Below are 123,323 nucleotides of genomic sequence, written 5' to 3' on the forward strand. Positions count from 1 at the left end.
GTGCAGATTACACATGCCTCAGAGTTGAGGGCCATCAGCCTTTCCTCTGCAGACAGAAGTCAGGACGCTCAGAGAGCAGCAGACTTACACTTGGTTCACATCTCCTCTAACCTCAGCAGACTCCACAGCCAACCCTGCTTTCTGTGGCCGAGGTGGCAACACAGACGACGCCACCACACCGGACACCACCTGTCCCACTTTGCTTTACTGTGGTAAACACTGTGGCCAAACGCAACTTGGAGAAGGATTACTTATTTCATGTTATTTCATAATTCCTTTACTGCAAGAAGGCAGAAATCTGGAGGCATGAACTGAAGTAGAGACCATGGAGGAATCTTACTTACTGGCTTGCTCCCCAAGGCTTGCTCAGCCTGCTTTCTTATATCACTGAAGACATCCTTGCCAGGAGGAAGAAGAGCTATCAGTGGAATTACTCAGCAATGACTCTTGCATGCTGTAATATTGACCTGTCAGGCAAGTTATGCTCAGTGGTGCAATAGTAGCATGAACATTATAGTGATAACCAACTGCTTTTGTATTTGAGGACGGATCTGCAGGACGAAATTCATGTCCAGTACTGTAAACCTAGCCAAAAGCCCATCACTTAAGAGGTCATAGGCCCTAGGAGGAATATATGACTGTTAGCTTACTAAGTGGAAGTGTTGCCAAGCTACCTTCTAAATATGTATGTTTATACAATAGATTGGTACTGTCCTCAACTTAGGCCGGAGAAATTTGTCTCTCCAGTGGCCAGCAGTTAACGCAGACTCATAACTGGTCAGAGTGCAGAGAATAAGAGACTCCTGAGCACTCATCCCTCCAGAGTCTGAGGGAACAGTGCAGGAAGGGGAGTGGAGAGGGCTGAAGAGAGAGAGGGGCAGTGTTCTGAAATGCTGTGTTCTGGGCATCGCCATGACCACTGTGTCAGGACCTCACTGCAGCTCTGGTGACAGATCAGTCAACATCCCAGCAGGCGGCACCAATGGGAGCACGGGGAGGACATGAAGCAGGGAAGAAGATGGTTAGGGGCCAGCCGGGGGGGGGGGGGGGGGGGGGGGGGGGGGGGGGGGGGGGGGGTAGAGGGGGGNGTGTGGCTATAATCAGGATACATTATTTATGTGAATAAAATTATCAACAAGAAATATTCTATTAATAAAAAGAAAAACTATTAGTTAAGTGTTGTACCTTTCTATATACTGCAAGAAATGGTGTGTGTTCTGAAGACTGAAACCCATCAACTAGTTCACCATTACTTTGAACTTAATAACAAGACATAAAGTAAGGTTGCTGTCTAATGTGATATGACATCAACCCCTCTAAGCTCGATCAAGAAAAAAATTTAGAAGCAAAATGAGAAATGATTAAAGCAATGGCTAAGCTAATTTTGAAATTGTAATGACTGTAACGTCATGCACAAGAGTCCATCAAAGTTCTGAAGAAACGTGAGCTGCCACACCCACAGCGCCTAACCTATGAGCAGCGCACAGGCTGAAGGGAGGCGTAAAACTTCTCTTCAGCACTAACCACAAAGGAGGCCGAAAATATAACCCGAGTTACAGCAGTAAGAGAGAACTCAATAATATGAGTAAGTCAGGGCTGGAGGAATGGGTCAGTAGATAAACACACTTGCTGCGCAAGCCTCATAACCTAAGTTTAGATCCCCAGAACCAGCCCCACCCCCAAATAAAAGGCCAAAGGCAGCAGCTGTGCAAAGGCCTCTAAGCCTGGGGCAACCATTTGAAATTTAAGGCAGGAGAGGCTTTGACCTGCCAAGGCCAGCTAGGTTGTTGTATACAGTGGTAAAGGACAGGAGACTCTGCCACAAACGGAGCAGAAAGCTGAGGGTCAACATCCGGAAGTTGTCCTCCAACCTCTACATCACATTGTAACATGCATATGCCCACACCCATGAGCGCATACGCACCAACAGCAAGACATGAGATGGCTCAGAGTAAGTGAGTCCCTTAGGTTCTGCAGCATGGATCTTTGAGACGCTCCCTGTGGCCTTTTCCTGCCTGCAAGCTTAAGTCCCTCCCTTTAGATGCCATCTTTGTCTCATCCTACTCTACTGCGCATGCCCCAGGATCAAGATGTCTTTGCCGTTTCTCCTTCTGTGCTTATCTGGAAGCTCTCTAGTACACCTGTGTGTTCACTGAGAGAGCACGCTGGCATCTTAATTTCTGATGTGGTGGAAAGAGCCAAACTGTTGCCTCAAAGATGCAGAGTCACAAGGGGGATCTTAAGTCAGAAAATATTCTCCCCCCCCCCCCAATCACCTACCTTTTCCATACAGGCCAGCTCCACTCTTTAGTTACTCGGGCCAGAAATGTAGACATCATCTTTGTTTTGCTTCTATCCTTTGTAGCCTACATCTGAGCCATCAATAAATGTTCTTTCTACAGCTCAGTGCTCTGAATCTAAGCATTGCCCCTCTCCCGTTGCCTCCTGATCACTGTGGCCTCAGTCCTGGAGTCAAATGTCTGTGCCATCCTGGAATTCACGTCCTGAAATCCATTCTTGAAGCTGAAGGGATGGAAGGGCAGTGGGGGTGTTCAAAAATGGTTAGTCTGACACATTGTCTGTTATAGCTCCTTTCCACATGGGCAGTGCCTCCTTACTATGTAATTACATGATGGAAGGGCAAAAAACGCCCCCTTCAGTGTGTCTTTAATAAAGGGACACTATGCTGGGTAGTGGCACAGGCCTTTAATCCCAGCACTCAGAAGGTGGATATCTGTGATCAGGCCTGAGGATCTCTGTGAGTTCAAGGCCAGCCTGGTCTACAAGAGCTAGTTCCAGGACAAGCACCAAAGCTACACAGAGAAACTCTGTCTCAAAAAGAAAAAAAATAGTTAAGACAAATAAATAAAATGAAGAGACACTAGGGATACTAATCTCGTTCCTAAAGATGGAGCTCCAGTAGTCTAACCATCAAACAATGAGAAATAAATTTCTATTCTTCATCAACTACACAATCTAAGGTATGTTTTCTTTATGTTTTTAAAAGATTTATTATTTATTATGTATACAGTGTCCTACCTGCATGTATATCTGCACACCAGAAGAGGGCACCAGATCTCATTACAGATCGTTGTGAGCCAGCATGTGGCTGCTGGGAATTGAACTCAGAACCTGTGGAAGAACAGTCAGTGATCTTAACCTCTGAGGCACCTCTCCATTCCCTGAGGTATTTTGCAATAGTCACAGGCACAAATTAAATCTTGAGTCATTTCAATAACGTCATGACTGCTCTTTCTACTCGTACAGTTTGTGCGTCAGCGCCACTGCAGCCTTTTCAGATTATTGTAGCGTAAAGTTCGCTACCTCAGCACATCAAACAACACCTGAAGTTCTGGCAGCTCCCCAGAAGGCCCTAGCACAGCTCTAGCCCAGCCCACTCACGACCTCTCCGACCTGCTGCTCCTCCTTCCTCCAGCTCACTGGGGTATACCTGGAATGGGCACTGCTTACTGGTGAGAGGCGCTCGGTTCAGGCGTCTGTGCTCCTGCAGCGCCCTCTGCTGGACTCCCTCTACCCTGCAGGATCTGGTTAGCTCCATTTCTCTCAAGTCTCTTCGAAGATGTCAGGGCAGCCTCCTTCCGCCACTCTCTGTAGCCTTGGCTTGCTTTATTTTTCTGCATAACAGTAACCCCAGGTTGCTATCTGCTGATTGCTTGCTTCCTCCCGTGATATATACCCTTTATATATAGGCAGAAGGTCACTGTTTTGTCATTGCTCATCCGCAGTAGCTAAGAAAATGCAGACACAAGACAGTGTTAAATCTCACACGCCTTTGAATGACCATCATGATGTCGAATTGCAATGACATAGCGTTTTGAGGCCACTCAACGTGACACTGCAGACCTTTTTGGCCTCACAGTGTGGAGTACACCTTTAGGAATGGCTCAGCTTCATTTATAGGCTTACTCATGATGTGAAGAATTTTACAAAGAAAACGTTCAAATGCACTTTATAAAGAAATGACTAGACCCACCCAGGAAGGTCTCTGGGTGTGGGAGAAAGCTTTGTAAGGACTAAGAGAACAAAGGCTCGCCCCTGAGTCAAGGTAGCATGGAGTAGTTGGCAAGCATGCGTTTGCTTGCTCAGACCCTGAGGCACACGAAAAAGGATTGATGGATAATTTTACAAGTATTTTTAACCAGGAGGATTTAGCATATAACTGACTGTAAAACGTTTGTTTGAAAATGAAGAAAAAGGACATTATTTTTCTGCCCTTTAATAGTTAGAAATGTTTGGAGATAAGTGTATTATTTAAATCTTTGGGATATGTAAAATTGTATTCAACGGCACTTTTAGACACGGCATTAGGAATACTTTAAAGAGATTGTCTACTACATTAATTTTAATTATGCTCCACCGGATTCACAATGCTTTGAAATGCTTATAAAGTGCCCTCAAGATCTTTTATTAATCAAAATACAAGCACCAAGCTCTGGTGCTGCTCCCGACTCTGGGTGGCAGCGGCTTGCCTGAGAGCGCCATCTGCTGTTTAGAGTGTGTATTGTAAATGACATTTTTTTAACTTCCTAATGGTTGTGGATGGAACAAAGACAGTTTCTTAGGAAACTGGGAAAATCTGGTAGCTGGAGACCTGAGGGACTGATTAATGAAGAGCAAGCGTGGCCAGTTCATGCTGCCCAGTCCTTTTGCTGCTCTGGAACAATTTCAGCAAAGCCTTCTGACTGTAAGGGTGTCTGAAACAATGCTCTACAACCTGGTCCCTACAAAGGGCTTGTGCAGGGATTTGGGGAGGGTGGTTCATTGTTTTGTTTTTTTTATGCTTATTTATTTATTTACTTGCTTATCTATTTAGAGGGGAGTATGCCACAGTGCACATATGGTGGTCCCAGGACAACCTGGGAGACTAGGTTTTCTGCTTCTGCCAAACTGGATAATCAACCAGGTCGTGGCGCACGCCTTAGATTCCAGCACTCAGGAGGCAGAGACAAGCAGATGTCTGTGTGTTCAAAGCCAGCCTGGTCTACATAGTGAGTTCCAGGAGACACACACACCCTCAGGTAATCAGTGTTGGCAGCAAACACCTTTACTCCCTCAGATGCTGTTGTGAGATTCCAGCCTTAGCAAGTAAATAAAACCTGAATTCAACAAAAGCCTACGTCCGATGAGATGCGGGAGGAGAGTATTTTGTTTCCTTTCCTCGTGGCTTTAAATCAACACTGAGTTCCTTCCTGTTTGTCATGGCCTGACCTAGACAGCACCCATCTCTCATGCCTGATCTGAAGTAATCTCTGTGTCAATTGTGTAACAGTGGTTTTCTAAATGTTAAAAACTTATTTTTAAATACACATTACTTACATATTACAACATTGTATAATTCCATTCTGTGGACAAAGGTTGTCCTATTGTTTAGAAACAAGACGAAAGAACATGGAAGGCTGTCCTGCAGGTAAAGGTACCTACCATCAAGCTTGACGATCTGAGTTTAATCCCTGGGACACCCAGAGCATTGGGGGAGGGGTGAGTGAGGGGGGGTAAATAAATAATAAAATGTAATTTTTTTTAATTCTTAAAAAGAAAAACGGTTAGTTGGGCATGGTGGCACATGCCTTTAATCTCGGAATTTGGGAGGCAGAAGCAAGCAGATCTCTTTGAGTTCAAGACCAGCCTGGTCTACAGACTGAGTTCCAGGACAGCTACAGTTGTAACATACAGAAACCCTGTCTAGAAAAAAAGAAAAGAAAGAAAAGGAAAACGGTGAAGACTTTGGAGTCCTGTCCGGCCGGCTCATTGAGGCCATCAACACTTCCCCTTATGCCTCAGTTTGCTACCTAGCACTGTGACAAAGACACAGGCAAAACTGACTTGAGGAGGAAGGGTTTATTTGCTCTACCCTTCCCAACCATGGTCCATCATTCAGGGAAGTCAGGCCAGGAACCTGGAGGCGGGAGCAGATGCGGAGGCATGGAGGGTGCTACTTACCGGCTTGCTCTCCATCATTTGCTCAGCTTTATGTTTTATTCAACCCAAGATCACCTGCCCAGGATTGGTACCACCCTCGTGGTCTACATCCTCAGGCATTAATCAAGAAAATGTCCCCAGATTTGCCTACAGCCCAGTCATATGGAGGCATTGTCTCAATTAAGGTTTCCTTTACCCACAATACTCTAGCTTGTGTCAAGTTGACAAAAAACTAACCAACACATCCTAGAATTGTTTATCAAGTCTGTAAGTCAAAGAAAGTTAATATTAATGAACATGATTCTTGCCCACAAAATGGAAATTAATTGTGTTAGGGTTGGAAGAATTATTGACCACTGGTGGCTCAGAGCATCAAGCCCAGTGGTTCCCAACCTGCCTGATGCTGCAACCCTTTAATACAGCTCATCATGTTATGGTGACCCCCTGTGGCAGTTTGAATGTAACTGGCCCCATAAGCTCATAGGGCATGATATTATTAGGAGGTGTGGACTTTCTGGAGCAGGTATGGTCTTGTTGGAGGAAGTATGTCACTGTGGAGTTGGGCTTTGAGGTCTCATCTGCTCAAAATACTGCCCAGGGCCTCAGACCACTTCCTGCTGTCCACACAAGATGTAGGACTCTCAGCTCCTTCTCCAGCACCATGTCTCCTGCACACCTCCATGTCCCACCATGATGATGATGGACCGAACCTTTGAACTGTAAGCAAGCCGCCCCAGTTTAAGAGTTGCTGTGGTCACTGTGTCTCTTCACAGCAACAGAAACCCTAACTGAGACAACCCCAACCATACAATTATTTTCATTGCTACTTTATAACTGTAATTTTGCTACTATTACTGTAATGGCTAGTTTTGTGTCCACTTGACACAATCTGGAGTCCTCAGAGAGGAAGGAGCCTCAGTTGAGGAAATGCCTCTTGAGTTCCAGCTGTAAGGCATTTTCTCAATTAGTGATGAATACAGCTAGTGGTCCCATGTAGAAGGGGAGCGGGCCTGCTTTTTGTCCTTCCCAGCTCCTGCACACCTAGTTTTACACCCAAAATAACAACACACAAATTGTATTCATTTAAATACTGGTTGGCCCATTAGGTCCAGCCTCTTAATGGCTAATTCTCACATCTTGATTAACCCATCTCTAATAATCTGTGTAGCACCACAAGGTGGTAGCTTATCAGGAAAGATTCAGCATGTCTGACCTGGCGGCTGGCTCCATCATGTCTGCTTGACTCAGCTTTCCTTCTCCCAGAATTCTGTTCTGTCTACTCCACCCACCTATGTTCTGGCCTCTCAGGCCAAGCAGTTTCTTTACTAACCAATGAAAGTATGATCCTCCTCCATCAGTCCCAGGTTCTAGAAAAAAGCAGCCTGAGCACGTCAGGGAAAGCAAGCCAGTAAGCAGCACTCCTCTCTCCAGGATCCTGCCCTGTATGAGTTCCTGTCCTTTCCTCCAGGGATGAACAGCAATGTGGAAGTGTAAGCAGTTAACCCTTTCCTCCCCAACTTGCTTTATGGTCATGGTGTTTCATTGCAGCAATGGAAACCCTAAGACAGTTATGAATCATAATGTAAATATCAGATATAAAGGATATCTGATAGTTGACCCCTGTGAAAGGGTCGTTTGACAACCCCAAAAAGGTCACGACATACAGGTTGAGAACCATTGATCTAGCATGTTTGTGACTTCATTTCAGAAGTTTTTACTTCTTACACATGTCTTTGTCCTTTGATGTTTCTTGACATGGATTATAACACATCTCACCAGTTCCCTCAGGAGTTAAAGAGTTAAACAGAATTAAGTCTTATATGCTCGACTCAGATCCTTATGTGTCGGGATTATATCATCACTGTTTTTTCTTTACTTTTTTGAGAGTATAATTACGTTTTTTCCTCCCTCCAAGCCATCCCATATATTCCTTTTGGCTCTCTTCCAAATTCATTGCTCCTTTTTCATTGTTATTGCATGTGTAATATATACAGATATATATTACTAGATGTAACTGCCCCTTCGCCATGTCACCTGCATGTATGTTGCTAGTGCTGGTCATTTGGCACTGGCATGCTCTTCCCTGAGGAAGCCACCCCTCCCATCACCAGCTTCCTTCAGCTGACTTTAGTTCTTTATGTAGGGTTGAGGCTTCCTGGGCTTTTCCTTGTCTACTTGGCATGTCGATTGGTGGCATCTTAATTCAGCTCATGTTGGGGCAGTTTGTTGGACTTTATGGGTATAGCTTCAGTGTTACTAGGAAACAATTTCACAGTGAACCCCCTCACTTTTTGGCTCTTACAATCTTTCTGCCTCCTCTTCTGCAATGTTCCCTGAGCCTCAGGTGCAGGATGTTTTTGTGGGTATATCTATCCCTGGGACTGAACTCCACAACTCTGCATTTTGATTGGTTGTGGTTTTCCATAGAGGTTTCCATCTATTGCCAAGAGAAGTTTCCCTGATTATCTGTGGGTATAAAGATTGTGGCAGTTTGAATAAGAATGGTCCCCTTAGGCTCATATATTTGAATGCTTAGGGAGTGGCACTATTTGAAAAGATTAGGAGGTGTGGCCTTGTTGGAGTGGGTGTGGCCTTGTTGGAGAAAGTGTCACCAGGGGTGGGCTTTGATATTTCAGAACCCCAAGCCAGGCTCAGAGGCCCTCTCTCTCTTCCTTCTGCCTGCCAATCTGTATGAAGAATTCTCAGCTACCTCTCCAGCACCACCATGCTGTCCACCATGCTGATAATGGACTAAACCACTGAACCGTAAGCCAGTCCCAATTAAATGCTCTCCTTTATAAGAATTGCAGTGGCCATGGTTCACGTCACAGCAATAGAATACTAAGACAGAGACAAATGCTTAGAAGGTCATTAGCGATTATTCTGGTTTAGTAAATAGTGGAAATGGGTTCTCCTCCAATCCCATGACTTCATCAGCACTGAGTATTTAGCTAGGGTTCTAGTACCAGGCATGGCTTCCCTCTGTTGAGCAGATCCAATTAGAGAGTTGTTGGTGACCACCAAGGTATGCCCGCCATGACTGCACCCTTAGGGTTACTGTGCCATGCTGGCAGTTGATCTAATTCCTAGGCATCATAGCTGGGTAGGACCATTGGTGGCCTCCTTCCTTTGGAAGCTTGCAGGGTACCCTGTAGTACCGTGGAAGCTAGTTCTCAGGGAAGAGGATTCAGGCCAGTTCCGTATCTTTATGTGTTATGATTATATCATCTAAAAAAACATCACTCTTGGGACTAGAGAGATGATCAGGACCTAAGAATCTACTATACCGCTCTTTCAGAGTAGCTGAGTTCAGTTCCCAAGCACCCTTATCCAGCGGCTCACAGCTGCCTGTAACTTAGCGCTGGTGGTCTAGCACTCCACCTGGACCCCACAGGCACTGCACTCAGGTGCTCATGCAGGCACACACACGCGCCTGCACACACACGCGCGTGCACACACACGTAAATAATAAAATAAATCTTTTCTGACTCAGCTGTTATAATGTGACCAGTAAGAGTTTGGTGATATTCATTTTCCAGGCCAAGATGCCATGTTGAGGAACTCCATAACAGTGAAGCTGTATGCATCTATCTGACAGAGAGTCAACTGTTTAAGGTTATTGAAACTGATTTCACACCTTAAAAAAAAAAAAAGTCCCAGGGTTTGCAGAAGAAATGAGTCCACAGCACAGTAAGAACCATTTGAAATACGTCTTTAATTTTATAAAAATCAATATGTAATCTACAAAATACTTTGTTACATGATTATCAAAGTTCAATCTGTTCTGTATTTGTTATGACAGGTCAAATAAGTCACACTGCGAGTAAAACATAAGTCATTGTTAAGGAACCTTACGAAAGGGGAGAGATCAGACACACACCTCCTGAAGGAAAGGTGCTTAGGTCTCGGATACACACACCAGTCCTAAAGGCGAGCCGGAGAGCTGCAGTTCCTTTGTAACTGATTAACTTTAGCGGTTCCACTGGACACAAGAAGTGTTCTTGCCCTCAGACCTGCATAACTGATCATGTAACAACCAACCCCATGAACTTATTAACAGTTAATATGGCCCCGTGCTGGCTAGACGACCCGACCAGGGCAGTGAAGGCAGAAGAACAAGTTATAAACTGCTGGTGTCCTTGAAGTTGGCCACAGACTCCAAAGTGGTCTACAGAAATTATCTAAATTAAAATGTTACAAAGAAGTGTTTTTTTTTCTAGAATTCCCTCTGGGCCTCCTTTAAAAGCAAGGGCTTTTGAAGATCACTGCTGGCCCCTTAAAGACAGTTTACTTCTTACACAGGCTAAGTTTTCACGTAGAGCTCAGGAGTCACATCTGACCTCCAGCCTCTCATCCCTGATGTTAATTTAACACTAAATAATGGATATCTGAGGTCCTTGATAAATGTGCAGATTAACAACCACGCAGATGCGCCCGCTGCTAATCCTATCCGCATTGCTCCAGAAGCTCACTCGGGTGTGGGGCAGTCTTCCCGTACTGAAGCCTGAGATGGTCCTGAAGTCTGGGCGGCCTGTGACTGAAAGACCACAGCAGTGTGACCCACACATACTAGCCTCCTTCAGGGGAGGAGGAGTAAGGCCTGGGGCCCTTTGCTGGGTTTCTTTTGCAATATGAATATGCATGAAGTTCATCTGCAGCCACTGTGAGTTCTTTCCGGGCAGGAGGCCATAAAACACCTCAGAGAAAAAGATGTGATTACCTCAGCTAACTTCCCTGGGATTTCCCAGCAACACTTCGCATATTTGTTTCAAGCAGAATGAAGAGAAAGCATGCCTACTCCGGAGGATAAGGAAAGACGGTGGGGTTTTTATAAAGTATGCGCTCGCATACATACATGTTTCTACACGTCACCAATGAGCCTCAAGCCAACACTGTGATCTACATATCAAACAAAGTTAAAGGAGAGCCATATAACCCATCGGCATGGACTTCTGTTTTCTGTGCCATCACAGTGAAGTAAGAGCAATGAAATCTGAAAGGTACAAACCATCATGGATGCTTGCTGTTATCTGTGTGAAGAAACGAAATGAATGTAACACAAGATAGATGCATGAAATAAATTCTGTAGGCCAACAAAAAAATGGGGTTTAGAACAGCTGTGTCACTTTCCGACACAAAACAAACCCAGTGAGTGGGGAAGGAGGTCTTCAGTCTCAGATAAGGCTCAACATGAATCGAACATGTATTAACACGACATAGAGGACTCTTTTTCAGACACACACACACAAAAAAAAAATCCTCAGAAAGTCGATTTCATAAATTTTAGGATTCTAACTTGTCATGGTAAGTGCTAAAGGAAATTCCAGGCAGAGGTCTAGCTACTAATGCCACTGACATCTCATTAGACAACGGGACCATCAAGCCATTCCTCCGACTCGGAAGAGTTGAACTACTTCCTTGTAGTAGTACAGCTAGAATTACATGGTGCCTCTCACTTTGCACATCTGCCAAAGAAAACGCTCTCATGGCTTTTGTTGTGAGCCTAGCCTTTAACAGCTGGGCCATCTCTCCAGCCCAAGAAAACACTCTCAACGAAGCAGAGTTTGAATAAAACAGAATTTGAATTTCACCAGCATACAGAATCAAGCCAAGGATTAGCCGTCTAGCAAGAGGGTTGCGTTAATTACAGGAAACACTGTGGCCAGACATAGTCCTAGCATTGCTACTTTCAGAAAACCATACTCATGAACTTTAAAGTTCACCTTTAATGAACATAAATATTTTAATTTATGTCCAATGATTCTGATCTCATTTTGAAAGGAATTCTCCCCGGACCAAAAAGCACTGTATTTTAGTGACTCATTCCAAAATATGTATATCAGTGGAAATAATTTCCTTGGATCACAAATCAGAATACAAAGGCATTTTGAAAATGACCCCGCAGCAAGGGAAACAAATACAGCCGAGGATGATTCCCCAGTGTTGGCACAGGACAGGAGCATAGATAATTCACAATCACAGATACATCCGAATCCCCATTTCAACCCATGCCTTCCAACCATCTTCAGCACATTGCATAATTGGGGCTCTGTCTCCTTTGGCTGCCTTCCTTGGTGATCCACATGCTAATAGTTCAAGCTAGGGTTTCTATTGCTGTGAAGAATCACCAGGACAAAAACAAGGTGGGGAGGAAAGGGTTTGTCTGGCTTACACTTCCCTATCACTGTTCACCACTGAAGGAAGTCAGGACAGGAACTTACTCAGAGCAGGAACCTGGAGACAGGAGCTGATGCAGAGGCCATGGGGGGAGCTGCTTATTAGCTTGCTTGTTTTCAAAGGGTGAGTACCTTATCATCTCGGCAGGAGCAGGGTAGGAACTTGAGGGTGCTCATGATGCTAGAGCCCTAGCTGAGAGCTACATCCTGATCCACGGGTAGAGAGAGAAAGACTGGGTCTAGCATGGCTTTTGAAACCTCAAAGCCCAGCCCCTCAATGAAACACTTCCTCCAACAAGATCACACTTACGCCAATCAGGCCAAACCTCCCAATCCTTCTAATCCTCCCAAACAGTTCTACTTCCTGGTGCTAAACAAATAAATGAGCCTATGGGGTCCATTCTCATTCAATCACTATGCTGAAAGCCCGGGAAATCACTTAACCCACATTACAAAACAAAGTCACTGGGTGAAGAAAGCCCAAATACCCTCCAGTCAAAGCGGCCAGCAGGTTTCCCATCAGAAGGAGCTCCACCAACTTTCAAGAAGATGGAACTGGCACAGAGCACGGACACATTCCTGCTCACATTCCCAGAGCAAAAATCTATCAGAAGAGTAACATCATACGGCCTGCGTTGGGGCATGCGTTTCTCCAGATTCCACTAAATCTGTGGCCTCAGGATGCTACTTAGAACTAAGTCCGACCATGTTGTAGCAGAGCTTCCTGCCCCAGCCTGGGTTGCGGATCTGAGCTGGAGGCATCATCGTTTACTGAGTCACACAGCCACTGGCTTTATCTGGGTCTTCACCGTCTATTTGGATCCACTTCTTTTCTATTTCAACCTGTTAGAAGAAATCAAAGCACTGACAGTGTTAGAGACAAGACACCAGCTCTTTCGTAGGTTTACACCTGATGAGACACTGGCTGCCTACCCTGTGGACGGACACAGCCCCAGAGACAGACAGCAGCTCTTTGGTACAGTTTACACCTGATGAGACACCGGCTGCCTACCCTGTGGACACAGACACAGCCCCTCCATTCATCCACACCAGCTCAATAGCGAGGCACTCTTGTTTTGTGGGAACCAAGCTCCCAATCCTTCCTTCTAGAATCAAACCTGAAGCTCTCTGAAGTCATAGCTTTCATCACAGTTTTTATTTTAAATCTGCCATGCTCTGGGACGCTGACATGGAATGTCCCTACAGAGGGACATTCAGTGGTCCTTAAATGACTGCATTTCCCCATCACTGGAACAAGCTGACCCAAGAGTAAACAAGACCAGGGCAAAGCCAGTTTTCTGAAGTACAGTTCCTGGCTGCTGGGGCAGGAGGTGGGGTAGCCTTTAGGGGAGGGGAAAGCACAATGTGCCAGCTGCCCCTCACTAACATTATCAGTAGGGAAAGACATCAGTGGGGCCACACATACAGATTTCTCAAGAGCTGTCAATGGTGACCACTAAGTTTCCATGACTGAGCTCTGAGCCTTCTTGAATATCACTAAAGAGAGAAATGAGAAGGGGAGAGACAGACAGTCAGACATCCAGACAGATAGACTGACTGATTCTTAAGGGGAAAACTGAGTATTTGCAGCCAGGCCAGGACCCACCCCAGATCTAGAAACCCGAACTTGAACCAAGGCACTGAGGATACCTGGATGTTGTAGCAAGCCCGCAGACATGTGTGCTTCTGAGGCTGGACATCACTCTCCACTCCCAGAGACCTCACCTCTGTCCTTGAGGCTGAGGCTTCAGGCATTGAGAACTGGACAGTAGCAAATGGATACCAGTCCAAGGGAATCTCCTGGTCTGATCCAAGTTCTAGCTTGTATGACAGACAATGGGGCTGGTCAGGACCTACAAGAAGCCAAACCAGAGCATCGGAATGATGAGAAGGCAAAGCATAGTTTACAGCACACGCTTCTCCCTACAGTGATGGCTCCACCAGCAGACACAACTGGGCACCAAGTGGGAAGAACCCAGGGCCTTGCCTGGAGCACCAGTAGCATCCCCCTGTCCCCACACAGATCAACTCTAAAAATGGCTTTAGTCACAAATGTTACGAAGGTTCTCTGACCCAAAAATAAGAACAATATTTCTATGACCGCAGTGTGATTGGGCCCTTAGAAACCTCTGTTTTGTGCCGACTGAATAAACTCCAATAATTCCCAGTCACTGTTTCCAACCAGGGTTTATTCTTAGATAATGCAAAGACAGACTTCAAATGAGATTATACAGTTTCAAAAGCCTGACTTTCCAAAGTTAGGCTTGGAGTTTTGACACAGTACTTTTCTGTTGTAGTAGAATGGATTCTCTTACTCCTGAAATTCCCGCTCTTTGTCCCGGGAAGCATTTACTAGAGCAGATTACAGCAGAGGGACAGGCAGACCAGCCTTCAGAATTTCCACTTGTTCTCGTTGAAGCGAATTGTTATGGTGAGCTACCCGACGCTGTGCCCGGCACTGTGCTAGACCCAGGCGTACTGGGGTCTACTCAGAAAGTTGAGGTGGGGGTCACATAGCATTTGCGAGGGGAGGGAGTTTTAATGGATTATTATTTTGGAGCCAGGCACACACCTGCAATGCCAGCACTAGAGAGGACTGGGGTGTGAGGTCATTCTAGACTACATCTGAGTTTGAGGCCAGCCTAAAACCTCACCTCAAAACAAACAACCAAAACAGTAAAATGTGTGTTGTTATAGAAACTCCACAAGTGCCCCACGTCCTCGCGCATTGTTCATAGCATCTAATCGAGCCAATTTAATCTATCTTTAAATAAAAGTAACTTTAAAAAATAAAGCAGTAATTTCAAAAGCCAGATTAAATTCCTGTGCCACTGAGACAACTCAATAAAAAACATTTTTCATCAGAGGATAGCCCCAGGCACAAAAACATGAATTTAAAAGATTTTGCTTGAATTGATTTTAAAAGATAAATCACCTTTCGTTCCTTGCAACCTGTTTCTGGTAGGGAGACAGATCGGGTTCTGAAGCTGTAAAAGGCCTAGAAAAGTCACCCATCAATCAGCCAGCCGACCCTCGCCCACAGCACCAACACAGAGGATGGGATGACGGTGGCCTCCGAGGGGCCATAGGCTCCCAGCAGCAGCCAGGACGCCTACACTGCGCCATGGCCTTTCTGTTTAATTACTGTTTTAGAACACGAATTCTAGACCCAGCTCTGCTACTTAAGAGCTGTGTGACCCTAGGCAGACAAGCTACCTAACTCTCGGCATCTCAGTTTCCCCAATGAGGTCTTGCAAGGCTGTTGTGAGGATAGCCAACCAGCATAAGTACACGACAGAGACCAGCTGAACTTAACCCTTGCCAGTCAGAGAACTGTGTATTCTACATATTTAGATTAAAAAAAAAAAAAGACAATGAAGTTTACTTAATTTGATGTTTACATTGTACAGGAAAAATTTCTTAGGGAAATTTCCTACTGAAAATGGGAATACATCTGAGTTAAAGACATTAATACTTTTTAAATTATAGAAATGACACTTCTTTTTTTCCTAAAAAGCTGCTGATGAAATCATTTTTCTCCCAAGTCTTCTGGTGTCTTTTCCCAGGCTTTTGGCCACTCTATGATGTTTACTAACAAACTCTCATTCAAACTTTGAGCTGAGGAGACCAGGTTCAGTGCCAAAAAGACACTTGTCAATCTTAGAAATGATAGAAAAGTCTGTTGACTCGGTACCGACCACGAGAGGGCACTGTCGGGCCTTAGTAATTACTCTTTCGGCTTAGCTCCTCAGCTCAGGACCCGCAGAGCAGACCACAAAGTCTTCTCAGGCCTGGTTGATACCCACTCTCTCCTGACCCAACGGATTCCACATCTGAAGCTGAGCTACTGAGAGCAGAAGACAATGGATGTAGGAGGACCAAATCGCGAGGCAAAGAACCAAGGTGCTGGTGGCAAAGAGCGAAGCAGAAAGGCATTTGTGGGAACCGAAAGGTACAGCTGCTGGTGAGTCTCACTCCGGCACCCCACTCTAAATCGCCATGGCTATGCGTCTCACTCCGGCACCCCTTTCTACATTCCGTGGCTGTGAGTCTCCCTCCGGCACCCCTTTCTAAATGCCCGTGGCTGTGGGGTATGAAGATGAATTGGGGGAAAACTTGGGGAACTCTGATTTGATGAATTCATCCAGATGTTCGTTATTCAGCCAGACCTTTCCTGTGTACATCTGCCTAGTGTATGTGATAAAGAGTGGCCACATCCCCATTTCAAAGTCCCCATGAATCTTCAGGGAATTCAGGGAACTTCAGCGCCCTTGGGATTCTCCTCCATGCTATGAACAACAAAGGAACCACTTTGACGAGAGAGAGAGAGAGAGAGAGAGAGAGAGAGAGAGAGAGAGAGAGAATGCACGAGCTAAGGGATTTTGAACAGCTATTTCAAATAACCTCAATATCAGGTTCCTATCATGCAGATTACAGCAGCATCCCTGGGAAGGCTCCAGGCCCCGGTATGCTTGAATCGCTCCCCAGGAGAACCTCATATGTTCCCAGGATGAGGACCACTTCCCTACAGACCTGAATGATGTAGCCAGGAAAATCGGGTCCAGCCAATGGTGAACCTGCCTCCTGGACTGGTCCTTGCCTGTGACTTGCAGCTTGCTGACATAACCAAGGAGAGTTTGACAGGATGCAGCAGGTACCAGACACCAACTTGGGAGACTGAGGAGCCTAACGGCTCTGGGCAGAAAGGATCCTCAGCCTGTCATCCTCCCAGGTACCTCACACTGTCATTCACAGACGCCACATTCCACTCAGCCTTGATGTGACTCTCATCAGTCACAATATTTGCCCATGATGTGGCTAAGGGAGCTCATTTCAAGGTGAGGCGGTGTGGTGTAGTCTGGTCACAATGGCCTGTGATGGTGTGGGCTGCTCAGCTCCCGTGCGGTAGGCATGTCAGTGAGTCACAGAATCCAGAGATCATACATTTGGTTGTCCGCTAACTAGGCTGCTGAAGCAGCTTAAACCTTCCATGTGTCATGTGGGGGAAGCTAGTATGAAGATCTTTTTTTGGTTTTGTTTTTTGTTTGTTTGCTTTAGTTTTTGAGACAAGGTTTCTCTGTAGTTTTGGTGCCTGTCCTGGAACTAGCTCTTGTAGAGCAGGCTGGCCTCGAACTCACAGAGATCTGCCTGCCTCTGCCTCCCAAGTGCTGGGATTAAAGGCGTGAGCCACCACCGCCAGCTTCAGTTTGAAGATCTTAATAACATATTCCCCAAGGTTGATTTTGAAATCTATTTGCCCTTTTTTCATCTCATATAGTACACAAAATCAGAAACTTGGCTCTCATTTTTACAAAAACAGGAAAGCAGGGAGGTGGCTGTATATTTGGGAACCTCCTGGACCCAGAGACCACCTCTGAGGGCTGAGTGACACCTGATTTCTGCTTTTATCCATTGGTGCTAAGACAGCCTCTGGGACCAGACATGGTGTCTGTGTGGAGTGGCAGCAGTAGCTATACATTTCTAATGAAAATTATCCCATTTATAGCACTGCATTTTCCAAGAATCCCTGATGGAAGCTGACTGGATCAGCAAAAATGGATCGTGAGAGGAGGACCCAGTCCTTCACGCCTTCTGTCCACAAATTTACATTGCTCTCCTCCAGGAAATTCCATCCAGCCATGTGCTGGATGCTTGGGAGACTCATACACACAAGTGACCCCAGATCCCCAGAAATGGAACTGGAACTGCCCAGGAGGTGAGACCAACCCAGAAGGAGCAACTCAGAGAGCTCGGTCCAGCCGGTCCACAATGAACAGCATCAACTACAGAGTCCCAGAGAATGACATGCTGCTGCACCTGGGAGCCAGAGGAGACCGCCCTTCTTCTTCCTTCCTCCCTCCCTGCCTTCCTTGTCTCCTCCATTCCTGTAAACATTCCCTTTACCACCACAGAAAAATCTCTAAACTAGGATGCCAATTCTTTAGATATCAAAAAGGCGGGAGAGGTTAAGCTCACTGGGTAGAGTTAAACACAGAAAACAAATAACGCAGCCATTAGGCTCGTCGTCCCCTCCCACCTGGCTGTGCTGGCGCACCCTCAGCCCCTTGTCCGCTCCTCCCAACATCCCCTCACCCCGCCTGGCTGTGCTGGCGCACCCTCAGCCCCAAGACCACTCCTCCCAACATCCCCTCACCCCGCCTGGCTGTGCTGGCGCACCCTCAGCCCCTTGTCCGCTCCTCCCAACATCCCCTCACCCCGACTGGCTGTGCTGGCGCACCCTCAGCCCTCAAGCAGCCTCTGCCCACTTTGGCCCAGGATGTAGGGAGCTACACTGAGCATTTTCCTATGAAAATCAACCCAGGCCTTGGATATTTACTTGAGTTTTTGTCCGGAAGCCGATCTATCTTCCACACCACAGCCCGGTAGGCGCTCTCATATTTTGCTGACCCCACAGTGACCTGAATGACAGGTTCAGATTCAGGTTCCTGTAAACTCCCCAGACATGCCCGACGGTTCATTTTGGCTTTCAGGGATTTCTGCCTCTGAAGGTTCCTGGTCCAGAGGGCCTTGATCCACTGGGCTGGGACAGGAAAGTGAATCATGATATTGTCACAACACCTCAAGGAACTGGCATGGGGTGACCTCTGAGGCCCAGGGGTCATGTTGACAAAGGCCTGAAGTTCCACATAAGCCCCCTGCACAGCCACTGTGGACTTCACGGAAAAGGGAAGCTCATCCCCTTCATAGGACGTTTGGAACCGCATCAGTTCAAAACGGCAAGCATCCAGAGGGACAAATTTAATGATTCTGGACTGTTTGAATTCTTCAGCTTTCACACACGCATGGAAATGGTAGTTAAGAATCTCAATCCCTCTTTTTTCTGGTTCTTTCTCAAAATAGCATTCATCTCGTTTCTGGAGTTCAAGGTCATTCAAGGTTAAGAAGCATTCTGCCGCCCCGTTCACAAAGCAGAGGCAGGAGATCTGAGTCATTACAGCCCTGTCAGCCAGTTTCCCGTCTTCCTTGCTTACTCTACCCCAAAAGTTGTCCACAATATCCAGGTAAATTTCTTGTTCCTCGTAGTTCCTCTTTGGTTTCGCAACAGCTGGCAGCTTTATCAGCTCTTCCTCCACAGTAGTCAGGAACTCAAGGAAATCCCTGTACTCTGTGGTCCCCAACTTCAGCATCTGTTCTACGTCAGGCTCGTGAACCACCTCCGTCTTGGAATGGTACTTCCTTTTCTCTGAATAAGACACATGTTCCACCTTCACGGTGTGGATTTTTCCCGCCATGTTGAAGTTCTCAAGTTTGGGTTCAGAAAGTCTGCAATTTGGATCAAGCTGGAACTCTTTGAATGGCTTTTCCAGCCCCTCCTCATAGTACATTTGCAGAATCCCTCCTGGCAGAACCTTTAGGAAAATGGGTCCCCACTGCCTGGAAGACATCATGTTTTTCTTCTCAGGAATCCTCAGCATGAAGGACCATCCGGCTTTGGGCTGACTCCGGAAGAGCGTGTGCGGCACAAAAGAAGAAGCTGTGTCTCCAGCACACAGACTCCTCATAGACACGTTTCCCAGAGGGCCCTGGGTCTCGGCCGACTGCAGGTGTTCTAGCTTCTCACAGATGTAGTTGAGTGAACACTGGTTAAGGCTTTTTTGATCCATGGGAACTTCCTTGTCCCTTGAGGAAAACAGCTTTCTGCTTGCCAGGGAGTCAAAGGGGAACTGAGAAGTGCTACCTTCATCTTTCCAAAATGGGCTGGAAAACGCACAGTCATCTCGAAAAGACTCAAACTGTAGCGCCTCCCCGCGGGCCCGCTGAGGGCTGCTGCCATCTTCAAGACCAACTCTGGGAGGCAGCTGAGGGCAGGAATGCTCACTGGGTAGTTGTGCATGGGGTAAGCTGCTTGGCTTGGTGAGTGACAACGGAGGACCTGCTCCTGCTGCTGTTGTGGGGAGGCTGCTTGAAGAACATTCTGGAATAGGATAAAGCACATGAGACCCTGCTTTAGGGATGCCAGGGAAGCCTGGGAAGTCTTTGGTGGGTGTAGAAAGAGGAGAGTTGCTTGGAGGTCCCGGGCTGAAGTAAAAGTCAACCATGGGAGAGGATAGGGGGGTGCTGCTGGTGGAGGAGGAAGTACTGGGAAGGTCCCTGAGGCCAGGCAGGTTCAGCTTCAGTCCATTTGGTCTGCAAACACCTTGGGTCTCCAGAGGGAAATCCTTCACCTTCTGAGAAGACGGAAAAGCAGGGTCATCGTCGAAGGTGACCCAGCCGCCTGGGTTTGTAGAACACATCTTCAGGGCAGGCTTGTGGTCTGGTCAAAGAGTCAGGGACATTATCTCTGCAAAGGAGAAAGACAAAGTCAGATAAAGTAAGTGTTGAAAAACAAAATACAGTGGTGCGCACACCACCCAGCACTCCAGAGGCAGAGGCAGGTGGATCTCTGTGAGTTCAAGGCCAACCTGGTCTACCAAGTAAATTCCAGGGCTAGGGCTGTTACACAGAGAAACCCTATCTCAGAAAGAAAGAAAAGAAAGAAAGAAAGAAAGAAAGAAAGAAAGAAAGAAAGAAAGAAAGAAAGAAAGAAAGAAAATGAGGAGGAGGAGAGGAGGGAGGGAGGGAGGGAGGGAGGGAGGGAGGGAGGAAGGGAGGAAGGGAAAAGAAGAGTTAATGTCCCTTGCAAAGTCCCCCAAAAGCTGAAGAGGAGGGAATGCTTCCAAACCTGTTTTATGAAGCCAGCTTCATCCTGATAACAAAGCCAGACAAAGACCCTTAAACACTGAATTCATTATTTAAAACAAACAAACAAACAAGAAGGACTATAGGCTTCTAAGGATGAAGAAAACACAGTCTATGCGTACAGGGAGGATTACAGGGTCTTCAAAACTAATTCTGATTCCTGCCACGCACAGCTGGATCGTGAGGACTGGATCTGCGGTGAAAAGCCAGCAGCAGACAAGCACACTATGAGCCCACTTACACAAGACATCTAAGTCAGATTCTGACAGCAGCAAGTGAAGCAGTGGGTGCCAGGCCCCGGGGGAGAGAAATGGGGAGTCGCTGTCCAGAAAGCACAGAACTTCAGCTGTAAAAGATGAGTTTGGGGCTCAGCCAGTGCATATAGTTTTGTTGACAACTGATAAATTCTTATAGCTAATTTAATGAACAATGGAAAAAAGGAAGATTCAAAATTAGAAATAAAAGACAATGCATTGGAAGTCACAAAAAAAAAATGAAAAGAATTGTTAAGAGACCGTGAGCAGACCAACCAGGGGGGTAGCCCTTCGACACTGATCACTTAAAATCGTGTTACAAAGGATAGATTTCCTGTGCCTACAGACACATACACACACCGGGAGAAATATAGACAGGAGGGTTGGGAATATTTGATTCAATACTTTTGAATGAAATAACTAAGTCTTCATTGGAATGATGCCTATTGTGTAGCCATTTCGTTAGTGGAGTGGAAAAAGTAGGGGACAGCTAAAAACCCAATGACTTTATAAGGCACTTTCAGCCCTACCCCCAGCATATGAAGTTCACTATTCAAAAAGCTCTTGACTCCTGACTTATCAGCCTGTGCTATGAAATCACCCAGCAACAGCAATAAGGGACAAAACTCTCGTGTCAGCCTGAAGTCGCCCCAGAAGTTAGGGTCAAAATTAGGACTCACTGAGATAGAATTCATACCATATACCACAGGGCCCCTTTCCAAAAAAAAAAAAAAAAGTGTACGCCTAAGTGCTATTTAGGATAATAACAGAATTGTGTATCCATTGCCACCAACTTCAGAACATTCCTCTTGCCCCCAACATCAACCCTAACACTGCCCATCTTCCCTTTCTCCTGGGCCCTGGAAATCACTACCCTACCCTGTCTTTGTGAACTTGCCTTCTCTGTAGTCATTTCTTTTGAGCATCTCCTTTGATATGGCATAACTTATTGAAATTATTGTAGTGACACCAAAGGCAGCGAGCTGTAGGGAGCACATCCTTGAGGTTAGAGAGTGCACTGGGGGGTTTTCTGTGTCATCTGACACAAGCAGAAGGCATCAGAGAGGAAGGCGTCTCAGTTGAGGAAATGCCTCCGTGAGATCCAGCTGCGTGGAGTTTTCTCATTTCGTGATCAATGAGGGGGGCCCAGGCCATGGTGGGTGGGGCCATCCCTGGGCTGGTGGGTCCTGGGTTCTATAAGAAAGCAGGCTGAGCAAGCCATGGGAAGCAAGTCAGTAAGCAGCTCCCCTCTATGGCTTCTGCATCAGCTCCTGCCTCCAGATTCCTGCCTGTTTGGGTTCCTGTCCTGACTTCCTTCAGTGATGAACAGCAATGCTGAAGTGTAAGCCTAATAAACCCTTTCCTCCCCAGCTTGCATTGGTCGTGGTGTTTCATAGCAGCAATTGAAACCCTAAGTCAGTGATGTCACACAAATCCTGGGCACTGCTCTGCCGGGGCTGGCCATGTGCCCGTCTCTCCAGACTTCCAGGGTTACACTGGAGCTATCTTCGGGGCTCGTTCCAACTCTAAAACAATTCTATGGCAATTGATATCCAATTGAACTTTTTTTCAAAAGCAAAAATATTGTTCCCGACTCAGTTCCTGGGCCTCGGTGCTGAGATAACCCAGTTCTGGTAATACTGGGTGTATATTGGCAAGGTTTCTACCATTGAGCTACATCCATTATTTTTAACTATCCCCCTAAAACTGCCAGAAAGCAAAGCCCCAGGAGCCCCACTGAAGAGGAAAACTGAGAACCTGCTGGCACAATGCTCTTGGTAAGGCCTCTTTTCTCCCTGGGTCCCCTGCTTGTGTGTAATTACTCAAGCTTGGAAAAAAGCCTACAAAAAGAAACAGAAGAGGGAGCCTGGGGCAGAACTGAAGACAGCCATTCTGTCTCTGAGCATTCCTGCTGAGGGCTCTAAACCCACACCGAGGGACGCAGGAGCACCTCATTGTCAAACTGTGCCCTGCAGATGCCATCATCAAAGCACTGGCTCCTGGAAACCAGCAGCGCCTCCAAGGGGCTCAGGGGCCCAGACCCATGCTCACCCCACCCTCAAAGGGAATCCAATCTTAACAACCCTTCGGAGAGCCAGACGGAAGGCCAGACGCCCTTCAAATATTTACTCCATCCGAGTTTATTATGTTAGAAGAAAGAGAGAGACTTCGGCACAGTCCTGCTGGGACCCACGCCTGCCATTTGCTCCCTGGCGCTTCCCTGGGTAGATTGGGAAACTCGGTGCAGTTTATTTTTCAGTGTTGTGCCCCTTGTGAGACAGAGAAACTGATTATCATACACACAAGGAAATCAGCCCCATTGTTTTGTAAATGGCTTTCCCTCTGCCCCCATTTTTTTTAACATACTTTATAAAATACCTATGATGTTGAACCTCAAATCCGTGCAAAGGGCCCTTGACCCCCGGCCCCCGAGGCCACAGCCTGTCTCTGCTCTCAGGTATTCTACAGACAGGACGGCAGTGAGAGGTGGGTCTGTTTCCCTCGGTGCTCTGCCCTCTTCACCCCTCCGGGCCACCTCCCAGCTCTGTTTGTTCCACCCCCTTACTTCGGCCGCCCCTCCCTCCGGTATGACCTCATCTTTCTGTCCCGCAGCCCCATCCAGTCTTTTGGCCCAATGTCAACAACTGGGGCCAGTTCCACCCAATACTTCCCTTCCTCCAACCCCGTCCTTACCCTCAGAGCCTGGCTCAGAAGCCCCTGGGCCTCTGGCAGGGGTGGGAAGCACCAGGGATCTTGCCAGCTAGGGGCTGGGTAGGAGCTTAGCTTGCTCCTACTCCCAGCTGCTGCAGAGCCCTGGAAGGTTGCAGCCTCCCTTTAACCTTTGTTGGGCTGGGACGAGTAGATTTTCCCTGAGTGGGAAGTCATACTGGACCAGGACGTGCTCCTGCTCCACACCCTTTCCCCCGAGTGTCATCAATGACAAAGCCATGCTATGGGCAACGTCTCATTTAAACTTCACCAGTCACTGTGTTTGGACGTCTTCCCAACGTCAAGAATCTACCTAGTTCAGGGAAGGCTCAGGAACTCCTAGTTCCTTCCTGTCTCAGTTAGCCTCCTCAGGGCAAAATACATACATACATACATACATACATACATACATACATACATACATAGATAGATAGATAGATAGATAGATAGATAGATAGATAGATAGAATTCCTCTGTCTGACCGGGGCTCTTTCCCTGCCCGACAAGCTATGCCTCCCTGCGGCTTCAAACCTTCAGAAGTCTGTGTACAGCTCATCTGGATCATGGGCAAACTCCTAGAACACAGTTCCAGTCTGTGCCCAGAAATAGGGCAAGACACCAAGATTCTGTCTAGGGCATGGATAGATAATTTATTACAGTGGAGATTTCTAGCAATCCACTTTTGATATTTAAGATTCCTAAGGGAGAAGTCTGCTTCTCTGTAAAACTGTTAGCCACTCTCTTCACATCGGCCTGTGTCAGCAAGGCTTTGGCCTGACTGAACTTGAGAACAGACTAAAGCAGCTGCGTTTGGTTATTCACACCAGGGAAAACAAGGCTACAGCAAACCATGGCTCGGGGCCCCTCAACGGGTAAAGCAGGTGCATTCAGAAGCTGACTTCGATATGCCAAGAGTTTATAGGGGATCCACACAATAATTATCCCCACCCCATTCTAAAGGGAGAGTGAGCAACAGAATAGGTTACAGCAAATGTTAAAAAAAAAAAAAAGATGCATTTCTCTGGCCAGTTAAGAAACCAAACACATGTATTACTACAGAGATAACCATAAATTGTTTTAAGTAAATAGAAAACCCGGGCTGAGGAGATGTCTCCCTGGGTAAAGTGCTTACCATGCAAGCATAAGGGCCTGCGTTTGAATCCTCAGAACCCACATAAAACCAGCCACAGGGGTGTGTGTGTGTGTGTGTGTGTGTGTGTGTGTGTGTGTGTGTGTTTGGGGAGGGCAACATGGCAGCATTCCTATGGTCAGGTGACAAGCAGGAACCAATAATCAACCCCTGGAAGCTCGACAGGCAGGCTAGCTCAGTGTACACAGAGACAAACAAGAGACCCCGCCTCAGCTGAGTGGGAGGCAGCGGTTGTCCTCCAGCCCCACACTCGCGATGCTGCATTGGAACCTGCGCTCACATACACCGTACATACAACCCGCACAGAAATCAAAGCAGCAATAGTTACCACCCTATAATAACAGTACAGCATGCCTTGTGGGTAAGCTCTGCTGTGAGAAAACCACCTCATCAAAAATATCCCAGGACAAAACATTCACAGCAGAGGGAAATGCCGCCCATTCTTTGAGTCAGAGTAAAGCGTCTGCAGGCAGGGATCAGGCCTCATTGGTAAGAGCATTTTCTCCTTTATCTTCAGACACTTGGCAACAACACAGAACTCAATGTAGTGATAAAATAACTTCACGTGGACTTTTCTCCTTTGTCTGAAGTAAATCTCCATGTAACTTTCCCCAGTTCTAAGAGTCGCTGGACTTTAAGAGTTAGGAAGAAGTGCAAGCATTCATTTGATTAAGCAAACACTTGCCGGGCAGGACTTGTCTAAGGGCCGCAGATGCATGTCCCCTTTACACCCACAGAGGAAGAGCCTGGTTGAACCAGATCTGTGACACCAAAGTCACACACTTCCAGGATCCAGAACCTCATGACCCCTGGCAGGAGTCAGTCACCACCACACCCTTCACTGAGGAAACCGTTCCCAGCTGCAACAGACCTTCAGTGGAGCCATGGACAGAAGGATGAGCCAGGGGCAAGCTCTTGGACCAACAGGCTCTAAGAAAGACAAACTCTGGGACAGAGTCTTCCAAGACTGCTCAAGAACAGCATCCCAGCCCCCGTCAGGCTCCCTTCTGAGACGGGCTTTGAGAACTCAGGCTCCCGGGCTTCCTGTTCTGTCGTCTTGCTGCACTAATCAACAGTCCAAATTCTGTCTTACTCCTCACAGGGTCCTCCCTTCTCCTCCACACTGCACCAGGCTCCTCTACCCTGAGGTTCTTTGCCCTCTTCTATCTTACCTTCCTTTTCCTTGGCTTTTCAAAGGAACATACAAAGTTCTATGTCTCCTGCAGATTGTTGACTGTGGGGCCTTTGGCTGGTGAGGCAGCATTCCGGGCCATCTGCAGCTAAAACCTTTGTCCCCACATCATTGCGTGTCTGTGGAGAGGAGCAGACTCCTCTTACTGGTCCCTAATATCTGGTTCCTCTGTACGTGCCATGTGTGGAGGAGGACTGACGCTGAAGAGGTCGGTGCGAGCTCAGGAATGCATTGCCCACACCTCCGATGGGCTGGTCCCCATTTCCCGGTCAGGCGGGCTCCTGCTCCAGCCTCCTGTTTTCGCTAAGGCTGAGCTTAGCTTTCTGTGCCTCTGCTCTGTAACAATGCTGCATAATCTAGAGAAAGAATGTCTTAAGGTCAATATCTGTGTGGTTTCATTGGCTGCTCTCCCAAATAAGGAATTCTCAGATTCCTGCATGCCAGACTCCTCAGAGCATCTTTGTAACCAGCTGGACGCTGGCTGCCTCTGGGAAGTCACTGGGTGTGTGTGCCTTGAAAGGGCCGGGATTCCCACTAGCTGCTGTGACAGGACTGGTATCAGGGAAGCAAAGTCCAGCTTGAGGGCATCATGAAGACGAAGATTTCCCCCCAAACATTCGCTGTGACAGTGCAAGGCTCATCCCCAGAGTTTTCCCTTGAAGGGGAAACCATGCGTTTGGAACAGAAAAGAAAGGTAAGGCGCATGAGCGTGCCTGGCCCTCATCTGGGTCATGCAGAGCACCCACAGGTGGCATGGACGCACTACCAACACATATGTTGTACAGTCACACTATTCAATCACAAACATTTGTGGTGTTTTAGTCATGTGACAGGAAATACCAATTGCACAATGTTAAACCACAGCGTAGTCTACAGTGTCTTCAAAAGTCATCAGCTTTGGTCTCAGCTCCATTCCCCAGGCCTCATGGCAATTAATCTTCACTTTGCCAATGCAAGTTTGGGTCCTGGCTCTTTCCCTAAGCTGGCTCTATTTATCTATTTCCTCAACTTCGATAGTAGTGACAGATGTCTGCTCTCCTAGGAGACTCTTACCAAGTCCAAAGCCTGCTTCTAAGAGAACCCTGTCAACTGGGCCCATCGAGGCCTGAGCGAATGTCTGGGGGCATCATCCTTAGGATGACAGAGGCCTCCTCAGAATGCCTGCCTGGGAGAACGCGGGGCTACCTAAAGACTGTATCCACTAGCTCCTGAGACAGGGCCCTAAGCAGGACTGACTCTAATGACAGGTATGTAACCAACCAGGGCTCCTGCGGGCCACGCACTCCTGCTCTGTGGGTTCCGGCCTCTGCTGCACAAGTCCCTGCAGTCCATGCAGAGCCGAGGGCCACAGAGCTGAACCTTTTCCTGCTTTTGATTCCAATCCACTCTTGCCCTGGAGGTGATGGCACACCCATTTAATCCCAGCACTTGGGAGGCAGAGGCAGATGGACTCTGTGAGTTCAGGGCCAACCTGGTCTACAATGGGAGTTCCAGGACAGTCAGGGCTGCTACACAGAGAAAACCCTGTCTTGCGGGGACAGGGTATTGAATTCATTCTTGCCCTCATGTATGAGCAGACAGCAAACCAAACTGTGCCAGAGGGGTCTTCACATGAACAAACATTTGGAGTTGGGTAGGCATTATGGTTTAAAATTGTTATTGTTTGGCGGGAGAGCTGTCTGGCTGTGTTGGGTTGTGTTACCTTGTTTTGCTGTGGTGCTAGGTGTAGAACTCATGGCCCTACCCCTATGCTGGGCATGAACTCTACCATGGGGATATATACCCAGCTGTAGATTAGTGTAAAAGAAGAGAAAAGAAAGGAGAAGGAGGAGGAAGAGAGCAGAAACCAGCTTGCTGTCTGTGATGGCGGATTTCCACGATTAACTTACCTGGATTTACAACCATCATGGAAACACACCTCTGGCCCTGAGAGTGTTTCTGGGAACTTTTAACTGAAGAAGAAATACCCACCATGAATGTGGGTGCCACCATGAAAGGGCTAGGGTGTCACACCAAACAAAAAGAGTGAGCCGAGCACCAGCATTCGTCTCTCTTCTCCCTGACAACGGATGCACCGGGACCTTATGTTCCTGCCACTGTGGCCAGTTCACTGGAAACCAAACTAAGCGCTTCCTTCCCTGAGTATTTTTACCAGGTAGTTTGTCACAGCAATGAAGGAGGAACTAATACAGTTTGTCCACCATGAGACGACCACAAGAGTTGACAATCGGCAGCCCTCACCTAACCCATCCTGAATCCAGACGTCTAGCCTCCAGACTTGAAAGCAAGAAGTGCGAAAGATGCCATGTCCCAAAGTAAGAAGTCAATAGGAGTGAAATAAAAAGACAGGGAAAAAAAAGACCCAGTATCCAGTGTGCTGGCAAGGTCCTGATCTAAAGGATCAATTGGTCTCTTCATGGCAACGTCTTCCAACATTCATGTTCTAATGAGTTAGAAAGCCCGCTCATGCTCCCAGGAGCCTCCATGGGGAGGGAGAAACACATAGCTTTCCTTCAGAATAAACATGGTGTCTATCACACATGGAACTGGAGCATACACAGCCAACTCTAACCCTGACCACCTCAGCCTTCTGTCTTGTGCTAACTTCTCTATTACAGGCTTGAGGCTCGGCTCTGGCAGCCACTTTCCTTTCCCTGTCACCACAGCTGCCAACATCAGGGACGAGCCTACCTTGGCTTTCCCAGACAAGGGACCAAAGAACTTCCACGTGGAGAGAACTTTGCCTTTGACTAGAGCAAGCACACAGGGCAACATCTAGAGCTCCCATTACTGTCCTTCTGAATACCACACTGAAGCCTGCTGCCCTCGGACCCTGGCCTTTCCTGGCCAAGGGACAGAATCGGTAAAGGGTGAGAGAGATTCAGACTGTTCCATAAGGGCGGGGCTCTAGAAGGCTGCACAATATTCAGTAGGGGTTCTGTCTGTGGCCTTGGGACCACAGCTGTCTCCTCCCTATGCTATACCCCACAGCTACCTGTTGCTCCTTACCCACACTGGTCAGGTCTGAGGTCTGTCCCAGTGGGAATGTCTACTGAGAGAACAGATACCAAAGACAGTAAGTATCTCAAGAAAAACGAAGCCGGACGGTGGTGGTACACACCTTTAATCCCAGCACTCGGGAGGCAGAGGCAGGCGGAACTCTGTGAGTTTGAGGCCAGCCTGGTCTACAAGAGCTAGTTCCAGGACAGGAACCAAAAGCTATGGAGAAACCCTGTCTTGAAAATCAAAAACGGAAGAAAGAAAGAAAGAAAGAAAGAAAGAAAGAAAGAAAGGAAGGAAGGAAGGAAGGAAGGAAGGAAGGAAGGAAGGAAGGAAGGAAGAAAGAAAGAAAGAAAGAAAGAAAGAAAGAAAGAAAGAAAGAAAGACGAAGAGCAGAAGCTGAACACAAAGTTAAGGGCCTTTCTGTGCTAGGGAAGGGTTCACCCCTTGCAGTAGAGAAAGCCACGGGGCACCCACAGGTGAGTCTGAGCAGCTTTACCGGGACGGAAAGGGTAAAGGAGGAAGACACACCCAGGAAGGCCAAGGTCAATACTGGGCTGAGAGAAGGGACAACAAGGACGTGGGGGTTCATGATTAAGTGGTTAGGTCTGGGGAGACTAAGGTGGGAGGTGTAAGATCAAGCTGCCCTTCTAGGGCAAAGGCAACATGTGGCCTCTTAACCCCGCATGGGCGCTGGGCCCCTGGAATGTCTCCATCTTCAGGAGCCTGTTTGTTCCCTGTGTTCACAGGTTCCTGGCAGTCCTGATAACGGCCTTCTTCATGATCTACCTCCTTCTGCTCTCGGGAGCTGTGTTAAAAGAACCCCAGGACTGCCCACTCTCCAGAAAATTCCACCCACCCTAGCCATCAGAAGACAGACAAGCATTCTTCCTTGGGGTGAGTGCCTCACACAAGGCCTGCTTTCAAGGCAGCCTTCTGGCATTTGGCTTCCGTGGGCTCTTCAGTGGAAAAGAGAAACACAGTCAGAGAGAACTAAGAAAGGGCACTATCCCCCAGAGACCCTGTGGTTACCAGATAAGCAGGGCTCCTGAGTTTTGATTCTGAATTCTTCTGGGAAACCTTTTCTGTTCAAAAAAAAAAAAAAAAAACTAATTGTATGATCAGGCATCTTGGATATGTAAATCTCCCTGCAGCCTGTCACCCCTCCTGAAAATTAGCAACTACTATTTATTTATGTGTGTGTGTATGTTTGTGTGTGTGTGTACATGTGTATACCCTTGTGTGCCACAAGAGTGTATAGGACAATTTGTGGGACAACACAGAGGAAGGCTTGAGGGTTTGTCATTAGGTAGTAAGATCTGGGGGGAAAGTCCCTCCTCCGAGCAAAGGGAGAGCACACAGCTGTTGACCCTGCTTGAGGTCTGAGCCCACAGGCATGTCTCTAGGGCCACTTGGCTGGGTCATTCCTTGCTAGACAGGCTCCTCAAAGCCGGAGGGCTTCAGGGACCCAGCTCAGATCCTCTGGCTCTGCAGCAAGAGCTTAAACCACTGAGCCAACTCACTAGGCTCAGACTTAAAGTTTTAGTGGGGCTAATAAAAACCAATCCCTTTGCTATAAAAATTGATATAAATAGTATTAAAACACTTTGTCTTGATTAACATGTAATTGTTTTAGTGTTTTGAGAAAAGAAAAAGAGGTAAATGGCCCAAAAAGGATATTTAATTCTCTAAAATGGAATTCTTCCCCTGACACCTGGCAAGCTCTTCTTACCTGTGTATGACTTACAGGCTGTGGCTGGCAGGGACAGTTATCCAGGACAGTGACCCTTGGAGGTTGGGCTCTGGGGCACGTAGATGCTATGTCTTGGTAGGCCCTTGTACCACATGCACCCGGGCTTCTCACTGAGTGAAGTTTGCAACACCTCCCTACGTTCTGACTTCTGAGTTGCGCACCCCAGAGACCACCGGCCCTGTAATGTCTGGCCGGTGACAGGCAAAGTTAGAATCTTGGAGTGCAGCTTTTGTGCCCAGAGGAAGTTACCTCAACTTCTTGAGCTTCCGTTTCCTCGGGTGAGAAATGAGATGGTGTTATGCTTGTGTCTGAACACTTGTCTCCCACCACACAAACACCACTATTCTGAAATTTAATCCGCAATGTGATGGTACTGAGGGACGGGGCTGTGGATGGGTGACCATGTCCTGAGGGCTCCTCTTATGAGGGGGACTGGTACCCTTATAAAAGGCCCTGGGGCTGGAGAGATGGCTCCGTGTTTAAGAGCACTGGCTACTCTTCCAGAGGACCTGGGTTCAGTTCCCAGCTGCACATGGCAGCTCACAACCATCTGTGACTACAGTTCTAGGGGACACGTGTTAAAGTGCAGAACACAGACCTCAAGCTTAGTCACCCCCATCTTGGGTTTCCCAGCCCTCGGGGATGTGAGCAGTAACTTTCTACTGTGTGAGCTCTCCTGAGGTGAGGCATTTCGTGAGAGCACACTGAGCAGCTGGGACAGCCAGCATCTGAGAAACGGCAAGGAGAGAAACCACAAGGGTGGCCTCTGCTACAGGGCCCTGCTGTTAAGGATCATCTAGTCTGGTAGAAAAGCCAGAGAGAACAAGAAATGGGGGATAAAATGTGCTTGTTCTCTGCTAACATCCATGGAAGGCAGAGGGTGGACAGCAATCCAAGCCCCCCTGATGCAGACGGACACTCCAAGGGGAGAGGAGTCCGGTCTGGTAGAGGTGCAACAGCAAATCCAATGGTGACTGGCTCTGCCCATGCTTCTTATTTATTTATTTATTTATTTATTTATTTATTTATTTATTTATGGTTTTTCAAGACAAGATTTCTCTGTAGCTTTCGAGCCTGTCCTGGTACTAGCTCTTGTAGACCAGGCTGGCCTCGAACTCACAGAGATCTGCCTGCCTCTGCCTTCCGAGTGCTGGGATTAAAGGCGTGCGCCACCACTACCCAGCTTCTGCCCATGTTTCTATTAACTTGGGTCATGTGCCCATCACCACCAGTGCGAAGATGTTCTGCCATGTGGCCTTGGTCACCTCGGGAACAAAATTCATTACCTATGCTGATCATCACTAAGGTGGGTCCTGGGTAATCATGGCTGTCTCTGTGTCCCACAGCAAATGATTCTGAGTTTTTTTTCAGGGCCAGACCTGGCTGCTACTGACCAGAAACACCCACATCTATACATCAGCTCCACCTACCAAATGAGAGAACAAAATTGTGCTTGCTTTTGTCCTTGCCACCCCCATGGAATTTCACAAGTGTATATGTGTGAATATACAGTGGCTTGAGCCATTGTGAAATTAGAGAATTTTTTAAGGCACATAAGGACAAACCAGACATCAAAGATTGACCTCCACTGATGTCTTGGCCCCAAATCTAGATATTAATAATATTCATATTCCTAGGCTTGGGGAACACTTGCAAACCACATGTTAATTTTATCATATTTCGTAAGGTACTGAGCCTTTGAAATTCTTTCACATGGAAAGATAGGCCAGATGTGCGTAACCGGACACCAGTGACTGGGTCTGCCAAAACAGGGGCTGGCCGGGTAGCCTCTATTTAACCTCAAGGAGCTCACACTCTGAGTTTGCAGGCTCCGCCACTGAACTCTGAGTGACTCCTACTCAGGATGCATGTCTGAAGGCCACCCCAGGCGCCTTTGCATAGCCCCATCCAGCAAGACCCATAAGTTCCTAACACATCCAGCCCTGCAGTATAAAGGCTCAGCTGGCTCTCAATGCTGACCACTGGCCGCTGGCCAACCCTATCTTCAGCTCTACACTCCACCCACATCCATCTCTCCACCATGAATCCATTCTTCTCCTGTTCATTACACACAGAGACCCCCCTGTATAAGTTGCCCATGCTGTTGGGTCTGGGACGCACTCAGTCTGCGTTGAGTAGGGGTATAGTATTCTAATAGCTCTGCTTCTCTCTGGCTATCCATTTAAACAAGTCTCTAATCTCAAGGCTTTGCCAAGATGCCTTCAAACTTCCATAACCCACGAGGATTCACTCTCCAAAGAACAGGTCTACTGAGAATTGGGTGCCTCCCTGCCTGAGCTCTCAAAGGCTCCAGCAAGCAGGCTGCAGGCAGGGAGCTTCTACACGGTGAAGGACCACAAGAACACCTCCACTTGCGTTCTTCCAAGCCTCACCTTTCCCTCATCCATCAGGAAAGGTTGTTCCTGTCACCTTGAGTTCAGGGGACTCCTGGCTGCTCTACTGGTGCAGTGTGACAGATGAGACAAGTCAGAGCACAGGGATAAAGTCACCTTTTCCCTTTCTGAAGCTCTGGGACAAAGGCATGGAGGCAGCCTCTGGGTGTCCTGGCAGATAAACCTTCAGGGTCGCATTCTCCATCACTATGTTGGCAGCCGCAGGAGAATCTCTGAGCAGGGACCCCAGCTAAGCCCACTTCATCCACAGATCCAGAAAACAGTACAGAAACTCTAAGTTTAGGTCTTTACTGTTGAGGTATATGCCTATGTAATAAAATATACATAAATGTTACCATTTAACCATTTTTAAGTGAATATTTCAGTGTTACTAAGAACATGTGTGGAGGGGCTGGAAAGATAGCTCAGTGGTTAAGAGCACTGGCTACTCTTCCAGAGGACCTGGGTTCAATTCCCAGCACCCACATGGTGGCTTGCAACTCCAGTTCTAGGGGACCTGGCACCCTCACACAGAAATACACATAAGCAAAACACCAATGCACATAAGAACATCTGTGGACTGGGGAGATGGATCTATGGGTAAAATGCTTGCTATGCAAGCTTGATGACCTGAGTTCAAGTCCTGAGAATTCAGACATAGTAGTGCAAGTACCTTTAATCCCAACATGCTCCTATGAGGAGGTAGGAGACCGGAGCAGGAGAATCTAAGGGCCAGCAGCCTGGTTTATGAAGCAGCAGAGGCCATATCTCAAACAATATGGAAGGCAAGGACCTACAAACACCCAAAGGTCTTACCTCCGAACATATGAATGTATGTGCAGCTGCACCAACACACACACACACACACACGCGCGCGCGCGCGCGCGCGCGCACTCAACTACTGTTAACATCCATTCCCAGAATTTTAGCTTTCTTAACTGAAATTTTGTGCTACAAGACAGTAACTCCTTGCTACGTTCCAGCCCCTGTCACCACCCACTCAGGTTCTTTCTCTGTGGCTTTAACTACTCTCAGGGCCTGCTATAACTGGAACTTTACACTGTTTGTCATTTGAGTCTGACTATTTCACTTAGCACAATGTCTTCAAGTCTCGTTCATTTTGAAGCCAGTATCAAAAGTCCATCCCTTTCTAGGACTGTACAGTCCTCTACTATATGGATATACATATTTGCTCCTCCATCCAGCCACTAATGAAAATGTCCTTGCTCTATAGCAATAGTTATTAGATCAGAGCTAGGACAGCAAAGTCCCAAGGTGAGGACCTGGTGAGTCTGGCAGAAACATGGGGCACTCCCAGGAAAGCTCAGAGTAGCTGTCTGGTGAGTGGCCCAGAATCCAGGCTGGGGCTTCTGAAAGCACTTGTCACCAAAGGCTAGGTGTCTCCTCAAGTCTCCACTCAGGCCAGGAACTGATGGAGTTTTACGCCTGGGTTCCCTGTCCCAGTGTAGGCTAAAGACCTAAAGCTTAGGAAACATTTGGTAAAGTACCTGACATCAGGCCAGTTTCCACTGATGCTAGAGTGTCTCGCAGGATCTCTATGAGTGAAGAACTGTATCCAGGAACATACCCACCAACCAGGAAGCAGATGTTTATCTCTGGGAAGGAAATGCGGCTGCAGCATGGATGGCTGGGGAAACTCACCCCAGGCAGCACAGGATCTCACAGCACTGGCCCAGAACCAGTGGCAGCCACGTTGGAGAAGAGATTCGGCTAGCTACTAGGGAAGGAGACACGCAGGGTCCAGGCTGAGCCAACAGGATGATAAAGGTCCATGTTTAACATCCTAGTGCAGCTTTTCCCAGGGCTCAGGGGCAGCAGAGCCTTACCTTCTCAGTAGAGGGTTAAGGGCGGGGCTCAACCCCTGGAATGGTACAGGCCATGGAAGACTGTGAAGAGGACGACACAGGCTGAGTTACACAACTGAGCCCTGCTGTGCCTGGGACAACAGTCCTTCCCTCACTGCAGAGGGATCAGTTCTACTGTGTCTCCCTCCAAACGTCACATGAGCCACCAACTGCAACACCCAGAACCAGAGGTCTGCCTCCAAGGGCTCCGTCACCTTTCACAGAAGACAGAAAGAGCGCCATCCTTTCCACAGCTTCCCTGAAGTGTGGCTACCAACCGGGAAGGCTTGGGATGGAACAAGTCACCCACCTCAGGACTCTCAAGCTTCAGGGACTTTGGGGACTGTCACACAGCATGATGAATGTGGCCCTGGAAGTCTGGAGTATCGGGAGCTGCTGATGCTGCTGCTGTTCTTGGGCCTCGGCGCAGACTCAGACTCTGTGTCTCTAAGAGCCTGGGACTGGCTCCCGAGTGAATTCTTCTGGTACAATGACCACACAAAGAGAAAGGCTTTGCTGCAGTGTAAACCCAGTGATGTTAGCAAACAGAGCGTGCTGTCCAGGCCAGAGGCCAGCCGGGAAGTCGGGAAACTGTCCTGGCCCAGTTGCTCTGCCAGTAAACTAAGGGCTCCACTTAACCAGTCTCTGGGCATCTTTCTTCATGTGTATTGGAGCTTGCAAGCTACCCACATTCTCACCCAAACTGGGAAGGTAAAGAACACGAGGAAAAAAAAAAAATAAAGACTGAACATGTAGAAATGTGGTACCATTTAGCATGGTGAGGAGAGGAAGGCAAAGTGACAAAGAAAAACAAAAAGGCAAAGAAAGGAATGGGAGGAGAGGCAGGCATTGTGGGGAAGCGTGCTGCTTTAAGAAAGCTAAGAAAGCTCCCGGGTGGTACCCAGAACGGACTCTCCAAGTCTGAGAGTCAGGGTCTAGGTTAGACAGTCCTCTAGTAGAGCAAAGCAGAAGGGCCGGGAAGAGGCCTTCCGTCATCTGAGGTGCAGCCCCAGCTCGGCGCAGAGCAGGAAGCCTCCACTCTCTCACTCTCTTGAGCATGAACGAAGTGTTGGAACATCCCCCAGAGAACCCCTGGCTAGGCCATATCCTGACACACTAAATCTAACTCAGTTAGCTCTGCTTTGTGGGGGACAAAGACTAGAGTCCCCAAAGGCCAGTCTCCAGGACAGTATGGTTCACCACATCACATTGTAAAGGAAAAGGCATGAGATCCAAGAGTTTAACTTAAAAGGATGGGGGGGGGGGTGTTCCTCCTAGAATTAAAATTTTTTTCAAGATACTTAACTTTCATAATTCAGGATTCATAATTCAATAATTCAAGTTCATAATTCAGGAATGTGTGTGTGTGTGTTTGAGCAGCACACATGTAGAAGTCAAAGGATAACTTTTGCGCTCATGTGTGTGGAGGTGAATTTTAGTGTTCTCAGGTGCTGTCCACCTTTGTGGCGGTTTGAATGAGAAACAACCCTCACTTGAACACTTGGTCCCCACTGGTGGCTCAGTCTGGGGAGTTGGAAGAAGAAGATCATTAAAACAGCAGCCTTTGGGAGGCCAGGGCGGCCTTTGGGAGGTCATAGTCTTGCTTCACTCCAACTTTCCTCTTTCTGCTTGTGTTTGCAGGTGAGGATGTGACCTCTCAGCTTTCTGCTGCTATGCCTCCCTCCGGCTGCCACTCTTCCCTCCCCACCATCAAGAACTCTCAACCCTCTAACACCATAAGCCCAGAATAAACTCTTTCTTCCTTGTGTTGCCTTTGGGTGTGGTGTTTTACCACAACCATAGAAAAGTAACTAATACAACCATGTTTGCTGAAGCAGAATCTCTCACAGAGAACTGGAGCTCACCAATTATTCCAGGATGGTTGCCCTGAGCCCCAGCAAGCCTCCTGTCTCCGCCTCCTTGGTGCTGGGGTTAACGGCATGGGCCACCCTGCCTGGCTAGAACTTTTTAATATGATATCCCTACTGAGGAACTAGGCAGAAGCTGCAGAGACTCCTCCAATGATAAAGACCTGATTGTTTTGTGAGCTCATTTCATTCTGATTTAGACAAGACTCAACTCTCCTCTCTTTCTTCAGGATCCACCCACAGTGAGTTTAAACAGCTTCCCTCGCCCACCTTTCAGCTAACCCAGAGAAGCTGATGATGACCGGCACTGGGTCTTCCCATACTTCCTCAGAGCAGAAGGCGTGTTCGTTCAGCCTGTCCCGGGCAGCACATTGCCCAGCCCTTTACCCTCTTGTGGGCAGTCGCTAGCCTCACCCACACACCACCATGAGCCTTAACCTCACCCTGTCATGAGACATGGCTGCTGCTTCTGCTTTACCCAGTCATCTTATCTCCCAAGCCTACCCATGAGCTCTTGCTTCTTACACCAGTACAGTCAAAAGCTGAGGGACTGTCATGAGTGTTAAGAAAAAACAAAAAAAAAGAGGCAGCTCCGCCCACACAAGATATCCAATTAGGTCAAATCAAACCAGATCAAAATGCCCATTTATTAAGTAAGGCACTCTCGGGTAGTTGAGTGCATGGCGGGGAGACAGGACAGCGGGGAGCCCATGGAGACCCGAAAACCATGTTTCTTCTCTGGGAGCCCACTTAAATACCCTGTCGGAGTGGTTCTGACCCTCCTCAGGGAGGGGTCAGGACCTGGCAAGCTGGGATTTGGAGTCCAGACCAAAGCAACTCCCAGGCCAGACGGGCTGGGATGGATGCCAGGGGCTGGAGGGCTATGCTCCAGACTTAACAACGAGGCCAGCACTGGACAGTCCATAGTTCATTCCACTTGAGCAGAAGACAACAAGTTGTTTGTCTTTAAGAAATAACTCTAGAATATTCAATGGGTATTGCATACTGTGTTTTCTCAAGTTACAATTGACAAACAGAGCAAGAGAGACCCAGAGAGGTAGAGTGTTGATCTCGGGACAATACAGATTAAAAAGATGTATGTGAACTCTCGCTTTGTCTCCCACATTGTTCCTATTGCAGTTGAGTGTGAACAAGGCTATCTTCTGAGTGTGATTAGGGCTAAGTTTCCCCTTCTTTGCCTGTTTATTATGCATTCTGTCCATTTTTAAATAAACAGTAACCCACTTACACACTGATATGTGTTTAGAATTATTTTAAGAGTTGAAGTAATCTTCCCCTAGGGATCTGTGTCTTGAGGAATGTGCTCATGCAGTGTGTTCATGCATGCGTGTGTTTATGTGTGTGTGTGTGTGTGTGTTAATTCTCTCGTGCATAAACACATTCAACAATGATCACTCAGCACTCTTAAGGCAGTGCCGGAAGTAAAAGCACTCGCAGTGTGCTCCACCAGAGAATTCCCCGCCTGGTAAGGGCAGCCCTCAAAAGCTATCTCAATATGTTAAAGACAAATGAGGGGTTCCGTGGCCTTAATCAAGTATGATGGGAACGAGGGTGATAAGTACCCACAATTGGGGCTGACAAGGTGGCCCAATGAAAGGTGCCTGCCACCAACTCTGATGGCCTAAGTTCTATCTCAGAAGTCTGCATATGAGGTGAGAACTGACTCACACAATCTGTCCTCCCACCTCTACACGTGTCCCTACACACACACACAGCATAAATCCATCTACTAAAACATTTTAAATGTCCATAATTGAGGGGTGGGGGTTGTGAAGAACTTCGGGAAGAATGGGGCAGCTGTGGTGGTCTGAACGAAATAGCCCCCATAGCTCAGGAATGTGAACGCTTAGTCACCAGGGAGTGGAACTGTTCAAGAAGTATTAGGATGCGTGTCAGGGCCAGTCTCTCTCTCTCTCTCTCTCTCTCTCTCTCTCTCTCTCTCTCTCTCTCTCTCTCTCCCTCCTTTCCTACTGCATGCAAATCAGGATGTAAACCTCTCAGCTCTTGTCCCTGTGTCATGCCTATCTATTTCCCGCCATGATGACAATGGACTAACCCTCTAAAATTGTGAGTAAGCTCACATGCTCTCCTTTTATTAAGTTGCCTCGGTCATGGTGTCTCTTTACAGTAACAGAATAGTAACTAAGACAGCATCTGAGCTGCACCATGAAGATTGGCATTGATAAGGCTAAACAGAGCAAGTCTGGCTAGAGAGGCACAGTTGGAGGAGTAATGTCCAAAAGGCTCACGGGGTCGGGTGGGGGAGCACCACGATAACAATTTTGATTTCATCCTAAAAGCAATGAGGAGACAGAGGGACATTTAAAGAAAAATAAATAAAACAGTATCCAGGCATGGTGGCCCATGTCTTTAATCTCAGTACTCAGGAGGCAGAGGCAAGTGGATCTCTGTGAATTGGAGGCTAGCCTGGTCTACAGAAAGAGTTTCAGGACCGAAGAGGATGCATAGGAAGACCCTGGAGAGAGTAAGGGATGGGGAGAGAAAGAGAGGGGGTGCCAAGTCAAAGCAGGAGAGATGGACGAAGCCTTCGAGAGAGAAGCTGGGACTGGACCTGATGGCTCCTGCCCTACATGCTTCCATTCAAAGTCCAGAACAGAAGAATTGTTTATCGTGTACATCCTTCACAGCTTGGGGACAATTCTCCAAAACGCTGCCATTGCTCCCCAAAGGGACTCTATCCCAGAGAACACTGCCAATAGACTCACAGAACAGTAAGGGGTGCCACATACACCAAAAGATGGTGGAACAATCCTAAGCAAGGCAAAGTCAGGGTCCAAGAAGCATTGAAAAGTTCCAGCAACACAGCATAAGAAAAAAAGACAACGAGTAAAGTTCTACTAGAAGAGACGGGATTAAGGGACTGGGTGAGCTGCTGGATGAAGAATGAAGAACACTGGCAGTTTAGGAAGCCAAGAAAGGAGCAAGCGCCTGCCTCACGTGAGCAGAAGCTACACATTGTAAGCAAAGCACATCCCATTGCCTCTCCCGCGCCCCTGTGGGAGCGGGGATGGGGGGTGGGGTGGGAGACTCCCCCTGTCAGACAGACAAGCTGGCGGGAGGCTGGTGCACAGGATGCGGACCTGTGAACAGTTAAGTAGAAACATCTGGCAGGAGAGGGGAACGTGTGGGTGAGGAGGAGGCAAACCCTGCTGAGCAGGGCTGGGGAAGGTGGCCCAACCCTTGCATCTATACAGCTCACACTCAAAGATGATTGACACTGAGGATGACGTCAACCGGCAAACAAGATTTCTCTCCTCACTGGAGGAAATGATAATCTCCGCAAGTCTGCACCTTCTCAGAGGACACTGGCTCTACCATCTGATTCTCAGCTGAGCTCTGATCACTTTTCCTACAAAATATTTTTTTTTCCTTACAATTAGTAGTGACCAGATGGACACCAGCAAAGGAACTGGGATGCTCATGACATGTACAAGACCCTGCTTCAAGCCACAATGCCATAGGCCCGAAGGTGCAGGAGCAGGGGGTCTCTGGGTGTAAAGAGTCAAAATTTAAAGCATTTCTCTATTTGTGTTAATGCTAACATGAGGCCAACATATACAAGGCTTGAGCTAGGCACGTGGGGCATTTCTGTAATCCATCTCTGGAAAAGACGGAGGGATGAGGAGTTCAGGATCAGTGGTGATGGGCAGCAGCGAGGCCCTGTCTCAGAAAGGAAGAGGGGGAGGGAGGAAGACGGGGAGGGAGAAGGAAAGGAAGAAAAAGGGAAGGGAAGACAAAAAGAAAACAAGGGATGTATCCTCATTTTCCTTTTGTAACCCTCCACATAGGCTTTGAATATGGGCTGTAGCGAGCTAGGGTAAAGCACTCCCAGGGATGAGCAGCCAGGATGCCAGCCCTGTCACCGAGTCCCTAGGCTGCAGCTGTGTTAAATTAGACACGCACTGCTGTTTCCGCGCAGTCCTTGGCCGAGCTCCGTAGTGGAAAAGCTATTTTTATGTACAAGCACAGATATTTAAATGGAAGTGTGTCCGTAATTCCAATTACATTTTGTTTTCATAGTGATCATTTCCTCTACTTAAGAACAGACTCAGCTATCAGCTCCACTGTTTCTTTTTGTAAATTGTATTTGTCTGTTTGTGCGCTGAGGGTGGGGCAGTGCGTCAGTGGTCAGGAGACAACTTGTATCAGTCGGTTCTCGAGTGCCTTTGCCCACTGACCTACCTCCCCCTTCCATCATCATAGTTGCTGCTAAGACTCTTGCAAAACTCAGCATTCTCTGAGATACAGATGCCAGAGGACCCAGATAAGTGATGGCTATCGAATAGACACAGCTTTGGTCTTCAGTTCTCAAGGAACAGCTAGCTGAGTTCTCCTCCCCTGGTCATGCCTTTATGAACACGCTACCTTCCTACTTTCCCAAGTCTCAGGCCCTTCATGGCCCCCCAGGAAAGTCGAGGGCCGGAAGCAGCGAGACTGGTGCATTTAAGACATTAACATGAATAACAAAATGAAGGGTTTGGTTTCCTTAAAAGGCAAAGCACCAACAAATAAAGCATAGAGATGATTCTGATCAGCGGGACATAGTTCTTTGGTGGCCACAGTCACCCTGCTAAAAAGGTGAGAGGTGCCAAATGGCCAAATCAAAGCCTTAAGGAAACTCATCCAAGAGCATTCAAAATTGATGACCGAGAAAACGGGAGCTCTTTGGAGGTGTGGCCAGGGCCTCTCAGATTAGACTCTATGAAGCCCAGTCTTGGTCGAAAGCACCTAAGAAGAGGGTAGGCAGCGGGAGGTGACTGCATCTGTGGGTACTAACATGGGCCCAGGGCTTACTGTGCCCTGGGATCACACTTGGATTCAAACACACCCACTAGGTTTCCTTATTGCTGTTTTTATAGAGGAAGCTATTTAGCTGCAGAGATGTCAAAGACTCACCGAAGGGGGCACAAGCTTGCACTACGGTCCAGTTCTGCCTAACTCCACCGTCTGTTTGCTGAAGTGGGGTCACAGAGAGCGGTGGGCTATGGCCACTCTTGTTTCCTCAAGGTTAAGAAGAGGGGGATGGCGAGATAGCCTGGCAGTTAAGAGTACTTATTGCTCTCCCAAAGGGCTCAAGTTTGTTTCCTAGCCCCCCACCAACTAACTGTAACTCCAGCTCCAGGGGGTCTTAAACCCTCTTCTGACCTCCATGGGCAAGTGAACATACATGTCATACACTCATAAAAATATACATGCATATGCATACATGACAAATAAATAAACATAGACGTACTGGAAGTGCTAAGCGGAAATACTTCGGGAAACAATACAGGCAGAAACTTTCTCAACATAACCCGACAGCACAGGAAATAGCCCCAAACAGTAACAAACTCTGCACAGCAAAACATGCTTTTATCAGCAGAGTGAACACACAGCCTGAAGAATCCAAGAACATCTTTGCTACCTGTGCTTCAGGCAAGAGCTCAATACACAGAATATACAAAGAACTACAAAAGCTACACACTAAAATAATAATTTAAAAAAACTATTAATTAATAAATGGGCCAATGAAATAAACAGCAAAAGAAAGAAAGAAAAAGAGAGAAAGAGAGAGAGAAAGAAAGATGCAAATAGCCAATAAATATTTTTAGAGCATTCATGGTCTGAGCAGGTAAAAGGCACTTCTCCCTTCCCTGTCTCCAGCCGGCTGAATCCTGAACCTGGCTCCCAACCATGCACACCTCAACCCCACTGCCACCCTTCGAGTCACAGAGACCCACGGGGTCCAGGGAGCACCAGCAGTGGAAGGGCGGTTGAGGCTACCTGTGTGTGGAGGTAACAACACTGACCACAGACGCCTCGGTGGGATTAAAGTCTTCCCCAATGAGGAGCTCCTCACCACTGTCAAAGGCCCTGAGGGAACCCCTGTGCAGGAGGCCTGTTTGGTGTAAAGCTCCTACTGGGCAAAGACTTCCCTGCCTCCCTAGACAAGGGATACTTCCTGACTAAGTTCTTCTACCAAATGTCAGTGCCAATGGTGAAATCTGTGCCAGCGTGCTCACGAGGACTGGGTGACTGAGCTGGGCATCTGACACACACTGCTGACCATCAGGACCTGCTGATTCGCCCTCATCCAGACTCTACACTCAGCAAGGAAGCAGGCTGCCTGCTTTCTGGAGAACTATGAAGAGAACGCTGCCGGGTCCATCTTCTCACAGAGATCCGTGAGGGTGCAGGGGGCAGCAGCAGGGGGAGGGTTGAGACTACCTGGGAACTGGCCAGTGGGGCTACATCCTCCTCCTTTGACCCTCTGACCCCAGGGGTCCTGGCAGGAGCTGAGGGTCCCACGAAACAAAAGAGAGTTATAGCTGCAGCCAAGAAGGTGGACAAGAGGCAGGCACCGAGGTGAGTGTAGGGGGCTCTTCTCCCTCCCCTTCAGTTCTGTCCCCTCCCACTTTGTCTCTAAATTATTTAAATTATGGCTGTGGTGGGGCAGGAGGGGAAGAATCTGGATTTGTTTTTTTCAATGAAGTTGGAAAGGCAAAACAAACACACACACACACACACACACAAAAAAAGCCTAAAGACCTGAGTCCAATCCCCAGAACTCACACTGTGGAAGCTAAGAACGAAATGCATCAAGTTGTCATCTGACCTACACACACACACACACACACACACACACACACGCATGAATATATGCTGTAAGCACATGCATAAACACACACAATAGCAATGCATATACACACATGCTGTAGCACATGCATACACATACATGCTATAGCACATGCATATGCACATGCTGCAGCAATGCATACACACACGCTGCAGCACATGAATACACATGCATGCTGTAGCACATACATACACATGCTGTAGCATAGGCATACACACATGCTGCAGCACATGTATACATACACGCTGTAGCACATGTATACACACGCACTGTAGCACATGCATACACACAGAGAGACAAAAAATTCTATAAATAAATGTGTTTTTTTAATTTCATAAAGAAAGTATTCAACATCCAGAGCCATGGGAGAAGTGCAAATTGTAAGTACTTTGAGATCCCATCTCTTCCCTGTAGTCTGATGATGTTAGCAAGCTCTTTGGACTTTTTTGGGGGGGCACCACCCAGCTCCCAAATGAGTCACACACAGAGGCTTATTCTTCATTATAAATGTCTGGCCTTAACTTGGCTTGTTTTATGCCAGCTTTTCTTAAATTATCCCTGATCACCTTTTGCCTCTGGGCTTTTCCAGTTCTCTTGTGTGAATCTTACCCTTACTCTGTGGATTACTGTGTAGCTGGACAGCTGGACCCTGATGTCCTCCTCCTTCCCTGGTCACTACCCTTCTCCTCCCCAATTTCTCCTTCTATTTATTCTCTCGGCCTGCCAGCCCTGCCTATCCTTGCTCCTGCCTTGCTATTGGCCATTTAGATAATAAATTAGACCATCAGGTGTTCTAGACAGGCAAAGAATCACAGCTTCACAGAGTTAAACAAATACAACATAAACAAACGTAACACACCTTAACATATTTCCCAACACTTCCCCAGTCAGAATGGTTGTCATCAGGCAAACCACTCACCATTGCTGGTGAGGACGAGGGAAGAGAGGAAGCCACCGTGGAAACCAGCGTGGAGACAGCGCAAGAAACTAAAAATACAGCTCTCCCACTGCTGGGCATCTGGAGAAAAGTGCATTTGTCCGCTGCAGAGATGTCTGTACTTGCGTGTTCACTGTCTCACTATTCACAACAGCCAGGAAACGGAGGCGGCCTGGATGGTCATCAACAGGTGGATGAATAGTGAAAATGCGGCACAAATGCACAACAGAATTTTACTCAGCAGTTTAAAAAAAAAAAGAAATCTGCAGAAAAATGGATAGAACTAGGAAATGTTAAACGAGGTAATCCAGGCTCAAAAAGATGAACGCTACACAACCCTCTCGTATGTCAATACACATATTGCTAAATATGTGTGCTTAGGTGAGGGAAATGCAGGTAGAGCCAGGAAGCTAGAAGAGGTCCATAAGATGGGGAAGCAGTCTTTAAGGTGAGGGGAAGAGAATAAAAGGGTATGGTGTGAAAGTGGACAGGAGATACTGGAGGCAAAGGGGTACAGCAGGGGAGGTAGGCAGGAGGGATGAGAGGAGGGTGGGGCAATCACCCAAAACGACGTGTGCAATGTCATAAGGAAGGCCATTCCTCTAGGAGCGAGATTTAAAAACAAAAGCCTTTCTTAGACAGAGATGATGGCTCCCGATTATCATCCCCACACTCAAGAGTCCGAGGCGGAAAGACTACCATGAGTTTAGAGCCAGCGTGGGATGCAACAAATATCATACCAACCAAGACTTTGGATGGATAGACAGACAGACAGACAGACAGCAGACAGATAGATAGATAGATAGATAGATAGATAGATAGATAGATAGATAGATATTTGAAAAGGCTTAAGTAAACCTCTATGTTAATTTAAATAAAAGAGTTGGCACAAATCAATATTAAGTATATAAAGAACATTAAGCTACAGTCAGCATCTACGAGAAAGCTACGAAAGGAAACTGTGAACTTTCTGGTACTACATCTAAGACACAGACAGGGCTGGAGAGGGCTCAGCAGTTAAGAGCACTTGTTGCTCTTGCAGAGGACCCGGGTTTGGCTCACTACAGTCTGTTACACCAGTATCAGTGGATCTGATACCCTCTTCTGGTCTCCGAGGACACTGCTTGCGTGTGGTGAACACACACACACACAGGCAAAACACATATACACATAAAATAAAAACTAATTAATTAACAAATAAAAAGTAAATTTGAGAACACCTAAGTGGATCACATTATTAATAATCAAAACTGAATTGAGAACAAAGGGAAAATCAAATGAATCAATAATCGATCTTAAAACTTAGTTGTCAGTTCAGGACATGGTAACATGTATCCATAATCCCAGCACCTGGCCGGTGGAGGCAGGAGGATCAGGAATTCAAGGACAACCTTGGTTACACAGCAGGTTCAAGGCCAGTGTAGACTAGGTGAGACCTTGTATCAAAAAAGAAAAGAGAGGGCTGGAGAGATGGCTCAGCGGTTAAGAGCATTGCCTGCTCTTCCAAAGGTCCTGAGTTCAACTCCCGGCAACCACATGGTGGCTCACAACCATCTGTAATATGAGGTCTGGTGCCCTCTTCTGGCCTTCAGGCATACACACAGACAGAATATTGTATACATAAGTAAATAAATAAATATTTTTTAAAAAAAAAGAAAAGAGAACACGAGGGTGTCAGGAACTTGACACATGTGCTCCATGTAAGTGACCTAAGTGGTTTTAGAGTTGGTTAATTTTACCAATTTTTAAAGAACACATAATCTTTACATCTTATAAACTGTTCAATGTTTATATACACATATAAATATATGAGGAAAAGCTACCCAACTTATTAATAGGACTAATTTAAACTCGATAAGTATAAGAGAGCTAAGGAAATGTTTCTATTTTAGTTTTTTTGAAACAGGGTTTCACTGCACGGCCTTGGCTGTCCTGCAACTTGCTATGTAGATAAGCCTGGCCTCAAACTCATAAAAATCTGCCTGCCTCTTTTTTCTAAGTGTAGGGACATACACTGAGAACAGAAAGAAACCTCTTATTTGTTAAATATAAACAAGACCTCACAACAGTCTAAGTTTGATCGTTTGGGGAGGGATCACTCACCATTATAGTGACCTTTCTTTCTTTTTATTTGAGATTTATTAATTTATATTTTTATATTGTATGTAGTAGGGTGGACTTGTGAGTGCAGATGCCCATGGGAGCCAGAGGAGGGCATCTGATCCCTTGGAGCCTGAGTTACAAGTGGCCGTGAGCCACCTAGTGTGAATGCTGAGAACCAAACCAGTCCTCTGCAAGAGCTGTACTCACTCTCAGCCAGGCTCTTGCTACACAGCCCTGGCTGTCCTAAACTCACTCTGTAGACCAGGCTGTCCCGGAACTCACAGAGATCCACCTGCCTCTGCCTCCTGAGTGCTGGGATTAAAGGCATGTGTCATCACACCTGGCTACAACATGTTCTGAATGAGGAGGTCACCATTACTGGAATCATGAGTCTTCCAGAAATCTCTCCTTGAGAAATGGAAGAGAAACATCCTCCGGGCATCTAAGTCAGCAGGGTTGTTTTTGTTTTGCTTTGTTTTGTTTTGAGGTGGGGGTATCAAACAAACTGAACTTTCTAAAGAAAGTAGGTAGGTACTATAAAGGAGAAGGATAAAGTGATCTCCAGGGCCTGGCTGCCTGAGAGAGTGGCCAATGCTATGTGACTGAGCTTCAGAATCAGGCCAAATATCCCCATGTGCATTAAACCAGCCAACCTTGGCAACACATGAGATCACCCCTGGAGCCAGGCTTCCAGATGCCAGCTCACTACCCCGTTCACAGAGAACTGAGCGTCAGGACACACTCACTCCTGTCCCCTCACACTGCTGTAAAGAACAGTGACAGCTCTGGAGCATGGTCTGCCGAGTCTACTTCAAAACTTCCAGCCTTATACTGAAGCTGCACCAGAATCCCATGGGATTCCTGGAACTCCAGTCTGGCTGGGAAACTTCCAGAGAATTCTGGATACATCTCATGAGGTAGAGCTGTTTCCCAACTATGCTGTAAGTCTGGAGCAATTCTCAAAGACTTCCAAAAAGAAAAGACAGGGGAAGACGAAGGTTTTGGGAAGCAGATTTTAAAAGCAATCAAAATAATTGACTCTATTAAAACAAGAACTATTTCCCTTTTTGATTTTTCCATAATAATATTAGACTTTCACTACTGACTTAAGTCTGAGGTTTGCTTTCCACAGTTAGTGCCTGTACAGCCATGGCAAATTCCCCTCTAATCTTGGTTTCTGAATCTCCACTATGAAAATAATAACAGTTCTTTCCTGAGAGACTTTGAAAATGAAATTCTCCATGAGCGTGTTTAACACTCGTTGAATGTTAGCTATCATTACTGTCAAAAGCTGAGTAACCCTGGCAAACACACAGAAAAAGCAAAAGCAACTATAATCCCCCATCCACTTCAAAGCATATAATTCCAGTTGTTACAGGTGTGTTTTCAAAGAGCAAAAGGCTAGTGCTTTCTAATCCGTAAACTTGCTATTTAAATTTACCCCATACTCTGAGGATCTCCTATGTGACTCAGTATTCAGTATGGTACAGTGTTTAAAGGCCACATAGCGTTCCTGTGCTGAGTCTACTTTTTGACAACTGTTGTAAAGTGCTGGCCTGGTCTGTCTCCGGGGTACCCTGTCCCTTCAAGAGACAAGCCCCTCCCACTCCCAACCTCCCCCTTCTGCCAAGGCAAGTGGATCTCCCACCTCCTCTCCAGGTCTCTCTCTCTCTCTCTCTCTCTCTCTCTCTCTCTCTCTCTCTCTCTCTCTCTCTCTCTGCCCTTCTTCTGAAGAGGCAGCTTCTGCTTCTCTCCCTTCTCCCACCCTCCCCTTCCCCTTTTCTCCCCCTCCCTTTCACCTCCATAACCCACTAAATAAACTCTATACCCCAGCTGTCTCTGCATGACGTATCTATCTGTCTGACTTCCCCTTGGCCTCGGGCCACCCGCCAGAGGACCCGTGAGGCCCTGAGTGGCCAACTGCTGCCCCTCGTGGGACCACCGCCCCTCGTGGGACCGGCCTCGGGTCCCACCTCTTCGTGAATGATAACGACATCCCCTGCTCTCTTCTCTCAGTATGCAGGTTTCTAACCCATGTGCCTTGGCCAGATGGTGGCTGACGTTCTCTTGGCTGTTTGGAGATATGGCCTCCACCTCACTATCCATCACACTCACCCTGAGGTCAGGGACCCTTCTGTGGTCTGCTGACATCTCCAGAATCAAACGTAAAGCCTACTCCGAGGCCACTTAGTCAGTCTTTGCTGCTGGATGCCTGGCAGACTACCCTGTTTAACTAGATTCATTCCACACGGTGTCTCCAAACAGCAGAAGGTTGACTTCCAGGGCTTTAGGACAGGATTAGAAATTCCCAGGAAGAGGAAGAAACAAAAGATTCTTATCGGGGTGCATTGTTTTTCTAAGCAATGGGGCCATACAAGTTCAACACTTAGGACCTGCACTTAAATGAAGGTGGTCTTTATGCACTGAGACTACTGACAAAGCCTTACTAATTCATACAAATGTGAGCTGTCAAACTGGGCAGAAGTGAGTTAGAGCCTGTTTAAAATAAGCCCTCCCCCATTTTCAATGAATTCAATTTTTAAATCCTTTTTATATTTTATTTATTCTTTCACAATGTCATACATATGTAAAATGTACTTTGATCATCTCCCTCCCATTGTCCTCTTATCCCTTTCTCCCTGTCCATCTGTGTGTGTATGTGTGTGTGTTCCACTTCACTTTATTAGGATTGCTTGTTCTAGCATGGGCCTTATGAGCCCCTCCCCATCCATGACGGACAACAGGCGGGCCCCATTTTGTGGCTATGAGTTCACGGGGCACCATCCATACCATGCTGAAGAGAACAGGTTTCCTTAGCGTGTCTTCCCATCCTTCACTTCTTTCACTCTATTTGCCCTCTCCTCCATGTTTCCTGAGACTTGCAGGGGAGGATGCAGACGGCTCGCCAACAGTCTCTTATTCTCAAGACTAAACGCCGTTACGAGTTTCCGCATTACCATGGTCTTTAAATCTTTATTTCTCCCCTGACCTGCTTTAAAAGGTTGTTTGCAACATGTGTTATGGTCTCATTATTGTTTGTAGAGAAAGAGAATAGTTTTTCAGAAGCTTCTCTTCCTTAAGGGCTAGCTAAAGGATCTGAGTTCGGATCCCCATGCACTCACATAGAACATTCAACTTGGCCAAAAGGAGGCATGCCTGAGCAGAGACAGGGTGATGCTGGTGTTTGCCAGTCTGTTGGGGAAAACAGCGAGCTCAGGTTCAGTGAGAGACTCTGTTTCAAGGGAATAACACCCTCCCTGCCATCCATAGATGCATGCACACCCGCATACACAACACACATGTAAACACACTTCAAGAAACCAACAGAAGTACGTGTTTCTCACATATGGTGAAGCGCAGCATTCCCCTGCAGTTCCTCCCACACAACAAAGTTTTGATGAAGCCCTGGCTGCTTCCAACAGCTCTGATTCTGAGTTGGTGAGGCAGTCAAAATCACTCAATCCCTAAAACACAGACAACGAACGACAACAAAAACTACCCCCGAATCCATCTGTGTAGTTCCAGGAAAGACTCGAGAGGCTCTCTGGAAGCAGCCATAGAACCAAGCCCATCATGGAAACACTGATTCAGCCATACTAGAACCCAACCTAAAAACCACACAAATGAACTAAACAGCTCTTCCTCCCAATCAGAACGCAGCTAAAGCCACAGCCTCGGGGCTAGAAACTAGCGCTGTGTTTTATTTTGTTTGTGGTCCCTCTCATTTTAGCCTCTTCCATTCTTTCTCTTGTTTGCACAACTGCAGGCCAACAGCCTTCCTGCCCAAGCACGTCAGGCAAATTAAAACCTCTAGCCTGGGGGAGGCTGTAATAGCTGGGTTAGAGCAGTCAAAAAAGAAAAAAAAAAAGCTTCACTAACAGTTAGTAGAGACTGAAGTCCTCACTTTGAGAAGACCAGCTTCTGCACGGTATGTTTTATTTACTGTTCGCTGCTTTTTTGCTGCTTGTTTGTTTGTTTTTTCCTTTCTGTGGCGGCAGTGGAGGGGGGATAGCATGTGCCACTGTGCATGGGTTGAATATGGAGAACAACGTGAGGGAGTGGGTTTTCTCCTTGCACTATCTGGGGTTCCCAGCAATCCAACTCAAGTTGTCAAGGCTTAGCAATCACCTTTTCTCCCTGAGTCATCTCACCGGTCCTGAACACATTTTTTTGGCTAGCATTCTGTCTTGTATTATAAGTTTTGCCGTCTAATTAGATTAACTATCATTGTTGAGGGGTATACAGTTGGGAAGAAAGGAGACATACGATAGACAACTAGATACCCAGGATGGGTGCTACCAAACCATACATATAGTAGAGTCCTAAAGGGAATCTATTTTCGTTCGCACCTGCACCCACAGGGTTCACATGCCTAATCCGGGCACAAGACATTGCTGCAACAAACCCTAGGGCAGAGTGTTCTGACGCCTGTGTGTGGACCCCTTGGCCTGGCTGGCTCGGCCTGGCTGGTCATCTCAGAGGAAAAGAGGGATGGAAGCGAACCCACCCAGCGGTGAGGGCAGGACCACCAAGAACAGGAGCCTGGAAGACTGTGGGATGGGGTTGGAAGTATGGTAGACGTGGGGATCCTGAGTTCCAAGGGAGCTCTTGCGGGACAGGGTCTGGTGCCCCGATCTGGGTGAACCAAGCATGGGTTCCTACAGTCCCCGCCCCGTCCTGCCTGCCCGGGAACCTGGCTGTTACGTGCAGCTGAACTTTTCTTTCTTTGCAGTTATGCCCAGGGCAGAGAGAAGTCTGTGGGGGTCCAGCCCTTTGCGGGCCCTGGACGTGTCCAGGAGGGAAAGCCCCGGAGAAGTCCTCTGTCCCCGCCCAAAACTCCAGCGAGCTGGGGCGACCCCACCCTGGAGAGGGGCTCTCGCCAAGCCTCCTCCGCCCGGTCCCTGGGGCTGATCACTCACGGGCAGCGCTGCTGGTGCTCCGACTCTGGCCGCGGCCATCCACACAGGGAAGAAGAGGGGAGGAAGGAGAGGGAGGAGGACAGGGAGGGAGGAGGGCAGGGAGGGCCTGGCGACTGCGCGGGGCGAGGGGGGGGTGGGTGTCGCGCGGGGCATTCCTTTAGTCCCCGCCCCTCTTCCCTGCGGGATCTTCCCCTCTAGCTCCTTTCTCCACCCTGGATCCCCCAAAGTTTTTCTGCTGTGAGTTTGAACACTTGCTTCTCTCCCCAAGCCAGCTGTTCCGGATAAGTCTGTACTCCCCAAGAAAGAGACGTAGCTTCACCCGCAGAAGTCGGAAAAGGGTCACCAGATTATTCTAGAAGCCTCCTCTTTTTCTTTCAAAGTGGAACCAGCCGGGTCTACAGCGAAGGATGGATAGTCATGCTAGAATAAAAAAGCCTCCTTCCTGGGTGAAATCCACACTCACAGAAGGCCAGGCGAGTGAGTGAAGGGCCGCGCTATGTGCCGAAGGCAGGAATCCGCAGCGCTTCCTTAGTGCTTCCTGAAGAGTACGTGAGAGAGGAGAAAGGAAAGACCTCCTCCTCCCCAGGAGTACTTCCAGAAGAGTACTTCTTCTTCTTGCCGGCCCACAGGTGACTCTCAACACATCTTGGTCTCTTTCTCAAGTGAGACTGAACCAGTCACAACAACAACAACAAAAAAAAAAACAAAAACAAAAAAAAAAAAAAAAAAAAACGGAAGTGGGACGCCCCTTTTCCTGGAAGAACGCCGCAGAATCCCAGAATGGAGTCTTGAGTTGGATTAGCTAGGGTGTGAGGGAAGAGGACATTCTGGGCCCGAGGGTTTGGAATATTTAGGAGAGGTGGGAAATGATGCCATGGTCTGTGAGTGTAAAAAGAAATCACGAAGGTTTTCACGCAGAGCATTCCCATTCGTTTCTGCATTCCCCAGGATGGACACTCAGTGGGGCACCCGGTGAGTCCCCGTACTCACAATGGTAGTTGAGAAATGATGGTTTTGTAGTCTGCACGATGAACTGCCAGGGAAGAGTTAGGTGGGTAGGTGAACAGCTCAACCTGAGTGCTGGGCTTCCAGGTGTGGGAAGCTGGGAACCCTGGAGGAGCCTCCCCCTGAATTCACAGGGCAGTGGGATTCACCTTTAAAGCACCTTTCCCGGTGTCATCTTCGTGGCCTTGACAAACCTGGTAAAATAGAAAAGATATTCAAGTAGTCCATCCAGCCACCAGGATCCAGGGAGGAAAAGGAGCTCCAGAGAGGGCACAGGTGTGTCTGATGCCACACAGTTGGACACACATGTTATTCTCTGGTAAGATTTCTAAGTGTGTTTATGCTTAGAGCATAATACAATGGAAATAAACAGAAGGAATGCCCCTCACCTCCTCATTTTCCCTCACTACCATCCCAGTAATGGCTAAGATCTGAGGTTCAGTCAGTGAGCACCTAGAACGTAGGAAGTGAAAACCTGGTAACTTTGGTGGGGATGGATTTCCCTATGGAAGCAGATAGGAGCTGATCAACCTTCTGGTAAGGAGGTGAGGGGAGCGAAGAGCAACAGGGCAGAGGAAAAGAGAGAAAGAAAGGAAGAAAAAATGTGGGGTCTGGCTAAGCATGGCGCAGCGATGCCTCCCTACCATGCAAAGCCTGGCATTTGATTGCCAGCACAATGTTGTGTGTGTGGGTATGTGCTTGTGAATGTGTTCAGAAGGCCAGAAAGGAGCAGCAGATCTGGAGATGGAGTTACAAGCAGTTCTGAGCTTCCCAGCATAGGTGCTGGGAACCAAACTCTGGTCCGCTATCAGGGCAACACCGTGCTCTTAACCATGGGGCCCTCTCTCTAGTCCAGAGCACCAAATAAGATAAATGACAAGTAGGTAGACAGACAGACAGATAGATAGACAATAGATAGAAAGATGGATAAATATTGATAGATATCGATAGAGATAGTAGATGGTAGATGTTAGATGGATAGAGATAGATGACAGATAGATGATAGATAGATAGATAGATAGATAGATAGATAGATAGATAGATAGATAGATAGATGATATAGAGAGATAAATAGATGATAGACAGATAGGTATAGAGAGATAGATGATAGATAGATAGATAGATAGATAGATAGATAGATAGAGATAAATAGATGATAGATAGATAGATAGATAGATAGATAGATAGATAGATAGATAGATAGAGAGATAGAGAGATATAGAGATATAGAGATATAGAGATAGATGATAGGTAAATAGAGATAGAAGATAGATGATAGATTTAAAAATAAAGTAGGTGGCTGAGTTATGCTGTTGCTGTGCCTTGTTCTACCTCTAGCTTCCAAGGAGGCCAGCCCATCTCAGAAATGGCACAGCTAACTGAAGCGAAGACGTGCAGAAGTCACTACCACTACAACGACTTTCAGAGTGCACCTTTTTACTTTCGCCGTCTTTGAGATAAGCAGTATGGCTCTGGTTAGTGGGGTGGGGAGCTCAACTGGTGAAAGAAATAGCATGGAAACTCTGACGCTTCTCCAGGGAGCAGACGGGCATGGACTTTTCTAAAGACTTCTACAGTTCGCTGGCACCTGCTTTATCTCTTAACCAGGGACTCTCCTCCCCTTCTGTGATCCGTGCTGCTCTGGGGCTTGCCACTTTCCTCAACACAGATCGCTTTCTCCTAACTCCAGCACACATCTCCATGGGAGCCTCTCTGGCAGGGTCCTTTCTGTAATCAAATCTGGTGGCAAACAGCTTAGCCTCTCCTCAGCTAAGCCACCACAGCCATGTCACCAGCTGGGGACCTCGTTCCAGCTCCTTTTCCCTGCTGCACAAAACAGACCCTCAGAGAACATACTTCTCAACTTTTTAAATAACATTGATTTTTATTTTATGTGCATTAGCATTTTGCCTACATGTATGTCTGTGTGAGAGTGTCATATCTTGGAGTTACAAACAGTTGCGAGCCATCATGTGGGTGCTGGGAATTGAACTCAGGTCCTCTGGAAGAGCAGCCAGTGCTCTTAACTGCTGAGTCATCTCTCCTGCCCCCACCCTTCTCCATTTTATTCAGAGCTTCACCCCACTCCACCCCCCAAACTTTTCATGGACCCACAGAGAACTTCCTATGAGATTCCTGAATTCACACAGCAGTGGGATTGATTCTGTTTTAAACACTTCTGGTATTGTCTTTGTGACCTTGAAAAGCCTAGAAAATGGAAAAGATATTGAAATAGTTTGTCCAGCCACTGGAATTCAAAGAATTCAGGATTCAATATCACAAGAAGATCTTCAAGGTTTCTGCAGCAGGACCTGGGGAAAACTCAACTACCTTAGAATTCTTCAAATCCAAGTCAGCTGAAGCTGTTAGGATCAATAGACCTTCGAGAGGAGGGCCAGGCTCAGTCTCAAATGGTTAACGAGAACACTATTTCCCCCAAACTTCACAGCCACGGTCTCTGTTTGTATGACAAGAACCGTTCAGGACAAAGTGATAGCTGTGGGGGAAATGTATTAGAGAAGAAAGAACTTGGTACACAGACTTTCTACACTCACGAAACATTCTGAGCCAACCCAAGCTACTGCTACGTCCTTTCCTGAGGAAATACAGCTGCGCTTTGGATGGAAATTTCCTGAGCTAAAAAGCCTACATCTTCAACAGAGAATGCCAACTAAAAGCAATCGATTCTAACCAGGCAGCCATTGTCAGTCTTTTAGCATAAAGATGACACTTCTGGTATGGCTTGAGCTACCCTGACTGCTGGCTACAACTGGTTCGTGGCTCAGTGCCTGAGATTATCTATTGCCTGCTTTCTGTGTACAAGATACCCTGCTAGGCAGCAAACATCAGTCCAAGGAGTGAATCCTGCTTCAAGTTCCTGCAGGGGTAGAGGTCGATGTCATACGTTAAAATACAATGTGAAAATTGTCCGTTTAACCCAACTGAGGAGGTGACCTAGGTAGGAAAGACTGAAATGATGCAATGCCTACAGAACTCAGGAGACTAAGGAAGGAAGATCATGAAGTCAAGGCCTAGCAAGAAGGAAGGAACAGTCAAGGAAATGGAGGGAGGGAGAGAGGCCAAGGGAGAATAGTCTTCACTATTTGAACAGGGTATGACTGACATTCTGTTGACTGGATTATGCTGTTTCTATTCTAGGGCCCCGGAGATTTCTTTTCTGGGCCATCCCACCGTACTCCCTGGTGCTTAGAAAAGCAGTGGAGTTCAGGAGTAATTGAAGACCCCAGTAAAACCAACACTAAGGTTCCAACTGGGGAGTTGCCTTTGGAGGCCCCTCCACTTTAGGCTCCAACAGGCTTTCTCTGCTGAGTCTGTTCACAGAAAGTTGGTCAAAGATTCGGAAGAACAGAGCTGCCCTTGCCAGCTAGCCTCCTAATTTGGAGCTAATTACTGAACTGCTCAGAAATGTGAGGCAGAGGAATGCGCCTGCTGACTGCCTTACCATTCATCACCATGGTATCTGAGGACGTGGCTCTCGGCCGAGAACAGGAACTTCCTCTGCAAACACAGAACAGACAGCCCTTGTTGGTCTGGCTCTTGGATGTTTCTCAGTATCATCTGCCATTGTCTCTTCTTGTTAAAGTTATGGAGAATGTTGAGGACTTTGAAGACCAGGGAGGGCTGAGCAGGTAAGAGCACCCATTGCTCTTGTAGAGGACCCTGGTTCAGTTCCCAGCACTGACATGGTTACAACCACCTACAACTCCAGTTCCAGGACACTGCCTCTCTTCTGACATCCGTGACCATCACACATGCGCATGGCACACATACATGCATGCAGACTAACACGCATGCACATAAAATCAAGTAAGTATTAAAAATACTATTTTTAAAGACCGGGGTCAACCTCAAGAGATAACGATACATAAAACAGATCTATAAACTGTACCTTTTCTGTCTGGGCATTTTTACCATGGAGAAGGCTTTCCATCGACTGAAGAAAGCTTTGGTTGCAACTCAATCTGTGCCTTTCAGCTAGTCGATTCCACTTGTTTTAACTTGTTTGCAAACACTCTGAGTTTTTGGTTGTTTGCCGTTTATTAACAGTGCTAAGTTACCTCTGTCTTGCAGTGACCAGATAGTTGGCAGAAAAAAACTCAATGGAGGAAAGTTTTATTTTCGTCAGTGGAGATGTCAGTCCATCCCAGAAGGGGAGGTCTGGCAGTGGTAATACATGCCAGGGTTGTTCGCTTCTTTGTGATTCAGGAAGCAGAACAGACTGGACTGTGGGGGTAAAGCCCCGCAACCCACTTCCACCAGGTAGGCCTTACATCTGAAGACTCTACAGCTTTCAAAATGGTCCATGAGATGGGCGCTGAGCAGCCAAAGCATGAGCCTGTGAGGGGTGTCTCAGATATAAATGGCGACAATGGACCAGGGCCTTAGGAGCAGTCATGTTAATGGTCATGTCAGTTACCCAACAGTGTCTTACCATCACACCAAAAGCAACAGCTCTGCCTGGAGAAAGGAAACTTCTTCTTTGGACACAGAACAAACTATCCCTCATCAGAGTGGCTCTCACAAGCCTTCCCAGACATTATCTGCCAACGATGTTGTTCTGTTCATGTTAAATCCCATTTTATATGACAATCCAGTTTATCAGCTTTAGAAGCCAGCAGCACTGCATCTGACAACTTAATTGAGGGTAACACTGACAGACGACATGACAACACACATATTCCTCAGTCTCTCAAGCTGTGCCTGAAGGCTTGACTCCATGCTTCTGGCTGCTTTCTGTGTGTACGGTGCCTCCAGGCATTAGGAGCCATGCAAAGGCCTTCCCTTTCCCATTAGACAATCTTTTTTCCATTTGAAATTTCTCATCACATAATTTATCTTTTATTAAAACATATATGAGCATTAGATAAGAGCAAGAATAATTACTTTTCTAAAATTACTTCTTTTTTTCTGTGTGTGTTTGTGTGTTTGTACAAATGAATATAATGTTCATAGAAACCAGAAGATGATGTCAGAGCCCCTGAAGCTGAAGTTACAGGTGGTGAGCCACTTCATGTGGGTGCTGGGGCTAGAATTTCAGTTTTCTACAAGAGCAGGTGCCTTTAATCTTTGAGCTATCTCTCCAGCCCCATGAATAAGTTAAAATGTTAAAAACTAAATCTTTATTAAGAGATTATGTTCCTTATCTATTTCTTAGTTTCCCAAGTTTGCAACAATATGCATGCAATATATAATCAAGAAAAGGTAGGAAATGTCATTTTAATAAGTTCTCCAGAAAACAAGTGGTCTTAGTTAGGGTTTCTATTGCTGTGGAGAGACACCATGGCCACAGCAACTCTTATAAAAGAAAACATTTAAATGGGGCTGGCTTACAGTTCAGAGCTTCAGTCCACTGTCATCATGGCATCGTGCAGGCAGATGTGGTACTGGAGTAGGAGCTGCGAGTCCTACATCTTGCAAGCAAGAGGAAGTAAACTGAGACACTGGGCAGTATCCTGAGCATAGGAAACCTCAAAGCCCACCCCCACAGTGACACACTTCCTCTAAGAAGGCCATACCCACTCAACAAAGCCTCACTTCCTAATAGTGCTGCTCCCTATGAGATTATGGGGACCAATCACATTCAAATTAGCACACAAGTCTTTATGCTGTTGCGTTTGTGGCTTTGGGTACACACGCACTTCAGACACTATCTGAGTCTCCACTGCCGAGACCAGAAGTCTCCTCTCAGTTTTTACTGCCTGTGCCATGAGAGGCCTATGCAGTGGACAGGACATTTCTGAGAGGAGGCGTAAGCGGTAAGTAGAGGGCTGTCATGAGAAGGGCTTCAGGGACTGAGAGAGGGTGAGAGACAGTGACTGCCCAAGATGTGGCAATCCAGGAAGCAACCAGGACAGCCCCCAGTGAGTCCGAGGGCTCCGAGAGAGACCTGTTTCCCTGACATGGTGTCTCACGTGTTACCTGGTGTAGCCCCAAAGGCTCCTCTACCTGAGCTCCCCAGAAGCTGGGACTCATAGCCGACTTGGGGTTTCTTGAAGATGTCCTGGCTGAATTCTCAACCGAATTTGGGAAAATTACACTTCCGGGGAAAAGTTTAGGAATGAACAAATGGCACCCACTAAATACATGTTTTAAAGGTCATCATTGGCTTCAGAGAAAACAGAGATGTCATACATTATGTGGCTTGGCTACCACGTGCATCTGAACAGGGAAGTTTATATTGAATGTCAACACGATCAAAAGGTGAAGCAACCAATTTAAAGTGGAAGGGTTTTCTCTCTACAGAGTGGGAGGAGGACTGGGGGCAGTTTTTTTTGTTTGTTTTCCATCAGGAACATGTATGTTAGAACAGCCTGACTCACACTGAGGCTCATAGCTTTGATTAAAGCATAGACAATTTGGGGGCTGGAGAGAGATGGCTCAGCAGTTAAAAACACATACTGCTCTTGCAGAGGACCGGAGTTCAGTTCCCAGACCTATGTCATGCAGCTCATGGAGCCTGGGACTCGGTTCCAGGAGACCCAATGCCTCTGGCCTCCTGCGCTTATGTGTACCCTATCACACGCACAAAGACATACACATAATTAAGAATAATAAAAAAATTAAAAAACTGAAACACAGAGAAGTTGAAGGAAAAGAGCCTCTATGTATTACTTTGTGTTTCTTGATTTGAGACAATCCCAGAACAGGATGAGAGAGTTCATGATTCTATCACTGCTATGTCGCGACACAGCTCTCCAGGAAGTTAATGTAGCTGTTTGTACCCCCTCCCCACACACACAGTGTGCAGTACCTGAGCACACCTTCCCTGCACTCATCGATCATATGAATAAGACAGGTTCAGAAACCAGTGCTTACCATACTCACCGACACACGTGTAGAACTGAAGCATTCAGATGAAATAACCCAGTGTCTTAGACTTGCCTTAAACACTCCAAGAAAATAAAAAGTGTGTGCAACAGGGTAAGCAAGCTTAGCAAAGTATTTCTGATAACTGACAGGGACACGAATCTGTTCTCTCCACATCTGTGCACATTTTGAAACTCTAGTTAGTGGCACAAATACACTAGACTTGCGTGATAGTTGGCAAGGTCTGTATAGGAGAGAAGTCGGGGCTAGAGAGGTGGCTCAGTGGTTACGATCACTCTTGCAGAGGACCCAGGCCCAGCTCCCAGCACCCACATGACAGCTTGCAACAGCGTGACGCGAGTTCCAAGTGATCCAATGTCTTCTTTTGGCCCCTCCAGGTACCAGGCACACATACAGTACATGTACATACATGTAGACAAAGCAATCATACACACAAAAAATAGGTAATTTTTTTTATGTCAAAGGAGAAAAAGAATCACGCCAAGGGCTGGAGAGACAATGGCAGTTAGGAGCATCTGCTGCTCTTGCAAAGAACCTGAGTCCGGGTCCCACCCATTGGTCGCTCACAGCTACTGAGAGCTCCAGCCCCAGGAGGTGCTATACCTCCAGCCTCTGCAGGCACCTGCTCTCCTGTGTACACACACACCTACATAACTTTTAAAAATAAAACCTTTTAAAAATAAAAAATATATATCAAGGGCAAATATTATATCTGGCCTTTAAATGAATCTGAGAAGCTAACTAGCTATAAACTTTACAGGCTTTTGAATGAAGGTATGAAAGAGGAGGTAGGATGAAGTAATGGAGTTACTGAGAAATGTCATAGTTTATCCCCCAGAAACAGCACCTGGAGCGGAATGCCCATCCAAAAGCCCTCCTAAGGAGTGGGCTCAGGTATGCACTCATGTGGCTGTGGCCGGGTTGCCTCGGCCCTCTAAGCCTTAGTTTCTATCCGGGAGACAATGACAAGCCACCAAGCACAAAACATCTGCTTGTGGTCTTGGGAGCGGGGTGCAGGGACAGGCACCCAAGGGTTTGCACTGAAATGGCACGTGTCTAGGAGAGATCAGGGGTCTCTGCTTGAAAGGTGGGTGCCCCCAAAACTCAAGGGCCTTCTAGAGGCCAGACTGTCCGACAGCTCAACTAGAAAGTCTATCTCTAGGTCAGTGGGACTGGACGCGTTTGAAGCTCCTTTATCACGTAGTCACAGACAGCCCGCAAGGTTCGTGTGGGTAGGAATTTATTGACATGAATTTCCTTGAGCAATTATTCTAACACAGAGAGTGCTGCACAGCTGCAGACACGACAGCAAACCCATGGGCTGCGAAGGATGGGAGGCTCATCACCTCCAAGGAATGGAGAGAAGGGGGACGAGGGAGGAGGAGATGGGGAGGGAGGGGAAGGAATCTTTTAAAAAGAATCTGAGACATCTTTCAATTTTCAATTATAAGAAGAAATGACAATACAGGATGTAATGACATCTGACAATTTAAGCATTTTATCCAGAAACATATATCTATTCCACAGATACAAGATCCATTGCCATATAATCAAGCTTGAAAATATACAAAATGTTTGTTGTTCTTACATACTGAAATTAGGTCCTAATTTCAAAAAGTGCACAGTAAAAACAGCATAAGGAGATCACAATATCCATGGTTATGTCTATTGTTTTCCATTTGACTGTCAACATCAAATTCTGTATTTGCCTTGATGTTTACAAATATACTTCAAATGTCTCAAGGTCACGGACAACACTGGCTAGTTTACTAGGTCCAACCGCACTTCAGCTTCCCAGAGGCCGCCAGCACTGGTTGCGGGGTCTGACCCCGAGGCTCTTGGCAGCAGCTGCAGCAGTCTGGAGGGAACAGTCACTGACGAGCTCTTCGTCAACTATCGACTCCTGTTCTTCTTAGAATTTCCCTGTGCAAGGAACAACAGCCACCATCAGAACACAAGCTTCATGAAAAGCGTTCACAGCTTATAAAACAGGCTGTCTGGGGGCCATGCTGTCCCGCAGAACACTCTGGCTTCCCATGTGGGCAGCAGCTGAGAGAACCTGCAGGTCAGCTCTTCTTCAGTGACCACAAAGCTGCTGTCACTTTGACTTTCCCTCTTCCCAACTTCCATGGATATGGATCCAACCCCTCTCAGGGCCAATGGTGGATAATAAAGAAAGCCAGCAACACCCAGTTTACCAAATTCCTTTCCTTATGCGATTTCATGAAGCAAATAGTTTTAGCTCCAATGTATTTTCCTGTTGTTTAAATAAACAGGTTTGACAACAGTGGCTCTCAACTTCCCTAATGCTGTGACCCTTTAAGATAATTCCTCATGTTGTGGTGACCCCGACCATGAAGTTATTTTCATTGCTGCTTCATAACTGTAATTCATATTGGCTGGTCGTCATCACAGAGATGGCCAAGACAAGTGCCAGGAACCCTCTCTACACACTGAGAAGTCGATGGCTACCCTGAAACGATGCTGGGGAGGGTTGTGTAGTGCAGACTCCAGTGTAGCAACCCAGAATGTTCTCTGGGGAAATCTCGCCAAGCAGAGACTTGGTCTGCTCCACCAATGCAAGACTGCAGCTACACTCTCTACAGCCTCTTCAGCTCATGGATGGGTGATAAAGGCCTGGCTTACAGAAGTGCTCTGACCAACTGAGATGACACATAGACCTGAGCACCTGGTGTTGTGAAGCTGACATTCACTAACAGAGATGTGGTATACCATATATGGAGATGCATGCCTACCTAAGCACATTACCCAGTATCTACTGACTGGCTCGGACAGAGGCCCCCTGAGAAACAGAATCAACAGCAATCCTAGAGATAAAATGGTTAGCATCCCTAGGTTATATGGGCAGTTACGAGAAGAAAGGACTCCATTCCACGCCTGGGCATATACCCAAAGGTCATTTCCTACTGCAGAGACTTCTGCACATCCACGTGAATTTCTGCTCTACTCAGAACAGCAAGGGAATAGAACCAGCCTCGCCGCCCACCAACTGATGAAGAGGTGGGAGACAGATGATATGCAATATTATTCAGCTGTAAAGAAAAATGAGATTTGCAGGAAAATGGACAGACTCGGGAAGCATAACATTAACAGAGGTGACCTAAGCTGAAAAAGAAAAAGCGCACGCTCCCTCTCATATACGGACGCTAGCCTCTAATGTATGGATACATGGAAACAGGTCTAAGTGTGGATCTGGTACAACACTTAGGAAAGAAATCAAGAGAGGGCAATGTGAGGACAGAGTGCAGGCGGGGGACACACGAGTCAGGAAAGAGGATGTTAGGCTAATTTTGTTGTGCTTGCTGTTGTTTTTGCCAGTTTCAACTCTGTTCCTTCTTTCTGTGTGGTAGATAACTGAATTAAAATGTAGTAGATACTGAAAGAATAAAACCCTAAGTCAAGTCTACAGTCTCAAACTGCAGCTCACTGAGAGGCCAGCGTTTGGGACTGATAAGTGTCTCAGCGGCTTCCTTGAGCTGTGTGAGGTTTTATTTGTGCATTAACAAGAATAATTGATTTTACTGAATGAAACAATTTGCTAAGGGTTCCACAAATAGCATAAGGATCTTTACAGACAGCGCATGCTCCCCTCCTAAGGCCGTTTGCTGGTCCCCCTCACTCACACACAAAAGTATAAATGTCAAAAGGCAGCAGGTCAAACTGCAGCTTAGACTAAGCCAAAGAAACCATTTTTCTTTCTGGACAGGGAAATGAGGCACAGGACGGTGACTCACAAGTACGTGCTCTCACCCTTGCTCTTGAAAGACATCACAGTGACGTGTCTTCTGCCAGCTGCATCAGCCATTCCCACTCCCCGCCCTGCACACACCTTACTGGACATCTTCAGCGTGTCGATCTCTTCCCTCTGCTTGGACAGGGTCTCGTTCATGCTGCACAGGTGGTCACTCATCATGCTTAGCTGATCCTCGTAGCTCCTCTTGGTGGTCGTCAGCTCATCCTAAGAGCAGGGGAAGGAGAAGGCCTGTCAAAGTAACTTCTTTATTACAAACATCTGGAGAGCAGCCTAGCTGATTAGTTCACACAAAGGTAAGGCACAGGTTGAACTGAAAAGAAATGGGGAAATGTATCAGCCTTCAAAGAATGCGTTCATAACTTATTTGGGAAAACTTACGGGCTGGAGAGCTATCTTAGCTTGTTAAGTGTTTGCTTTGCAAGCATGAGGCCCCAAGTCCCCGAGAAGCTGGGCCTGTGCGGCACACTAGGAATCGCAGTGCTGGGGAGGAGACAGATCGCTGGACTCACTGATGAGCTAGCCAGTCGACTTAGCAAGTCTGAATACAGGCATGCTTGCACAAATGTTCCTGCATGTCCAAAATATAAGCATTCCCTCCTTGACTGGGTACAGGACTGTCAAAAGCCTGAGGTGAATTGATGCTTCCAAACCACCCCGGGTTTTCAAAGGCTCTGCATAGACCTGGCCTTCTGCTCCTTCCCAGGAGGACACCTTCTCGCCTGCACTTTATGCTCTCCCCGGCCTCTTCAAAGTCTCCTAAGTAATCTGAGAAATTGATCTGAAACACAGACCACTGCGTTCCTGGGTTTTCCTGTGTCTCTCTCATGTGGACATCAACAGGGGCTTCCTGGAAGGCCATGTCGGAAACTGGAATTTGCTCGTCTGCTTATGTAGTTGTAGATACAGACTGAAGCAGGGTCTCACTATGTATTCCTGGCTGCCCTGGAACCCAGACTGTAGACCAGGTTGGCCTCAGAGATCCACCTGCCTCTTCCTCCCAAGTGCTAGGATTAAAGGCGTGTGCCACCATGTCTAGCAAAAACGAGGGTATGAAACCCAGCAATGAGGAAGGAGGAATGGTTTGCAGCCACCCTCTTAGGTTTATTTAGGTCAGTTTCTGAAACAAGACAGAATAATGTGGGCAAAACAAGCCTGCCCAGTCATGACAAGGAAGAAGAGAAAGAAGGATTATGGGTAAGTGAAAATAAACAAATGCAGACTACAGCAGAATTTGAAATTCAAATCAGAAACAAGTAAGATGACCACTCTTTGCCTAGTATAAGTAATGCATGCCTTTCAGGTGAGTTAGATATGAACTGCAGAACGGTGTGTTTAAGGACAGCAATCACTTCCCAGGGGAAGGCACTGGCGCAGAGGTCACCTTCAGGAACCCACCTGCAGCCTGCTGCTGCTCTGACTGGCTAGCTTCAGCTCCTCGGTCAGCGTCTCCTTGCACTTCTCCGCCAGGGCTAGTCTCTTCGAGAGCGCTCGGCACTGTACAATCAAAACATCAGACTTTATCCTGGGAAGGTTAGTAGGTTATAGTCACCAAAGCCAAAGGCCATCATCCATTCCAAAACTCTCTACTGAACATGTGCTGGAGAACGAGGACAGAAGATGAAGTCACACCCTCTTTTTTTTTAATAAGGTAAAAAAGGCCAGCAGTCCAAGTTCATCAGTGTTCTCAGCTGCAGTGACTACAAAGCACACAAGAACATTCTCTATTTACACAGGATCCATTTATACTCCTGTGGGTAGAGGATACTGGTTCTCTCAAAAGTGATCACAGGTTGCCGACCAGGGGCCCTATCTGGGATTTGGGTTTAAAGTTATTCTGTAGAGACCCCAATGCAGGAAGGAACCACGACATCTTTATAATCCCACCGTAAGACTTATGCTGACGATACGGAGAAGACAAATCTCTTCAGAGTTTTACTAAGCCCAGATGATTCAAAACAGAGCAGATGAAAAGGAAAAGGGGAAATTTTATTTCATTATTGTTCAGACAAGGGCGATTTGAAGACAGACACTGAATGCTGTGTAGACATCAGGATCTCCAAATATCCTTTCCAGTGAAGTCATACGGGGAGGTACTACTTCCTGTTTATAGATGAGAACAAACTGGGACAATCTAAAAATTCTTCTATCATAATTGTGCTGAAAACATGTACTAAAATAGGCAGATCTCATGAAAATGAGACAGATTAAAATTCCCCGTTACTCATTTGTTCTCGAGAAAACTTCAGGACAATCTGTACGATCAAATCAGCCACTTCCCTCTGTGCTTAGCACTGACCCTGACCAAGAGGGAGAAAGCAAGCAAGGCACGGTCCACAGGAAGATGACAATCACATTGGGAACACTAACCCGGAGAGCAGACATGGAGCAGATATGTGGTATCAGTTGCATGCCCAGCTCAAGAGGCAGCAGTTCCACCATTAGCCAGGCTGGTTGCCGTGCCCCATCTATACTGTAACACAGCAATCCTAAGAGACCAGCAATGAAAGGGGGCGCAGCAGCTCCCTGCACACTGGGCTAGGCTGATTTACTTTAAAAGAAGAAACATAAGGTGCTCTTCTACCTTCAGCAACCGGCTGCCTGTCAACCTCTTCATCTCTGCAATGTCGGAGACAATCACAGATAACACTAGGTCCAAGAAAGAGTCCCTTCCTTTGCGGTTTAACACCTTAAAGTGCTATAATTATCTGACTGTCTCTTTAATTAATTCTTACTATAAAGTGTGAACTGAAGACTTAAAACCCTGCATGTACCCACCCAGCCTTCTTCCTTCCTTATTCTTTAACAGTTGCACTGATTTCATTCACTTCCTGATGTGGGATCTCCTTCTTTACATGTGTTGCTTTTATTGGTTGTTGAATAAAGTTGTTCCAGCCAATGGCTTAGCAGAATAAAGGCAGGCGGGAAATCAGAACAGAGATAGAGAGTAGGCAGAGTCAGAGAGACTCCATGTAGCTGCTGAAGGAAAAAGATGGCAGAATGCCAAAACCTTACCAGTATGCCAGAGCCTCTTGGCGATACACAAATAGAAATGGGTTATAAGAATTAGCCAGAAATATGCCTAAACATTTGTGCAAACAGTGTTGTAGTTAATACAGTTTGTGTGAGGAAACAAATGAGCAGTCTCAGTCTACACCTTCCCCTTCAACTCTGCAAATCCTATGTATAGTGAGCAGTGGGTTTTATTTATATGAATTATGGAGTAGAGGAAGAAGAAAAGATGACAAAAGTAAGATTTTGTATCTTTTATAAGTTAAAATGGGTGCCATTTTCCATTTTATTATTTAAATCCAGTCCTATAAACTTCTCCTTTGGAAATGTGAGCTTGCTGGGCTGGAGAGATGGCTCTGCAGGTCAACTGCTTGCTGTGCAGGCATGAGGACCTAAGATCCCCAGCAGCCATGCAAAAAAGTCAGGTATGGTGGCACAGGGCTGTAACTGCAGAGCTAGGGAGGCAGACACAAGAGGAGTCTGGGCTCTAGCCAGCCAGTCTATCCGACCAAGAGCTGTGGTTCAGCGCAAGGCCATGTCTGAAAAGAGACAGCTGGAGAATGATGGAGAAAGGTACCTGATGCTGACCTCTGGAGTCCACATGTGCATGCACACGTGTGTGCACACGCACATCCACAGTCTCCCTCAACACACAGAGACATAAAGACACTGAAGAGAATTTAAAGATGGGCTGGAGAGATGGCTCAGGGGACAAAGGTGCCATCAGCCTAATAACCTGAGTCTGATCCCTGAACACACAGTGGAACAGAGGCAACTCCTGCAAAACGGTCCTCTCATGTCTACATCTGCTGGCATTCCCACACACGCATAGTAAGGACATATAAAACCAAAAAAGGTCAGATGAGGTTTACTTTTCACTCTGCACATGTGAAAATCCCTTCATCTACGCATGTCTACCACCAACACAAGTAATCCTCCAAAACTCACACCATAGGGCCACAGAAAGGCTGCACAAACCTGTCATCTCTCTTGCAGGAACCTAGGAACGAGGCATGAAGTCTTACACTTACTAAATTGAAGGTGCTGGAGTGGCGGACGAACTGGTCGCCATCAGCCATGACCGACCCAGACAAGGAGGACAGAAAGCACATTGGTGGTGACGTCTCTCCCAGCAGACGGAGAACAGAACCAGAACCGTGACCCGACTGGAAGGGGTAGGGGGAAGTGGCAATCTTAGCAGCTCCACTCACCTCTGAGTAGAAGTGCACTGATTTGCTGTCTGCCAGCTGTAGCTGAGACGTGAGCTCCGCTATCCTTGCCATGTAGTGGTTCTTGATTAGGTCTTCCCGGGACTCCACATCCGGGACCTAAGCAGAACACAAACCAGAGGTTCCAGTGAGAACGGCATTTCTAGCAGAGAAACCAAAGCCACACTTTATACCTCTTCACTGGAACCTCACAAGAGACAGCTCTCCATCCCCTCAGAAGAATGCCAGGCATGGCAGAAGAGCCCAGGCTTCCTCATCAGCAGCTGCCGACCTTGTGGTGGAGCTCCCCAGAGAACAGCACTGCAGTGAAGTACCAGGAAGCCCATGGACCACGTCCTTCCAGTCATCTGTTCACTCATTCCTGTTTTGTTTTGTTTTGTTTTGTTTTTTGAAGTAGAGTGCTACCAAGCATCTAGGGCTAAACTGAAATGCATAATCCTCCTGCATCAACCTCCCAAGTGCTTGGGTTACAGGTGTAAGCCATCACACACAGTTCTAATCAGCTTTTATCAGCCACAAACCTAAATTTTCAAAATCTCCACTTTCTGACTAACAGAAACTCTTTAATTGGAAGAGAGCAGAGGATGGGGGAGTATTTATTGGAACCCCTGGCTTTTGTTGACACACAGTCATTATATATACAGTCCTGGGTTTTCGTTCACAAGTATAAATATTGCCGGTCCAGTGGTGTGGGGAGTCCTTCTGTGTGTTGCTTTTATTGGTTAATGAATAAAGAAACTGCTTTTAACCAATGGCTTAACAGAACATTGCCAGGCTGGAAAAGATATATATAGAGAGAGTAGGCAGAGTTAGGAGAAGCCATGGAGCCACCAGAGGAGAAAGATGTGAGCAGCCAGCCAGAACCTTGCTGGTAAGCCATGAGCCTCGTGGAAAAATATAAAATATAGGAATGGTCTAATTTAAGATATAAGAGCTAGCTAGCAGTGACTTAATAATTATAGCTTCTAAGTGATTATTTCATGTCTTGGCAGCCAGGAATGAACAAACTGCCTCCCCAACAGCGCTCCAAACTTCCCATCTTCTCCTTCCCCTCATGAGCCTCCATCATTCTCTAGATAGTCATAGAGAAGCTTTTCTGTATCTTTATAAAATCTAAGAAACCACAAATGGGAGAAAATGTTACATTTATCTTTCTGAGCCTGACTTGATCTACTTCACATGATAATCTCTGGTTATATCCATTTTCTTGCAAACAATATATCATTCTTATGGCTTCATAAAATTCCATTGTAAATACACCACATTTTCTTTGTCATTTCTCTGCTGGTGGACACCGAGGTTGACCACATGACTTGGCTACTCTGAACAATACCGCAATCAGCATCTAGTGTAAATACCGCTGTGCTACGTTGACTCATGGTCCTGTGGAACCTCTAAATTTAGAACACTGGTTTTTCCACCCTTAAATTTTCTTCAGGAAAATGTAGTGCTCATAAACATACTAATAAATTAAACAAAATAGAACTGTTTAGGACCTTTGTTCCAGATTGGTCCAGACCAGTATTTTTCCTGGTTATACTAGCAATGACACATAATTGAGCCAAATTTAAAAATTCATGAAGCTCAGTATTACCTTTGAAATAAATAAGTTAATGACAGACTCTACAAGTCTCCTAGGACCATTGTGGCTGCACTAAGTGATGAGTTTGGCTGCTTCAGTTTTCCTTTACTGGTCACTTGCAGAACCATCATTTTCAGTTATTTCAAAATTCAAATATATAAGCCCAGGTGACAGGTCACACCAGATCTTGGCTCACTCAAAGCAAGCACACAGGGAGGCCTGAGAAACCCTGCACTCTGTCAAAACTGTAGAAGTCGGCCACTGAGCAAGCCACGTGCTGAGGCAGGCTCTAGGCTACCCTCTGTGGATGGCAGCACGAAAGCACTGATGAGAGAAAACGTCACTGTCCTTGTAAGAACTGCCACACACAGAGCGCTCCTCCAGGACTCGGCACTAACAAGCAACAGAATGCGGAGTGCACATACCTCACTGTCTGGCACTCTGGTTAAAACCCCAACCTAGAACATAAAGAAAAAGCAGCATTAGAAGAGAAGATACACATTTCAGACACAGAAGCTAACAGCCTATAGTGCGTTCTCTTCTTGGCCTGCACTGGTGCACAGGCCATTGGTAATGCAGGCCAGATGGCTGTGGATGCTCAGCACGGCTTCTGCCAGGAGGCACAAACTGATGACCAATGTCAAATGCTCTATCGAAATGCTAAGTCACCCAACAAATCATCCAGGAGGGACAGGAGGGATAGGAGGGTGACCAACTTTGACCCTACCACAAAATTTCCAAAGCAGTCACACAGATGGTCCCATGGAGACCACAGTCATCAAACGAGCTGAATGGAACACAAATAAGCACTTTGTGTAAAAACTCAGAAGGAAAAGAAGCATACATAATATTATCAAGACATTAATAAACATTCATTTGAGACTTAAATACATATAACTTTAGATAAATTATACTACAACTCCATTTCTAAATTTTGCTTTTATAGATTAAGATTCAAAAAACAGGACTGGGGGTGGCTTAGTGGTAGAGAGCTCACCTCATACGCACAAGCCCTCGGTTCAGTCCTGACCACTACCATCACCCCTTAAAAAAAGAAAAAGATGTCAAAAACAGGTGTGATTGCAGAATGCAAGTTACTGCCCAAGGTGGCAGGGTGGGTGGCAGGCATAAGGATTTAAGAAACCTACAGGAGACCTTTCCTCCACGGGTCTCTGCTAACCAGGAATGACCTCCAGGGGGCAGTCTGCATATATTCTCAGCCATCCTCAAGGGCATCATTCTTTTATTCCCTAGCCTCTACCCATGACCTTTGTGGAGACAGTTTCTCTCTATAGCCATGTCTGGCCATGAACTCATGGCAATCCTCCTGCCTGTAGCAGCCAGGTGCTAGGATCATAAGTGTGCCCTGTGTCCAGCTTTCAAGGGTATTACTCTGAGGACTGAGTGCTGTGACTTCACAGATGCCACACCTATCTACCTACAAAAGGGTCTCCCTAAGAATCTCTGGTTACAGAAGAGCTGCAATTTTCTCCTCCTTAATTTGCTTCCTTTTGAAGCAAAAGTCCCAATTTCTTTGTTTATCTTGAAGTTAAACACTACTTATAATAACCCACTGATTATTAGGCGGTGGTGGCACATGCCTTTAATCCAGCACTCGGGAGGCAGAGGCAGGCGGATCTCTGTGAGTTCAAGGCCAGCCTGGTCTATAAGAGCTAGTTCTAGGACGGGCTCTAAAACTACAGGGAAACCCTGTCATAAAAATAACAAATAATAATAATAATAATAACCCACTGATCATTTGGTTTGGCATAATCAAATATAACTATATTTGATAAGATAAAACACAAAGCTATGCCTAAGCCCCTTTATTTCTCCCACTCCTTACTCCCATACTTGAAAATGTGGTTCCACACAGAGTCCTTCAACAGGATAGTCAATAAATGGAAGGAATATTCTGACATGTGTTTTCTCAATATTTTCTCATGTTCTACTAACAAGAGTACAAACCAATGCAATCTCGCTAGAACATATTTGGCAATGAAGATCAAAAACTTATAATATTCAAGAGAGGGGAGTGGAGAAAATGTATACTCAATAAAAAAAAACTTAGAATATTCATATCTTTTGGCTCTGTAGTTCTTTCTTTTCTTTCTTCTCTGTATAACAGCTCTGTATGTCCTGGAACTTGCTCTGTAACCAGGCTGACCTGGAACTCACAGAGATCTGCCTGTCTCTGCCTCCCTAAGTGCTAGGAGTAAAGGCAGGTGCCACCACAACATGACATGTAGTTCTTTCTTAAGACAGTACTTTTAATTATGTCTATACATGTGTTTCTATGTGTGGGTATATGTACCATGAGTTCAGTGCCCCCAAAGTTTATATGAAGGCGTCAGATCCCTCAGAGACAGAGTTACAGCAGGCTGTGAACTGCCCAACCTGGGCATAGGGAACCAAATTCAGGTCCCCCACAAGAGCAGAACAAGTTCTATTTAGTAACTGTGACTCTAACCTAAGAGCATACTCCAATCAAATCACCTAATATGTGGAAGACATTGCATAAAAACGAGATGATATAGAGTGAAAAACATAACCTATGCTCAACCACAGGAAAATTAAGATGTGTTAGATGTGGATGCTGTGGGGTCAGTGTCTACAGGGTCCGTGTGGATGCTGTGGGGTTAGTGTCTACAGGGTCCCAGGGTCCGTGTGGATGCTGTGGGGTCAGTGTCTACAGGATCGGTGTGGATGCTGTGGGGTCAGTGTCTACAGGATCGGTGTGGATGCTGTGGGGTCAGTGTCTACAGGATCGGTGTGGATGCTGTGGGGTCAGTGTCTACAGGGTCTGTGTGGATGTTGTGGGGTCAGTGTCTACAGGGTCCGTGTGGATACTGTGGGGTCAGTGTCTACAGGTTCTGTGTGGATACTGTGGGGTCAGTGTCTACAGTCTCTGATAACACAATATGCATTAACCTTATGCTGACACCTAAAATTTGTATCAATGAGATATAATTTTATAGAAGAAATTTAGTAGTAATATTTATCCAGGATAATGCCATCGATTTTCTTTTTTACTCTCCTGTTATTTTTAGTTACCTCTAATGAACATAGTTAATTTTTATATATAACATAATTTAATCATAAAGTCTACTAATTTAAGCAATGTTTTTAATTAAAACAAAATGTGAACATTTGCATGGCTCTGTATTTTTTCCTTCTTGAGATTATTATCTTTTTTTAAAAAATAATGAATCCATGGTTACATGGTTGAATTCAGTGCTGAATATTTTAATGAAAATAATTGACATTTGGCCTCTGAAATGGTACAGGGCTTCAAACAGTCAATTTATATTGGTATTGCTTATTTGGCCTTAAAGTGACCTCTTGGATTGAAGGCTTCATCCCTTTTGAATCAACTGTGAACCAGGCAGGCTTGCTTCTCTCACTCAAGATAACAGCAAGTCAAGGTGGGTTGGGTTCACCCTCAGCCACAGCTATGGACTTAGTGCTCTGTGTTCACCTAAGCAAGGGCAGAGGATACTTTTTTAAAAATGCTGGAAACAGAAACAGCAAAGTCGGAAAATGGTCTCTTAACCTCGCTGTCTGCACACAGGGGCAGGGCCAGGCCCTCTGGGCAGGGATCCACCATGTGCGGCAGGGAGAGAGACGTGCATGGGCAGACTCTTCTCATCCCAATCTCCTGCTTGGACTCCTGAGCAGATTTAAGACCCACCCCTGTCACCTCTACTGTGACATCCTCCTACACCTACTGACCTTCCTGGGGTTTCACAACACTCTACAGGGAAGGCTAGGGAAGCTCATATGAGATGAAATCGTCTGAGGGCAGGAATATTCCACCATGTACAACTGTGTGAACAGAGGCAGCGCCGGCCGTTCTCTAACTTGGAACATAAAGACAGCATCTGAAATAGCAGTTTAATTCCAATTAGATTTAAACTCGAGAGTCAAAGAGCAGGAAAGAGCAGCTGCAGAGAGGAGATGGCACCAAGGTGACGGGGTGGTGAGTCAGCAGACAACTGGGCAAAAGAAGAGTCGCAAAGGCAGGAGGGGAAAATGCAACCAAGAGTGTCAGAGAGCGGGATGCAGTTTGGTTTACCCAGGAGAAATGAGCACAATTCGGCTAGAAGGACAGGTTCCAAGGGCCTTGAATTCTACAGATACCAGGAGCCGCTGCGGCCCAGGAGCTAGAGAGCTCATTACTAACCAGACCCTAGGGAAAGCACAGGTGGCACTTGAGAAGCAGGTGGGGAAAGAACCTTTCAGAGGTGATGGGCAGGAACAGAAGACAATGCTGTGTACACACACACTAACTGAACACCCTTCTTAAAGCAAGGGCAACTTCCAAATGCAGCAGCCCCCAGTACAGTCGCCCTGAGGGTTCAGTGTGCTTCAGGACTAAAGGATCTTCACGTCCCTGGGAATTCTCGTTTACATGCGGGAAAAGTGTTTACCATTACGGGGTTCAAGGAAAAAATAGGCCTAGGCTTTCAGCCACTGACATCGCCACCAAGTACACTAGTTTCCAACACCATCTCCTCAGAAAGCCAAGCAGACACAGATGGAGCGTGGCCTCTATGAGCTGTTCTGCTTCCCTCATCTTCAAGAGCCAAAGGGACAATGCCTCCAGTTTCACACTCCTACAATCCCATCCAAGGACAGACTGAGATAACACACTCCCATGTTTGCAGGTCCAGTCTGGAAATTATTATGGCAATTCCTGCCGCAACTAGCGGCATAACTTCTGCACCATTCTGGTGCCATGGATACTTCCCGGCCATCACCAACGCCAAGGCCAGCACAAGTGTAAGTGAAAGGAAGGAATGGATGTGGGGGGGAGGGTATCAGACAATGGAGAACAGTCAGACGGCAGGGAACAGTCAGGCAGTGGGGAACGGTCAGACAGTGGGGAACAGTCAGACAACGAAGAACAACCAGACAATGGGGAGCATCCAGATGGCAGGGAATAGTCAGACAGTAGGGAATGGTCAGACAGTGGAAGACAGGCAGTGGAGAACAGTCAGACAACAGGGAACAGTCAGACAGTGGAGAACAGCCAGACAGTGAAGAACAGTCAGACAGTGGAGAACAGTCAGACCGTGGGGAACAGTCAGTGGAGAACTGTCAAGTGGCAGTCAGATGCTGGGAGACAGTCAGGCAGTGGAGAACAGTCAGTCCCATTGATGAGGCTGACTCTGGAAGTGGCTCACTTCAATAACTTAAGGGTGACTAGGGCTGCAACACTGCCCAACAATTCTTGGACAGATTTTAAATTCTGGTGTTTGTTGGATGTTTCGTCCATCTATCTGCTATCTAGATTCAGTAAAAACATGCTACCTTTGCTTTACCATTTTATATATACATTTTTTTCCTGAACAATCTAAAGGAAAGCTACAGACCAGCAAGATGACTCAGTGGGTAAAGGCATTTGGCACCAGTCCCACATGGTAGATGGTCAGAACCTCCTTCTCTATCCCAGCTCTGAACACTTACACACGATAAGTAAAACATAATAAAAATAAAAGTAACACTGACTTTATAATATCTTATCCTAAAAACCCTGAACAGATCTCTAATGTAGAGGCTCTACATTAGGAGTCACAACTCCTTTGGGTATCAGATGTTTACATCACAACTCATAGCAGTAGCAAAACTACAGTTATGAAGCAGCAATGAAGTAATATTGCGGTTGGGGTCACTCCAATGTAAGGAACTGTACTAAATGGTCGCAGCATTAGAAAGGTTGAGAACCGCTGCTCTGGAATTTACAACGCCACAGCCACACCTAAAAAGACAAGTCCTCTGGGGTCTGGACACTGCTGAGACACAGAGAGACCTGTGCATGCCTTGGGAGTGAAAGCAGGCCTGTATACCTGTCACGCATGCGCCCCACTGCATGCAGGTAAGTTGAGACACACCGCATAGTGGTGGCATCAGTGAGCCAGCTAGCCATCCTGGTGATCCTGTGGCAGTGCCACAGCTCTCCTCTGCTCCTCACCCGCTAAGACTGTTCTGATGCTGGCATCTCCCCTCTCTGATTTTTCATTTCCTTCCTTCCTTCCTTCCTTCCTTCCTTCCTTCCTTCCTTCCTTCCTTCCTTCCTTCCTTCCTTCTTTCCTTCCTTCCTTCCTTCCTTCCTTCCTCCCTCCCTCCCTCCCTCCCTCCCTCCCTCCATCCATCCATCCTTCCTTCCTTCCTTCCTTCCTTCCATCCATTCTTTATTTCTTTTTTCCTTTTTTAAGACAGGGTTTCTCTGTGTAACAGCCCTAGTTGTCCTGGAACTCCTCTGTAAACCAGACTAGCCTGGTACTCATAAAGACCACCTGCCTCTGCCTCCCAAGTGCTGGGATTAAAAGTGTGAGCCACCACTACTGGGCAGATTTCTCTTTCTCTTGACTTTCCTTTTTTTTTTTTTTTTTTTCTTAATTATAAGAAGAGTGTTGTAACTAGAAAACTTTGTAAAAAAAAAAATAGTCGTGAATTCTGTAATGCCAAGAGACCTTTTTCTTTACCCTCTAGGAGAGCTGTTTCTTTACCTTCTAAATGCAACAGTTAAAAGAAGGCAGGGCATGTGAGGCTGAGACCTTCCACCCATGACCCCTGACGGAAAGAGTGCCTGAGTGGTTGTTCTTTGTTACGGTTTGCACTTTCTGGGACACAGTATGAAATTCTTTTAAAGTGGCACTAATGGTCTTTCTAGAAGAGTTAGGTAATTGCAGGGTTGGAAATTTAGTTCACCTAGCAAGTGCAAGGCTAACCCTGGGTCCTCTGAGCAGAGAAGATGGGGGCAGGGTAAAAATTCCAAAACAAACCAAAAAAAAACAAGGTAACTAGAAAGTTAGGTGTTGGTCTTTGGTTGGAGACACAGCAGGACTTCATCTAGGAACTGTTTTCAAAGAGAAGCAGAATCATCCTAGATTTGACTTACTAGATTTCACCAGAAACACGGCTCTGGCCACATGGAATTTAGCGGAGTTACTTTCTGAAGGAGACAAGCTTCCGTTATTGAAGGCACAGGGAAACTGGCATGTAATTTAGAAGGGCTTGTCTGCATCTCCCAAATTCACCCAAATGGGATTAGGAGGAGGCGCCCTTAGGAGAGGGCCTACTGCACATTTACAAAACCGAGACCAAGGTGGCCAGTGTCAACATGATCACAGTCACTTGACTGGAAAGGCAGCTGACAGAGACCCAGGAAGTGCGCCCTGGAGAGACACCAGCTCTTGGACTTCCCAGCCTCCTGCTGTGTCTGCTGTTTTGTTAGGGGGAGGACTGGAACAGCTGGGTCTGAGACTAACTGCAGGCAAGGGCAAGCAGGAGGACACTCACCAGGCTGGTGCTCTGCAAGGGCTCTGCCGGAACCTTGGCTGCACCTTCCTCCTGGCTGGGAGCAGTGGCTGCAGCGGCATTTTCCTGGGCCAGCTGCGCACCGCTTGTACTCCGCAGCCTGTCTGCCATCCGCTGGTTTTCCTTCTCCAGCTTGATTCTGGCTAGCTGTGCTTCTAACATCCAATGCTCTTTTTCCTGCTCCAGTTTAGAAATCTTTTCCAAACTCTGTTGAACCTTAAAAAGTAAAAGTATTTTCAGTCTTAGAGAATGAGAGACACAGACCACAGTGGGGGCTGTAAAAACAATAAAGACTAATGCGGGACAATATTGAACACCAAATGTGAACAACCCTAAATTAAAAAACTGAGCCAACCATTTAAAAATCTGTAGCCATCAAAGGACTTCATGGCAGACAGCTCAGGCAGGAAGTGTGGATCTGAGTTTGTTGCCTGGAACTCATGTTAACAAACAGCCTGGAAGTGGAACTGGACGTTACAATCCCAGCTCTGCAGGGGTGAAGACAGGGGGCCTCAAAGATCTCTGTAGTCTACACGGTGGGTTCCAGGTCAGTGAGAGAGCTCTCTCGGGGGAGGGGAGGGATGTGGACAGTGCCTAGGAGATAGCAGGACTGCAAGGCTCCTGGCCTCCATGGGCCTGCACGGACAGTGAAAAAGGAGTTCAAGAGTAGAGAAGGCTATGGAAAGCATCCAACTCAGACGTGTTCCCTAGATACAGGAAGAATCCTTTGTACATAGTCATGCTTCTGTGAGACTCAAATCGGAAATAGAAGTCCTGAAATTCAAGAAATAGACACCAAGGCAGAAAACAACAAAAGCAGAAACATAGAATCAGAGAAGCACTGGAATAAACTCCGACAAAGAGCCACGGTTTGTCCCGGGTGCCAAGCAGTCTCCCACTTTACTAAAACTCAAAGAACAAAGCACAAAGCTGGGTGTTTGGGGGACGTGGGAGCTTTCTTCAGGAGTGACGGATGCAAGTCAGGCCTGAAGAGTACACGTGCGCTACACAGCAGAAAGCCAATCCGTGGTGTCAGAATGCAGGACAAGGGACAACCATAGTCATAGAGGGGTCTGCGGAAGGTGTTCCTGTGGCACACCTGACACAGTGAAGCATGCACACACATACTGACAGACACACACACGTACACACACAGATATGTACATGCACACACACACACAGTCTATAGAATTGGTTACATTAGCGTGTATACTTGTAAAAGCTGTGGTATGCATTAGTGATTTGTATAGTTTTCTGTATGCTATACTTTTCTTTAAACAGTAATTTCATGGTTGGAGAGCTGCCTCATCAGGAGCACTGGCTGTTCTTGTACAGGACCTGTATTTGGCTCTCAACACCCATATCAGGTGCCCATGAAGGCCAGAAGAGGACATCAGATCCCCTTGGACCAGAGTTACAGACAGTTGTGAGCTGCAACATGGGAGCTGGAAATTGAACCAGGGTCCTCTGAAAAAACAACCAGTATGAACCACAGTTGTACTCTGGAAAAGTAGCCAGTGTTCTTAATGACTAAGCCATTTTTTCCAGTCCTGTAAGGAGTGTTACCCCAAATTAAAAATAAGTCACATGTTAAAGCTATTTAAATAAATCTGTCAAAATCTAAATTGATACCAGTTTATACTAATGTTTGAAAGAAATGGTACCTTTCATGAAACCTACTTCCCCCAACACAACTGACCAACAAATGGAAATAACCCGACGAGTCTCCACCCTCTCCTTCTACTCCTCAGTATTTCTGACGTCAGTTTGTAGTGCTGCTACTCAGCACCGCCTACAGCAATGACGTCAAGATGACCTAGAGTTCAATGATTATGCTTATGGTCTTTATCTCTGTAGGAAACAGTCATGCTTATGGTCTTTATCTCTGTAGGAAACAGTCGCGTCTTAAGTGTCACACACAGACACTTCATTCTGACGCCTTAATGGGCTACTCTTTACTCTAGATACATTACAAACCATCCATGCTGTTCCTGGTGCCATACCTGCTGTGCGAGGCCTTCCCGACTCTCAGTGGAGCTGAGAAGAACCCGGCGGTTTGCCACTGCTTCCCAGTAAGGCACAGAGTCTGCAAGAGGCTGGGGACAAAAACACTTAAGTCATTAAAGGGTCCTACACACAACACAAGAATGCTGAGTAGGGTGTGATCACAGACTAAAAGGCTTGCCAACACAGACCATTTATTATGTGTGAAAAGAAATACCTTTATTATGTGTGAAAAGAAAAACACATTTTTATAAGGAGAACAAAGAGAGGACATTTGTCATAGCAACTGCACCCCTCTCCAACTCAAACTATGCACTTGCTCCAAAGCAAGGGTGGAGGCAGGACAGAACACACAGAGGCAGACAACGCAAATGGGAATCTGCTCAGTGAAGAATGGAAGGTATAACCGTCTCTGAACATCATCTGATAGTCAAAAAAAGCAGGTGCTTCTTCCACATATTAATCATGACCAATTTGAGATGATATAAACTCAGATAAAAAACATTTAAAAAATATTTGAAGAAAATATGTTTCTATAATCTTGAGAAAAGGGCTTTGGCTGATAATGACCACAACAAAAGAAAAAAAAAGAAAAAAGGAATTAAAATAAAACAAAGACAAAAAAAAAAAACAGGAAAAAGACCTGTTGAATGATAAACAATATAAAGATCAAAACTTGTAGGGTGGTGACTGGCTCAGTGGGCAAAGGCACTTGCTATCAAGGCTGACAACCTGAGTTCGATCCCAGGGACCTACGTGGTGGAGGGAGAACACTCCTCAGATCGTCCTCAAAGTTCTACACACATGCCATTGCATGTGCACGCTGCTGCCACTTGCACCCATTCGAAATATGTAAAATTTTAAATTTTCTATTCTAAAAAAAATACCGTACCAAAATGGTAGAAAATATTTTCTATATAAACACAATTTAAATTCTTAATATATGGATGGTATCCAGGAGAGGCAGGGATGGACATGTCCTTGACACATCACATATATGTAAAAAACTGTCAAAGAATAAATTTAAAATAGTCTTTAGAATTCTTACTAATAGGAAACTCTTTCAATTCTAGCCAGAAATATTTATTTTAATAGACAGCTTCAACAGACAGCAGATAAAATGAATGGCAACCATGGAAAGCTACCCTACCTGACTAGTCAACAAGACATGCACATTAAAACAACAGTAAGAAACCGCTCTCTAAACCACACAAATACTGAGCTTTTGTATAAACAAGTGACAGTCCTAAGTGTAATCTGGAGCACTGAATTTACAGTAGGAAAAAAATGAGATAAATTTGTAATTTCTTTTAAATATGGTAAGAATATGTGGTCACTGAAAAAAAAATCAGAAAATGCAGGAATACATTAGTTTGCTCCCAATCTTACCACTCATGTAACTCTTCCCTTTGTTAGACTATGCCTAAATGAAAAAAATTGACTGTAGCACATGTGCACATAGACTGTGAAACCAAAATGTATCTCTGCTTGAATTTATTCTTTTAGAAGCTGTCACCACCTAATGCATTGTATCTAGTATACACACACACACACACACGGATGCTATAAACCACTATTAATGACTGCAGGCATGTGCCACTATCCCTACCTGATGGTCATTATTCTATTGTCTCTCTGGTATTTCATTCTATGAATGTGCAATGGTTTAGCCATTTCACTGCTGGTGAGTGTATAGGCTCTTGCCTGGTTTTCACTGCTGTATGCAATGCCACATGTAGTGAGTACAGTTTGTGTTTTAGAGTTCCAACTACAAGATACATATAAACATTATTAAAGCAGAACACTCCAGGTAATTATCCCTAATCTCAGGCTCAATTCAGGGGTAATCATAAGTATCAGCTTGATATGTATGCCTGGGCCCTTTGCCATTTATTAACATCTCAATAAATCTATGAACATTGTATAGAATTCCTTGTCGTTATTTTCTTAAACCTAAGTTTCACTGTACAATTTGCTTTTTGCATTCAGAATGTTTTAGGGATCTGTCTGTCACTTGTATGTGGTGCCCACTGTATTGCTGTTTGAATGAAGCATAGAGCTTTAGACTATGGCTGCTTCATGGTTCATTTAGGTTTCCTTTGACTGATGAGCACTGAGAGGCCAATTCTGGCTTTCACCATTAAAGTAACATTGTCGCAGCCCCTGCAAACATCTTTCAGGCACATGTGTAGACCACTAAGAAGTCGAATGCTAAAAGCCACCAAGTTTGCGTGTTTATAGTTCTCCCGCTCCATCTCTTCTGAGGGCAGCCCTAGCCATGTGCCAGGTATCCTGGCACCCCAGAGTTGTCTAACATGTCTTTTCGCCAGAGGGGAATTGCTGATTGAAAGTCTGTGAATGCTTCCAGTGTCCCAAAAGGAAAACAGAAAAAGACATACATGCAGTGGTGCACCAGTCCACACAAAGTGCAAAAAGTAAATTAAGTACATGAATGACTATCAGCAGCAACACACCAACCTTTCTCAAAGCCTTCATGTAGGCAGCAGCTTTCTTCTTGTACTGGAGCATGCACTCAGCTGAAAGGGGACTAATGAATCCACTGGCTGTCTTGGGCCCATAGCTCAATGAAGCAATGAAATAGTCCACGTTGTTGCTGAAGAAAGATGCAATCTAAACACAGCATGACAAGAAAACATTCCATTTTCCAACAGTGATCTAACATATATACCTAAAAGTTCTGCAGTGGTTCAAATGAGAATGGCCCACACAGGTTCATATGTGTGAATGTTTGGTCCCAGTGAGTGGAACTATTTGGGAAGGATGAGTAGGTTTGGCCCTGTTGGAGAAGTGTGGACTTGTTGAAGGAGAAGTGTCACCAGGAGTGGCTTTGAGGTTTCTAAAGTCCGTGCCAGGCCCAGTCTCTACCTGCAACTTTCAGATCAGATGTAAGCTCTCAGCTATTGCTCCAGCACCACACCTAACCCCATGGTGCTGATTGGACTCTGAAACTGTAAGCATACCCCTAGTGAAATGCTTCCTATGTTGCCATGGTGCTTCATCACAGCAATCTGACAGTGACTAAGAAAATCGCTCAGGGCAGTTTCAACACCTGCTCAAAGCCTGCACCTGTTTATTTGGGATACTTTCACAATTTGTGATACAAAGAAAACACCAGTAAACACAAGATGACTTCAGACATGCCCTCTCTGTTTACTTCCTGTTCCTCTGTAAATGACCTACCGGCTTTCTTTTTAGGGACAGGCTCTCACTATGTAGCTTTGGGTGGCCTAGAACTCACTATGTAGACCAGGCCAGACTTGACCTCACAGAGATCCACCTGCTTCTGTCTTCAAAGTGCTGGAATTAAAGGCATGCACTATGTCCACCTGTAGGTATTTCTTCTAAACTATAACTTCTCTACTGATCTCAAGCCATCTTTGTGGGTATTTTTTTTTTTTTTTACCGTTAGCTTTGAATATCTCCTATTCCAACAGAAAAGACAGGACATGAGCATCTTAAATACATAAAATCTACCTAAACTTAGTTGTGTAAAATTTTAACTTGTTAATCATAAATAGAACAGAAAACAAGACTAAAAACGCAGATTCTTGTCATTCACAGATGTAGCATTGTGCAGTCTATGTAACAGCTACAAAGAACCATGATGGCAATTTTGCTGAGCCAGATTTTGAACTTAGCAGTGCTATATGAAGTGCTGATATAAAGAAAATGCCTAACTAAATATCCTTGCTATAAAAAGAAGTCCTGGGTACACTAGCAGGTAAGTGTGTGATTTTTGCGTGTTCTATCTTGACAAGCATTGCTCAAAACTAAGCAACCAAACTCTAATTGTCTCAGCTTTTATTTTTTATTAACCTTTTACAGCATCAAGTAAACCTCAAGATTATCTACGATATGGCCCATGTGATTGAACATTTAGTAACAGCTGGCAGTGTTGGGGGAGGTTGTAGAACCTTCAGGGTATAGGGTCTTGTTAGAGGAAGCAGCCCCTGGGGAGGGCCTCATGGTAACACCCCTGCTAGGCCCTGAAGGTCTCCTGCCTCCTGACTGCAAATGTCATGTCACCAGTTCCGCGTGCCTTCCACGTGCCTCGCCGCCACGGATCCACCATGGAAGATGTATCACCTCAGTAACAGACATTCCAAAGTGGGACAGGGGAAAGACCAAGAGGCCTCAGCCGTACACAAAGAACTCCAGGCAACTAAGGAATGCTCTGAGGGGGAGAAATGGTCCCCCAGGGAAGAGCACACCTGCTGGTCATCCAATCCCAAACAGTCAGCCCTGAACAAATGTATGAGTAGCACTACACACTGAGTGCTGTGGGAATCTTCCTGCAATAAGGACCCTGAGAGATGAGATGTCACCGGTGGTCAGAAGCCAGGACAGTTCCTGACAGGCTTCAGTGCCAAGTCCAGTTTGCATTTCCATTTTATACTCTAAACCCCACAAAGTGGGCAGTTTTCACAGAAGAATACATAGCTGTCAGCAGGTTGTTAAGGACAATCACCCATTGTTTCAGCTGTTTCTCCAGGTCACTCTGTTCTACATAGCAAGAGAAGTCAAGCTTGGAGAAAGGGCAGTACAAGCAGTACTTTATGTAACTACTAAATACACCAATAAGTCAGTATCTATTAATTGGTCTTTTCTACCTTATTCTACTTTATAAGCAGATTATACTTATGGATAAATATGCATGTATCAAAAATTAATGGGAAAATGAGGCCATGAATGTAAAAGAGAGCAAAGAACAGTATATAAAAGGGTTTGGAGGGAGGAAATTGCAGAGAAAAGTGATATAATTATATTATAATCTCAAAAATAAGAGAAATAATGAAAAAATAAACCTCCTCTCCATTTAATTGCTTCTTTCAAGCCATTTGGTCACAGATATGGAAACTATCGAATACAGGTAGTGTTCAATAAAATCAGTGCTTAGGGCTAGGGAGATGACTTGGGGTAAAGGGTTCACTGCCAAGCCTGACAACCTGAGTTCCACCTGCAGGGTCCAGACAGTAGAAGGGAAGCCTTACTCAAGCTGACCTTCCCAGCTGTGCATAGCATGAATGCTACCCGCCAAATAAAAATAACCTTTTCTTTTATAAATTAGTACTCAAAAATCTTGGGTTACAAATTGTGTGTGTGTTTATTTGTGTTTATTGAGAAAGCCATAGAAAAGTATTTAGGGAGAGGGAGGATACCAACGGGGGGAAAGGAGGGTGGGTAAGAGGGGAGTGGGGGTACAAACAAGCAAAGCACAATGACAGATGTGTAAGAAATACCATAAGAAACCTGCTGCTTTGTATACAAAGTAAAAAATTGAAAAATACTTTGGATGGTTTAGAAAAGCAGTGAGTGACCCACTGATTCACCACAATGTTGAACAGTCGCTGCCACAGTATTTTAAACACTGTATAGATGATTCAACTGAACTGGGGGAAATGTTTAGAAATGGAAGAAAAGTAGATGCTGTTTAAAGAAAAAAAAGAAAGACAGACAAACAGACAAGACCTTAAGGTCTGGGGACATAGCCCAGTGGCAGAGGTTCAGTCCTCTCTGCCACACACACATACAGACCTTAGAGTTCACGATCCTTTCATAGATCAACATTCTCATCGCTTTCTCAAAGGAGCACATTAAAGAGCTGAACCTAAGTCGAGATTAGCCGGGCACAATTACCTTCCCGGCTCCGTTTGTTAGCGCCACCGCTGACGACAGGATGCAGTCGTTAGTCGTTACCAGCTTCTGTGTTGCTGTTGGAAGTTCATGCTCTATGGACGCCTTCTGACTATAGTGTTTGGAAATGTCTATGGAAAAAACAACAATGAGATGCAAACACTACTATTCACATACAGGCTGCATACAGCCAGCCAATCTGCTCCATCCTCACAGCGAGACTTCCAGTTTAGTAAGTGCACTTGAAAGCAATGATACCATGTGTCAAGACTGTGCTGCATCAGCTGGTCACAAAGTGAATAGGAAGTGGTGTGTGTGTGTGTGTGTGTGTGTGTGTGTGTGTGTGTGTGTGTGGTGGGGGAGCATGCCCCAGCATGTATGATGTACGTGGAGATCAGGTGATGGCCTGAAACAATAGTCAGTTCTCTCCTGTTACCGTGTGGATCCTAGCAATCAAGCTCACAGGGTCATTTCTGGTGATGAACACTTTCACCACTGAGTCATCGTGCCAGCCCTCAATTGCATTTTAATTCCACATTAAAAAACAAAACACATTTTGATAACTCCTGTGGTGGTTTGAAAGAAAACGGCCCCCAAAGGGAGTGGCACTATCAGGAGGTGTCGTCTTGTTGGAGGAAATGTGTCACTGTATAGGTGGATTTTGAGGGTTCATAAACTCAAGCCATACCCAATGTCTCCATTCACTTCCTGTTGCCTGCAGATCAAGATGTAGGACTCTCAGCTCCAGCACCATGTCTGCCTGCATGCTGCCACGTCCCACCATGACGATAATGGACTGAACCTCTGAAACTTTAAGCTGATCCTAATTAAATGTTCTCCTTTATAGAGTTGCTAGGGTCATGGTGTCTCTTCATTGCAATAAAGCCCTGACTAAGACAGCTCCAGTGCTTTCTTTTTACGCTAACAACCTGCCAACCTGACTTTCCTCCCTGTGTTCAAATTAGATCAAGCACTTATAATTCCTGAAAAAGCAGGAAGGTAGAGAGTTGCAACAAAAGGTTCCAGGGGCTGGAGAGAAGGCTCAGAGGTTAAGAGTACTGGCTCAGAGGTCCCGAGTTCAATTCCCAGCAACCACGTGGTGGCTCACAACCATCTGTAATGATCTAGTGCCCTCTTCTGGCATGCAGACAGAACACTTATAAAAAATAAATAATATAATAAATAAACAAATCTTTAAAAAAACCAAACCAAAACAAAACAAGGTTCCACCAGGCATTGTGACACAGGACTGTAACTCTGTACTCAGGAGGATGACGCAGGGTCATAAATTTGAAGTCAACCTAGGCTGTGGGATACGACTCTGACCAAAATAAAATGAATAAAAACACCTAAATAAAAACAAACGATGCTTCTGCTAATGTCTGTTAATATGACACAACCCTCTTCCAAGCACGGAAAGGAGACGAAACTATAACCCCAGCCTTATAACCACTTCCCAGCATTGGAAGAGGAGATTGCTTGTTCCTTCATGTTTCCCACTTTTCTTTCTTATGTTCATTCCCAAGAGTAGAAACAAGCTTGAAAATTTTATAATGGAGCTTATTATTTGGTACACTAAACTAAAAAAAGTGAAACAAATAAAAAGAAAAGAAACAACTGGCCACACCAAGGAGCCAAGGAGGCCCCAACTCTCCCACAATCTCTATCAGCTCTTGAAAAACAAGAAAAATGAAGTGCTTTGTCCTGGACCACTCAGCATCATCTTGACCCTCAGAAAATGCACAAACAAAACATGCTAATGATTTTAAATCTTTCTACGGTTCTTAGGACATAACTACTGAATTAGAATAGCAATATAAATAAAATAAGGATAGTATGGCATTCCAAACTTGAGGAGGGCATTAATCATGCCCCTTACACATCATACAAAACACTTTTATATTTTAAAAATTTATTTCCTATAAAAATAGTCACTAGCTATCAACAGCGCACGAACTGTACCAAGGGTATAACACCAAAACCAGGTGTTACAAAATCCCGTGAAGCATTGAGCATGGGGTCCTCTCTTTCACAGTGAAGCAGATGGCAGAGCAGAGAGCTGAGGCTGTGTACTTCCATGTAAGCCCAAGGCTGCTAAGCCTTTCTGGGATCTGTAACCCTTGACAGGCAGATCTGAAAAGGAAGGTTTCCACGGATGTAGGTTCTGGTTCAAGGCTCACCTTTCATGACGTCATGAAACCCATGCAGAGCAGCGCCAACATTTGTTAAGACGGAAGTGTAGTTTGTCCGAAGGAGCCCATCCGGCTCTGTACCTAGAAAAGCCAGTTACAAGCCATTTGAGCACTTCTCCAGAAAGCTGACTGCTCACCCTCTCCCTCTGTTCTGGGGGACACAGAGAATGAAGTTTGCTTATAATATGTCTGAAATAATGGCTTTCCAAACCTTTGCAGATACAGTCACAAATGGTGGTAATGAATACAGGCACATTTAACTTATATGCATCTCCCAGGCACACATTTTTAATGGTTAAGAAGTCAAAAGAAGACCAGTTAAACGGATCAGCAGGTGAAGGCACCGCTGTCAAGCCTGAAGGCCTGAGTTTGATCCCAGAATTCCTGAGAGTGCAGAAAACGATTCCCACATGTTGTTTTCTGATCTCCACACAGTGCGGCAGAAACACGCTTACACCTCATCCCACATACACAAATGCATAACTACACACATCCTGTACATGTATGTGCATGCACACGTGCGCACACACACTACACTACACTACACTGAACTCACACACACAATAAAAGAGAAAATCAGAGCTGGGCAGTAGTGGCACACGCCTTTAATCCCAGCACCCAGGAGGCAGAGGCAGGCAGATCTCTGTGAATTTGAGGCTATCCTGGTCTACAGAGTGAGTTCCAGGACAGGCTCCAAAACTACACAGAGAAACCCTGTCTCGAAAAACCAAAAAGAGAGAGGGAAAGAAAATCAGTAACAGCTCAGAAGGAACCACACAAGTCTGTGATAAGTGAGCCAAGTCATCCCCTCGTTAGCTCAGTGCAACAGAAACCCCACTCCTAACAGACAGCCCAGCACACAGCCGTCCCTCTCCTGTCCCCCAGCCACCGGCTGCTGAGGCTAAGTACTGGTCAAGTATGGCTATGAAGTGGGGAGGGGTTCCTTCCCTCACCTATGCCCCCAACTCGGAGACCGAGTCTCTGTCTTGAACAAGTGCTGCTGAGAACAGTGGTCCTGGTCTCCACGGCCTTGGCTTATCAACCTGAGTTCCACACTGAAAGAGGCAAGTCAAAAAGACCTGGTGTGGCTGCGACACAACTGTCCCTAACACATGGGGAGACGGTGGTTCTGAGACTGAACTCTAGGGAGAAGCAGCCTAGGTTCTGAGGCTTTCTTTTCTCAAGGGAAATTTCACTTGCACAATACAGAGAAGTTTGAGCCATGACTCTCAAGAAGAAAGTACAGAAGAAAGCGGCCAATTCATAACTAAACTACAGGCTGTGAAAAGAAAGAGCCTTCCTGGGGTCAGAAGTTATAAACACTAACTTCAAAAATACTACCAGCTAGTTAAATGTTATCACTTTAAAGGAATCTGTATTTAATGCAATCAGTCTGAGGGTGATACATGCCCTAAGGTTTTCAGAAAAGTCCAGAGCAATTATCCAGCAATGAGAGGAGCTTAAGCCAGGATCTGAGTAGAGAAGGAGAGCATGAAGGAGAACCCTTCACACCACTGTCATTGTCTTTCATGTGACTGCACATGCCCCAGGCTGAAGCCAAAGAAACAGCATGAATATGTAAGCCTCGGCTCTGAGAACTACCTTGCTTAAAGAAATACCACGTCCACTCGTGGATCAGAACACATAAGTTGGCGATGCTCTCTGTAAGTTTCCTGGGGCTACTGCAACCAAGTACCACAAATAAGAAATTTACATTGTAGAAACTAACAACTGTTGCTACAGTTCATATAAAGGGATCCTGAAAAACCAAAATAATCTTGAAAAAGAAGAAAGGAGGATTCACGCTTCCTGATCTCAAAACTTACTACAAAGCAACAGTCATCAAGTGGGTGTGACTGGCACAGGCAGATCCGGGAGCAACACTGGAGTCCACGAGCAAACTCATACATGTGTGGTCAACTGGTTTTCAAGGAGAATGCGAGACCATTTAACAGAAAGAACTGTCAGCAGATGGAGCTAAGGTGCTGGCAGCCACATGAACCAGCCCTTCACCTTGCTCCACGCACACAAATTAACTCAAAATGGATCACAGACCTGAAAGCAACAATAAAACTGTAAAACTCTTAGAAGAAAACACATCTTTATAACTTTGGAATTGATAAGGGGTTTTTACATATGAAATAAAAAGCATGACATCCCTCAAGAGAAAGAAAGTAACAGTTAAACTGATAATTGGGTTTCATCAAAGGTAAAAATTTCTGTGCTGTCAGAAGTTTTAGATAAAGTGAAAACAAAGTAGAAGAAAAATCAGGAAATTACAGCTTCAACAAGGGACTTGACAGTGGAATGGAACGCACAGAGAACTATTATTTACAAGTCAACAATAAGAAGACAAACAGCCCAATGAAAATGAAGACGCTATCCAAGCAGATTCTTCACTAAAGGAATAAACAAGTGGCCAATAAAGAGATCAAGGGGCATCAGGCACAGCTGGACAGCAGGGAAGGGCAGATCAAACAGTCTATCTACTTCAAAGCCACTAGATGGCTACAATCAAAGTCCTGTGATATCAAACGTTATTGAGGACATGGAAAAGTTAACTCTCACACATAGCTGGCAGGAAAGCAAAACAGTGCCTTAGAAAACAGTCTTGGTAACTCCTCCAGCAGTTAAACATGGCTACCTTAGGATCAAGCAAGTCTACCAGGCACCGAGGGTGCCACCAGGCCCGAAGGAATGAAAAGTTAAGTCCACATAAGAACTCAGACCTTAATACCTGCAGCATCATTATTCTTAATAGTCAAACAATCCAAATTTTTGTTGGATATACACATATTTGATACATCTAAACAATGGAATAGTATTCCGCAATAAAAAGAATGGAAGCTGGGCGGTGGTGGTGCACGCCTTTAATCCCAGCACTTGGGAGGCAGAGGTAAGCAGATCTCTGGGAGTTCGAGGCCAGCCTGGTCTACAATAGCTAGTTCCGGGACAGGCACCAAAGCTACAGAGAAACCCTGTCTTGGAAAAAAAAAAAAAAAAAAAAAAAAAGAATGGAGAATGGATACAGGCTGTATCTTGTAAGCTTTATTACAAGAAAGTAAGCAAACTAACCAAACTACATACAATGGTTCCACCATTTATGAATCTGAAACCAGGAAATCTGGAGACAAAAAATAGAGAGGGAGCAGCTGCGAGCTAGAGACAGGAGGAATTGCAGAACATGAATCAACAGCCAAAGAAGAAAGGGTTTCCTCGAATGAGGAAAATGGTTTAGAAAAAACTGCACTGTGAGGACACATCAGGGGTACACTGAAGGCTGCAGGACTGCACTACAGGTATACATCAGGGTACACTGAAGGCTACAGGACTGCACTACAGGTATACATCAGGGTACACTGAAGGGTACAGGACTGCACTACAGGTATACATCAGGGTACACTGAAGGGTACAGGACTGCACTACAGGTACACATCAGGGGTATACTGAAGGCTACAGGATTGCACTACAGGTATACATCAGGGGTACACTGAAGGCTACAGGACTGCACTACACGTATACATCAGGGGTACACTGAAGGGTACAGGACTGCACTACAGGTATACATCAGGGGTACACTGAAGGGTACAGGACTGCACTACAGGTATACATCAGGGTACACTGAAGGGTACAGGACTGCACTACAGGTATACATCAGGGTACACTGAAGGGTACAGGACTGCACTACAGGTACACATCAGGGGTATACTGAAGGCTACAGGATTGCACTACAGGTATACATCAGGGGTACACTGAAGGCTACAGGACTGCACTACACGTATACATCAGGGGTACACTGAAGGGTACAGGACTGCACTACAGGTATACATCAGGGGTACACTGAAGGGTACAGGACTGCACTACAGGTATACATCAGGGTACACTGAAGGGTACAGGACTGCACTACAGGTACACATCAGGGGTACACTGAAGGGTACAGGACTGCACTACAGGTATACATCAGGGTACACTGAAGGCTGCAGGACTGCACTACAGGTATACATCAGGGTACACTGAAGGGTACAGGACTGCACCGCATGTATACATCAGGATACACTGAAGGCTACTGGACTGGGATCTAAATGGGCAAGGTGTACAGCAGACAACTGAGAGAATAAAAACAAAGTACTTTTATGGTGTCATTTATATGTCAGAATAGATGCTTCCTCCCTCCCCCTTCGCTCTCCTTCCTTGTTCCCTTTCTTTACAGCCCAGGCTGACCTTAAAATTAAGATACTTCTGCCTCAGCTTCCCGAGTCCTGAGAACACAGATATGTGCCACTCTGCCTAGATAAAACCATGGATTTCTTCAAAACATTAAAAATGAGGTTCACTCAGTTTCGTCAGTATTTTTCTCTAACAATGGGCACCTTTAAAAGGTGGCATATGCTCTGGCTGCTAACAAAGGGCTGTGATGCCCCTGCAGTTTCCACAGTGAAGTGGTTATTATGTTCGCCTCACGAACAGTCATGATTCACCCTTCTACACTGAAAACAGAGAAGGGGAATTACTACTTAATGTATGATTAATGACAAGTATTTTACCTTAACTTCGTAACACAACATTCACCCTCATTTACTCCTTAATTAATTAACTCTGCTCACGGAATTCAAGGCTCTGACTCCAGATCTTATGCCCTGCCCATTCTCCAAAGCTAAGCCATGTCCCTTTTCCAGCTTCTTGTCCTCTTGCATCCTTCAAGGTGAGCCACGCGCAGCAGTCTTACTTACTGGGCAGGGCGAGGAGAGTGATGTACGTCTGCAGCTTCTCGAACACGGCCGTCATTCGCTTCATATCCTGGGACAGCTCCAGGTTCCTGGCTCTCAGTGCAGGTGTGCAAAGGGACGATTCACATTCTTCTTCTAAACTAGGAATGGCAGGGTTTCAAAAGTGAGCATCCGGATGACTTTCTTTTCCTTTTTATTTTTTTAAATAAAAGATTTATTTTTTGTGTCTAAATGTTTTGTATATATAAAACTTTTTATTTGTCTAAATGTTTTATATATGTGCTTAGATTCTTTATATATATAATTTTTTATTTGCCTAAATATTTTGCTTGCATATATGTCTGTGCACCATTTGTGTGTCTGGATCCTGAGGAGGCCAGAAGAGGGCATTGAATCCCCTGGAGCTGGAGTTACAGATGGCTGTGAGCTGTCATATGGATGCTAAAATCCACCCAAGAGCTCTGGAAGAATAGAATGTGCCCTTAACCACTCTCTCCAGCATGAAAGTAATATATTTTTTTAAAAAATATTTATTTATTATTTATTTATTATGTATACAATGTTCTGTCTGTGTGTATGCCTGCAGGCCAGAAGAGGGCACCAGACCTCATTACAGATGGTTGTAAGCCACCACGTGGTTGCTGGGAATTGAACTCAGGACCTTTGGAAGAGCAGGCAATGCTCTTAACCTCTGAGCCATCTCTCCAGCCCAAGTAATATATTTTTAAGTATTAAAAATATTTTCATGGTAGCGAGGCAGTGGTGGCACACGCCTTTAATCCTTGCATTCAAGAGGCAGAGGCAGGTGAATCTCTGTGAGTTCAAGGACAGCCTGGTCTACAAAAGCTGGTTCATGACAGGCTCCAAAGCTACAGAGAAACCCTGTCTTGAAAACCCCAAACTTTACCTACTGAGCCATATCTCTGGATCATATTAAAAATTTTAAAAATAGGCACGCTTGTCTCACTGAGACTTCTTACAAGACTCTTAAAGTAAAATAGTTCCAAGAAACAAAAGCAAAACTGTCCCATTTCCCTGTGGATTTGGATGAGGACTGGGAACAAAAGAACCTAACTCCAAGAAAAGCTGTGAAGAAGGGGCCGGCTCTGAGGCATTCACAGCAGGGACATGACTGTCAGTGATGACACCCCAGGTGGAATCTTCGGTTCCACATGAGTGAGCTGGGCAGTTCAGTTCTGAACAGAGAACCTTTGCTAGGAAAACCCAAGCTATGTATAGGAGACATTCTAATTAACTGAATCCCTAAAGAGGATTAATTAAACAAAAGTTGGCATTGCTGCTACATAGGCTCAAATTTAAAAACAAATACTACATTGATATTATCACAAAATGGGACTGGAGAGCTGGCTCAGCAGTTAAGAGCACAGGCTGCTCTTCCAGAGGACCCGGGTTCAATTCCCAGCACCCACATGGCAGCTCACGGCTGCCTATAATCCCAGTTCCAGGAGACTCAACACTTTCACACAGACATACATGCAGGCCAAACATTAATGTAGATAAAATAAAAATAAAAGTTAAAAAATATATTATCACAAAATATATTTTACCATTTTCAACTTTAAATAGGTACCTTAACTAGAAAGTTTAAAAATGAAAACTCTTAATAGTATTTATTTCATAAGTAGTAATCAAGTAAAAATGTCCATACAAAACTAGAAAAATGTCAAGCATGGTGGTGTGCCTGCAATCCCACTATGAAAGGCTGAGGCAGGATGGCAAGCTTCAGGTGAGCCTGTGTTAGCCACTCTGTTCTCACCCCCAAAACAAAACAGAACAAACCTAGAGAATTTAACACAGAGAAGACGACTCCATCTACACCCTCCAGTCCCTGTCTCCTCTCTACTAGACTTCTCTCATCCCTCTACAGAGCAAGTCAGCAGCTCACAGTGACAATCTGGAAAAAGTTGGGCCACCAAGATAGCTCAGTAAGGAAGGGCATTTGCCACCAAGAAAAGGATTTAGCAAACACTCTAAACGAAAATCATAGAAAGGCACAAGTGCACCCTTTAATCCCAGCACTCAGGAGTTGAGGCAGGTGGGTCTCTATAAATTCAAGGTCAGCCTGATCTACGTAGCAAGCTCTAGGCTAGCCAAGACTAGTGAGAACTTGTCTCAAAACAAGCAGTATGAAAACTTCCAAGCAATTCTATCAACTTTCCAGTACACTTTTACGCCTTTCTAGAAATGTAAGGTGGAATTAAAAATATTAATGCTGATTATTAAGAGGTTTCGGATGACATAGCCTAGAAGATCCAGAGCAGATAAAGACTTTATTTTATAATTGAAGTAAGTTTCCAATAATAAAAAGATATCATTCTAAGGATACCCAAGGATTATGACTCAAACGTAGAAGTTAAATAGTCTAACTCCCATCTAGACATTAAAAACAAAGGATTTTTTAAAAAAACAAAACAAAACAAAAAACCCAAAACCATACGTTTCTTAAAAAGAAGTGTCATTCCCAATTACTGAAAACACTGATTATGACCTTATGCAGACTAGAGGGCCACTGAAAACCAGAGCTGACTGAGTTATCAACCAGGCTGCAGCCGGTCCAGGCAGACGCGAGACGCCTGTTACTCTTTGATTAACTGCAGAATAGGTCAGGTCCCACCCCAACACCCCAAGATCCCTGGCCTCCAGGGAATAAATACCTTTTTAACTGGTAAGGAAGGATTTTCCTAAGGAAGCGGATGTAGGAAGCTAAGTGATCTGAAAATGGCTTCAATTTCACAGTTGTCTCCTGGATAAAGATCATTCCACCGTTAAAAGTGCTACCGGACAATGAGAGCCCACACTTCCCCATAGTTTTAAAAAAAGGCAAAAGAAAAACCACAAGGAGGAAAATTACCAGGACAGTCACAGTATCTTCAGTTATACTTTCGAATAAATGCAGCATTCCTTCCTCAAGGGGGCGGACGTAGGACGCATTTTCATGAAGATGTTGAGAGAACTGCATAAAAGTAGAAGGTTTGAATGAATCTGATGGAAAATAAGTGCCAGCACTCGGGAGAGGGATCTGACTTCACACTGAAATTCTTCTCAACACATTTCTGGAAAACCCCAGATAAAATGTCACAGATAAAATTCTCCAGTCCCCTTAGCTATCCAAATCAAGGAAGCAGGTGACACAATGACCAACCAGGAAGCTGAGAAAATGAGGATACAGCCAGCCCAGCCATGAAGAGAGCAGTGGGTCCAGGTCCCTGGACACTGGCTGCTTTGCAGGGGTCCCAGTGAGGAAAAAGCAGAAGGGTTGGGCGGACTTTGTACTATGCATCTCAGTTTTCAAAACAAGTCCACTAGGCAGCTTCCTGTTTTACTGTACACACAGTTCAGGGTTAGCAAATGCCAGGATGTCAGCAAGGTGAGTCAAAATGTTCACTATCATCACTAATGTCATAGTATGCAAACAGATGCTGTGGCTATAGCCCAGTGCTACACTGTGTGCTTGGCCTGTGTAGTGATGGGGGGGGGGGCAGTAATCCCATCAGTGGGGGTGGGGATCCCACTATATTTTAGACAATTTAGAAGCAAAGGAAATAAGATGAACTTATGAAATGTCTCAGTCATCGAGGTATTTCACAATGACTCAAGTCTGAACTTATGCATACAGACACATACTGTCCTGGCTTCTACAAAATGCAGGTGACCCCATGGACACTGCATAGTAATACTGTCCTGCACAGCTCAAGCACTCTGGGCTCCACTGTCCACGGCTTTAGAGTAGAAGTTCCCAGTTACTTTAAGAGTCTAGAAACAATTTACACATCTTGGCCATCTTCTAGCAAAGGGTTTCCAAGTCTTCAATATTATAGACTTTGTAGAAAAACCAGAGGGACTTTCACAAGCCAAAGTACTGAAGATGAAAAACTAAGAAATACATGAATCCTACAAAATAATGAGGTGTTCTGGACAAATTAAAATTAGAAGAGTTATTTTGTCGGGCAGTGGTGGCTCATGCCTTTAGTCCTAGCACTCAGGAGGCAGAAGCAGGCAGATCTCTATGAGTTCAAGGCCGGCCTGGTCTATAAAGTGAGCTCCAGGACAGTCCAGACTGTTACACAGAGAAATACTGTCTCGGACAAAAAAAAAAAAGTTATTTTTATGAGGCTCAGTAGATTTGTGCATCACTAAAACTGATGAAATCAAGCACTACTGAGGCATGAGCATGGCAATGGCTAACTTCTGCCGAGCACTTAGTGCATGCCAGGCACTGGTACTTTTATGTTACCTGTATACATCTGTGACGTGGGCAAGTCACTGTCTAATTCAAAGCAGAGAGATTAAATAAATCTCCCAAGGGAGCACAGCTAAAACATATGCCAAGAAGTCCAACTTCAGAGCCCAAGTCTTTCCTGCCTACTAGGCACTTTGGATATCTGTAGACATGACTATACCCAATGCCTAGAAATATTACACTATGTAAATGAATGAAGAGATGACTAAATAAATAGGCAAGCAAGCTAGGAAGAGTCAGACTAAATAGGAAAGCATGGCTGATGAAATTATCAAGCTCTCAGAGGACACATCTGTAGCAAGATCCTTCAGCTTCCCTTGTCCACATATTCCTGCCTTTGAATGCTACCCACTCCTATTGTTTCAGGGTTAGTCTGTGTGACTAATAACACAACAGGCATGACAAATGGGACTAGCCAAGTGTCCCAAAAGACTATGGCTTCCACGTCTTTTGAGTCAAGCTCTCTAAGGGACGTTAGGTGTCATGTCATGAGAACATCACCCTAGAGAGAAGGGCACATGAGCAAAAGGCTCCTTGACACCAGCCAGCATGTGAGTAAATAAATCTGAGCCACTTCAGAAGTACACCCCTCAGCCAGTGAGGCCTTCAGATGAATGCAGTCCCGGTGACTCCATCCGTGAGTGTGATCCTATGAGATGGCAGGAGCTGCAAAAACTCCCTAGGTAGCTGGTCCCTGAATTCCTGACCATAGAAACCGGGAGACAGCCAATATCTACAGTTTTAAACCACTAAGTCCTGGGTAGCTTAATGTCCAGTCATATAAAATGAATATACTTATTAGCATTTTAGTTTTACAGTTAAATAAAATTTTTTGCAGGGCGATGGTATCGTACACCTTTAATCCCAGCCCTCAGAAAGCAGAGGCAGAGGCAGAGGCCAGCCTGGTCTACAGAGTTCCAGGACAGCCAGGGCTGTTAAAGAGAGAAATCTTGTCTCAAAAAAACAAAACAAAAAATAATAATAAAATAAAACTTTGAAGGTGTCTTTAAATCCTTTTTAAAACTACCTGGGTAGGGAGGCAAAAATCTTTTGGCCAAAAGGAAGCAGAAGGATTAAAGAAAGTTACATGCAGACCTCCTCTATCCTGAGGTAAGCCCCACAGACCCACACAACTGGCTCCGCCCTTTCCCACTAGCCGCCTCAGCAGAAGGAACGAGGGGCAGACTGCACTGGCTGTTTGGACCAATGACAGAGTCAAAGCAACTATGGACAAGACAGAAACATGCCAGCAAATTACCCCTCCTAGCAAAAACGGAAACGGAATTCTGCCAACCGCTATCAAAAGCTGCACAGGCCTCAATCTTGTAACCAATGGGGAAGAAAGCCACTTTGCTCTCCTAACTTTCATCCCATTTCCCACTCTGGGGCTTCACATTCCAGCCCACAAGTTGGCTCAGCGCGCCCTCCCATCCTTCCCCAAAGCTCAGGCCCACCCCCCATGCTGTCCTGCCTGACATTCCCACTCATACAGCTCCTTCTGGGAGCTCAGACAATCACCATCCCTCTTCCTACATCCAAATCTCACTCAGTCTTCAAGGCTCCAAATCCCAGAGAATCTTCACCAATTCTTCACAGGGCACGGCCCTCCCTGCTGACTCCACACTTACTGGCCATATTGGTAGCTAGCTCAACTGCGTGCACGCTCTCTGTCTCTTTGTCTGTCTCTCTCATCACTTCCTCCACTGCTCACTCTGCAGTCTTCTGATAATTCCCCTAGCTTTAATTTCTTAACACCCTGTATTTGCCATACTGTGTTTTGGTGAAGACCATGACTTGTGACTTCTTCCATGACTCCCACGGTACTTGGCTAATACAGGGAAGCAGTCTGAACAGAAGTCCCTATTTGTTCTCCCCATCTGTCCATGGCAAGAAAGGCATCGTAACTACTTACCTTCTGATTCAATGGTGATATGGCGTCAATGGCAGAATCAACAGGGAAAATCTGAATCCTCTGTTCCGTGTAGGTGTGAAAGTTCAGAAGAGCCGGCACGAGGTCCTGAACAAAAGCCAGGGCCTGCCCAGCTATATCTCGCATCTTCAGCTTTAAAATGCAAAGCACACCAAGTCAACTACCAAGCAATTGTTGGAAAGCACTTGAACCCCAGTGATTGCACTCCTCAGTCTACATTCATTCGCTCCCACGCGAATCTTGGTGTCCTCCCATCCGAGCAACTTAGGAAGCCATCGGATTTGGCGGATCCACCTCCTCCACTTGGCCTTGGCTAAAAAAGCATACTACCTTAACACAAAAGCCTGGTTCAAACAGCAAGGCATCCCATAATTCAGTTCTAATGTGATAAAATGAGAAAAATATCAAAAATCAGAGGTACTGCCAGGTATGGTGGTGCACGCCTTTAGTCCCAGCACTTGGGAAGCAGAGGCAGGGGATCTCTGTAAGTTCGAAGCCAGCTTGGTCTACACAGTGAATTCCAGGACAGCCAGAGCTACACAGTGAGACCCTGTCTTAATAAAATAATCAGAAGTAGTACTGGGTAAAGTGCCTGCCACTGACACCAACAAGCCTGACAATCAGAGAACTATACACAGGGCCCATGCAGTGGAAGGAGGAAACAGGCTCCCACTAGCTGCCCTCAGGCCTCCACATAGGAGCACTCCCCCAATAAGTTATAAATGTAAAAAATACATAAAAACCTAAAAAATCAGTAGAGCATGAATTCAATCAAATCAACTCATGGTTTAAAGAGTCGATGAGAGAGAGCAAAGCAGTGAGTAGCACATCAGACTTTGGTAGGACAGCGTATGGATGGCTGAAACTGAGACACACGCCCGCTCCATCCTTTACCTGATGTCTCCTGTTGTGCAGTGGAACGTTGAGAGCATTGTACAGATGATACTCTACAACACAAAAGTGATGCCCATTAGAGCTCAGCTCAGTCTTCAAAGGAGAGCAACTGCAAAATCCTTCCTATGAGAACTCAATGTCCGACACACAGTCACAGCAGAGGAGCTTGGAATATATAGGGAAGCTGTGGTTTTGCAGGTAAGTAATAACTGTTTCTTTGTTTAACTTCAGGATTAAAAGAAACAAACAAACTACTCCTGGATTTCCACTTCAAAGAAATCTTTTCAAACTCCTCTTTGGGGCCTCTCAAGATTCCTTACCAAGGCTCCTAATATTCTTGCTGTCATCCATCATTCTTCTACAATAACCCTCCCCTGGCTGCCACACTAATCCTCCAAAAATGCCAGTGTCCCCAGCAGGACCATATTTCACTGTCTGCTGCTGCGGGTCCCAGTACCTCAATGCTTTCTTTCCTGGCTGGTCCCAGTCTTCTTCAGTCCTCACACTCAGGCCGCCTGCCACCTGCCACCTGCCACCTGCCACCTGCCACAGATGCTGCCTAGCATCAGGCACCACAAAATTACTGGTCCTCCTTGCTGGGCGGTGGTGGTGCACACCTTTAATCCCAGCATTTGCGAAACAGAGGCAGGCAGATCTCTGTGAGTTCGAGGCCAGTCTGGTCTACAAGAGCTAAACTAGTTGCAGGACAGGCCCCAAAGCTACAGAGAAACCCTGTCTCAAAAAAAACCAAAAAAAAAAAAAAAAAAAAAAAAAAAAACAAAACAAAACAAAAAAAAGAAATAAATAATACAAGGCAAATGATATGGCTTAGCAGGTAAAGTACTTGTTGCTCAATGCTGACAACCTGAGNAAAAAAAAAAAGAAAGAAAGAAAGAAAGAAAGAAATTAATTAAAAGAAAAAATTACTAGTCCTTTCAAGGTCACAAAATCCAGTCAGCAGATTTGGCTGCCTTTCCCACAGGCATTCTCCCTGACTTCCCAGTGCTGTGCAGCAATGACAGCATCGGCGGGTGGAAACACCTGCTTCACGCAAATCCTCACTGTGCTTGCCTGACTTCTTCCCACAGTCCCTCACTACCCACCACTGTGATAGAGAGCTCACCAAGGACCCTGCAGAGGCCCTCCTCACACTCTCCTCACACTGTGTGTCCCTTATGTAGACGCTGGGCACAGGGATTGTTTTCAACGGTGAGTTTGGTTGATACAGACATGGCTGTGCACCACATGCACTCCCACAGCACCAGATCCCCTGGAACTAGGATTACAGCCTGCTAGGAGCTACTTCATGCGCACTGGAAATAGAGCCCAGGGCCTCTGGGAAAGCAACCAGTGCTCTCAACAGCTGAGCCATTTCTCCAGCAGCGCCTATGCTGATTTTAGATGGGATCAAACTGCTGTTTTCTTCACCCCCACCCCAGCTTTTCTAACAAGAAATTAAAAAAACTAAAAACCAAATTTCAAATGTAGCTGTAGAAAAAGGAAGTGTGGATTAACTTGATTGTATTAACTTGAATGTGGGCTTTGAATTCCAAATATATTTTCTTTTCTTTTTTTTTTAATTTTTAAGAACTAATTTATTTTTCAAGCAGGTAGGAGCAGGCGCCTGAATGCCACAGCAGATGAAAGTCAAAAGACAACTTTGGGGCGTTGTGGGGACTGAACTCAGCTTGCCAGCTTGGCAGCCAGCCCCTTTACCCACCGAGCCATCTCATTGGCCTCCCAGATAAATATTTCTTTGTCTTCAAGAGTTTCATTCCGTTTGCACCTAAGGTTAGACATCTACCACACATGTGAGTGCTGTCTAAATTCTTTTTTTTACTCTTGGATGTGTGAGCTACCAGGCCATCCCTAGGAGGAAACAGAAGCTAGACTTCCCAAAGGCTTCCTGTCACTGGGAAATCCAGAAGCAGAAGTTAACAGGCTGAAAAGACACATCCATGGCGGACCACCCTCCCTCCCCCAGCCACAAAATCAACTTCTCTTATGCAAATATCCCACCACCTCCCACGCAGGCTGGCTTTGCCTTGGGATGTGAGCAGTGCATTAAAAGAGCGCACTAGATGGCTCTGGAGATAATTCAGAATGTCCTTAGGAAATGAGTCACACTGATCAGGAGAGCAGAGCCCTCCAACAGGTCAATTTGGCTTTTTGCTGAGATTAGAAATAATATAACTTAACCAGCTACCACAGAGAGTCAAAGATGCAAAAACAGAAAACGTATGTCTGTGTGATACCTACTTGTATCATTAAAAGGTACTTTTTCATTGATGATTGACAAGGATTCCTCTAATCTACCTGACAAATCTTCATGAAGATTCTTTAACTGTAATTGACTGAAAGATAAAAGAACCCACAAAACCACATTATTACCAATCAGCGAATCGTCAATTGCTTGCTATCCCAACAGCTGGCAGCAGGCTTTCAAAGAGCTGTGCTGACATCTGGAACATTCCTCTAAGAGTTGTTCAAACTTAACGTTAAAAGAGGAACCAGCCCCATTCCTCAAAGCCCCAGAGACTTCTGGGGAATCTACTCGAGTTCCAGTTTCTTACACAACCTGAGTTTACTTCCCCAAGATAATCATAAATTTTCTATTTACTATCTATAAATGTTTATTCAATTATCACTGCACAGGCTTTTTTTTTTAAAAGTACTTTTCCAGATTATTTCTGACTTGAGTTCAAAAGCTGATAACTTCTGTTTTGGCTAAATTATTAGCACAGATACCATCTAAGCCACACATATATTTCTACCAATGCAGTGAAACCTATGTATTATGGTAAATAGCAAAAAACAAAACATTGAGACTACGAATGGTTTTGGCACATTGCTATGTAATGCACTAAGATTTAGAGATCTCACAACTGGATCCCATAATCTCAATCTTTTTCAAAATGTACCATAAGAAAGTGGCACCGTTTATAGTCATATTTCCTGCTGGAGACTACTAGGGTCCCTGTCCCAGGAGAGTCAAAAACACCAAGTTGCAGTTCAGAGTTGAGAGCGGGGCCTCCCAGACCTATCCTGAGGCCCAGCAGAGGCCACTCTGTCCAGGTGCTGTGGCCCTGTGACTGGAAAAGGCCCTCCCTGGCAGTGGCCTGCAGAGGCTTGAGTCTGACCCTGACCTCAGGGCCCCATTCCCATTTCCACATACCATTCTTCTGTTCGAAGTCGGCATTCCTTGGCCTCCTTTTCTAGAGTCTGAGATTTTACCTGAATTTTGGGAGGAAAGAAAAGTTGACAGTTCTGCCTATGGCTGAGTCCTCACGCAGCACCCCAGAACTTATAGGAGCCTGGACCTAGGTCTTAATTAGCCCCCAAGGGCAGTAGAGCTTACTTCTAGCTTAGCCTTGTCGTTCTGTAGTTTCTCAATGGTCTCCATGTATTTCCGGGTCAGGCCATCTATCACAGCTTGGTGCTGAGCAGCTTCGGTTTCCAGGGCGGCCAGCCGACTCCTCAGCTCTGCTTCCACATGCTTGTGATGCTCATCTGCTTCGAAAAACTGAAAGGAGGAGAGCCCAGTGCATGCAGTGAGGACAGCAGCGACCACTCGCCCTGTGACTATCGCACCGCTGAGGGGCTAAGCTGAAGGCACCAGAGCACTTAATTCCCACGGGGAGCATGGGTGGCACTTTCTTAGCCTTCTTTTACAGATGTGGAAATAGCGTAAAAGCATCATATGGTCTTTGACTCATAGTTAAAACATGGCAGAAATGACACGGGAACAGAGAAACCTGCTCCACAGTCTGCACCTCCCTTCTCTTAGGCCCCCAAATCTGTACTCTGGACAACTATAGACAATTCAACTGAGGTGCTGCTCCTAAAACATACAAAGCATTCTTCCTTTATAACTCTGACGCTAATTCATTTATTAGATATAAAATGCAGAGCTAAATTTTTTTTCAAGATTGGGGCTGGAGAGATGGCTCAGTGGTTAAGAGCACTGCTCTTCCGGAGGTCCTGAGTTCAATTCCCAGCAACCATATGGTGGCTTACAACCATCTGTAAAGAGATCTGGTGCCCTCTTCTGGCCTGCAGGCATACATGGAGGCTGAACACTGTGTACATAAGAAATAAATAAATCTTTAAAAAAAATTTTTTTTCAAGATTTCTCTTTTTCTAATTACTGTGTGTGCATGTATGCGCATGTATAGAGGTCTGAAGACAAGAGTTGGTTTATGGTCCTAGGGATTGAACTTGGGTTCTCAGACCTGGCGACAAGCACCTTTATGCCCTGAGCCGTCTTGTGGGCCCTGAGATCTTTCAAAGCTGGCACAATGATGCATAGTAATGCGGGCACTCCCATAGATGAGGAAGGGGACTAAGATTGAGAAAACATTCTCGACAACATAGGGTGCTCAAGGCTAGCACTGAGCTACAAGAAAAGCTGCCTCAAAAATACAGAAACAAAACAAAACCCTATACATCATAAATCATGAAACAAACCCTACTTATTGCTAAGCTCCCACCAAATGACCCAGCTCATCAACTCTAGGTAGAGGGACTAGTGCCTAGCATACTTCTGATCTGAAGACGCTGAACAAATACACATGTTCACATCAAGCCATGGGTGAGAGTTAAGAAATGAACAAATCATAGTCACAGTACATTCTTAAGGGACATATAGAAAACATGAAAAATCCATGCAGACAACAAGGTAACTATTTGCATTATTTTTTTCCACATCTCGGATTATAAGACCCATCTTTAAACATATTTATGTATTTTACGTATTTGAGTCTTGTTTTAGTTTGTGTTTGTCTGCATATTATGAACCTGGACCACATGCATACAGTGCCCTCGGGGGCCAGAAAAGGGATCCTCTGGAAGTGGAGCTACAGGCATTTTTGAGCCATAAAATGGGAGGTAGGAACTGAACCAAGGTCATCTAGAAGAGCAGTAAGCTCTCCTCACCACACAGCTATCTCTCCAGTGCCAAGACACATTTCTTTAAACATTTATTTATTGTGTGTGGGCACAAGACAGAACACACGTGGTAGTCAGAGGGGCAACTTGTGGGAGTCGGTTCTCTCCTTCCACTGTGTGGTGCCCAGGGAGTGAACATACGCCTTCAGGCTTTTGACCCACTGAGCCATCTTGTCAGTCCCAAGACCCATTTTCAGTCGTTCAGTTTTCTGTCACCTGGATATGCAGCCGTTCATTCTCCTCGATTTTCTTTTGCAGATCTTCATCAAAGACACTCTTCTGCTCCTGACTCAACTGAGAAGACGACTCTCCACTTTTCTGAGGGAAAGAACAAGTTATGTCCACACAACTCCGATCCTTTAGAGGAACAAGCTGAGGCACACAGCACCTACGACCTCAGTGGCTAGTCTTCTACGTGTTTACCCTTTTCAAACCACCCTGCAAAAGGCACACAGTTCACCACTTAACTTTGCCTATGGGACCCAAACTGAAACCGCAAAGACAACAAAGGCAAGAAAACTTAAAAGAGGGACAGAAAAAAATAAATGGGTTCATCAGTTTTTGCATATAAATTCAGGAATTGCTAGAAGACAATAGCAGGAAGCTTCATCTCAACCTGATGGGAGAGATTATGTTAGAGTCTGAATTACTGTATTCCTTTAAGAAGTTCTATTAACTCATATAGCAGCATTCGCAAATACATGTTCTTATAAGAGTTTACATAAATTCCTATTTAAATAAAAACCTAACCATGTTGTTATGCACACAAGAAAAAGCTGAGCTTATGGAAAATTCCTTTCTTGTGAGTATGAACTTATCCACTAGGAAGAATAGCACTATTTAGGAGATCTAAGAATGAAGGCTTGTCTCTGTGTGGCACACAGAGCTGAGACTGTTCAAGCAGCAGTCTCACAATGGCACTGTGTGCAGACATCGGCCACCCATCTCTGCCTTCTCAGTAGCTCACTCATCACTGCAGATGAACTCACCTGCTGACGCAATACAAATCAGCAGTGAGAGGAGCCTCTGGAAACACAGCTCTACAAAAACCAAAGACACTAAACACCCACCACATCTGGAACACAAAAAGTACATAAGGCACGCTGTGGAATGATTTACTGGTGGTCCTTGTGTTCCAAACCTGAAAGCCTTAACGAAGACTAATTCACAACTCTTAGGCACCTCTGCTAAATAATTAACCTGCTATATTAGCCAGGCATGGTGGCTCACACCTGTAACCCCAGTTCTTAGGCAGCCCAGGCAAGAGAACTACTACACTACACACCTGAGGCCAGCCTGGCCTACATATTTAATCCCAGGCCAGCCTGGGCTACACCCCCCTCCCCAGCTCAGAAACACCTGATAGTCATGTCTGCCGTCTAGATGGCTATTTCCTCCCAGGGAGCACCTGGAATCCCCAGAGCAAGCACACTTCCTAGCTCTATCACATACATGCAGGCCCTCTTTGTCCCTCTGCACTTAACACTTCAGAGCGCCCTTCTAAACAGAATGATGCATTTGGGAAAGGTATCACCTATCACATGATAATACACTCCATGTGATCACTTCAATCCCTAAAGCCTTAACCTCTCATATCCACTCTACAGATGGATAAACTGAGGCTAAAAGAGTAACAACTGTGCCAAGGTTGTAGAGCTATAATTGGCAGGCCGAGAACTGGAACCATGCTGAACTCTAGAGCCAGTGTTCTTCCCTCCACACATCCTCCTTCAGGTCCCCATCTGCTGCTCCTTTCAACACAGCCTGTAAACACACTTGCAGAATATGGGTCCACACACACGTAAGACTTAACACTCGGCCACTAGCCCAACGCTGCTCTTCAGCAGGCAACCGTTCATCTCTGAGGCCCCAGCCGCTTCCTGCTCGAGCAGCTACAGCTCACCCTCACCCCCTGACTGCATCTGCCAGACCTTCACTAGCAGGAATTAAGGGAACAACGACATCACCTCTGAGCAATATGAGATGCTCCATGACTTTCCTCATCTACTAAATCAATCATTCACCTTAATAGATGAATAGAGCCTTAAGAACTGACCTTCCTGCGGAAATGCCCCTGAGCTGGTCATGGTGGCACACGCATGTCATTCCAGCACCCGGAGGCTAAGATGAGAGAATTGAGGATTTGAGGCCAGCCTGAGCTACGTGAAGAGATCCTGTCTTGAAACCAAAAGAAAACAGGAAAATGCCCCTATGTGGATGTATCAATAGCAAACATCTCCCTTCTGGACTGTTACCAGATGCACAGTGGAGCACTGAGGTCCTGGAGTGGCTCTGCTGCTGAAGCCAGTCTATCCCTCTGCACACAGGGGCCTCTGCTGAATTTACCTTATTCTTCTTGCCTCGAGGCTCACTTAGCGCTAGCTCATCTTGAAGGAGTTCCACCCTCTTGGCAAGCTGCAGATTTCGAAATGTCAAACTGTCCATTTCCTGTTGTAGTTTCCTCAACGACTGATCCTTCATTTTCAGTTGTTCCTACATCAAAGAGAAATAGTTCCTCACACTGTTTGGCTGTTTGTTTTTAAGTCTTTGTTCAACCAATATAAAATAAAATCCCCTTGCTTCGGGGAATGAATAATTTACGTTTATTATTTCAGATATGTTTTTTGCACAAAAAGATCTTCCAGCCAAACTAGTATATTTACAAATAAAATAAAATATATATATTGAAATAACAGACTATCAGCAACTTAAATAAAGCAAAATGCCTGCAACTCTGTTAAGTCTGTGACAGTGAGCAGACAGGCCAGGGGCTACACATTTATAAACCTGAGTGTGTAAAGGGAACCGTAGACTTATTAGTAACACCTTCAGTGATCAGAGGGCCGGAGTCTGATTACACTCCTTTCTCTGTGTTCTCTGAACTTAAACGACGTCCTTTCCCACCTCATCCTCTTTGTGCCAAGCTGAGAACCTAACCTGGCCTTCAAGGACACCTACACACGCGTAGGGCTACAGCTGGGCTCCAGTCCTCTCAACACACCTCCTTCCACCTAACTCTGCCACCTGGTAGGATTTGAAGCCAATATTCAGACAGCACAAGACGACTTCACACTCTGGTCCATATCGGTTCACTTTCAAGCCCATAAAAATAGACTCAACAACTAAGACTTCAATAACATCCTATCTGCTGACTACTTTCTACTCTTTATAAAGGGGAAGAAACAGGAAGGTAGAGACATTGTTTCACCCTATTGTAAAATGCACAAGTTATAATTAACTACATTTTACTTACAATTTTGTGTTCACTGATAACCAACAAAAGCAACCAGAGTCCACTTTGATTATTTCCACTGAGAAGAACAGTCATAAAACTAACAACGGACAGATACTCTAACTGTACTGAAGCAGCAACCTAACTGCATGGCTGCTGTGTGTGCTGTGGGATGCTCTGCATGAGGAAGGCAGCTGGAGAGCCCAACCGTGTGTCCGAGAGTCGAAAATGTTCTTTTTCTTTACTGTTTTTCAGGATGCCTTTCATTTTTACTTGAAGGTCGAAGGTACACATAGGTTCAGTTCAGTGTAATTCCCACAGACTCTTAAAGAAAGTCCAAGCGAATTCATTAAGGAGCAGATCCAATTAAATAATCGGAGGACGCCCTGACATTCACTGTCCCGTAGTTACAATGTACTGTGACACTGTGTGCAACTGCAGTGAGCTCAGGATAAACAGGACACAAAGCAGTTTCTTTACACTGCTGCAATGAGTTCCCTCCAGTTGCATGATGCTCTAACTGCGCTAACCAATCATCAGCTCCGAAAGCGTGGTGTGCCAACCACTACCTAAAGCCCAGCTTCTGCAACAGGATGATAACACTATCGATCCTTCAGCGATAACAGGAAATAAGATAACAGGTGTAGGATGGCTTAGTACAGTGCCTGGCTTAAAGTGAGCGAGAGCTCAGAGACAGAACTAAGTATTTCCAGCACCACTGCCTTGACCATCCACGCGCCCCTAGCACCACAGTTATCCACAAGACCAGCACGGGAGCTGCCAAAAAACAAAGCACGCTATTTGGGAGATACTTCCTCAGTACTAGGTTCTAAACATTACGAGAGTCAGTGATCAATTCTTCAAGGGTTTCAGGAAAGTAATCCATATCCCATAATTAATCTCTCCAGTCAAAAGTATTACAAGCCAGCATTTATTATATGCCAAATAGAACGGGGCAGAGATAAGTCCTTTCTCAGCCCATTATGCTTCAGTTAGCAAACGTGCTGAGGTAAAATGGATGTTCAAGCAGTGTACACGTCAACACAGGTTGTCACCGTGAAGTAGCAAACTAACGGCAAGAATAAACGGATCACATGATTCATGCTTCAAATTCATTTCTTAGGCCCTATTTGTTGAGCACCGGAGATGCAAATACAAACATGGCCATCCCCTCAGAGTGCTGCCTAGAGAGGCAGATACAAGGCTGCATCCATCCAGATGGATTTGACTCCACAAAGGCCTTGGACTACAGAAGGAACGCATTAGATGAAGTATTTTTCTACATTATTTAAGCTGAGAAGACATATAATATACATACCTAAGCAAGGAGGAAAGTCAGACACAGTAAACACTCTGAAAATCCCTACCCCTAGTAAATCAGTGTCAGAGTTGGGACTTTATCCCCCAAACTATCTGCTTTTCCAAACACGGAACAACCTTTGCTACTCCGGGTTCCCATTGCATACCTTTAGAACAGCAGAATTGGCCTGCTCGTCCACGACGCCTTTCTTCAGGACCTGATTCTGAGCTCGAAGCTGGTAACAGAAAGCAGTAATTACTTTTAATATAAAGAAACCACTTACAGCAAGGAAATCACAATTACTTCATAATGACAATTTCCCATTGAATAACTAACATCCTCAAGTATTATATATACATTTGCGTGAGTGTGTGTGTACATGTGTGTGCACTTGTGTGACAACAAACACTATTTGCCCCCAAAGAAGGAAACAGATATAATAACTTGCTAAGTGGAACATGGAAGTTAAGTTCTCCAATAACATAAGCCTAGTCACTAGCACATCTCTGTCCCCTGGGCTGACGCTGTAGCTTGGTGGCAGAGCATTTGCCTGGTGTGAGTCTTGGTTATCATTAAAAAGATAAATAAGTAAAATAAAAATAAAAAACCCAGGTCTCCTGCCTTTGAGTATATCATTCTTTATATGGATTTATATTATTTATAAGTCATGGTCCTGAATTTAAAATGATACAATAAAAGAAAATGTGGGGCGGGAGAGATGGCTCAGCAGTTAAGAGTACTGACTGCTCTTCTTGAGGACTTGAGTTCAATTTCCAGCACCACATTGTGGATTCCAGCCCCAGGGCATCCAATGTCCTCTTCTGGTTTCCAAGGCTATTGTACACAAGTCTGCATATCACAGACACATATATGTAGGCAAAAACTCATACACATAAAATAAAAATCACATTTCAAAATGGAGAGAGAAAATACCGTTTTCCTGAAACTCTGGAACACTGATGGTGTGCAAAACACAAGTGAACAAATGACAGAATAAGAAGTGAACAGAATGTAGGGCATCCACAGACTTGGGGGACCTGGTACCCAATATTAGACATACAGCTGTCGTCACCACAGGGATGTCTCCAGAATAGCAGACAGTTGTCATCTATGAGCTGAGTAAGTTCAGTTTTAGAAACCACAGTACCTCCAAACCCTGTCTACACACAACCTTAAATGCTTGCCTTGCCAACACAAGGACTTGAATTCAATTCCATGAACCCATGATTTTGCTTTTGTTAAAAAAAAAAAAAAAAGGCGGGCATGGTGAACTGGAAAGCTGAAGACAAGTACATCTCTGGGGCTTGCTGACTACTCAGCCTCTCTTCTCTCTTGCTGGTATGTCTGGCCAATGAGAGACCCTGCCTCAACAGCACCTGAGCTCTTACACACACACACACACACACACACACACACGCACTCACGCATGCACGCACACGCACACACCACACACATACACGCACACACAATAATATCCACTTGCATTGCACCCCAAGTGCCTTCCGTGTGTGACATCACCCAGAGCTCACAATCCTAAGGAGGCGGTTATGCCCGAGCCTCCACAGCACAGATAAGGACCCTAGTCACTGAACGGCAAGATGGACTGCTGAGATAGGAGCCCGGCAGTTTGGATTCTGCTGAAATAATGGCAGTTACTGCTTTAAAGAGTTTTTGAGAGAAAGGTGGGCTGCCAAGATGGGCCTTCTCCTTGGGTAATGAGGTAGAACCAGGCTTATTTCCCATAGTTACATTTTTAAACGTATGTCTAACTGTATTAGAGTTACTTACTATGTATGCATGTGTGTGCATGTGCATATATACGTGTGGATGCGTGCATGTGCGTGTTGGGCTTGTCAGCAAGACTACCTGCCATCACTTGCTGGGCCATCTTACTGGCTCTGTAATGGTTTGTTGTTGTTGTTGTTATTGTTTTATAAATTTTTTATTTATTTTATATACTAACCATAGCTTCCCTTCCTTCCTCCCCTCCTGTTCCCTTCCCCCACCTCCTTTTCTACCCTCCCCCAACTATCCACTCCTCAGAAAGGGGCAGGCCTCCCATGGGAGTCAACAAAGCACGGCATATCAAGTTGAGGCAGGAACAAGCTCCTCTCCCTGTATCACTACTGAGTGAGGTATCCCATCATAGGGAATAGGTTCCCAAAAGCCAGCTCATGTGTCAGGGACAGATCTTGGTCCCAGTGTTAGAAGCCCACAAACAGAACAAGCTACACAGCCGTCACCCACATGCAGAGGGCCTATGTAGGTCCCATGCAGGCTCCCTTTCTGTCAGTCTAGAGTTCATGAGCTCCCTCAAGTTCAGGTCAGTTGTCTCTGTGGGTTTGCCCCTCATGATCTTGATCCCCACCCTTGCTCATATAATCCCTCCTCCCTCTTTTGGGCTGGACTCTCGCTGGCTCTGTAATATTAAATATCAAAGAAAAGTAAAGCAGTTGGTAAATTACTACTTGTGCCTATCACAGTGTGACCACCACTGGCTGATCTAGAGGGAAAACCCTCTCCCACAGTAAGAGGAAGTGTCCTCAGCCAAGGACACAGCACGGCAAAGTGTAAACCTGAATCCAGTGTGGCTGACAAGTTCAGGAGCTCAACACAGATACTAAATGACTGTGTCCTCTGAGAAACTGAAATGGGATAATTTTATCTACTTCATCAGGTAGCTGGCTCACAGATCCAGAACCTGAGTGGCTGGGGATGGAGGATCACAAGATCAAGGGCACCTCAAATCCCAGCACAATTCTTCACAGACCTCGAAAGAACAGTACTCAACTTCATATGGAAAGCAAAAAATCCAGGATAGCCAAAACAATCCTGTACAATAAAAGAACTTCTGGAGGCATCACAATCCCTGACATCAAACTCTACTGCAGAACCACAGTACTGAAAACAGCCTGGTATTGGCATAAGAACAGACAGGAGGACAATGGAACTGAATAGAAGACCCGGATATTAATTCACACACTTTCGAACACCTGATCTTTGACAAAGAAGCAAAAAATATCAAATGGAAAAAAGAAAGTATATTTAACAAATGGTGCTGGCATAACTGGATATCAACATGTACAAGAATGAAAATAGACCCATATCTATCACCATGCACAAAACTCAAGTCCAAATGGATCAAAGACCTCAACATAAAGCCAGCCACACTGAACCTCAAAGAAGAGAAAGTGGGAAGTACACTTGAACGCACTGACACAGGAGATCACTTCCTAAATATAACCCCAGTAGCACAGACACTGAGAGAAACAATTAATAAATGGAACCTCCTGAAACTGAAAAGCTTCTGTAAAGCAAAGGACACGGTCAACAAGACAAAACGGATTAAAATTCTAACCTTGCCAAGCTCAAATCTGTCTGTTGAGAAAGGAGAACGGAAATGACTCTTTTCTGTGCCAAGAAAACGGGAATATTAGAATGCTGACCCTTACGAGAGATTTAACGGGAATATTAAAATGCTAACCCTCATGAGAGATTTAAAGCAAAGCAGGAAGTTTAAAACTAGAAAGAAAAGACACTCACTCATCTTTGGCTTCTCCCTTTTGGGGGTGAAGAGGCACAATTCGCAGCTACAGCAGGAAGTGTCTCTAAACCCAGGCCCAACATTTACGAGGCAATATAAATGGGTTCTTCACTTACACAGCTGAGCTTCCATCATGATCTTGACCTGCATTATGGGAGAACTCATTGGCCCAGTCCCCTTCTTTCCTAGGACGCTGTAAGAACCAGATAGGAAACTACAGGAAAGGTCCTTCTCAGAAGGTGTCCCGCAGTGGGGAGCGGTGATCTCACAACTGGAACGAATTAAAGGGACTGTTCTTTAAGGTGTGTTTATTTGTTGCCCATCTATGACATTGTGCTCAGAGGATATGAAAGAGAAAAGGAAATACAAGATACGGCTGTAGTTTGCAAAGAATTTACTATTTCCACACCAGAATTTCCAACACCCAAGAGGCTGAGACATGAAGACTGCCTTGAGTTTGAGGCCAGCCTGTTGTAGAATAGTGAGTTTCAGGCCAGCCTAAGTGAGCTATAGTGTAAGACCATGTCTCAAAAACAAAATGCTAGGACTGGAAGGATGCTGTGCAATTCCAATAGCCAGTGTTCAGATCCCAACGTGCACAGAACACGCCTGGCATCCCACACACGGTATCCCTGATTCTGAGGAAGGCAGCAACAGAAGGGCTGGGGATGGCTGCTCTCTAGTCAGCTGAAGACTTGCAAGTCTTAGGCTCAGCAGGAGACACTGTCTCCAAGGGGTAAGTGGAGAGTGCTGTAGGACACCTGATGCCGTCTTCTGGCCTCCACATCTGCACCCATTCACACAAGTGTACAAATACACACAGAGGCTGGGCAGTGTGGCGCACGCTTTTAATCCCAGCACTCTGGAGACAGAGGCAGGTTGATCTCTGTGAGTTCGAGGCCAGCCTGGTCTACAGAGCAAGTTCCAGGACAGCCAAAGCCACACAGAGAAACCCTGTCTTGAAAAAACAAACAAAGAAACAAATACACACAGAGAATATATATGTTGCTCTAAAAATATATATAATTTAAAATGAAAGATAACATATTTTAAGATAATTAGCAATATTGTATTTTGTCGCCTTTTTAAAAAGTATAAGCATGTAATTTTTAAGATGTTGGAGAGATGACTTAGCAGTTAGTAACTCTGGCTGCTCTTCCAAAGGACCCAAATTTGGTTTCCAGTACCCATGTCAGGTGAGTCATAACCATCTGCAACTCCAGTTCCCAAGGGGCATGATGCTCTCTGGTCTTCAAGGGGACCCAAACACACATAGCATACACGCACAAAGATGAAAGTCTAATTCTTTCTTGTTTTGGTTTTGGTTTGGTTTGGTTGTTTTTCGAGACAGGGTTACCCTATGTAACAGTTCTGCTGTCCTGGAACTCGCTCTGTAGATCAGGCTGGCCTCAAACTCACAGAGACCCACCTGTCTGTGCCATCACCACCCAGCGGCTTGGCAAACTAAGGTCTGAGATCCAAACGCCTGCTACCTAATTTGAGGTCTTCTTGGGATGCAGCCATACTCCTTTGTTTACGCAGCACACGCAGTGACAGACCTGGACAACTGCAACAGAGGTCAGCGTCTCGGACTAGATTACTACTGTACAGCTCTTCACAGAAGTCTGGTAACCTCTGCTCTAAGAGTCCATGGAGGAAACACTGCTTCAATACGGACTTCCATTAAGTAGCTTTCTACTTTCTAAGCAATAAACACCCTTGAGGATAATGAGCCATCCGCCTAGGAGGATGAAAACTTTCAAATCACACAGCCAAAGGATAGAAATAGAGTACTATATAGTCCAGGCTGGCATGGAACTTGCTTATAACTGAAGATGGCCTCTGACCTCTGCCTCCAAGCACTGAGATTACCACACCCACTTCAGTCTCTAGGTGTCATTTCAGACCCCGCCCCCCGTCCTAACTGTGGTTTAGCGTATCTTTTCTGTATGGTATTTATAAACTCCTAGTGACTGCCTTAAAGTCAAATGGGCTTTACCCCTACTGAACTCATCACTTCCTGCTCCATCAGAATGGCAGAAAAATTTTATAATAAAATCTTATTATCGTTCATTTCTAAGATATAGTGAAGACTATTTGGAACAAACTGAATAAATCCATTTGTTAAAGGGGAAACTTTTAAGTAATTGTATGGCATCCAATCTAACTGATTATAACAACAACAAAAAGACCTGGATTTTCCTTTGGAAAATACTACTTGCTAAACTGGCAACTCAGAGTATGGCTTCTGTGAAACTAATATCAAAATTCCCATTAGCAATATTTACCTATACAGCCAGGAAAGGCCAGGGCCGCTATGCTCGGTGGCACTGGACGCTCTCCTGCACACCAGCACTGCCATGGTCAGGTGCTGCTCAATGAACCTGCAGCAGCTTGTAAGCCCTGATACCTCCACCCAGTCTGATCCTTCAGAATCCGTCTCCCTCCTCCCCAGCACTCACCACCTGCTTCTGTTTTAGATCGTTACATGATTGCCATCCAGACACAACACTTGTAGGAGACAGGTATGGCAGCCGACTCACATTGATGTAATCGAGAAGCAAGTGCTCTGATGTCTCTGTCACACAGGAAAGTCCTAAAGACAGCACAGCCTCGTTCTTTGCAGTAGCGACTCTTCTGTGCCATCCATGGAGCAGTATCTCTCAGTGCCCCCCTAGTCCTTTAAAATCCTCTTCTAGCTGCCCACCAGCTCCTAACTGGTGTTCCGCCTCAAACCCTACCAGTCTGGCCCCACTTCTGCCATCATCTTTCCTAACCACCTCCTGTGGCCCACGGTGAACTTGCTCCTCCGTTCCTTTGGCACCTGCTAGTAACAAGACAGGCTTTGTTTGTGTTTTGTCTTAATTTTACTTTTTAAACTTGGAAAGTTTACAGTTTCTAATTTATGTATGTTTCTGTCTGCATCTCTAACACAACAATTTGAACATCTTCATGTGAGAAACCACAGTATAAACTTCTGGATAATTCCTGCTCACAACAAAAGATCAATGCTGTGGATAAGGAACTCAATAATTATCTAGCTAATGATTCAAATAAAACACTGCAAACAGGGTGTTAACTGTAATGACAGTAAGAGGATGCCATCACTCGGACAGTCCTTTTCCTAACTCTACCAGCCAGCCTCAGTCCCCAATCAGGCCTATGACACAGATGCTTCTCTAGAGACCCAGAGGATGGTGATAAGCCAGCTATGACCCCCTTATGTCATTCTGTAAATCTCTGTTTAGATCGCAGGCCCAAAAAGGGGGGGGGGGTGTGACTTCAGAACCACAAGGACTAGAAGACTTGGCGGAGAAGAAGAAATAAATCATGCATGTGGCTTTTTTCACGTAACCCCAACCACTGTCTGTGTCACAACTGCTCTTATGTGGCTACTTTCATGCAGTAGACATGCTGACATTTAGAAATGATTTACAACCCTATAAAATGAACTTTAAAGATACAGCTTTTCTTCATTACAATGTGCATAAAAGACAACCCTACACCTCAGCACGACCCCACGCAATGTGACTACTAAAGATAGTTTGTGACTACTAAAGATAGTTTGTGACTACTAAAGCCAGTTTGTGACTACTAAAGCCATGTGCAGTCCCAGCTACTGTGTCTGGGGCTAGAAAGATCCCTATAACTTGATCCAGTCCTAACATCTGCAACAGTCTACTCTGCTACCAACATGTGCTGGTCTTTCTCTGACTTACTATGTCTCCCTACCCCAGGAAGGAAGAAGATGGGGGCAGGCACAGACTGTGGGTCATTGAGGAGCAGCAGTCATTTTGTCCCTGACAAAGGAAAAGCCTCCTCTCAGGCACGCCTTCAGGTGCAACCCTTCCTTCTGACTCTGTCTTCATGAAAGAAAATAGCTAAGATAAAATTCCTGCCAGCAAGACTTGCAGGTTAGCTGCCCCTCAGCAGGGGAAGGGTATGCCAGACCTTGTCTTTCTAAAACATTTGGTCTTTGGACAGTTACTACAGCAGCTTAGGAGCACATTGCAGGCCTCACCCTGGACCTACCGGGCCAGAACTTGTCGTTTGGGGAGGTGGAAGGGGTCTTCTACTGACTTACTCCAAGATACATGAGGTACAAAGCCAGGGTTTCAATACCATTGTCCAACAGGGTAACTATGAGCCACATGCTGTTTTTTTATAATTATTTAAGATGAAATGAAATCTAAATTTCAATTCCTTAGCTTTGTTAGCTTCGTTTTTTGATTGTTAAGCTTCTAGATATGGGACCAGTGAGATGGCTCAGTCAGTAAGGGCACTTGCCACCAAAACTGACCAGCTAAACTCAGGAACCCATACGGTAGGAAAGAACTAAAAGCTACAAGCTGTCCTCTAACCTCCACACATTTTCTGTGACACATGCATGTGTACCTGTGAACACGCATGTGCACACACATACACACACCCACAAAAGAAAAATAAACATAAATTAATTTCCACACAAGGCTGCCCTACTGAACAGCAAAGAAAAAGAACACTGCCCTTCCCATGCAAAGTCCTTCCCATAGCACCAAACACAGAGCTGTCCCAATTGGGCCACTGAAAGCTACACATCAAGATTAAAGAATTGGGGGCGCATGCCTTTAGTTCTCGCACTCGAGAGGCAGAGGCAAGTGAATCTCTGTCAGTTCAAAGCCAGCCTGGTCTACAAAGTGAGTTCCAGGACAGCCAAGACTATTACACAGAGAAACCATGTCCTAAAAGCAAAACAAAACAGATTAACGAAAATTGTATTCAATTTTCATGCAATTTAGACCAAGGAGCTCTTAGAGCTGGTGATTCATCAGGTTCCACCAAGCCCCATCATCTAGAGAGCAAACTGGGCCCTTTCCCAAGTAGCTCTGCACTAGGAAACAGGTCTGAAAGGTTCCCAAAGGCCACCCATCTTCATAAGCAAGCACATCAATTGCAAAAGAAACTGATAGGAAAATAAAGACTGTTTGGCTTCCCTACTGGTTCTTTTTTTATTATTAAATTTATTTATTAAAGATTTCTGCCTCCTCCCCGCCACTGCCTCCCATTTCCCTCCCCCTCCCCCGATCAAGTCCCCCTCCTCATCAGCCCAAAGAGCAATCAGCTTTCGCTGACCTGTGGGAAGTCCTAGGACCACCCACCTCAATCTTACTGGTTCTTAAGACTGCAAAAAGAGCTTTAAAAAGACAATCTTTATCAGAAACAAAGCTATGCTACTGATAACATTCTTTGAAAGATGTACCCAAAGTTTATCACGTGCTCAGGTTTGGAGGTTGTGTCCCCCTAAAGGTCACACATAAAAGCTGATGTCTAGGGTGGGCCCTGTTTTTTGTTGTTTTGGTGATGGTGGGGTGCTATGGGCAGTAGGAAGCGGGTCTGGCAGGAAGTTCCCAGCTCACTAGGTCTCAGAGAAAGGCAGAGCCGTGTTCTTCCTCGCCCTGCCCTGGGTTGTGCAATGTAATCAAGTGCTTGCTCCTCTCACTACCCAGCCGCTGCATGCACCGCATGCTAGAGAAGTCAGGAGGTGCTCACGCTGAGCCTGCACTACTCCGTCTGCTCCCTCTGCACTCTGATTCTCCAAAGCAGAGCAAGGGTAAATAAGCCTTTATACAAGTCACTTGCTGCCTGGGGAACTCAGCTGTGGCAACACGAAGTTACTAATATACTGTATATTCAAACCACAAAGGTTCGCCACAACACAGACTGCCAGGTCGCACTGCCGGGTCCCACTGCTGCGCCCCACTTCCAGGTGTCTGTCCCACTGCCAGGTCCCACTTGCTGGTTTCAGATTCCACACCTTTAGTGCAGACCCAGGAGTCTGCATTTCTACCTCATCCTCAAACGATGTTGCTGATGGGAAACTGGGAATCAGATTCTGCAGACTATTGGCCCAAGAGAGCGTTAATACTGGGAAAATCCTGAAACTTGCTCACACACGTACCATGGTATCAGGCAAAAGTGCTCTTTCAAGGAAAGCAGGCTGGAATCAAATGAGCCAGACTAACACATTTCACCTCCTTTTCCCTGAGGTATACCAGAGAATAAGGAGAGCAACAAGTGGCAAAGGAAACGGGGAGTAGCTTTTGGTCTTTTATCTTTAATATACAATGTGGCAGCTGGGGCCTTCATTAGCTTTCCCTCACATCTCAAAGAAGTAGCTTGCATTTTTTACCTGCTCACTTCAAAAACCCTCTGTAACCCGCTGAGACAGACCTTTCCTTCTCCAAAACTACTGAACTGAAGTCAGTCTCCAGTGACTTTAGCTACCCAAACCACTGCGGCCTTAACCTCCATTGGAAGCCAATGTTTTAGCGACCTGCTCCCAGTACATCACTGCTCTACTCTAACTATATCCTCAGCCTCTTTTTGCAGCTATTTAAAAAGCTTAAGGGAGGGACACACAAGGCCCCAATCCCAGCTGAGAAGCTATTGGCAAAGGATGGCTGATGGGGAAGGAAGAGTCCACTTTCTTTGGGGCAATGGATCCTGGTAGGCTGCTCGGGCTCCAGTGAATGGTCCAGCACCGTGTACATGCAGGCTGCTCTAATTGGACTCAGTGAGAACTCAAAAGAAGACATGAAGGTACAAGGGGGATGTGTTGGGGATCAGGAGGAGAGGAAGAAAGAGGTGGGGTAGATATGACTAGATACACTGCATACATATATGAAATCGTCAAAGAATGAAAAATACTTAAAAACAACAATTTGCTGTAATCCTCTGTATTTTTGTCATTGAGAACTTTACCTTACCCCCATATCTCTGAATACTCACAGTTTACTACTGCATGTGTTTTATTGCGATGCTATTCCAAAACTAATGTCATTCTTGGGGACAAAAATTCTCAAGGGAAAATATCTGCCCATGCTATTGAGTAAGAAAAGGCCCTTTTCCGAGCACAGGCTGAGATCTGCTTGGAAGGCGATGAGGAGGAATGCAAATGTCCTGGTTCAGGAATCCTGCCTGCTTCTCCCCTTTTACATGGTAACAGGAAATCTTTTCCTTAGCATCCTAAATAGGGCAGAAGACCAATGCAAGTACATTTCAGTATTAGTGCATAATCGGTCCACCAGGGAAGGCAGTAAACAGATACCATACCCCTTCCGTGGAACAAGGCCGTCAAGGTAGAGAGCTAATCTAGAAATTGTTTTGCTCTAGAGTTGACAGGCAACGAAAAGTACATACAGTCTTTGACCAGTGTCTGCGTGTGTGTGTGTGTGTGTGTGTGTGTGTGTGTGTGTGTGTGTGTTTGAGACAGGGTCTTAGAGCTAGCTTGCAATTCTCTTCATAGCCAAAGCTGGTCTACATAAAGAACTCACAGCAATCCACTGCCTCAGGTTGGAGCCACCTCACCCAGCCTCTTTGGTTCTATGTTCAGTAATGTCCATGAAAGCGCAAACAGAAGAATGAGAAATGTCTGGCCCCACAGGGGAGATGATCCCCAATTCAGCAGACCTCCCTAGCGGCCCCTCTTCCTGGTGAATCACTCCTACAGGTGTTCCCCACACTCACACTCTGATTAACTCCTCAAGTTCATCTATATGGGAATATTTATTTTCTATTGTTTTGTTGTTTTTCAAGACAGGGTTTCTCTGTGTAACAGCCCTAGCTGTCCTGGAACTCCTTTGTAGACCAGGCTGGCTCTGCCTCCTAAGTGCTGGGATTAAAGGCATGTGCCAGCACCGCCCAGCCTTTATGGGAATATATAAAACAACTAGTTTTTGCCGCTAATTTTAGCAAGTTCATCTCCATTAAAAAAAAAATGTCAGCAATGATTCCCAACATCACCTCAAGCTGACACATAAAACATGCAACTTTAACATATCCCTATGTTATCCCTGCATCCCGAAATCTACATCTTTAAAACACCCCTTTGTTCCCTCTTGACCTTCCCACCTCGGGTAGTAGCGACTGATCCTTGACAAACCTTCACCTCAGCTCTCGACCACCTCTGTCTTCCCTCACCCAGTCCTGAAGTAAGACCCGAGGGTGAATGGCATCTGCACTCTTCATATCGTTCCTAAATCCACAGCTACGAATAAGGCCAGTCCTCAAAAAAGAGTGAGCTAAAAGTATTCTTAAACTAAACCTCCTCTCCACTCCAGCCACTAACGTTACTTAACCCTACACTTTCTTCCCAGTGTGGTCCAACAAGAATCTCTATTTCAGCCGGGCGATGGTGGCGAGGCAGAAGCAGGCAGATCTCTGTGAGTTCGAGACCAGCCTGGTCTGCAGAGCTAGTTCCAGGACAGGCTCCAAAGCCACAGAGACACCCTGTCTCGAAAAACCAAAAAAAAAAAAAAAAAAAAAAAAAGAATCTCTATTTCAACCTATCTACCACATAGTTACCAGCTTCCTTCCAAAACATAATACCACTCCCTTAAAAAAAAAAAATCTGGAAGATGGCAAGATGGCTCAACCATTCATGGCACTTGTCACAATCCTGATGACCTAAATTCAATCCCTGGAACCTACATGGTAGAAAAGAAAATCAACTCCCAAAAGCTGTCTCCTGACCACTACACACATGTCCCCTACATAAACACACACATGCGAGCACGCGCGCACACACACGTGCACACACACACTAATAAATATGGATGGATGGATGGATGGATGGATGAATAGGTTTCTTCGACCATTTCCCATTGCACACATCATATTTAACAAAGTCCACACCCTTCATGATTTGATCCCCCTCCCCTTCACCACATCCACCATGCATCTTAAGGGGCTTTCACGACAGCAAACACAAGCTAATCTCATAACTGGAAAGCTACCACTTTCCTCAACACCCTTCCCCACTCCCTCGTCTAAGTAACATCCACCCTTGCCCAGTGACCTCTCCTCTGTGCCCCACTGAATGTCACTTTGTATCATAATTATATCCCACATTTGAAGAGCCTATGAAAGATGGTTCTGCAGCTCGAACTCTGGCGCACTCAATTGACCCCGTGTGCAAGGTGCACGTAATATGAATTTGTTGAACACGTTTATATGCATGCATACCCGAAAAAATAAAATCTTCCAACATCTTTTATTACTTCAGGAGGCAGTATACCTTTTTCAGCAGCACAGCCACTACTCCATGCATCTCTGGAACGACTCACAGGCCATTTGGAACTGCCTTTCAAACTTGTTTATCCTCCAGAGATGGAAATCACTCCCCTTACTTTATATGCATAAAACATTTTCAACCAAAAATAGTAGTGGCAAATTTGGGCACTGCCGTCCTCTACCCATCCTCCTTCATCATAAGGAATTGTTCCAAATTTCTGGCTCTTTCAAACAAGGAAGTCCTCCTCAAAAGACAACTCACTGTCTCTGACAGGGAGCCACAGACTCCCAAGGGATTTCAAATGGCAATGCACAGAGGTTGCCCATGGTAGCAGGAGTGGGATGAGCAGAGTCTCACCAAAGGCTCCCATCTGATGCTGAAGACTTAAGAGTGCATGTTTAGGTGCAGGCTCCATTTTTCCTTTAAATATTTCATTTTACCTTCTCAAATACATGTTTAATAAAATGATAAAGTGTTGAGGTTTTTTTTCTTTCAAATTATAAGAGGGGCTAAATCTTTTCGTTAATTCTGTGAATGCCAAGAAAACTGAAAATTGAACGTGACTACTGAATCATTTCCAAAGTCATGAGACTCTGCTTTAATAACTTCATTAGAATATTCTTAAGCCAGAAACTGCACCACCCTTGTCCAAGAAAAAGGTTCCACCATTTGAAAGGCCGACACTACAGAGAATGAAGTCCCGATTTTGCATAATTCTGTAAGGAGAGCCTGCTGAGTGAACTGCCCCATTCTAGTAAGGAAGATACAAGAAAAAAAGGACACGGCCCCACCACGCAAGCTGTCAATATCAACGAAGACAACACCTGTATTCTATAGTACCTGTCCTAGAGAGGCAGTTCACACGATATTATCCTCCCCAACTGATGTGGAGGCAGATAAGTCTTTTTATCCTTAAACCATCCCCTCGGGAAGGCAGAATGGTGCTCTTCCCCATCACTGGGCAGGGCAAACTGAGGAAGCAGTGAGCAAAGGGGGTGGTCTCATATGCCTCCTTTCCTCTCACGCCAGCACCAAAGGCTGAGCCTTGGATTTCTGTCATCCCACTTCCAAGCTGTCTTGTCCAGCAAGAAGAATCAAACTCCAGCTCCTTTCCGCAGAGATGCACACGGACCCAGACACCGCCCGGCCCTAGCTCCCTGGAGCGGCAGGTGGAGGCACCGTCATGGTGGAAGCAGGAGGAGAGGAGAGGAGGAGCCCTCAGCATCCCCCACCGTCCCAAATCTCAGCCGAGGCGAGCCGAGGCCGCAGGGCCAAGGACCCCTGACTCCCCACCCACGATGGGTACCTTCGAGTACTCCTGAGCCAGCTTCTGGTACTTCCCCTGCAACTCTGCGGAGGCCATGGCCTCCCCCGCCCCGTCCAGGCCGGGCCGCCCGGGCTGCTGAGCCCCGCCCCCCGCCCCCAACCCCGCACTCGCTCCTGGGCTGGGCTCTGCCAGCTTCTGCAGCTCCGCCGCCGCGCCTCCTCCTCCACTTCCGGGTTTCGAGGCGGGAGGAGGGCGGGGCGGACCCGGGGGCGGGGCGACCACGGGGGAGGGACGACGTCTTGACATCACTGCCCCGCCCTCCGGTGCTCGAGTTCACGCGTGTGCGGCCCGGCCGACGTGCCTGGTCTGTGCCTGTGCTCGGCCTGTGGCCCGAGACGCCATCTTGGGCCAGGCGTCAAGATGGCGACCCGGCTCGGGGCGAGCCAGACTCAAGAGGAAAGAATGTGGGGCCTACGGAATGCACGGAGCAACAGGGAGGGAGACAGGGAGTGTGAGGAACGGAGAACCGGAAGGAGAAGCGTTCTAAAAGCAACGAGAATTCTGGCCGCCCTGTCCCGTGGTTCCCATAGCAACTGCCTGGCGTCTGCTGGTTGCATCTTTGAAGAGGAGCCTGGAAGCCTGTATTCTGCTGTCTCTCATTCGTTATCTGGATTTACAAGACTTGCTCTGCACTGTAAACTGTCAAACCTACCACCGATTTATAATGCTTGCCCTTCTCCCCTCTCTGGATCAGAAAACCGTCATTGCCTTGGGTGTTTTGACATTGAGAGTTGTTGCGGCCATTCTCTGCTCACATGCCACGTGCCCACTCCTGACCCCTTTCCATGCATCTGAACCATTTTCAGCGGTCAAAAGACCGTCGTTCGGAAATTTCCGAGAATTTCTGCCACGCATTGAGATGTGAAGAACGTTAATGGTTTAAAAAGAAAAACAACTAAAATTAGATAGCTTGAGATACCTTATAATGGAAAACTGCCTCCCTTCCTTAATTTAAAATATTCTTTACAATTCTGTTAGGGATTAATTTAAGTGTAGCATTGAAGTATTTCTTGATAGAATAATATGAATTAATAAAAGCAATATGTTTGTTGAGTATAATACAGCAATTGAAACTAATGAACTACATTTGTACATTATCTACATATATATAAAAACATCAACATGTTAAAACACCATATTAAATGTAATAAGTTGTGCTGGATGCTGCTGTGTAAGCCTTTAATCCCGGTACTTAGAAGGTAAAGGCTGGTAGAGCTAGGAAGTTCCCAGGCCAGCCTGGGCTACACAGAGAAACTGTCTCAAGAAAATGTAAATTACAATACCATATAAGTATATTTTTAAAATATGAAGTAGAAGCTGGGTGGTGGTAGCACATGCCTTTAATCCCAGCACTCAGGAGGCAGAGGCAGGAGGATCTCTGTGAGTTCAAAACCAGCCTGGTCTACAAGAGCTAGATTCTGGACAGGTTGCAAAGCTACAGAGAAAGCCTGTCTCAAAAAAAAAACCAAACAAATAAACAAACTATATATATAAAGTAGAAACAGCCAGACATGTTCAGCCATACCTTTTGTTCCAGCACTTGGAGACTGAGGCAGGAGGACTTCATGTTCAAGGGCAGTCAGGGCTACATAGTAAGTCTAGGCCAACCAGGGCTGAACAGCAAGATCTTATTTTAAAAGTGTGTGTGTGTGTGTATGAGTGTGAGACCTACATGAAGTAACATTTTGTATTATTTTTTTGCCTACACCCCTTTGTATGTGTGTGTGTATGAGTGTGTGTGTGAGAGAGAGACCCACACGAAGTAACATTTTGTATTCTCTCTTTTATTGCCCTCACCCTTTGTATTATTCTTTTCTTTTCTTTCTTTCTTTCTTTTTTTTTTTTTTTTTTTTTTTTTTTTTTTTTTTT

At 45.7% G+C, this 123,323-nt stretch overlaps 2 protein-coding genes and 1 pseudogene across 7 annotated transcripts; 1 reads left to right on the top strand and 2 right to left on the bottom strand.

Annotated features, from left to right (window-relative positions):
- Positions 1–9,635: 9,635 nt before the first annotated feature.
- Positions 9,636–52,301, bottom strand: Ston1 (stonin 1). Of its 5 annotated transcripts, XM_050146089.1 has the most exons (6): positions 51,618–52,046; positions 35,443–35,648; positions 30,154–30,206; positions 18,454–20,418; positions 13,767–13,969; positions 9,636–12,959 (listed from the first exon to the last, which is right to left on the bottom strand). In XM_050146089.1, exons 4-6 carry the CDS (start codon positions 20,369–20,371, stop codon positions 12,885–12,887), a joined length of 2,196 nt encoding a protein of 731 aa, XP_050002046.1. In that variant the 5' UTR covers positions 20,372–20,418; positions 30,154–30,206; positions 35,443–35,648; positions 51,618–52,046; the 3' UTR covers positions 9,636–12,884. The 5 variants fall into 5 exon arrangements, with proteins under 5 accessions (XP_050002046.1, XP_050002045.1, XP_050002044.1 ...); XM_050146088.1 differs by lacking the exon at positions 30,154–30,206; XM_050146087.1 differs by lacking the exons at positions 30,154–30,206; positions 35,443–35,648 and adding an exon at positions 26,102–26,477 and having other exon boundaries at positions 51,618–51,674.
- LOC126504015 (ubiquitin-conjugating enzyme E2 S-like) lies at positions 40,250–43,391 on the top strand (annotated as a pseudogene).
- An 8,399-nt stretch (positions 52,302–60,700) lies between the features above and the next one.
- On the bottom strand, positions 60,701–121,594 carry Ppp1r21 (protein phosphatase 1 regulatory subunit 21). 2 transcript variants are annotated; one of them, XM_050146084.1, is made up of 22 exons: positions 121,434–121,593; positions 107,698–107,766; positions 105,346–105,492; positions 103,216–103,317; positions 101,411–101,575; positions 101,228–101,286; positions 100,312–100,406; positions 98,053–98,105; positions 97,141–97,290; positions 93,840–93,941; positions 93,643–93,731; positions 90,971–91,107; positions 86,229–86,321; positions 84,052–84,179; positions 80,872–81,024; positions 78,393–78,485; positions 76,372–76,605; positions 69,492–69,524; positions 67,467–67,583; positions 64,642–64,740; positions 63,322–63,450; positions 60,701–61,394 (listed from the first exon to the last, which is right to left on the bottom strand). In XM_050146084.1, the coding sequence occupies exons 1-22, from the start codon at positions 121,488–121,490 to the stop codon at positions 61,365–61,367; spliced, it is 2,334 nt and encodes a 777-aa protein (XP_050002041.1). In that variant the 5' UTR covers positions 121,491–121,593; the 3' UTR covers positions 60,701–61,364. The 2 variants fall into 2 exon arrangements, with proteins under 2 accessions (XP_050002041.1, XP_050002042.1); XM_050146085.1 differs by lacking the exon at positions 69,492–69,524 and having other exon boundaries at positions 121,434–121,594.
- Between the last annotated feature and the right edge of the window lie 1,729 nt (positions 121,595–123,323).

The sequence above is a fragment of the Alexandromys fortis genome, unplaced genomic scaffold (assembly GCF_014885135.2).
Source record: "Alexandromys fortis isolate MF-2015 unplaced genomic scaffold, M_Fortis_MF-2015_v1.1 scaffold_42, whole genome shotgun sequence".
Classification (NCBI taxonomy): Eukaryota; Metazoa; Chordata; class Mammalia; order Rodentia; family Cricetidae; genus Alexandromys; species Alexandromys fortis.

Excerpts from the sequence above, each read along its gene's own strand:
- Ppp1r21 (XM_050146084.1), bottom strand. The coding sequence starts at position 121,490 with ATGGCCTCCGCAGAGTTGCAGGGGAAGTACCAGAAGCTGGCTCAGGAG. Across the intron at positions 98,106-100,311 it reads AGTACCTTTTAATGATACAA|AGTATCATCTGTACAATGCT; the intron begins GTAGGTATCACA and ends TTTGTGTTGTAG. Across the intron at positions 93,732-93,839 it reads AAGATACTGTGACTGTCCTG|GAGACAACTGTGAAATTGAA; the intron begins GTAATTTTCCTC and ends ATCTTTATCCAG.
- Ston1 (XM_050146090.1), bottom strand. The coding sequence starts at position 20,371 with ATGTGTTCTACAAACCCAGGCGGCTGGGTCACCTTCGACGATGACCCT. Across the intron at positions 13,970-18,453 it reads GCTTCCGGACAAAAACTCAA|GTCCTGACCAGCCCCATTGT; the intron begins GTAAATATCCAA and ends GGCTTCTTGTAG. Across the intron at positions 12,960-13,766 it reads GGGCTTGCTACAACATCCAG|GTTGAAATAGAAAAGAAGTG; the intron begins GTATCCTCAGTG and ends TTCTTCTAACAG.